Source organism: Pogona vitticeps, chromosome 3, assembly GCF_051106095.1.
Source record: "Pogona vitticeps strain Pit_001003342236 chromosome 3, PviZW2.1, whole genome shotgun sequence".
NCBI classification, from domain to species: Eukaryota; Metazoa; Chordata; class Lepidosauria; order Squamata; family Agamidae; genus Pogona; species Pogona vitticeps.
In genome coordinates this window covers 37,542,408-37,686,586 of record NC_135785.1, presented here as the reverse complement: position 1 = coordinate 37,686,586, position 144,179 = coordinate 37,542,408, and the positions used below count along the sequence as shown (strand labels likewise).

Genomic DNA, 144,179 nt, shown 5'->3' with positions numbered 1-144,179 from the left:
CCAAATTTGGGAGTGATGCTCTCCCACTTAGTTCACATGCCATCTGGGAATCTGGTCCAACCCCTTGCTTGATGCAGGAAATATAGAAATACCTGGGCTGAACTGCTCATCCCCTTATTTTAAAAGATCATGAAAATCAAGGGCTCTCAGCTAGCTTGGACTAATGGATGTATTCTAAGGATATTTCAGTGATGAGGGCACAGGTAAAAGTGTCTAAAGGTTTTCCAAAAAGTGCCACAGATGACAGCCAGCAAGACCTCATAATCTACTGTGCCCTGGCCACTGTTCATTGTGTTATTCCTTATTGCCACAGAGACAACACTGCATGATATACCACCTTTTCCACAGGACTGTGACATAGAAAACAAATACCATTGGGCCTTGGTGACCATAATCAATTACTATTGATGTGCTTTTTTTCCTAGTGCAAAAATGTAGCCAGAACTTGGCTCCATTCTTGTTGGAATGGCATTCTTGTTGGTGGCAAACCAGCCTCTGCCACCTTTGAATTTTTTTTTGTAAGTTGATCCTCTCTTTCAGTCATAAGAAGCATTTTCTCTCTTGTTCCCCCTGCCAATGCCCCTGTGAAACAAAAAATTGCTTGGCTAGCAATATCTTTTTCATTACTTCATGGCTATGAAATTATTTCTGCTTAATCTTCCAGAAAACATACCACCTATGAGATCATCTCAACTTTTTATGAGAGTCCTTCCTTCCTTCCTTCCTTCCTTCCTTCCTTCCTTCCTTCCTTCCTTCCTTCCTTCCTTCCTTCCTTCCTTCCTTCCTTCCTTCCTTCCTTCCTAATTATCAGTAGCAATTGTCCATGAGATAAGAGTTGCAAGTCCGATGTATTATTTTAGTCAATATTTTTTAACTCTCAATCTGTCCTCCCCTGCTCTGTTTTTTAATACAATTCAACTTTACTGTCACTGGTTCAAAGACTTAAACATGCCTTGAATAGATTCCTTATTTGTTTCTGATTTTTCTTTTCTTTTCTTTTCTTTATTATTATTAGAAGGTATAAATTTCCAGCAGAGCTTGTTGCTTGACAAGGCTCCATTATTTGCACATGACAAGGTTTATCAAGAACAGTTGGATTTTTATGAGGAGTCTTTTTATGTTTCCTCCATAAAATATAAATAAATGAAAAGGATTAAACTGAGGAAGCAAAGTGTAATTTATCACCCATGTGAAGCAAGGGAAACTGAATGCAGATGGATGAACTGCAAAACCTAGTATGAGAAGAAGAAAAACACTGTTGTGATCAACAGTTCAGGAATTTAGATTAAGAGCCAGATATGTGGAATTAAAATCCATGCGGCTCCTCATGATGACGCTTTGACTATGCTTGCTACAAGTAGTATTATATTTAAAGAAAATAGTCACATCTCACATCTCACTCAAATTGGCTTGTAGTCGAGACACAAACTTACAAGTTTCCTATGAGTTTTAATAATGAAAGGGGGATATATACTCAATTGCTTCATATACATTCTTCATGACATTACGTTTTCTTTAAAAAATTATTCCACATTTTTTTTTCTAAACGAGGACTTTATACAGTAATGAGTTTGTGGTCTCCTGACGGGGTTACATTTCCCAGCAGCCTTTTCTGCAACATGTTTCTGAGGGTGCTTCCAGTGAAGAAGTGGGAAGACTTGGACAGTAAAATGAAGGACTACATTTTAGGAGAAGGGATGTGAGGCCTGAGGTGGAGTCAAAGGTCCAACAGTTTTGAGCAAAGATAATTCTGGGACTGTGGAGAAAGCCTTGGAACAAGAAGGCCTAACACCCTGTTGAAGATACTGATGGCTCAACTTTCACATCAGGCAAAAAACAAAATGGAAACAAACCAAGAGGAAAAAATGTTGTGGCACCCTAAATACTGTTATATTTCAATGTAAACTTTGGATATCAAGTCCACTTCCTCAGATAGGAAAACTCACAGTAAAACAGATCAATTAGTCTTCAAGATGCCACAATGTTTTTCTTTGTTGTGGGTTTGTTTTGTTTTTAGTTGTTTTTTTTGTTTGTTTGTCTGATATGCTTGCACAGACTAACATGGCTACTCCTTCAAAAACGTCAACTTTCACAGTTTTTGTTCTTTTATGCCACCGTCTACATGGCTTGAAACTTTTAATTTCTACATCTACCTCTCTGAATAATTTGTTAAAGTGATCATTTGAACTCACTGTTAGGAAACAGTGAAGGGCCTTCAGCTGTTCCCTTCAGTCCTGATCACAGAGGTGCACTACCAGCCATGCACCTTATTATAGCTTCAAACTTTATTCTTCTTTGGAGCAACTAAAAGGAACTAGGCCACTCAGGCAGAAACATCTTAGCCCTATTCTTCCTGCACCATTAGGACAACATCCTTCCTACATTTATTCCATTAGAGACTGCATGTAGTCGTGGCTATACTTACAGTACTTTGGATGTAACTGCTCAAAACAACTGTTGTATTGCATCCAAACCAATTCTCAAGATTCTTTAGCCAATAAGTTCTGTTTCTCTTTCCTGAATTTCTTCTGTTTATTTTGTCCAGAATGATCAGCTGGAACAATCTGCAAATTTTTTTATCACCTGATTGTAGTTTTATCACTTTCTGAATTTTATGAATCTTATGATTTCTTAGTTTTCATTCATTCATCTTATTTCTTCTTCACCGATCACATTCTGAGCCCATAGAATTCCTAGCATCCTGCAAAAAATCCACATTCCAAATGTGTCCTTTTTGTAGTAGCCTCTTGGAAACTCCATTGACAATGACACCTATCAATCTACTATTTGCCATTATGGAGTCCTGCTCATAAGGTGGCTGGAGCTGGAACTGCAGACCCTCAGTCAGAACCATGTGACTTGAAGTACTAGTAGGGGCCTGGATTGTTCTATGTTACTTATTCCAAATTATGTTCCTTACATATACTGTATGTCAGGTTTAATCATAGCCTGTCCTCTTTTAATTAATGGCACATTTGTCCAAAAACCAAAAAACAAAAGAACAGAGCAGCAGTACAAATAATCTTGGTCCTATAATTGCTGTCTCAAATTCTTTAATTTCCATATGCCCAATTTACAACCTGTTCTGTTTTGCTATACTATGTCTTTTCTTCTTTGTCTACCTGATCTCCAGCTGACCTATGACGACCTCATCTGCTTCTAATCCAGTTAACTCATGCCTACCTGCCAGAATCTAGAATACAGGGCTGTAAACTTTGGAGGATTTCTAGCTCCATGCAACAGGAACTCTTTATTAGAAACAAGTCCTTCACTCCCAAGAGCTATACCTATCATGCTGCAAAATACATACCAGTTTAAATTAATATAGAAAATAAGCACATATAAAACATTAATATTTTGAATTGGGAAATCCATACAGGTTCACCTTCCTTAGACTTGAATAGCTAGTTCATTTACTCTTTGTAGTATTAGGTGAACAAGCTCCATCCTCTATTCATTGCTGAGGCCTCCTGCTTCCTTTATTCATTAAAAGTGAATCATCACAATCCTCTTGTAGCCTTTTACCAGGTCACATTCATAAGATAATGAAGCAACATTCTCAAATGTTCCCATATTCTTAATTCAATTGCATCACAAACCAATCAAGCAATATAATTGTGTTTCTTATCTCTTTCTCTTGCTTACTGAACAAGTATTTTTACAATGTGTGGGTGAGACCAGTATTAAAGGAACAAACTTAGCATATATTACATTGATTAAATTGCAGCTTTAACTGAAACAAGAGTTAGATTACTACATCTAGAACAAAGTTGGTGGGTTGTAGTGGTACTACAGCAGGAAAACTGATTTTTATTTCAGAACTGTACCTTTTCTTCAGCTAGTGAGCTTTGAGAGGAGAGCCTGAAAAGGAAAAGTTTGCTTTAACTGCACAAGGAACGTGCAGATTATTCTAATATATTTTAGTAGATGCACATTAGTACATACATGTTGTTGATACAATTTCTTAATATAACTGGAAAAGAACTAATTCAGTCTATGAGGCTTGCTTCTTTTTACACAACACACAGATGAGGGAAAGCAGTAAGTGAGCACAGAACAGCAGGCAGTTATGACCATAGAAGTGCTGTCCTTGAATTAAACTAGCAAATCAGTTAGCTTGACCTCTGAGATCAACCCCTCCCAGCAGGTTTTGGGCTCCCCCACTGTCCTTCTGAAAAGTAGCCAAATCCTAGGTAAGACATAACAAGAATCTATAGAATCTCTTGCATACATTCTTTTGAAGAGTCAAGTTGGGAAGGGCCCAGTATTAGCCCGCCATGCAAGAATAAAAAACAGCAATTATTTCACTTTGTGACAAAAGCGAATAGGAGCAGTTGGGGTCCTTGTTATCCACTCAGAAGACAGGACTATATTGCTATACCAACAAGCAGGGAACAATTGTTCAGTTGAGTGGTTTATGCCCCCTTAAAGCCAGAGATTATTGCTGTGTGTTCTTGTGTGTGTGTGTTTAGTCGTTTAGTCGTGTCCGACTCTTCGTGACCCCATGGACCAGAGCACGCCAGGCCCTCCTGTCTTCTACTGCCTCCCGGAGTTGTGTCAGGTTCATGTTGGTTGCTTCGCAGACACTGTCCAGCCATCTCATCCTCGGTCGTCCCCTTCTCCTCTTGCCATCACACTTTCCCAACATCAGGGTCTTTTCCAGGGAGTCTTTTCTTCTCATTAGATGGCCAAAGTACTGGAGCCTCAGCTTCAGGATCTGTCCTTCCAGTGAGCACTCAGGGTTGATTTCCTTTAGAACTGATAGGTTTGTTCTCCTTGCAGTCCAGGGGATTCTCAAGAGCCTCCTCCAGCACCACAATTCAAAGGCATCAATTCTTCGGCGGTCTGCTTTCTTTATGGTCCAGCTCTCACTTCCATACATCACGACAGGAAAAACCATAGCTTTGACTATTCGGACTTTTGTTGGCAAGGTGATGTCTCTGCTTTTCAAGATGCTGTCCAGATTTGTCATCGCTTTCCTCCCGAGAAGAAGGCGCCTTTTAATTTCAGGGCTGCTGTCTCCATCTGCAGTGATCATGGAGCCCAGGAAGATAAAATTTGACACTGCCTCCATATCTTCCCCTTCTATTTCCCAGGAGGTGATGGGACCAGTGGCCATGATCTTAGTTTTTTTGATGTTGAGTTTCAGACCGTTTTTTGCACTCTCCTCTTTCACTCTCATTACAAGGTTCTTTAATTCCTCCTCACTTTCTGCCATCAGAGTGGTATCATCTGCATATCGGAGGTTGTTGATATTTCTTCCGGCAATCTTAATTCCGGCTTGGGTTTCTTCCAGTCCAGCCTTCCGCATGATGTATTCTGCATATAAGTTAAATAAGCTGGGGGACAATATACAGCCTTGCCGTACTCCTTTCCCAATTTTGAACCACTCAGTTGTTCCATGACCAGTTCTAACTGTTGCCTCCTGTCCCACATATAGGTTTCTCAGGAGACAGATAAAGTGGTCAGGCACTCCCATTTCTTTAAGAACTTGCCATAGTTTGCTGTGGTCCACACAGTCAAAGGCTTTCGCATAGTCAATGAAGCAGAAGTAGATATTTTTCTGGAACTCTCTGGCTTTCTCCATAATCCAGCGCAAGTTAGCAATTTGGTCTCGAGTTCCTCTGCCTCTTTGGAATCCAGCTTGTACTTCTGGAAGTTCTCGGTCCACATACTGCTGAAGCCTACCTTGCAGGATTTTGAGCATAACCTTGCTAGCATGCGAAATGAGTGCAATTGTACGGTAGTTGGAGCATTCTTTGGCACTGCCTTTCTTTGGGATTGGGATGTAGACTGATCTTTTCCAATCCTCTGGCCACTGTTGAGTTTTCCAAACTTGCTGGCATATTGAATGTAGCACCTTAACAGCATCATCTTTCAAGATTTTAAATAGTTCAACTGGAATGTTCAACTGGAATGTGTGTTCTTCCAAGGCCTAAATGGATGTATGTGGACTCTCCAGATAAATATGCAAACCTGGACCATGTCAGTGATAACTACAGGATAGAGTAAAGAGACACTGATGCCCCAGCAGGGAGCAATATCACAATGGATGCTTCCTGTTCCATTCAGTGATCATGGGGTTTAAAAGAGGGTCAGAAATTTAAATTGAGGAAATAGCAAACTGAAAATTACTAGCACTGACTGGTGGTGCCAAAGGAGAATGGGCGTGTGACAGGTGTATCTCTCAATAAAGCCCAAACTCTCTCCTGGACACTCCACCTACATAAAGCTTTAAACATGTGTGTGTGTGGTTTGGTAGCAACCTGGAAAAAAAAACCCTAAGTGCTTCTGTACCTTTAGTAGTTGTTTAAAACAGGGAAATTCAGCAGGGCTTTTGGGACAATTTGCAGTTGCTAAAATACATATTTTTATACAACTGTTAAAGGTGTAGGAGCCCTGTCCTCTTTTCCATGCAGAAATATTAATAGGCAGGAAAGAATAATAGATTCCTTCTTTTAAAAACATTTGCATTTAACTTTGGTAACTTTGTGGCATAGGTATTTTTGTTGGCTGTCTTACTACTTGAAGAGTAAGCTAGCATCACATAAAAGTGTCTGAAAAGTCCTGCTGTATAAAGCCAACAGCCTCTTTAATCCAACCTTCTGCTATCGTGATACTAAATATTTCCAGAGCAAGTTGATGGAGTTAGTCTGGCACAGAAAAAAAACAAAGGATCGTGACACCTTAAGGACTAACATTTAGTTATTACATCATAAACCTCCTTAGATTATCACCTAACTTCTTCAGAAACGTGAGGTACTACCCCAGCTGACAGCTCATTATACACTTATCGGGGTAGGTGAGTATGAATTGCTCTGAGGACTGTAATCAGCAAGATCAAGAGGAATTTAAATTAAAAAGTACAAACAGTGATAACAATAGCCATTAAGAGTAGTTACTGAATAACACATCCTTGAATTGATGAGCTGCTTAACACATGCAGTGCCATGAAAAAGCATGTCTGTCCCTGTTAAAACTAAATCTCTAGATGGATTCATGTTCATTCCGTGCTGGAAGTTCTTTTATTCAAAAAAGGCCACCTGTAGGCCACCTGTGACCTGGAAGATTTAAATGTTCTCCCACTTTTTCTGAGGTCAGTTTTGTATCCATTTATTTATTCATTTACTTACTTACTTAGTGCATAGTGTTGTCCTATGAAGAATGGAGTAGAGCATTTCTGACAAAAGATGCATGATGATGCATCAGAAGTAGAGGTGGGCATGAACTGCTGAACCAGCTATTTGTGCCCATTTGTTTCTCAGCCATACAGGTGTACAGCACTTTCCTGCCCTGCCTCCACTGGTAGGTGCCCACTCAAAGGTAGTGTCCTGGCTTCCCTGCCCCGCCTCCTTCGGGCACTGCCTCTGATTGGATGACTGCTGGATGAGACTGGGCTGGCAACCACTGAATGAGTTCAGCTGAGAAATGAACCAGAACAAACTGCCGGTTTGGTGGTTTGTGCCCATCTTTAATCACAAGATGAGCAGAACAGGCTATGGATCAATCATGTTGCAGTAGATGGTATTATAGATGCTGTAATAGCTGTAAAATAATGACACAAGGGTCATAAGGTGTTATGTCTCTCTGTCACAGGATCTGTCTGTTTCTGTATCACTTTGGTCAGGTCTGCTGTTGCTGGCGAATTTCCTTAGAGAGCTGTAAGCAAGTGCAAAACTATCACTCAAGCATCCAAAAATAAGTGATTCTCGAAGGCTTTCACGGCCGGGATCTAATGGTTGTTGTGGGTTTTTCGGGCTTCTTGGCCGTGTTCTGAAGGTGGTTTTTCCTAACGTTTTGCCAGTCTCTGTGGCCGGCATCTTCAGAGGACAGCAAACTGTGCTCTGGGTAAGGCTTGAGAGTGGAGTATTTATGGCTGTGAGAAGGCTTGTTTGTGAGAAGGCTATTGTCCTATCAGGTGATGGTTAATTAGTATGTTTTGTTGTAGCTGTATTGTTTTGATAAGGAGGGGAGATTATCTGTCCCTGTGGTTGATGGGTGTCATTAGCTGGTCTTTTGTGTGTAGTAATCCCCTGACCTTGTGGCTGGGTGGAGTTCGTTGACCTTTTGCACTCTGTGTTTTTGAGAGCTGGGAGCCAGGTTTTGTTGAGTTTCAGACTTTCCTCCTTTCGGTTGAAGTTTTGTTGATGCTTGTGGATTTCAATGGCTTCCCTGTGCAGTCTGACGTAATGATTGCTGGTGTTGTCCAGCCTTTCAGTATTCTGAAATAGAATTTCATGTCCAGTTTGTTTTAGGGCATGTTCAGCTACTGCAGATTTTTCTGGTTGTTTTAGTCTGCAGTGTCTCTCATGTTCTTTGATTCTGGTGTGGATGCTTCTCACAGCCTTCTCACAGCCATAAATACTCCACTCTCAAGCCTTACCCAGAGCACAGTTTGCTGTCCTCTGAAGATGCCGGCCACAGAGACTGGCAAAACGTTAGGAAAAACCACCTTCAGAACACGGCCAAGAAGCCCGAAAAACCCACAACAACCATAAGCGATTCTCTTTTTAATAGTGGTTTATGTCTAATTATATAATGATATGGTAATTTATTGTGATTCTAGCTATGCACGTGTTTTTATCATTTGTAAGCCACCTTGGAATTTTGTTTAGGAAAAAGGTGATGTAGAAATTGAAACAATAAATAAGCACAAAACATCAGGGGTTGATGACTAAACACGGCAAGGCACCACAAACAATGACATTTCTGACTGCTTATTGTCTATGTTTGTGTATGATGTCAGTGTAATCAGATTTCAACAACTATGGTTGCTAAGATTTTTTTTTCTAGGTGACTAGCAATGGATTATTGTTAGGAGGATCTATAAATAACTCACAGGAAACAAACCAGAACAGGATTTCAAGAACACCTTCATGCTGATGTCCGCCAGCAACTGGCATTAGCTGTTGAGTTCTTAGCTTTATACCAGCAGATAGAAATTATGGGTCTCTAAGAAAGGTACTGTACATAGTTTCTTCAGCTTTACTAAATTGGTTCTCAAACTTCAATGAAAAGTTCTGTTTATGATGAATTTTCTTGTCCCTATCCAATTAAGGCTATATAGAATATTTAAGGCTGAGGTTATTGGTGCAGATTCCAGGAACGGTCTTTTTACAGTTAATTTTTCATTCACTCAACGTAATCTGTTCTCTCTTACCTCACACCAATCTTTCACTTTCCATCAGCTGCTTTCAAGACTCATTAAGTATATCTGTCAGTCTCCAGAAGTCCATTCCAGCAGGATCAAAAACCAAGTCTCTCTATGAACTATTTTGCATTCATTTTAGGAAAATCAACAACAGTGCCTCAACTCAAATGCCCTAGTATAATACATTAAACAGAGTCTGAATAGGATCTGCTGAGTTGTAAATAATTACTCTCCACTGAGTGCTTCTAAAAAGATACTTTTGCACTTTGCTGCAATCTACGCAAACATAGACTCCAGTCATTGGTGCAGTACCACAAACATTGATATGGACAAAAAGATAGAACTGGGTGCCATTATCATACATAAGACACTGCATTTGCAGTTCCAGATTATCCTCCACCGTAACCTCATATAATTTAAGACAGGCCAAGCTCCAGCTTGGTTCATTGCTCAAGGACAGTGGGAGACACAGAAAACAGAAGATGTATCCCCCTAATTACCACCCTCTTCATACTACAGTAAATAGTTTTTCTAGATAAAGATACTTCAGGCTGGGGATTTACTGAAAACTGTTTTCCCTGCACACATCATCAGAGATCCATGATGCGAAGATTGATTTCCAGACGAGAACAGCAAAGAGCAACTAACAAATTCCATATGGATAGAGCAAACGTTTGAGCTTAAATTGGCCAAGAGTTTCATGGATATAAGCTGTATAGAAGTATAATGAGAAACAGTCATTAAACTGGGCCCAAGGGGTGTGGGGGAATGCCACTGATTGGGAGCATGCATGAAAATAAAATAAAAGTATACTTCCCACCCACATCCCATTGAACACGGTTAGACATTTAGTGCTACCATTCTTACATTAAACAGTGCTTACTCAAGTATTTGTTCCAACAGATCTGCTTAGGCAAGAAAGCAATGTCAGCTATAAAAGCTGGAAAAAAAACCCACTTTCATTACTGAAAAGCCAATTGCAGAACTATTGGTTTAATACTACCGAGTAGAAACTATTTCTATCATATCACATCTATGGCCTAAGAACAGAACAAGAGGTAAGGTATCTTGATATTTCCGTTGTTGTTCAGTGGCTTTTTAGTGCTGGCATCTTAATGTAGAAATGATTATACTTCTGAGAAGCAGACCTGTCACTTTTTAGTATCAGGTGAGGATCTTTTTATTTTCCAATTTTTCAAGCTTAAAGTCTTATGGTGCTGTTGAAATTCTTTGCACTAATCTTATATCCTATTATTAGATTATTTTTTGCGTGTTATACTCTCACTTGTTTTTTTGTGGTTTTACTAGTTATAGGGTGTTTTGAAATTGTACTGTAAAGTGCCCTGACTTATTGGTTAGATGCAAAAATGGTAATTAAAAGTAAGTAAATACATAAAGGATGTTGAAACAATGGGAGATCAAAGACAAGCCAAAAAGTGTACAGCATCTAACTACTGTGGGACAGCATCTGCATATTTGGAGCATGAGTATTTTAGGACATTAAGGAGAACTTAATATAGCTGGATACACATATGGGAATTGCACATAGACTCGCAGTAAAAGCAGTGGTCAGCATTTGTGCCTGACCCAGAGATAGCTACAGTATTTGGAGGCAAAAGGAAAGAATATTCATCCTTTCCTATGCAAGCAGGTGTCCCAGCAAGAGTGGATCTTGAAAGTTCTTTATTCAATGGGCTGACAGTCTACGAAACCAATCATATGGCATTTAACTTGCACAGTTCCCCTTGAATGTCTTAATATAAAAATGGCATCTTATTTTTGTTCCATTTCTTTCACATTTGGAAGAACAGAAAGTAACAAAAAGTATATATAATGAACTATGCCCAATTTTCTTTAAAATATATGGCAGTGAGCAGGTATTTGAATAAGAGTTTTCTTTCATCTGAAATATTGTTGTGGTCATACTTGGGAAATGTCTGAAAAAAATTATTTCAGGTACTCTTCACATCCCTACTTCACATTCACACAGAGAGATATATGCACGCACACGCACACGCACACACACACACACACACACACACACACACACACACACACACACACACACACACACACACTAAAACAGTCATGAGAAGAAGTCCTTCATTGTGAGGGAGCTACAAAATAGGTTAAACTGCCTTTAATCTCTTTAATCTTCTTGGCTTGCCATTTAGAAATCTTAAGTCAACCCAACCTGCTGTTTCTCTCATTATTTTGACTCTCCTTGTTCTTGATCCGTGACACCTATGAAATAAGTAACCTAAATATAACCACAACAACATTAGTCAAGATGCAAGGCATTCATCAATACCTCAGCACTAGTCAAGATGGAAGGTATTTAATGGAAAATGTATGTTCACATTATAAGGACGGAAACTTGGCTAAAGAAGATGGATCCACTCCATGGTATGTGGTCCCCAGAATATTTAGTTGGACAAAAACAGAGCACAGCTTTGAAGTTTCTTATAAAATACCGAGGTCTATACCTGGTTCAACAGCAGATTATGACCATTAAAGAAACTAAGCTTCGCTAGTTCACAATTTATTTGAGCATAAATGCCATTTAATGAGTAAAAATAAAAAGAGCTCAACAAGGTCTTTATGACACAAATGGGGAAACTATTCCAAATCTCTGTTTTTTCTCTAAAAAGGAATTCATTCGGCATGTTTTGGAAACTGTTCTAAAATATATCAGCAGGTTTTCTTCCTATTCTTTACAGGCAGTGTATTGCCCAGGATTAACTTTCTTTTATTTTTAATTGCTCATCTAATTATTTTTGTTGTTTCATGCAAGACGTTGTGACTTTTTTTCTTGGATTTGTTTTTGATAATGATATTAAGTCCAATATCAGCAGTTATTTCAGGACTGGATGATAGATTCAAACAGACTGGTTGGGGCAGATTGGAACAATGCTAATGTAACCTGTTGAAAGATAAAGATTAAGTCTTATATTTTATATTGGGTGCCTCTTCAAGCTAAATTCAATTATATTTTGTAATTTAGTTTAGAAGCTGAAAAGTAAACTGCAATTACACTAAAAGTAAAGCAGTACTGTTTGGTAATTTTAGTTATGATTATTCAGTCAACATAACTTGAGTTCATGAAAAGTTGTTGTTGTTGATACATGCCATCAAGTCGCCTCTGACGTATGGTGACCCTATGAATGAATGATCACCAAAAGGCTAGGGATTTAAAACAGAAGTCTGTTTGTTAGCCTTCATAAATATTTCTTCCAGGGCAGTTTACAGTATGAAATAAGAGCTAAAACATCATAAAAATGCGAACTATAATACCAAAGTGAATAAAACACTGATAAACAATATGACAGAGGGAGATGTCCAAAACCCCTCCTTGACCTTGAAGAACTGCACCCATCTCAAGTCACTCTGACAACTCCTGGGGGGGGGGAGAGATTTAAAAATGGTCATCACTCTTTCCTCCTATGGGCATGGAGACAGTTTTGTCAAATTTATCTTATGATCTGTTTTTGAACCAGTTTCTTAGGTCTAAAACAGTTCTGGGGACCAGGAGTGTGGAGAAATTGCCATGTTACTGTCAGCAGAACCAAAAATAGCCTTTTGGGGAGAAAACCTGGGGTGCTGGAAGCACTTGAGGCACCTGCACACAATTCACGAGCAACAAGTAGACAGGAGAAGATATTTCCAGTGTTTAAAATATAGCTTGCTTAAAATAGCTGAGTAAACAGAAATGTCTTCACCTACTGCTTCAAACAGAAGAGACTATTTGCTGCTTACAGGTCTTTGAATATAATGCTCCACCATGTGGGTGCCACTCTGTGATGGTGACTGTTTCAAATCAAAGTGGTTTTAAAGGATTCTATGTTCCCGACTATGAGGTGTTTCAAATGTTGAGATTGGTGTCTGCAACTGAGCCCAGAAGTGAGGTGATGACCACTAAGATCTCTTAGAATCTACTAACTCTGTGATAAATTCATCATAGTCCAGAGTAAGTAATTTTACAAGTCCAATCAAAATCAGCTTTTGCCACATAAAAGCTTAAAACAAAGCAGTGATCCTCTTTCTTAGTGACAATATATATTACCCGTGCGAGCCAGGAGGTGAGGCTGAGGAGCCTGACGCCGAGAGAGGCCCGGAAGGAAAAGACACGAAACCGGGCCTTCTCAGCGGTGGCTCCTTGCCTCTGAAATAATCTGCCTCCTGAGATTTGCACGCCCCCCACTTTGGGCACTTTTAAAAGTCAACTAAAAACATGGCTATATATTCAGGCTTTCCCTCCAGCTAACATCTGATCCTCTCTTGTTCTCCTTTTATTTATTCTCTGCTCTATTTTTGTATTGTATATGTTATAATATGATGTATCTAACTTTTTGTATTATTTTATTGTTTATATTCACTGGAAGCCACCTAGAGTGGCCTTTTAGGCCAGATGGGTGGGGTATAAATCAAATAAATAAATAAAAATAAAATAATAAAATAAATAGTATATATACTATTTATGAACTGAAAGAATGAGCAGGGTCAGACCACTGGTCACCTAGCCCAGTATTTTGCCAATGCAGGCAGCCGCTATCCATAAATGGTTTTCTCAGCCCTACCTAGCAACTCTGTGGATCAAGCCTGAGGTTTTCTACACACATTATGTCTCCAAGATGCACTGTAGTACTTATAGGATACATGTGGGAATTCAAGATAATGTTGAGCCTTGTCCATAATGTTTCCTATGAAAAAGTATTGTGACTTGTGTACCAGTCTTCAAACAATCTCTTATGAGAGTTTATGAGATTGTTCTGTTTAATGTCTGAGTCTAGATCTTTACACAGTACAATACAATACATGAAAATGATATGTGAAGAGAAAGAGTGAGAGAGACCTGCTTTTTATACTTTTGGTGCAATGTCTTTCATACCCCAAGATAGGAATGCCCCTAACAGAGACAAAGCACATTCATTTCTGCTTGGAAAGAGTCTGCAAGCTCTGCTTTCCAGTGGTGTTTTCGGAAATATAGTTCTTGCCGTTTCTAACCTAGGTAGATCAGCCGCATCCCTTAATTTACAACAAGCTACAAAGAAACCAGATGCCTCCTGCATCTGTCTCTATGAGGCCTGCAGATGGAATGAATTTTTGAGTACAGTTGGATGACTAAAGGGAATATGGGTTTGTACATTAGATCTGAACAGAAAAGGTGTTTGAAGAGAGCTTGGAAAGTTAGTACCAAAGCCTAATTCATTGCCATTTTAGACAGAGGACCCCAAAACTTCATTTAGTTTAGATTAACATGACTGGGTAAATATGTGAATTCATTAAATTCCACACCACATAAAACAGGCAGGCCAGTATTCTGTTGCATCTTGCTACTCATGCAATACTCCATTGCAGGAGAAGTTGGACAGTAAGTGAACTGGGTGTAAGGAGATAAATAGCTTTCTCTGCCTCTGCAGTAGAGATCATGTGGAGCAATATGTGAAGAATGTAATGCTTTTTCTGCATGGAAATTGCCCCACACTATTAGTTAATTTTAAAAGGAACTCTGAAGAAAATGGATCACAGGATTCTATTGTCATCATTTGCAATTGTTCAATTATTTCTTTCTTTTGTAAACATCCTTGCAATTTTTGTGTTGGAAAAGAGAAAGGAAAAGTATTTAAACAGATTAATTTTTAAAGGGACATAACAGGGCCTATTGTGATCACTGTAAAGTGTCTGGTATCTCAAAACAGGACTATACAAATGCTGAGTGGCACATGTTACACTTCTGCTTTTGCTTTGATGTGGGAGCAAACTCCCAAGCAGACAGGGCTTTGAGATATAATTTTATTAATATGGATAGCATTCTTGCAAACTCTTCTTACAGATGAAACATTTTTTGCAAGTTTCTTGATATTTGAGAATATGTTTCTTGATATTACCTTACATTTTATAGAGCTGTACTTCTTCATACATAATTATTGTTATCAAAGCCTTGAATAAAGCATGTCATTTAAAATTAAGAGGAAAAATAAGGAGGTAATATAAGATGTTTGGGGGATTTATGTAGGTATGGATAACATGTCTTCTGTGTCAGGAAAGCCTGCAATATTTACCCAAGTAAAATTTCGCAAGAGGGCTATGACTAACCTTGAGCTCCAAATGGATCTTCCCAACCAGAAATAAGCAACAAAACTGTCAGCTGTATGGCATATTTTCCATGAAAAGGAATAACGTGGAGTGTCTGAGATTTCCTCCTATGATCATTAGGAGATAAAATACAATGACCCTGAGAAATGCAGTTTGTGTGGGGGGTTTTTTCGTGGAAAAAAACCCTGCCATTCTTGATTCATTTCAGTAGTTTGTTGAAACTAAAACTGAAAACATTTCATTGTAAGAAGCCTACTTTTTGACAATTTTCATGAAATAATTACTTCAATTTGTTCCATAAATCAAAATTTTTCAGCACTTTTCTGAAAGCCTACATGGAAGGGGCTTGATAGATTGCAGATGAAAACCACTCCATAGTTGTGGAGCAGTTTAGAAAAGGCCTTGATTGAACTTGCAAATAGAGACGAAAATCCTTCTACAATATATATTGTAAGGATCATGTGTAAGGATTTACACATAAGGATGAAGAACTGAAAAATTAATCTCCTCTTTGCTTTGAAAAGGAGATAGTTGTATTTTGTGGTGTGCTTGATAACAGAGGAGAACAAGATCTTTTATATGTGTCAAAACTAGCCAAAATGATCAAAATGCAAATAGCACATAATGGCAATAGCTACTGCTTTGTTTTATGGACTTTTAAAGATTAGAAGCATCATAAGGATTGTTTGAATCTTATAAAACATTCAACCAGTATTCTGTACCTGTTATATATTTGTACTTTACTCTTCTAGGGATACAACATGAGTTTTACGCAAAGATGGTTTGCACATATTACAGAGACATTGACAATTAAATAGTGCTAATTCTCTCATTCATACCCAAAGATGAGGATTCTTGGAAGGATCTATCATTTGGTTGAACAGCACAAGTGACAAGAATGGGGGTGGGGAATCCCTATTTATATCCCTACTTTCCAACCTAATTGCTCTTGAGTACAGTAGGACCCCTATATCTGCAGAGTATTGGTTCCAAGCCCCCGCATAGATTTGCACTGAAAACCGCAGATAATAGTGAACAATATACCGCCTAGAGTGGTCGAAATGACTAGATAGGCGGGGTATAAATACAATAAATAAATAAAAATAAATAAATACATAGCATAGTAGAAGAAAAAAGTATTTTCACCATGTATTACCAGAACTGGCCACTAGAGGGCACCAGATACATGGTATGTATGCTTCACCAACAAGAATATATAACATGGCATCTGCCTTCCTCTAGTGACCAGCTCTGGTAAATAAGTTCTAAAAATACATATTTTTAGACACACACACACACACACACACACACACACACACACACACACACACACACACACACACACACACACACACACACACTTTAATATTTTCAAACCACAGATAAGTGAAAACATGGATACTGATCCCATGGATACAGGGGTATGGACAATTGAGAAAGGCTTTAATTACTGAACTTAAAATGAAAGAAAGATTATAGGAATGAAGGCAGCTTTTGGATTAAAACTGTCTAAGCCTTCCAAAATTACAGCCAGAATGATATGCTTAAAAACAAACTGGAAGCAGCTACTTCAATTTAGGTGTCACATGATGCTGCCTGCACCTCAGAAACAGTAGGATGTATGCACTCTGTACCAAATGAAGCTTCTATCTGTAGGCAGCCCCACAAGAAATACATTATAGTGGCCCAACCCAAATATTCTAGTGTATAAATTGCCACTGCTATGAGAAGCAGAATATTTATTTTCAGTGCATGTGACTCCCTCTGCTCCCTTTCTGAATGGTTCTCTTGCTAGAAGTTTTGGCTTAAAAACCCATGAGCCACACCCAACATGGACAATGATCAGGGATAAATAGAACTATTGGCCAAGACCTCTGGAAAGGCCCATGTCAAGGAAGGTTACTTTAGAATGTACAGAATGGGTTACTTTAATGTTTCTTGTGTAACTATGAAACTATGATGAAAATATGCAGTGAAAAGTAACAAACTGATTTAAAAGTTAAGTACATGTTTGGCAAGTATTTCTAAGGGCCACTTTACTTGTTATGCTGTGAACATTACAAATGTAGTACAACCAACATGCAAATTATTATTTGTGGTTAGAGATAAATGGATGTTACTTTGTTTTATTCCATTACTGCGATATGTTTGCCCTATGTTCCATTTCATTTGACCAGCAATTTAACTTGGAGAGGTCTAAGATAAATTCTACAGTTAATTTCAGAATTGCCTACTTTTGCGGTTCCTGTCCATTACCAGAGTTTTTTTTTCCTTGCAGATTGCAGATGGCTTCCAGAGCATATGCACAGCAATTGATGCTATGAGGATCAGGGGAAGAGAATAATCTTACTGGAATTGCAAAATTAAAAGAAAATTCCTTTTTGAGATTTTCACAATTGTAGGGGAATAAAGTGTTAACTTGTCATATTATTTTTTTATCGTGATTTAATCAAAGAGCATCTTCACTGGTATGCACCTATAACTTGTAAGGTTTGATTTTTCAATGAGAGTTGAAAAATGTGGCAACACATATTCACAATGGCCTAAACCAGCGATAGCAAACCTATGGCATGCATGCCACAGCTGGCACGCAGAGCCCTCTCTGTGGGCACATGAGCCATAAGTCGCTGAATTGCTGCCTCTGGCAGCCAAACCTAAGGAGGTGGCTGTAGCCGTACTGCTAGCACCCTGACAGGTGGCAGGCCTGGATCCGGAGCAGCTAGCGATGGCGGTGGCGGGTAAGCCAAGCTATAGGTAGTGGCAGGGTTGGGTATGACTGGAGGCGGGTCCAGCATGGGGTCTGGAGGCACCTCCATGCCCGCGATTCCCACTTCTGCTGCCACTTCCACTGCTGCAGCTGCCACCACTCGCCATCCGCTGGGTTGGGGGTTTTTTTGTTTGTTTGTTTTTGTAATTTGGGCACTCGGGCTCAAAAAGGTTCACCATCACTGGCCTAAACTAACTGTGGGAATCAAATATAGAATAGATATTCACTAATACATCTGTACTCAAGACGTGCATTGGGTTTGGATAAAGCTCACAATACCAGTTGTGTCAAGCCCCTTCAGATTCATTCTAGATTTCGAAGATGAGGCAGGGAGATAGTATCTATTAGGTTTTGTTTCTGTGAAAAAATCCAATCTGAAGTAAAGGATAAAGTGGGGTTAAGACATGGACATGCCCACCTCTTAATCCTAGGCCACATTTGGCAGAGTTTACTAATTGTTGTTCTTATGTCTGGGGCAAAGATGGAACTTTGAGATGGCATTTCCCCCACATGCTACCATAGTTTTCCATAAAAAACTATTAAATAGGATTCCAAACACCATAACTTCCTAGAGCCAACATAATGCCATGTAACCCTACAGCCATCCAGCAGGACTTCTTAGCTTTCTTCCTGGGCTAATCTGTGCAACTCTTCTTCCACATGAACCATTATTATTTTCATAATAATGGCAAACCAAGAATCTAAAGGAATGTGTGCCTCCATTTCTAAATACTTTCCAAATAGAAATACTGCCTTGCCAAAAAAAAAAAAATCCTATGGTTCTTAAAATTTAGAAATTTATTTCTTCTGAAGATGAATGTGCTTATTTCCTACAATTCTGCCAAGAAATAGAAATTTAAAAATAAATGAAAATGATCTTGCTTGTTTGAAGAAGAAAAGTTCAAAGACGCATCATACTCAAACTTTTGCATGTGTTCATCTCAATCATGTTGCTACTGAAAAAAGTTATTACACCTCTCAAATCATTCAATTTGGATAAACTAATTGAAATAAAATGTTAGAGTTGTTTTTCAATTATAGTCCATATGGGGCAGAAATCTTTGGATTTTCAAATCTCAGGTCAGGTTCAGGACCCAAATTAAAGCATATTGGCTCCAAGTAGGTCTGAGCTGAAGTCACCTCTTTTCTAAATCTGTTCAGGGTGTGAAATGAAGTTTGTGGTTAGTGTATATGAGTGTACATCAGCTATTTGTACCATTCAAGGAAGAAGGTAAACCAGGTTCAATCATCAATAAAAGGATTAATCTTAACCACTGAGTTCAATCCTCTCCATACTAGCCCTAATGTATGCAGAGCTAGGTCTGAAAATGTTTATATTCCATGCATAGAAACTGTTCTCTTCTTCAGCTTTAGCTGTCTATACGGGAAAGCTAAGGTGGTGGGACTGGTTCCTCTGCTCATGGGTTAAGTAAAAGCAGTCTTGAAAATAACACAGTTCTTGGGGAAACTGTTAAGTGGTACTGTTAAGTAGGTCTGTGGGGTGTCTGTGTTTATGTGTGCCTCCAGAAGGATTATTTGGATATGGAGGTCAATGTTTGTAACTGATTTTGAAAACCAACATTCGAACACTGGGTTTCAAATGCTAAAGAGATACCATGGAAAAGTAGGGTTGTCTTTTACCTTACTGGTGGAGATTCTGTATTACCTCAGGTACCATGTTGTTTCTATGCTTAAGACATCTCCTGCCATTTATTTTGGCTGTGACTCTGAGAAGAGAGCTCTTCAGAAGTACAGTAGGGAAGGGAAGGGGGTGTAAGGTAGCAAGCAAAAGAAACATTGATATATAGTCCCCCTTAATGTGCTTGTCCCATCTGTTCTGGACATTAAATTATCTGAGACCACTTGCTTATACTCCAGAGACTAGATAGTGGATCAGGTTTCAGCATTTAATGTTGTCCAAGTTTGGCTTCCACTTACTTCAGTTTACATCTGTTGTGAGGCCAGTGGCTGTACTATAGATTTTCACCACAGCAACTTTTTGGCTAGTTGTCACTGTCCAAGACATCTCATTAGCCTGAGGTAATTTGTTTCCAGTATTTGTGATTTTGTTCTGTTCCATCACACACAGAAAAAGTTTTACTATTCTTCTGTGTCAAATAAAGTGCCTCAGAGACCACTAACACATGCAGTGTCTGTATAACAAAAGTTATATGTAAAAGTTACGTTTTCATTGATGATCCCCCAAGCAGATACACAGAATGTCTGTACTGTACATCCTCCAGCTCCTTTTCCCTGTAGGGCTGCAATATATTGCTGACATTATATACTATTGTAGGAAATTCCATGAAGTTCCTTTGATGTACTGATTGAACTTCGTATTGCCAAAAATGTGCTTAGATTTTCTGACATGTTTGAAACATTTAACAGGTAGGTTTCCTCTTTTTATATATATATAATGGCATGTTTTGATTGTGATCCCACAGCAACCATATGTTATTGTGTATACAAAGTCTTGGGTATTCAAATATTTTTACTCTTGTGGGTATTTACAGGGCAAGCAGGGTATAATAAAATGCTGCTTTTAAATTTATTTGCCTTGCTTTGTAATGTTCTGTAAACATGTCTCCAAGCCATTTGAGAAAATTGTGTCAGAGCCAGTATTTAATAACATTTCCATTTATTAAGATTTACATGGCTTCCCTTTGCTTTCAAGAATAAGATCACAGAATATGGCTGCGTATAGTCTCAAGGAAACATCCCCCCCCCAAAAAGAACTGTGCACATCCACACATGGTTGTTTATAGCCCATGTACACAAATGAATGCAATATTTAACATAAAATAAAGAGCAACAGAAAGGGGATTTGTAAACATGAAGATAAAAAAGGTACCAAAAGAAGAACTGTTTTATATAAACTGGTTTAATAGTAAACACCATGTCAAGGATAGAGGTTTAAGCATAATAAATTGATTATCTGGGTTGTTCTTGTCTTCCTTTTAACCATATGTTGATATTATAGCCATTATATGCCGGGCAAAGAAATCCTACCAGATGAAAGTGAAACAATCTAACTGCTGAGTTTGTAGTGCCAGAGTAGAGGTTGCTGCTGGGAGGCTCTCCTCCCCTCCCCTGGTGGATCGCATGGACCCACAGCTGCCCTCAAACTAAAAATATAAAACAGTTACTTTTTTTGTTCGCAGCCCCATGAATCTGGGAGTTCACTTAGTCACCATGTATCTGATGGCTTATCCAGAATCACACCATTTTAAATGCCCCTGAAGTGGTTATTTTTTTTTTAAGTCTTGGATGACAGTGCAATATTGGATGCCACCTGGATTGATCTGGCTTGCATGACCATGTGGAACATTTGCACACACACACCACAGGACTCAGCAGCACATAATAGTTCCCTTGAGCTGGGTGTTGTTTTCAAGACTGCTTTTGCTACATAAAAGCTGTAGTTTGGAACAGGTTTCCAGGTCATTTTATTAAAAGGTGAAGGTCTCTTAATCATATTTTTTAATCTTTGTAATTCTTGTCCAAAGTTCCGTTTGAGATTTGTGGGCCTCCCAAGTGGAATATAAATGAAATAAATAAAGAACTATTTGTTAACTATATGCCATTATTCAATACATTTTACAAGAAATAACTTTGACAGGTCTTTACATGTGGAACATTCACAGCAGTGCAGCATCTCATTGAAATGACAGAGATATAGAAAATCCAACTAATGGTTGTTCCAAATGGGGCATTTGCGTTGTACCTAATTCCTTCACTGACATTATCAGTAGGTCTTGTCTTATTAGCATCCGTGATAAAAAAAAAAATCTATGGTTTTCCATGGTTTTTTGTCCCTCCCAAAGACATCTTCCTAGACAGAGGCATTAATTGGTTTCAAATTGGAAGAGAAACAGACAAACAAACACTAGAACAGAACCTCTAGCAAGCAAATGGATTTTTTATAAAATTATTGAAGGATTCCTACATTTTGTAGAAGAGAAGTGGTTTCAAAGAAGTAGCTATTTAAAACTGAATGTTGGTAACTGAAGTTAAAAACAGAAGCAAGCCCCACTTTCCTTCCTAAAGAGCCATGACTGGCAGTGACCAATAGCAATGATGTTCTTCCCACCATTAGAAAGAGCCTTGTGTGTGGTTTTGCATAAAAACATTAACAGGAAATGGAACAAATATGCCCTCACACTAACTTTGCATTAATTTTTTGTTAACATGACTGTTAAAAATGAGATGAGTGTTAAAACAAAATAATTGTTTTTCAGACTCAACTTGATTATTTACATTGATTAGTATTGGAAGGATTCTCTTGCATTAGATTGACTGCATAGGACTCTGTTCTGCTTACAAGTTATGCTTCATATTCCTTGTGTAAAAGTGTCTTTATGTTTAAATAACCATGGGAGGTGTGTGAAAATTCTTGTGCATAGACCCCATCCAGTTAAGGTAGGTTTGCTTCTTCACTCCTTAACTGCATTCTGAGTAAAAAAAAAAAAAATCTATGTTCTCAGATGTGTACAAGCTTTGAGTAGTGGGAGGTATTGACTGCATGTTACCTGCATGGTGTAGTGGATAAGAATGCTGGATAAAACTTTGACAGGTCAAGATTCAAGTCCCCACTACTCCATTAAACTTAATTGGTGACATGGGGCTCCCAAATCTTATTCTGATATAATTCACAAGGTCACTGTAATAGTAACACAAAGTGGCAGAGAACTTTGATCTTGCAAGAGGAAATTTAGGTTATATAAATTATAAGAGGTGATTTTGCTTTAACATTAAGAACATCCTGGCAGTAAGAGCTGTTCAACAGTCCAACAGAATGCCTTAGGATGTGGTGAAGTCACCTTCACTGTAGATTTTTAAGTGAAAGTTAGATATCAACCTCTCTGGGTGGCTTTAGCACTGGATTGTTTGCTTCTATGAAGATGGACTCAATGATCCTTGGGGTCACATCCAACACAGCCTTTCTGTGATTCTATTATTATTTAGAACATAAAGGAGAGGTTAAATGCTCCCATATTAAGCTGGAGCAAATCACAAAGAAGGCTAATAATTTGATAAACATTTACTCTTTGTCTCCGTCTGTGGCCTAGTGGTGTGTACAGGAATTTCAGAAGTTCGTTTCTCAATGTAGAAGCTTCCAAAATGGAATAAGAGATGACAGTCAATGTTTTCTATGAGCATGTTTTCCCTTCTGTCTGTTTTCAGTTAAGAAAAAAACTGCCCATGTTCCATAAATAGGTCATAAATAGATATCACATACAACCGAGCCACAATAGACTTCTAAAGCTTCCAGTAATATGTTTTAAATCCCAGCAGTATGGCCACTGGTTTGTTTCATGTTTTTAAGGCATGAATGCTACTCCTTTCAATTCAGATGTGTAACATGGCTTAACGAAAAGTAAAAGCAGTAGGATTATGTGCTTCATCCCCATATTTATCCTTTCAAAAAAGTCTCCAAGAGGTCTTAGGAGTGCAATTCAAACAGTAAAACCATAAAAGCAAACCATCCAGGAGCACACAAAATGAAATAAACTTTCCACCCCAACAAAAATCATATTGACGTATTACATTACATCCTCTTGGACTAGCGGAAAGTGCTTCTGTTTGTGCAAAGCAGGATGCCTTATTTCTGCTGATCTGCTGGTGTAGAAAACTGCAGTTACAGTACTGGGGAAATATGTGAAATGGAAGTAGCCTACCTTGAACAAGTGGACATGATTTCTACTAGTGCAGTGCTTCCCAACCTTGGGTCCCCAGATGTTCTTGGATTACACTCTGTGTTGGCCAGTATCTCTGGGAACTGTATTCCAAGAGCATCCAAAATACTGAATTATTTTACCACTTGTTTTTTTAAAAACTGGACTTTTAGCTGATAAGTGGGATTCACAACACTTTGATTAATTTACTTACTTAGTTAATTAGTTAGTATAATTTCTATCCCAATTTTCTCCCCTTGTGAGGAACCATCTGTTGAAAAATTATTAAAGGCATAATTAATTAAAAGCATTACTAATTAAAAATGTAAAACTATAACATGCAACCATGTTAGAATATTATTTCAAAACCACAAAACAAAGTTTTAACTGCCCACTAAACCTCTCCATCTTAATTGATCACAAACTCCTCATTGTCCCCTGACCCCAAAATAAGACACGAGACAACACTTTGGAATAAAACATAGGCCACACTTTATTGATTATTCAACCACGATTTTTTTTCCATGCTCATGGAGGTTCTTAGAAAGAGATACAGTCTTTCAGAAAGCCTGGCTCTGCACTGTAAAGGGATTTTAAAGGTCATGATGACCAGCACTTTGAACAGAGGCTGGAAACAAACTAAAAGCCAGTGAAGCTGTTGTAAGGGGATCACACAATCCTGAAAAACAGCCTCAGTCAACAGTCTGGGTGCAGCATTTTGTACCAACTGATGTTTCCAAATGGTCCTTGGAGGCAGGCCCATGCAGAGTACATAGCAGTAATCCAAACACAAGTTACTTATGTAAAAGTACAGTAATTAAATTAGAACGGCCTCAATGAAATCACTGTAACAACATTCCTAAATATGTATAGGCAGAAATGTATCAGTCGCTTTCCAGTCCATGCATTTTTTATCCAGTCCTTAGTCAGTTTAATCATATTTCTGCAGTCTGTCTTTAAAAACTAAAAACATTAAAATTCCTATATATTCTACAGTGTAGTTCTCTCTCTCTCTCTCTAAGCATTTGATGTGCAGTTTTACAAACTTGCATGCACTTTTTAAGCTGAGAAATTTGTAGCAGGAGTGTGGAAAGAGTACCTGTGTCCCAGTCTGAGTTTAGTGATTAGGTTGGCTTGCTTAAAAGAATATGCAAAACGAAATCCACTCCCATACTTACTAAAATTTATTATGGCTGGTTAAGCAATTTGTGGATCATGGCTAATGGTATCTCATCACAACTGCATGGATTATTGCTTTCAGCTTGTAGATTCAATTATTATTATTAAATCTTCACATTTCTTTTTACACTTTAAGTTCCACATATGGCTCAAGGCAAAGCATGGAAGAATTATGCCACTTTATTCCCTCAGGAAGACTGTGAGGTAGATTTGGCTGATAACTGTCTATCAGGACATATGAAAGGAAAGAATGAAAATGACCTATTCTTATCGACAACCACCCTTTGTAACAAACAAAGCCTGTGCATGTACATATATGTATATACAAATATTATCTGGAACCCTCTATACATATATATGTATGATCATGAATAAAGCTTGGGATATATCTATGCATTTAGACTAGAGATGGAGACGACTCACCATTTTGGCAAGTCGTCCCACTTCATGAGTTGTCAAAAGTTGACAACTCATGAAGCAAAAAGTTGCCCCCATGAAGCAACAAATAACAAAGTTATTTGTTGATTAGTGGGGGTATTTAAAAACCTCACACCAATGCTGCAACCGCCCCTCCCACTGCCACACCCCAGCGCCACGCTGCTGCCCCTCTCTGGCCCATCCCACCCACCCCCACACACCCTCCCTGGCAGGCTAAGGGAATCCAGGCTGCCCTTTGCAAAGATGGCAGCTGCAGCTTCTCTACCTTAAATGAAGCCACAGCCGCCATCTTTGCTAAGGGCAGACAGTCTCCCATTTTACACGCCGTGGCTGCTGAGGCCAGATGGAGATCTTGGTGGTGGCAGCGACACCCCCTTACGGTAAGGGGGTGTCGGTGGAGGTGGGGAGGACTAAGGTAGGGAGAGGAAGGGGTGGGGGTAGACTGTGGGGGTGGCTGGTGGCCAGTAGGCAGAATGGTGTTTTTTTTGTTTAATTACCAAGGACGAATAAAAATGGGAAAATATTAGTCAATCCATATTTGTCAGGACTTAAAATATGACGAACATGGATCGATGAATATTTAACAGAACAGCTATTTTTGACAAAAAAATGATGTTTTTATATTTGTCCCCATCTTTAATTTAGACTCCATTCTGTGCTACTAATGAATGTGAATGAGAATTTTGCTTCAGTTTGGTTTTGGTAAGGATTGACTGAACTTTTTGAGCACAAACTGGAAAGCACCTTAGTTTCTTTGAAAAGAAGCTTGTAGCAGAAATGAAAAATGACAGATTTGTCTATCCAGAACCCAGAGCTTTGAGTGCTTCACTCTTAAAAGAAACTCTACCGTTGAATCAATGTGTACTCAAACATGTTTGTGCTGAATTAGGTTTCTCTCTCTCTTTTTTTTTCTGAATGATTTCTTAATCTTAAATATTCCTCCCCCACACTGAGTGAGTAAAGCAGCCTCAGTAACATGAGGATTCACATTCTGATTATTATTTTTCTAATCAATTCTGTCTTTGTTCAGTACATCATACTTTCTTTGGATTTTTCCCTCTTCCTAATTTTATGTACATAATCAATGTCTTTTCCCTACACTTTGCTGCCATTTCAGAATGCAGCTTTTTATAAGCAGATTATGAAATGATTATATACTAGGCTGCTAACTTTATTAGAAGTATTTATTTATCAATTGTCTGTCCATTAGTCCCCCAAAGCAATGTACAAGACAGAAATATATATATATATATATAGAGAGAGAGAGAGAGGTCAACAAATGAAAGCCACCTTACAATATTTTTCAATATGAGACAATGATTAAATCTTCACATTTCTTTTTACCCTTTAAATGGTGAAATTTAAAGGGTAAAAAGTTGGCACAAATATTTAATTGGTGAGATAATAATAACAACAACAACCTTGCATCTGTAGTATCACTTTCATGTACAGAGAAAAATCAAATCCCAATGGATTGGGAGAGGAGGATGACATGCAGTTTTCCCTGAAATCCCTTTCTCATAAAATCACCCTGTCATGTTGTTCTGGAGGTTGCTTCTAGCCCCTGCAGCTTCATTTCATGAGGCACAAAGGTTGAATGGAGAGGAATGGACCCACTACATTTCTTCCACCAATTGTGACAGTGATAATGAAATAAATGTAGTATTTTATAGAGTTCAAGGTTTAAAAAAAATTGTCCGAAAGAATTTCCAATCTAAAAAAATTGCACAAGGCAGATAGAATGGATTAAAATAAACATGGGAACTTCAAGACTAACTATTCTATTTCAACATGAGCTTTTGTAGACATGTCCATTTCAGTTAGCTATAACCAGGTTTAGTTACCATTACTATATTGGTAGCAAAGAGTGCAGTGAAAATGTGAGCTTTAAATAATAATCTGAAGGAAGTCATGATACCACAAAAAGTCCAGGTAATTTTATATCGAAGGTTCATTGTTCATGGCTATTTAGAAAAAAGGAGTGAAAGAATGTGTTCTAAACATTTTCACTCAACTGATATTTACTTTAAATTTTCTTAATTATTCGACAAGGGCCTCTGTAATGAGACTTTTTAATGTCTCTGAAGCAAGTAGTTAATGAACTAAAAACCAAGCATGTACTGCATCAGTCTGAGTAATAAAAACTATACACATACATCTTGTATACAAAGCAATATGATTTAAATCAAGTGAAAACTTAATTAAAATGTTTCTTCTGCTGACTGAACTCTAGAGTTGAATGCCAGTCAAAACAAATACATTTTATAATGTCACAAAACTAGTCTAGGAATCTTAGAGAAAGAAAAGGAAGGGGGCCCTTGGTTAACACTGGAAGAGAAGAAAATAGTATTGGTTGTCTTTTTTTTACTTGGGCTCGAATATGTTGAAATAAAACGACACATTAATTGTTTTTATCTATTCATTTATTTGACCTGAACCACAAACCTTCCAGGAATCCCTGGTGGAAGAATTGGAACATCTGAGTTTTGCAACATGAGCTTTATTACATTTCCCAGAGAATCCTGTCTTCTCATTATGTACCCATGGTAGGATAGCCTCACTTCATCATTTTTGCCTTCAGAGATAGTTGAGGCTTGATTTGATTTAGGACCCACTTGTTTGTCTTTCTAGCAGTCCAGGGTGTTCACAGAGATCTCCTCCAGCACTACCTTTTAAACAAATCATTTTTTCCTTCCCTGTTTTCTCTACTGTCCAGCTTTTACATCCTTATATGTAGATCAGAAATAGAAGAGTGTGGATGATCTTGGTCTTGGTTTCCAGTTACACATCCGTACATTGCATGATTTGTCTTAATTCCTTCATTGCTGCTTTTTCGAGTCTCAGCCTTCTTCTGATTTCATGGTTGAATTTTCCATCTGAAACCCAATCTTCACCAAACTTCCAGGGCTTGTAGAGGATGATTCTTTGCAAATTTTGTGTCTCTAGGTGCTGGGGGGGGGTGCTTTTATAGCCAAACAAACTGACGAAAAATCACTAAAAAATTAATTTTTGTGGTTCCAATACATACCTGGCCACAACTGCATGGTATCCGGTATACTCCTACAGTGGTGAGGGGGTCCCTTTTGTCTTTTGTATTTTTGTGGTGGGCCTGAATACCATTTGTAGGTTGTGTTTTGTCAAAGGTTTCCCCATGCGGTCCATGCCCCCTTTGATGTATGGCAGAAATACTTTATTTGGGGGTGGCTGTTTTTCCTCTTCAGTTTAGTGCTGTTTCCTTGGTTTGATGGCTCTTTTGAGTTCCTTGGAATAGCCATTTGCCTGTAGGGCCCAATTCAGATGGTTGAGTTTGGTGCTGAGAATTTGAGCTTTATAGTTCCGATTTGCACAGTCTACTAGTGTTTTGATTATGCCTCTTTTTTGTCGTGGGTGGTAGTTGGAGTTTTTGTGTAGGTACCAGTCTGTGTGGGTGGGTTTTCTGTAGACCTTGTGTCCCAGTAGGAGGTCAGATTTGTTTATGACCATGACATCTAAGAAGGGGAGTTGGCCCTCTATTTCTTCTTCCATGGTGAATTTTATATTTGGATAGATACTATTGAGAGTATTTCTGCCATACATCAAAGGGGGTCACAGACCGCATGGGCAAACTTTTGGAAAAAAAAACACAACCTACAAACAGTATTCAGGCCCACCACAAAAATACAACAAATGTTACGATCAGCAAAGGACAAAAGGAACCTCCTCACCACTGCAGGAGTATACCGGATACCTTGCAGTTGTGGACAGGTATTGGGACCACAAAATGCAGCATCCACAACAGAATCAAAGAACATGAGAGACACTGGAGATTAAAACAACTAGGAAAAAATGGCAGGTGTTTGGCACTTCCCAGCCCCACCTCCTCCAGCAGACACCCACTCAGACAGCACTGGGAGAAAGCAAGGCAAGGACGTCCAAGTGATGCCTCTGAATAGGCACCCACCAGAGGATGCACGGCTTGCAGCCACTGACCCCCCTGTTTGCTCACAGGATGAGCCAGTTCATGCCCATATCTAGTATTTGGAGAATGAGCTTATAGGAACCTTTCCTAACCACTGATCTGCCTGGCAAGCATCCATGCCAAGCACCACAAAGGTAAGGTAATTGAGTGGTAAGTGGACCCTCTCTATGGTGACCTGATAAACCTTCACAACCCCGTGGCTACTCTGCAAACTAGTTCATGAAACTGTTGAGTGAAAACTAACACCCATGTTGCTGTTCAGATAGACTTCTTGCAGTTTGGAATGTTCTTTTTCCTGGTTCTCTCTACTATGAACATTCACAGTTCAAACAGAAGTATGACATTGGTATAATCTTAGAACTGCAGACCAGGAAGAGACCCTATAGATCACCAAGTCCAGGCCCCTGTCAAGGAGGCAGAGTGAGGAATCAAATTCCCAAACTCTGGCTCTGCAGCCAGAGACCTATACCAGCTATCCAGCAGTTTTACTGATTACAATGAACTGTTCAGCAGATTAGACAGACAGACAGACAGACAGACAGACAGACAGACAGACAGACAGACAGACAGACAGACAGACAGATAGATAGATAGATAGATAGATAGATAGATAGATAGATAGATAGATAGATAGATAGATAGATAGATAGATAGATAGATAGATAGATAGATAGATAGATAGATAGATAGATAGATAGATAGATAGATAGATACAGAAGGCCATAATTTGAAGTCAACAAATGGAAACAAATAAAGTGTCTATTAAATGCATATTCTGTAGTGCATACCCACTGCATAGAGAATAAGGGTTAAATATTGATAGGGTGATGTTAAAAAGGAAAAAGAAATAAGATCTAAGAAAAAATAATTATATATGAGCAATTTGGCTATGTCAACATGACAGATTTTGAGGACAATATTTTATGCCCTAAACCTGGAGAAGGTTGATGCTAAAAGTGTCCCTCCACTTCTGGGCAGGCTTCGCATCATGAATCCATTCTTCCATTGACTGCAAGGTTTTTTGTCTGACGGAGAGCCTGCTAGAGCAGGGGAGGGGAACTTATGCAATTCCCCTCACTTCTGAGGCTTGAGAAACTTCCTAGAATTTTAGAAGACATAGCCATGCTAGTCTGTGCTAACCTGAGGAAGTGGACTTGTCCACTGAAGCTCACATTAAAATATATAGCAGTTTAAAGTATCATAACATTTTTGTCTTCATTATTTTTCTTTATTTTTCTTTTCTTTTCTTTTCTTTTCTTTTTTTTTTTTTTTTTTGCCTGATATCCTAGAAGAAGATGGCATGCTTGCAAGGGGGCCAAGTAGGAAAAGGGACTGAATCAATTAGAGCTTGGAAAAGTTACTTAGAAAAGTTCCCAGATTTCCCTAGCCTGTATGATGCTTAATAATGAATACGTAATTATGCCATTTCTAGCTTATTGCAACCCTTTCCAGGGTTTTTCTAGATAGAGAATACTCTGACGTGATTTGCCATTCCCTTCTTCTGAGCAGGCCGAGGGAAAGAGGCAGTCCCAAAACCAGCAAAACCAGGGAGCTAGACAGGGGACAGATTATATTTCTCTTCAGTGGGGAAAGGATTGTCACTCTTGAATTGGCCTTCTCAGCCACACTAGATGCTGTTCCAAGTCCTCTATTCAGAGCACATTACCATAGTCTCTCGAGAGTGAACACTTCTGAGGATGCCCTGGGACTGTGCAGCTTGCCCAAGGCCACACAGGATGACTCTTCTGGGATGCACAGTGCATAATTAAGCTCCCAACCTTCAGCTCCGCAGCCAGATATCTAAATCACTGAGCTATCCAGCCAGCTATGTATGTTGATTACAACATCCCAGATCCCTACCAAACTGGCCATATTGGCTAGGGATTCTGGAACCCATAGTCCAAAAAGCAGGGTTTTGACACTCTGAGTGATGAATAACCTCATCCCCTTGCAATCAAGAGAATTTGTGAAACATACAATCTTAGTGGTTGTTGTGGGTTTTCCGGGTTGTTTGGCCATGTTCTTAAGAAAACCGACACCAGCCATCAGATCCCGGCCATGAAAGCCTTTGAGAATACATACAATCTTAGTCCCCAAGTCTATTTTTTGCTTCTCTGAATATGAGTGCATGCACGCACACGCACAGACATTGCTAAACACCTACACAACAGTCTACATTTATGGAGCACACCTGGAATGGGAGTTGCCTTATCCTTTCTTTAACCTCTTGCTGTTAACTATTGCAGCCTTTTCAACTTGTGAGAACAAGATTAAAAAATGTGTGCTCCCCCGTCACTCGCATTATTGAAACCTTCTCTGTTCTATTCTCCTCTCCTACTTAGCGTTCCTCCTCCCTCCAGCAGGCCTTATAAGAGTTCCCCTCCCTCTACCTCCCTTATCCCATTGCAAAGTTGTTTGTTCTTACAAGCAAAATTCCACTATATGAATGAGGGCACCCTGGGTGTCTAATCCCAGAGACGAGACATTCTTAAAATGGGGAGATTAAAGAGTATTAGCAAGGGGAGAAGTGAAATACATTTGAGTCTAGTCACATAGCATTGGTTAATAGAAAAGTTAACACCACCTTCAAACTATAACATAACAACTTGGAATGCTACCATACAAGATTATTCTTTTTCATTATAGATGTTCTCTTTCTGCAGCCTGAGCACAAGATCTTAAAGGGCTTTGAACTGAAAACTTAAGGCCTGAAATTCCTTGGAAACATGTCATTAACGTCAGCACTTGCAAGATTCAAAAGCATAGACTCATAAGCACAGACAGAAAGCAACAACAACAAAAATCCGAACACGCCCACATTTCAAGCTACATATTTGTGCCTACTTACTGACGTTCAGGTGCAAAACTGCAGCATATGGAGCCATTATTTTAAAAGATTATTTGCACTGACAAGCAGATAACGTCCCTACAATCCCATAAGAAAGAACAAAACATTGAACAAAATCTGATTGTCAGGAACCTCTGCAAACAATCACTAGTAACTTACACAGATCTAAATGAGAAGCAAAACCTTAAAAAAATACTAAATGATTCCAAGGAATTTGTATGCTTTTCAGTATGCTGATGAGTTTGCTTATAGCTTGAGATACTTCCTTGCCTGTTGCATGGTGTAGTCATTATGATGTGCAAGGCTGGCTCACAGCTGTCAAATCATTTCAATCATAACCTCTTGTTTATGGGTTTTGATCCACTGGTCTCCCCAACCAAATTATCTTACTTCATTGTATTTAGATGAGGTGTCACCATTTCTAGCTATTGCTCAGCAGGTCTAAAGTTTTTCAGCAGGAAAGAGAAATTGACATACTACAAGTGCCACCCCCATTGCTACCCCAACCCCGGAATAAAGACACGAGGCAATAAATTGGATTAAATGTGGGCCACACTTTATTTAAATGATGAAATCAGAAAATTGCCTTTCGGCAAGTAAAGGAATAAAGGAGGGCCTGCTGTAGTGCGGAAAACCAGTTAAATGCGGGATATTCCCATCCCCCCTGCTCAATAAAAGGGCGAGTCCCTGGCCCCCAAGTTCCGGCGGTCCTGAGACCGCAGGATCCTGGCTAGCCACTAATAAACACCCCCAGACCTCAAGCCATCTTTACCTGATGACTGCTGGTCCAGGAGTGGCCCAGCGCATCCTCCCCCCACAGGCACTGTAATTGCACGATCTGCAATGCCGGAAGGTCAGATGCGCTATTGGCTTACTTGATTTTACAAATTAGGACACACCGAAATTTCTGTTATTTCTGCACTACCCGCCAGTGTGACCGAATTAATTTCACCAAAAGCCAACAAACCCTATTCCAGTGTGGGATAGGCGAAAAATCCCCCCATCCATGGCGAATCAAGATGAAGGTCAAAAATTCCTATCCAGCCCCAAAATAGGCAACCAGAAAACTCACACTAGAATTAGGGAGGGCAGGTGGGTGCCCAAAACGAAGAAGATGACGTTGTGTGGAGCAGCACCTTAAATAGGTTAGTCTCTCCATCCCCTCACACTGTGTGTTCCCGCAATGCCTCTGTCCTTCCGGAGTGGGTGGCAAAAACAGCTCACGTCACTCAAAGTCCCATGACTTAGCGGCGAGCTGGACTTCTATAGGTACAGGGAGTGCTATCAAGTAAGAAATGTTAAAACTTGTTCTGCACAGCCAGTAAGTTTTGTCTTTTGTGCATGTCTACCAGGACAAACCCCTGGCAAAATGACTGGAAGGGAAGCAATCATGAAACTGAACAAAAAGAATACTGCAACACAAGTTTCCCTCTAAGGTAAGAACACCTGACTCTGCCCCCTCCATGCAACTTTCCTTCTCCTCCACACACCCACAGTGAGAGTTTCCAGCCCCTTTAGCTCTGGTCACAAGGGAAGCCCACAAAGGGGGTGGGCAGAGTCCATCCAGGTGGCGCTGAAAGTTAGAGGGAACTGGCAGTATTGCCAGCAAAGGGGAGAAAATGAGAAATAATCCGGTTATAAACAGTCAGAGGGATGGTATAGTGGCCGAGGGATAGGACAAAACTAGGTATAAGACCTCTTACTTCCCCATAGCTTGGAATTAATTTAATAAAACAATCATTATTCATAACTTACTATGTTTAATAATGATTTTAGAAGTTGTGATTTTAACAGTGAAATCAACAGTTTCAGTAACAGTTATCATTCTGTTTAATTTCATTTGGGGAAGCAATTGGGAGGTGGCCATTTGAGGACCATTCTTAGTCATTTTAACTGACTCCTTTTAAAAAAATGAAAAGTAAAGCCTCAGTAAAGTGTTGTGAACAAGAAACACAACAAATTAGTTTTAAAATATTTGATGAACTAATGTGAGCAAATTGATCAGCTGGCAGATGAGCTCCTAAAAGGATGGGAAAAGTCTGGGAGAGGGAAGGGCTGACTTCCTCCAGATCTAAAATTCCCCCAAGTGCAGGGAAACAGCCAAGGTGTTGGCACAAAGTTACGTGAAGGTGTGTGTTGTTACAGTAATGTTGACATCACCTGTCCGTCACTGCTGAAGCTGTATGTCATCTGCCAATAGCGTGACGGAAGGTGGGACATAAGGGTTGGAGCTAGTGTATATAAGGGGAGTGAATGGTGTGAGTGCTTTAGATAGGGACAAGATAGGGATTTGAGATAAGCCTGGTTAGGGACCAGATAGGGTTATGCTAGGAAGGTTAGGGCTTGAAGATATTGTGAAGTAAGAACTGTGCTATCTAGTGAGGGTCTGTGAGAGAGTGTGAGTGTTACTTTATTATAGTGATTGCCTTATTATTTTTCTTCAAGTGATTTACCATTCCTTTTGTTGTAGTCAATAAACATAAGTTCTTTTATTTTAAAATCATACATTGGCCTGAAGTATTATTTGAGGGAATGGTTGGTGGCAGCGTGAATTAAGTGTGAGTGAGTGTGACGTAATAGCCCCTTTGTGACGCATGAGGAGGCTGTTACATGTGTAGTCTTAAGGAACCTCCAGCATTGCTAGGCTGCATAGGATTTGGATTCAGCACAGCTTCACCTAACCTAGTGTCAATTCAGATGTCCTTCAGCCACTATGATTAGTTAGACCTGCACCCTTATACTTTGAGATTTAGCACTAACATTTCTAATTTCTTCCCTAATTACATGTCCGATTGGAATATAAAGCAGGGACAAATGGACTTATGAAGACTTCCTTAATCTGTCTTCAAGGCAGACAAAGTTATCTATGGGGAAAGGTGAGCATTTTACGTTCTATTGCATTTTTAACAAAGATTTGTTAGTGTCGTTAGATTTCTGTATTAGTTTATACATTTCTTTTCAAAAGTCCACGTGAAAATGTGTACGCTTTTTTTCACAGTCATTTTTATACACACGAACCTCTGCCTGTGTTCCTATGTACGATATTCTCCTACTACACACATTTCTAGAGGTTCATTAGCATTATCTTAAAATTCCAGAGCTGGAGGGACCCAGTGGACTGAGTCCAGCCCCTGTCAAAGAGGCACATTGGAGAATATCTACTCCGAGGTAATGCCCACTGAGTTTAACAAGCATCATTCCCAGATAATTGATGGAAGTGAAGTCTGAGCCAAGAAATACTAATATCAATTTTGAATCAAACAGATTTCCCCAATGAGAGCTGATTGTAAGGAATTAGTCTTCACTAGGTATAATTGTAGGTATATATGCACAACACTTCAGAAAAACTTTCTCAGTTTAAACCTTTGTCTTCCATTCTCCAATATTAGATTCATCATAAGGCCATTTTAATATTTCAGACACTCTTCCTGTCTCAACAGGGTATCACTGAGTTTCATGTTCTTCAGATGTGAAAGTGACATAACAAGGTTTTCATTTCAAGCAGCAAATTCAGTATTCTCTTCCCTGAGACATCGGTGAATCTCAAGACATCTTTATTGTTCGCAGGGGATGGAACAGATCATTGAACGGAGATGGGAAATTGAGCTGAAGGGATGTGAGTTGGCTTCAAAGGCAAAGAAAAAAATTAAATCACACTTGCTCTGACTTTCTTCAAATAGATCCTGCTCAGCACCAGCCAGAAGCACTTGTGCAGCATATATTGAACATACAAAATCAATTTACTTGCAGGCATATGATCTTTCATAAAAAGAAATCTTTTAAGAACATTAATACAATGCACTGTACCTTGGTTTCAAAATAATAATAATGATTATAAAAGGATGAGCAGAAAATATGAGTCACCTTTGCTGACCTGCAGGCTTTACAAATCATTACTATCACATTTCATTCTCAAATTTGAATTCCTCAAAGGCTGTGAATGTGTCCAGTGTGGTTTTAAATAAGAAGTTATTACAGTATGTAAATGGGAACGTTAAACAGGAAAATGGCTTTCACCATCACAACAACCTTGTCAAGTAGGCTGAGAGATAGTGACAGACTCAATCTTCACAGCTGAGTGGGAATTGGAATTCTTGTTCCAATTGTCTCACCTTGACTTCACAAAGTAACAAATCCAATCATAATTTTCCACTGTTACTCTTACTCTTATTCCAAGTATGAATTTAATCTTGTCACTGTGTTTTCCAACCTTACTGAATATGGCCCACTATCATTCCTTTGTTGCATAGATTCTTCTCAATAGTCATAGACACAATAAAATGCCTGACATTTCTACAACAAATTTCAAATGTTCGGAGTTACTTTCCCTATCTTGGGTTGGTAATCCTTTGAACTTGAATTATGAATGTCAAGTTTTCCCCCTAAACTTGCTTCATTTTAGTCAGATAAAATGTAAACAGATAAAACCCCACTATGATTATATTCCCAATTCTGTTTCTTTTCTACCACATTTCATTTACAGTTTGGTATCCTGTCCATTCTATGAAAAGGCTTCCCTCATCAATAAAACTGTAGGTTTCTTATTCTTGTTTCGACTTACATATTGCTCCATAGTGCTAGAGCACTCTCTAGGTCATTTACAACAGAATTATACAAACAACATCTTGCTCTCCCAGAGAGCTCAGAACATATTTTATCAGCCGTGGAATGATGGAAGGCGGAGGTGCCCAATGAGACTTGAACCCCTTGGAAACAAGCTCAGGTCATGAACAGAGGCCTGACTGTAGCACTGCAGTTCATCCACTGTGCTGGGGTTTCTTTTTTTAAAAAGGAAGAAATTGAGACCAGAAGGAAATTGGCTTGCCTTGGAAACATTGTTCTTCCCATATGATATTAAAAGATAATTTCATCCAGTGTTCTTCAAAGTACAGTTACTAGGACTTTATGGGGAAACTATTTTTTTTCTCTCTGCTGAAAACATATTGCTATTGTTGGCTGAAACATGGACCTTTCTCACTCCTCTCACTGCCATTGCAATTTCCAAACTTCTGTCTCATATTGCAAACTCAAGTTACATTTAGATTGATCCATATGATGAACAAAAGCACATGCAGATAAACAACATTTGCTTTTCTGTATGAAGGGTCATAGATAATATGGAAAAGCTGTCGCCTCTGGAATGAGATACAGAGCAAAATTTATATCGACCTCGTAAACAACATCATTTTCCTTGGCACTTCCTGTCTGACTGGTTCGCTCTCAAACAACTGAGCTTTGTTTATTCAGATTTAAAGTGTTTACTTTTGCCATGATTTTAGAATAAAAGCTCATGTCCTGGAAACAGGCAATTTGCAATGAACAATGCTGGCCAGGAAAGTGGTTTCGAAAATATCCATCATGATAACATTGCTAATCTTTTCATTTTGGGAAATTAGCTCCTCAAACAAGGAAGACATTACATTCATTTTTCTGCCATTACAGTCAGAATTTCCTAACCAAAGAGACCTCAAAACTTCTGGGTAATATTGCTTGAATTCATGTTCAGTTAAAATATCTATGTGCTTATGTTCTGTAGGCTGCCCAACTGCCTTTATCATGTTTAATAACATGTACGTATGTCTACTTTCACAGAGGTTGCTTTGTCCACCATTTACAAATGCCTTCTTTATATATTGCGGAGGAAATATATAAACATGTATACATTCCATGACAAGAGCACCCTTAAAAAAACATAGTGTTGTCAGACCAACACTTTGCTTTATTAAGCAAAGTACTAGGGAGCGGACAGATACTCTCCCAGCATCAGGTCCAGACATACATCTCTTGCCCCCCCCCCCCCTCAGTATATCCATCTGTTAGTGAGGTCACCTGCAAAGAAAATGGTTAACTTTTCATACATATCTATCCATGCAAAAGGAACAGTGGTGCAGTATGGCATTCTAAGGATGTGTGCACGTGTGGATATTGACACACAATCTGGTACTCATCTGTGCAGGTTGTTTCTTGGAAGACCAAAACTTGAAGAGCTGCAGTGGGACCATGGAATGTGTTTGTTTTGTGGGTGGAAACAGAAAAGATTACTCACTGGCAGTGCTCTTATGATGCCTTGTCACATGACCAGAAGGCAAACAGACCTATGGTTACTTTACCTGCCAGTAGAGATTTAGGCACCATATGGTTTAATATGGCCCGTTTATGAGCCCAACAGTTGTTCTGTGTATTCGCGAAGGCTTTTACGGCCGGGATCTAATGGTTGTTGTAGGTTTTTCAGGCTCTTTGGCCGTGTTCTGAAGGTTGTCGTTCCTAACATTTCGCCAGTCTCTGTGGCCGGCATCTCCAGAGGACAGCATTCTATGCTCTGGTGTAGTTTGCTTGGGAGTGGGGTATTTATGGCTGTGAGATAGGCTTTTGTCCTTTTCAGGAGATGGGTGATTAGTGTGTCTTGTTGTGGGTGTATTGTTGTGGTAAGGGGGGGAGAGAGAGAGAGAGAGTTGATCCGTGGTTTGGCACTCCAACCACTCCAGCAGGAGTCCACTTAAAGGCAGAACCCTAGCTTCCCAGCCCCACTTCCTCCAGGTGCTGCCTCTGAGTGGTTGACACCCAGAGGGGATGAGGCGCCGAACCACAGATAAGCTTTTTGTACTGGTAAATGAACCATGCTGAACCACTGAACCAGCAATGTGTGCCCATCTCCACCTGCCAGTAATCATGTTTCTCAGGTCCATTGGTACAGCATGGCATGGGATCCAAGGTGACTTACAGTATTTAAAAAAAGTTAAAAGCTAAATAATAAATTATTACAATATTTAAAAACCATTACACAGATACCATATTAAAAACTCACAAATAAAACAATATTAAAAATACAAGTAAAACAACAGAATAAAATAATCCTTTTTAAAAATCCCCTTAGTTGACCAGTCATTTAAAGGAAAACGTGCCTGAAGAGAAAGGTCTTTGTTGCTTCCAGAAGGACAGCAAAGGGCAAGTCTGGCCTCCTCTGGGAGGCAGTTCCAAAGTCTGGGAGCAGTAACAGAGAAGGCCCTCTCCCATATACCCTCCAAACATATCTGTGAAGGTGGCAGGACCAAGAGAAAGACCTCTCCTTAACACCTAGGTAGGTGTTACAGGCAATACAGATAGCTTGCACCCAAGCCATTTATTAATTTTATTTATATATACAGTGGTGCCTTGCTTAGCGAGTGCTTTGCTATGCAATGAATTCGCATAGCGAGGGGGTCCAGGCCATCGCTGGAGCGTTCGCTCAGCGATGGCCCCTATAGTGTTTTTTTGCTTTGCGATGATCGCTAAGCAATTCGCTTAGCGATTTTCGCAGAACGAAGCGGGGAGAACAGCTGATCGGCGGTTCCAAAATGGCCGCCAGAAGGTCCGCACCGCATTTTCGCGCCCTGCCCTCGCTTACCGAGGGCGCGAAAATGGCGGCGCTATGGAAAAACATTGCTTAACGGTGAGTTTTAAAGCCATAGGAACGCATTGAACGAAGTTCAATGAGTTTCTATGGCTTTTTTATTCCTGTTTAGCGATGTTTTCGCATAGCGAAGGTTAATCCGGAACGGATTAACCTCACTATGCGAGGCACCACTGTATAAAATATTTCTATCTATAAGGTTTAGTGCAAGATAAGTTAGAACCAGCACTTTGAATTGTGTTTGGAAATGGATCAGATCTCTCAAGGAACAGGCACAGCTGGCACACTAGTTTTAAAGCACTTCTGGCCACCATTTTGTACACATGTTTTCATACAACAGCTGAGTCCTGATAAAGCCTCCTCTTCCATGTTGCTTTTGCCAGGTCCAACTTATGGACAAAAGTCATAGGCCAGGAGCAAAGCATGTGCTCTCCATGCAGAAATTCTTAGAAGCAGACTTGGGTACTTCTAGTTCAAGAATCTGGAGAGCAAGTGTCAAGGAAAGAGCACCATTGAGACACTGGAGTGAGAGTCTGGTCTAATAACACTATGGCTGAAATCCAGTATTAAGTTGCAGCTAGAGAAACCCACTGAATTAGTGGGGGTTTGGTGACCTAACTCCTCCATAAAGTTCTATTAAGTTGATAGATTTTCTCTAGCTTTGACTTACTACAGTGGTACCTCAGTTTAAGAACTTAATCCGTATTGGGATTGCATTCTTAAGTTGAAACATTCTTAAGTTGAAGCACCATTTACCATAGGAATGCATTGAAAACCATTTAATCCATATCTGCTGTTTTTCGTTCTTAAGTCAAGGTGCCGTTCATAAGTTGAAGCATTAGTTCCCATAGGAACTAATGCAAAGCCAGTTAATCCGTATCTACCACTAGGGGGGTATTTTTATTTTTATTTTTCCTTCTTTTGACCTAAGGTGAACTTAGGTCAAAAAAAAAGGGCAAGAAAGGTTTTCTTTTTTCTTTTTTTCTTTCTTTTCTTTCTTTTCTTTCTTTTCTTTTTTTGTTCTTAAGTCGAGGCTGCATTCTCAAGTCGAAGCAACTTTTTGTGAACAGAGACGTTCTTAACTCAAATCATTCATATGTAGGGACATTCTCAAGTCAAGGTACCACTGTACTGGATTTCAGCCCATACTTACTTACTTATTAAATTTATACCCCACCCATCTAGACCGAAGTCTACTTTGGGCGGCTAACAATAATAAACAGAATAAAAACAATATAATAAAATTAAAAAAACAACAATAGTAATATAGTTCAAGATGGGGAAAAACATTGGGTTTAACAAATAGCCTTCAATGGTATAAAACAGCAATTGTATTCACATAGCAGCCACACCAGAGCATCATTGCACAAGAAAAGTCAGCTAGGATAACTACAGTATTTCACTATCTCACATTTCCGCATAGGACTTCAGGCCACAGGTGGTAGTTGTCAGCTTTCAAGAGGCTTCACTCTACGGTCCAAGCACACCTATCACTTATTCTGACTCCAAGCACCACAAATGAACTCCATTTCATCATTCACTTCATCCCGGTTGAGGTCATAGGTGAGTTCTACCGCCCACTCCCTATTTGAAAGGAACAATAAATAAACAAATTTCCAGAGCATAAGGAGAGCTGCAACAGCATGACATGGAACAGCCTACCGTAAACAGGCTCAAGCCACTGCTGCACTTCATCACTTGGCATTAGAGATGGGCACAAACCACTGGTTCAGCAGTTCGTGCTGGTTCAGGTGTTCAACGCTTCAAAGCCCTGCCTCCTTTGGTGAGCACCCACTTGAAGGCAGCAACCTCACTTCCCTGCCTTCATCCCTTGGGTGCTGCCTCTGAGTGGGTGCCTGCTGGAAGAGATGGGGCTTTGATGCGTCAAACACCTCTTTGGCCACTAAATAAACTGGCATGGACTGCCAGACTGTTGGTTCATGCTTATCTACACTTGGCATATCTCCATATAGCTTCACTAAAAATCTATTTCTTCCTTACCAAGGACAGTATGTTACCATTATCCAATGACTTAAAAATCAGGAGCAGTCTGTATCTCTCAGTCTATTTTTTTTAAATATGATTTACAGGATTATGTGATTTATTTTAGAAGGTTATGTTATATTTGTTCTTTTATTCCACAGATTGAGCTTTACAACAATACCCTTCTCTCTCTCTCTCTCTCTCTCTCTCTCTCTCTCTCTTTGCCTCTTTGAAATGGAAATCCCCATTGAAGAGCCACACTGACAAAGTTGATTTACTGCCGCACAAAACCATTCAGGACCTCTTTTAAAAATAAGAAGGCAACTTTAATATTAGAATGTCTCTCCAAGGTCTGCTTTGGTACCAGCGTTTCATTAAATTAAAACTTAATTAGAGTCTAGGAATGAAAGATGAACATCCCTGCTGTAGTGATTTGCATTCCTTAAAAGATTGTTCAGATGGCAGGGTGCCATTCTGGCCTGCTTAATCCAAAGTACTTCTGCTGAACTTTGTCTGGTTTCCTGAACAAATAGCAGGTATCTATCTGCACACCAGGTGCCTGAGTTATGCAGAATTAGACACTTTTCACTCCCTGGGAGAGACAATATATTATGTAATGACGAGCAGCCTCATTTATTTCCAAATCTAGTGACACTGATTACAAGCTTTTATTTATTTTTTCACTCTGCCCTTTTGTCGCTAGAGTATAAGAGGCATCTTTCAATGCCCAGAAATAGATTGTTACCCATCTTTTTCTCTTCAGGTGTTCTGCCTTGGTTTCCAGATATTTTCATTCACCGAGGGAACTCACTAAAGCATGGAAGGTTTGGGAACAGCCAGTGAAATTTAATTAATTATCCCTGTCCTAAGGAAGTTGGCTCAAAGGTCTCATTGTAACTAAAGCAATTATGGGTTTTATCTCAAAACAATGGGATGCCATTCTTGACACTGAAGGTACGTTTTAGCAGGGCTGCCCTGTTTCGAGTCATTGACCCTTGGTGGCTCAGCGTTATTGATATGGGGAGAGAAAGTTCATCTGTGACATTAAACGCAAGATTGTTGTCTCCCATTTTTTAAAAAACAGTAACAATTCTAAATTGGAAAAGAGATGAGATTAACTGTCTTATCTTTTGTTGATGGTTATCTAATAAGAATGTCAAGCTTAAATTTTTGACAAGGGTTCAGTTTTATTCCAAAAAAGGAATGCAGGTATCTATCTGCACCTTGTACATATAAAATAAACTAGTAAGCATTATGTTTAAAATGTGCATGTTCTGTTGGTGAGTAAAGGGTTACAGTTATGTCTGTGATATTAGAAAGTTCAACATCAGTTTCAGCATTAAATTAATAGCTATGTCTTCTCCCAGAGGGTTTGAAAATAGGTTGTAAGTTCTGGACAATTCTGTAAGAATTTTTTTTTAATTTAACCAGAATGCAAAAGACTGGACTGGATGAATCCCAAGCTGGAATTAAGACTGCCAGAAGAAATACCTCAGATATGCAGATGATACCATTCTGATGGCAGAAAGTGAGATGGAATTAAAGAACCTTGCAATGAGGGTGAAAGAGGAGAGCTCAAAAAATGGTCTGAAGTTCAACATCAAAAAAACTAAGATCATGGCCTGTGGTCCCATCAACTCCTGACAAATAGAAGGGGAAGATATGGAGACAGATTTTACCTTCTTGGACTCCATGATCACTGCAGATGGTGACAGCAGCCATGAAATTAAAAGACACCTGCTTCTTGGGAGGAAAGCAATGGCAAACCTAGACAGCATCTTAAAAAGCAGAGACATCAGCTTGCTGAAAAAGGTCCACATAGTCAAAGCTATGGTTTTTCCAATAGCAATGTATGGAAGTGAGAGCTGGACCATAAAGAAGGCTGACCACTGAATAATTGATGCTTTGGTGCTGGAGGAGACTCTTTAGAGTCCCCTGGACTGCAAGGAGATCAAACCTATCCATTTTGAAGAAAATCAAACCTGAGTGCTCACTGGAAGGACAAATCCTGAAGCTGAGGCTCCAATACTTCGGCCATCTCATGAGAAGAGAAGACTCCCTGGAAAAGACCCTGATGTTGGGAAAGTGTGAAGGCAAGAGGAGAAGAGGACAACAGAGGATGAGATGTCTGGACATTGAAGCTACTAACATGAATTTGACCAAACTCATGGGGTCATGAAGAGTCAGACATGACTTAACGACTGAACAACAACAAATATGCCATTGTATATGTTTACAGAAATGTTGACAGTATACTTCTCATTATATAGTATGTAGTAAATGGAAGACAGGAGGGCCTGGTGTGCTTGGGTCCATGGGGTCACGAGAAGTCGGACACGCCTAAATGACTAAACGACAAGTATTCTAAATGTTCTTTCAGGAAGTGACATGATGGCTGGGGAAGGAAAATGAAATGTTTTTTTTAAAAATTGCTTCACATTTCATGTTTTGTGCTGTCAAGTTGCATCCAACTTATGAGGGCCCTAAATAAACATTTTAACTAGTATCACCCTGCCACTGAGTGGGAATTTGAACCCAGGTCTCCTGAGTTCTGTCCAATACACCACATTGCTTAATCCAGTGCAGATCGCTATGTGCAAGAAAAGAGAGGCAGGAAGTGAGAGAGACAGATTCACTCATTTTAAAAAATACAAATGCTACTGATCTTCACTGCTTCAATTCTATGCTATGGCAAATGGCATAGCTGACTGGTGGTGCTTCCTGTCAGAAAAATCCTAGCATTTTTGGAGGGGGGGGGAGGAGCCATATGTTTTAATATGTTGTGTGGAAGCTGCGATTGCATACTGTGTCCTTAAGAAACAAATCAGAACATCTCAAAGCCTGCAAGATTTGTGGAGTGCCCTGAATGGAAGAAGAACACGTAGGACCTACATGGCCCAATTAGATGGCAGAACAAACTTAGGTTTATTCAGCTACATGTTATGCTTCTTTAAAATCAGGTGGACCTTTGGACCCCACAACATTTTAAATAAGTAATGTCAAGGTAAAATGGGACACTATGTGGACACTACATGTTGAAAGAATTAAAACCATTGAAACCCAATCCTGTGAGCTTTTTTGGTTTCTGATAGACTTTCTGGTTTGTGACTGGTCATTAGGCATCAAAAACACTGCCTTTGTCTGTGTACCTACTGCTCAGGCGTAACGTTCAGCCAGGTTTGCAGGCCTGAAATATTCATAGGTTTTGTTCTTCTAATTGATGTGATCACTAAACCTGTGTGTATGCCATGCACAAAAGCTACCCTCTGCCTGCAAGTGGTGCTGGTGGGGAATATTTCAGCTGTCCTGCATCAAGCAAACAGTAGACACTAGTATAAGCATAACTGTTCTGAGGACATCATTGTTATTTCTGCACTGATGCTGTCATCCTCTTAAACCGTTTAGCTCCTATATTTACAGAGCAGCTTATAGGATCAGGCCACAAGACTGATTTTAAATAGTCTTAATTTCATTGGCTTCAACAGAATTAACACTCTAGTCAGATTTGCATAGCTACAGCACCATATAGAGTGATGCACATCTCATCCTGCTATGGAGAAAAACCCTATTTATCTTGTGCTAACACTATACCATCTAAGTGCTGCATCAGGAGGAGGTTTCTGTAAGCATGCATGGCTGCTTGGTGAGCAAACAAAGAGCCACCAGATGGTATCCTGCCTCTTTTGGTGCAATCTGCAAGCATAGCCCATTCAGTTTACATATCTTTCTGATTTGGACCAACCTGTACCCCCACTGCTGCCAAACTGTAAGTGGTTACTTGGCTTTATGATCCAATGGCGCCAGCTGAATGTCCAGCATGGCAGACTGTGCAGACTTCCAGTTCTAAAGGCTGGTTGCACAGCTACAACTTCAGCCTTTTTCCTGTTGTACACTTTCCCATTCATATTACAAACATATCTGACATTTCTTCAATAGATTGTAAATCCCCAGGTCAGACAGTCATACTTTTGGGGGCTAAACTGGGCACTTAAATGCATCATTGCCTTATGGAAACTTTACCATTTTGGGTTACACCTCTTAGCCGTTGACCATGCTCACTAAATTTTCTGGGAACTGTACTCCAGAAATCAACTTCTCTCACCTTTGCTTTTAAATGTACATATACAGTGGTGCCCTGCTTGACAACGTTAATCCGTTCCGTTAAAATTGCTGTTAAGAGATATTGTCGTCAAGTGAAAGAAAAAACCCATTGGAATGCATTGAAAACCTGTTCAATGCATTCAAATGGGCAAAATACCTCATTGTCCAGTGAAGATCCTCCATAGGGGAAGCCATTTTCAATTGCTATCTTTCAGAAATATGTCTCGAAAACAGCATGTGGCCATTTTGAAACCCCAACAATCAGCTGTTTTTGATCGTCGGGAAGCAAAAAATCGATTCCCAAAGCAGGGAACCGATCGTCGTGAAGCAGATTTTCCCCATTGAAACATCGTTTTGCGATCGCAATAGCGATTTCGTCATCTACATTCAGTGGGTCTGCCTCAGTTGGAATTAACCACAGAATTTTGCCTTGAATTTTCCACTGCAGCCCAGCTAGAATACATCTTCATAGTAAAATAATGCATGTAACATTATGCTTCTCTTGGCCTTATTCTGCAGCACCTCCTAGCTCATTGTTTGTACTGAATATGTGAAATGGTCGTGGCACTCTCGACTGTTATTAAATGCATCATTCACAATTTATAAAAATTAGGAGATGCATATTTTTCTTTTACTCATTTGAACCAATGGAGATGGAATATACTGTATATTCTGCAGGATTGTTTCACTTTCTGCCACATGATGAGAGAGTATTCTATTTGTCTCATTAGAAATTATTTGACAGGAAGCACAGAGGATTTGCTCCCACAAAACTGAGCCTGTAAGTGAAAGAATAAACAGCACTGCCTTTTCATTAGTGTCTGACAGTAATCCCTGCTATATCACGGAGACGTTTAAAATATCGAACATGCTTTTTGATAATAACTCCCTTTTCATACTCTGTTTAGAGCTTGATAACAGCAGAGGAGGTTATCTAGAAACCCTGGAATTTCTGCATACTCAGTAAAGTCACCACCACACTCCCCCTACCTAATAGTGAGCAGACACAGGGCATCAGGCTGATTAGAGAAACACCCAGGTTTGGAAGGAAGGAAGAAAGGAAAGGAAGGACGGAAGGAAGGAAGGAAAAGAAAGAAAGAAAGAAAGAAAGAAAGAAAGAAAGAAAGAAAGAAAGAAAGAAAGAAAGAAAGAAAGAAAGAAAGAAAGAAAGAAGGAAGGAAGGAAGGAAGGAAGAAAGGAAGGAAGAAAGGAAGAAAGGAAGAAGTGAGTTCACATAAAGAACAAATTTGCAGTGCTAAATTCAATTGACTGTGAGCTAAAAGAACTTTAGATTGAAATCAGAGATCTCATTGGACAGACAAGAAGCAAAAGAAAAAGGTTTCAGAAATAGGGTTAGAACCCTGAGTGCTGCTTTGTAGCAACTGCCACGTAGAGACAAAGAGAACTATTACAATAGGCAGTACAAAGAAATAGAAGAAAACAACAAAAGGGCAAAAACAAAACATCATTCCAGAAGGTCCAAGAAATCAAAGGGGAATTTAAGCCTAGTTTAGGAGTTCTGAAAGATCAAAGATCTTTTTTTCACCAAGTGAAAATAAAGAGAAGGTGGAAACAGTATATCGAAGACATAAACAAAAGAGAAAGAAGGATGACAAAAATATATGGAACATATCAAAATATAAGGGATCCAGTAGATGGTCATGGTAATCCTTTTTTTTAGCACCAATCAACCTTTTTTCCCCCCAAAAAAAAATAATAACTAAACTGGTATAACATTTTATTTTGTTGAAGACGTGGCAAAAAGAAGTGAAAAAGAATAAAGTTCCAAACAGTTTCAAAAGACAGTTTCAAAAATCTAAAAGCAGTCAAAAAGGTCCATCAAATAACCCTTCAAAAGATCTTGATTCAAAGGCAATTCCAGGACAATTCCCACAGAAAATAAGAAAGCTAATTATCCTAAGCTGAAACTATATTCAAGCAGAACTTCAACATGATTCTAGAAAATGCGGAGACTACTTTGGCCATCTCATGAGAAGAGAAATCTCCCTGGGAAAGACCCTGATGTTGGGAAAGTGTGAAGGCAAGAGAAGAAGGGGACGTCAGAGGATCAGAGGGATGTACAAGTGTTATCGAAGTTAGCAACATGAATTTGACCAAACTCTGGGATGCAGTGGAAGACAGGAGGGCCTGGCATGCTCTGGTCCATGAGGTCACAAAGAGTTGGACACGACTTAACAACTGAACAACAAGAGTAGTGATCAGGTAACAAAACAGCAGGTGAGCATAGCATTTTCCTTAGAGGCTAAACTAAGCACACTCGTGTGTGTGTGTGTGTGTGTGTGTGTGTGTCTGTCTGTCTGTCTGTCTGTCTGTCTGTCTACATGGAAGTTTAGAAGGGGTGGAATTGTTGAACTCTGTTCTGGATGATCAGACACTATCTACTTCACAGAAACGTCTACTCTGTTGTTGTTAATGCCACATAAAGTAATTTAATCTAGTAGGTCATTAGTCTTATCTGATACTGATACTTACACAAACTGCAGGGGGTTCCATGCAGCAAATGATTGTTGTGCTGTGAAATCTCAGTGAAATATACACAAAACAATTTCATTAAATTTGTGTAAATGACAGTTTTCTAGAAATGTGAAAGTGGTACTGTACAGCTATAACAGCTTGGAGCATATACCTTACATGTCTGTGGGTTCTTTTTTGTATACCTGCAGACTAAGCAACTGTGGTCAATACACAGAATTCTAAAATTGATAGAACACCCTCATTCTTTTTGGCTAATATAGATTAAGCATTGTCTCAAAGCCTTCAGGACGACATCTCTGGCCACGATGACACATGCCCTAGTTAGATCTCAACTGGATGACTGGAATGTGTTCTATGTGGGGCTGTCTTTGGGAAGTGTCTGGAAACTCCAGAGGGTCCAAAATGCAGCAGCCAGATTGTTGACTGGGGCTGGTTACAGAGGTCACATGACCCCCCTGTTACAGCAACTCCATTAGCTGCCGATTTGTTTCCTGGCACATATTTTAGGTCTAAGCTTTCTAAAAGACCATTTCTCCTCCTATGAGACTGCCCAGGCTTTAAGATCATCAGGAGAGGCCCTTCTTTCAGTCCTGCCACCCTCACAGATATGCTTGGTGGGGACACAGGAGAGGGCCTTCTCTATTGCTGCTCTTAGATTCTGGAACTCTGGAGTTCCTAACTTGGCTGGCCCAGTCATGCTGTCCTTCCGCAAGCAGGCAAAGACCTTTCTGATGGTTGTTGTGGCCATGTTCTTTAGGTTTTTTTAAAAGGTTTTTCTTCCAGGCCAAACAGCCCGGAAAACCCACAACAACCATCGGATCCCAGCTGTGAAAGCCTTTGAGAATACAAAGACCTTTCTCTTCAGGCAGGCTTTCCCTTAATAACTGGTGGTCCAAGATGGGTTTTTAAATGGATTGTTTGTTTCTTTAAATATGTTTTAGTATTGATTTTATTATCGTTTTTAATGTAATACTTGCTTATTTATTTTAATATTTGTATACCTACTGTTTTTAGTTTTCATATATTGTATTTTTATGATGTAATCCACTTTTAAGGAGAAAGTTGGGATAAAAATATTTTAAATTTTTAAAATCTCTCATATGATCTATCCTCCACATTTTTTAAAAAAGTTTCTTAGACTGCCCTCCTCTTCTTTCAGTTTCTTCTGAGCATTTCTTCATAGTTCATCATTTCTGATCCAATAGATTTTACAGAACACTTTTTAAAGTCCAGCCCAGGATGCACTATTATTTATTTGTATTCAGCCAGCAATTATTGAACTCAGTTTGTTCACAGCAGACAACGCTAAGAACCAGATTACCTATCCCAAATACCAACATGGATTTCAGTGGAATTTTGCTACCTTACATGTGGTCTGATGAATACTCACAGAGGAGCAATCCGCCTTTAGTTAAGCCAGATGATTCCTGCATGATTATGTACCAGGAAACTGAACGTTCAGTGATTCTTGCACCTTCACTTCCACCAGCACGACACATTCTCTTCTTAGCATTTCCATTTATTAAACTGAGTGTCTACATTAGTGGATTTACAGCCGGGTTTTGTCTCATTAAATATTTCCCATTATGCATCTTATCTGAATTAATTAGTTGTGAATTTAATTATTCTGTAGCAGTAGACATTACAGAGAAAATGTCCTCTGTTTGAAGAGCTGTACAGTTCAAGTCTGGTTTAACGGAAAAGAAACCTAGACGTTACCCATTACATAGCAGTGTGTATGCAAAAGGCAACAGCTTATTTTCTTAGTACCCAAAATGTTAACTTGCGCTCTTCTGCTGTAATCACTTGAGGCACTAAGCTGCAGGATTAGAATATTGCTGTATTTTTTTTATTTCTACTAAAAATCCCATAATACCTCATCCACTATGGCCACTGGCCCTGTTGCATCGCAATCCTGGGAGTTGTAGTCCAAAAATCATTTTTGCCTGCTTGTCTTACTGGTGCATTATTTCATCATTTGCATGCTGCCTTTGTGTGACATGGCAAAAAAGGTAGTAAAGGTAAAGGTAAAGGTTCCCCTTGACATTTCGTCAGTTGTGTCCGACTCTAGGGGGTGGTGCTTATCCCCGTTTCCAAGCTGTAGAGCCAGGGTTTTGTCTGAAAACAGTTCCCGTTGTCACGTGACCAGCGTGGCTATACACGGAACGCTGTTTACCTTCCCACCAAGGTGGTACCTATTTATTTACTCGCATTTGCATGCTTTCGAGCTGCTAGGTTGGCGAGGAGCTGGGACAAAACAATGGGAGCTCACTCCGTCGCGTGGATTCGATCTTACGACTGCTGGTCTTCTTGACCCTGCAGCACACAAAGCCTTCTGTGGTTTAGCCCACAGCGCCACTACGTCCCACTAAAAAAAAAAAGGTAGTATACAACATTAAATAATCTTATAGTGCAAGCTGAATGATTGTCTGTACGAGAGGACTGATTCCCTAAAAGAAGCCACAGGCTTGAGGCTACAAGATCTGAGAAGGGCTGTTTGGACAGGACATTTTAAAGATCACCTCTTTGTAGGATTCTTATGAGTCAGAAGCAACTTGATGACACATGACAGCAGCATTGAACCAGTTCTCTAATTGCCTCCTAACAAGACCACCCTCCATTGACAAACATGCTTTTGGTGAACAAACTTGCTGTACGTCCAATGCATTATTTTCATTTTGTAATATTTTTGGAAGGCGCTTGTCTGAAGAAGTACTTATAATCCTTGCTCTTTTATAAATGAATTAGAGCTTCAGCAAGCAGGGCTACGATATGAATGATCTACATATATTTTCCTCTAGAAATTAAACCATAAAAATAATCAAGATGCTCTCAGGCAATCCCTTTGATAAACATTCATAGGGTGAACTGCATTGCATCATATAAATCTGCATACTGGCGAGACTCTGTCACCTCATAATTCTGGTTAACTAAACCTTCTCTGAAATCAGAATGGATGATGGATTTGCTTGGCTGGAACTGCAAGGAAATGTTGGAGCAAATGGTATAAATTCAGAGCAGCATTCTTTCCATCTCTTCGCAACACACTTTACAGCTGGGATTAAACAAAATGGGCTAATTATGAACGGTGCCTTGAGCTCTTCTATTCATTCAGTCACTCTCTTTGGAATGGAAACTACATGATTTTCGCTTTCCTTCTGCATTCCTGGGGACTGATGTGTGAACTTTAATAGTCACAAAGAGATGAAAATGGAGCTCAATTTTCTCATTTCTTGATGTGTGTGTGTGTCTGTGTTTGTGTGTAAAAGTTAATTTAAGTAGCAGACTTTATATACTGAAGGGAACCAGCTTGAATACACTGTTAATGTAAAGAAGGTTACAGTGTGGAGGATTCTTTCCAAGTTTATAATATTCATACACATATATTTTCAAATGAAAATCCACTTATTCATCCTCAGAAGCCATTGTCACATAGTAAAATTAGAGTGGTCCATTAAATAGTTGCTGACCCATTTGGATAAGTGTTCTTTCGACTTCAGAGTGCCAGAGTGGCTCATTTCACACAATTTATTTCAACTTGTTTTTGAAATGCAAGCTTATATTTTGGACTCAGAACTTCCCCAGTAAACCATCTCTGTGTTAAAATAGCACACTGAATATATACTTGTGGATTCTATATTGTTTTGTAGATGCTGAAGCCAAAACTACCATGTTTCCTTGAAAATAAAACAGGGTCTTATATTAATTTTTGCTCCAGAAAACGCATTAGGGCTTATTTTCAGGGGATGCTTTATTTTTTCCATGTACAGCAGTCTACATTTATTCAAATACAATCATGTCATCTTCTTCTGGTTACTGCACAATGGTGGCGGGTGGGGTTTCACTTAACTGGGGCTTATTTTTGGGGTAGGGCTTATATTATGAGCATCCTGAAAAATCATGCTAGGGCTTATTTTCAGGTTAGGTCTTATTTTTGGGGAAACAGAGTAGGAAATAAATAACCTTCCCAAATTGAAAGTATGAGTCTTTAAGATACCACAAGAGAACTAACATGGGGTTTAGATTGGAGTGCAGTTGTGGCCAGGTATGTAATGAAACAATGACAAAATAAGAACCATTATCAAAACACTGCTAGACTGTGCAAATCGGAACTGTGAAGCTCAATTTCTCAGCACCAAACTCAACCATCAGAATTGGGCCCTACAGGCAAATGGCTATTCCAAGAACTCAAAAGAGCCATCAAACCAAGGAAACAGCACCCAACTGAAGAGGAAAAATAGCCACCCCCAAATAAATTATTTCTGCCATACATCAAAGGGGTCATGGACCGCATGGGGGAGCTTTTGACAATACACAACCTACAAACGGTATTCAAGCCCACCACAAAAATACAACAAATGTTACAGTCAGCAAAGGACAGAAGGGACCCCCTCATCACTGCAGGAGTATACTGGATACCTTGCAGTTGTGGCCTGGTATGTATTGGAACCACAAAACGCAGCATTCACACCAGAATCAAAGAACATGAAAGACACTGCAGACTAAAACAACCGGGGGAAAAATCAGCAGTAGCTGAACATGCCCTAAAATAAGCTGGACATGAAATTCTATTTTGAAGTACTGGACAACACCAGCAACCATTATGTTACAGTGGACCCTTGACTTACAGACGGCTTGACTTACAGACTTCTTGAGTTACAGACTTCTCTGGCCGCAAAATTTAGGTTTGACTTGCAGACTGAGATTTGACTTACAGACCAGAAAAAAACCAAAATGGAACAAAAACGGCCTGTTACGGGATTAATCGGTTTTCAATGCACTGTAGGTCAATGGAGACTTGACTTACAGACTTTTTGACTTGAGAACCGCCTTCCAATACGGATTAAGTTCTCAAGTCAAGACCCCACTGTAGACTATACAGGGAAGCCATTGAAATCCACAAACACCAGCAGACTTCAACAAAAAAGAAGAAAGTTTAAAACTCAACAAAGCCTGGTTCCTAGCACTGAAAAATACAGTGTGCAAAAGGTCAATGAACTCTACCCAGCCACAAGGACCAGTAATCACTGCACACAAAAGACCAGCTAACGACAGATAATCTCTCCCCCTTATCACAACAATACACCCACAACAAACACACACTGATCACCATAATTGCCCAATCTTCTGAAAAGTACAAAAGCTGACCCCACAGCTATAAATACTCAACTATCGAACAAACTGCACCAGAGCACAGACAGAGTTCTGACTCCTGTCCTCTGAAGATGCCGGCCACAGAGATTGGTGAAACATTAGGAAGAAAAACCTTAAGAACATGGCCAAACAACCCAAAAAACTCACAACAACCATTGGATCCCGGCCGTGAAAGCCTTCGAGAATACACAGATAGATTGATTTCTCGATACGTTGGAGAATATTCATATATTCATATTCATTGAGTCATTAACCTTGATGAATCACGAATCAAAACGAATCACCATTTTTTACAATTTGTCCCCATCTCGAAATATGACTCTTCATTTAATTTGCAGCAGAGAAGCACTCTGACAGTTAAAAAATTGAAAACATTATATATGAGTGTTCATTTATGTATATGCATGCTCATATATATTCATTTCAACAGAGCTTTCCCCCTCCATGCAGATTGTCCATGTATGTGTGTATGATTGAGATTAAAACAACAGTGAAGGAGCAATGAGTCATCTACCTCCATGCTAGGATCCTAATTTAGATTGAATTCCCACTCTTCCATTTTGATTATGAAAAAAAGAACCAAAGTAGTTGCATGCTACATGTTAAAGGCAAAGGCCAGAATCCTCCTGGTTAGTTAAACCAGTGTTAAGTGCAATGACACAAACTGCACCAGTGAATTGCTACTAATCACACATCAATGACATGAGTTCATGCATGATACAGCAACTTCTCAACTAGCGGCAATTCACTGGTGCAGTTTAAGCCACTGCACTTATGTTGGTGTAACTGACCAGTAGGATTCTGTCCAATATCTTCCTTGACCCTCATATTCCATTATAAACCAAATATGAAAATTCCATTGCAAACCTACTTTAAGATGCCTACTTCAGGCATCTGATACACAGATTTCACACACATACAAAGCTTGGACTCTCAGTATGTACCTATGCTTATCTGGTTAAGTGCCAAAAGTCTCTCTGATGTTTTCATTCCAAATCACTAATGCATGATTTAGAGCATATTGTCCCTATTGCATACAAACTGCCATCATATAATAGCATTTATTCCTTTGAGGGCGACTGCTCATTGAACTAAAGGTGTAGGCTATTTCAGAGCTGGGATACAATGTCCCATCCTACTCTCTTTCTCAAGCACATAATGTCTTCCCACTCTTTCAAGAAACACCTCTGGAAAGGTTGGCAAGTCTGTTTAATATGCCTTTAAATTCAACTATGCAGAAGTCTGTCTCAGACAGGACACGCCCTAGCTTGTCTTAACATATCTTATCCCCAGCCATGTGTCAAATCATAGATAGCTTCTCAGCTACAAGGTGACTAATGTGCAATCACCTTATGGCAAAGCTAAGTATTTTGGTGGTGATAGAAAGGGTTTCTTCTTATCTACCAAAATGGCAGCATATGCTCTAGCATTTGAAACATCACCACAAAATCCCAGGTCATGCTATGTGGGTCAGTGTTGCAGTCATTCCCATGCCAATGCCAAAGGTATTGAAACATATTAGGTATTAACATGCATGTAGTCCCAGTATGGTATAATGGGCAGAGTGTCAGACTAAGATTCAGGCGCCCTGAGTTCAACTCCACACTTGGGGTATTTGTGGCAATGATAAAACTACTCTTTAAATATCTCACATAATCTTGAAAACTCTATTAGGGTCATTATACAATACTGTACAATGTTTTGTTAAGGTAATTGACCAGCAAAAGTAAGCAACATTATTTAAATTAGGAAACATAAAATCAGTCTAAAACCACTAAAACATCTATATACATATATATAACTACATTCATACATCTTATTAGATATCTCCTGCCTCCCTATCATAGACCTTGTCTATGGGCTATTGTAGCTTGCATAGAATGACAGAATTGTTACTTAGAAGCTCATAGATCCTGTATGATCATTAAGGCCTCTACGTGTATACACCAATTTACAGATACTATAGCTGCGCTTTGGGTGGAACCTTTCCTTCACAGATTTTTATTACAGCAGCAGAGAATTTAGCTACTTTTGTCAACATATCTGAATTTTGGTTCAGCCCAGTATATCTGCCAGGGCATCGCCCTGTCAGCAAGAGCAGTGTGTAATGTGCCTCCAATCATACAGGAAATGCCCTTGTGTAAGAGTTAACAAGGACGTCTCAAATGCCAGAATAAAAAGCACAATGAAGTAACACATGGAAGATGGTTTTGATCTCACCAGAGTTACAGGGGCATATACGATGACTGTAAGAGATGTTGTTATAATTCCCTTCCTGAACTGCTGATGGAAGTGCATTGAAGCAGGCCAGAGTAAGGGCTTCACTATAATTCTGATGCAGCTTGACAGCAAAGAAAAGCAACAATTAACCTGTATACCTGAGGTATTAACATGACCTGTGAATCTCCTCAGATTTTGTGATCTCTGCCTTGTGTGCTATGCCAATCTGTTGTCCTCTCATGCACAGTGCATGACAGTAGACCTGTGTGCAGAAGTCTGAAGTTTCTCCCCAAAGAATTCACCAAGTAAAATAAAAAGGCAGACAGAGCATGAGAGTATGGGAACATTATGCATGCATACTTTATCGATCATAGTTTTCTACAAACACCTACTTGACATTTGATACCTGCAGCTCAAGCCCAGGATGGAGGAAGGGTCACTCTCCAATACTGGAATGGGAAACCCTCTCCTACGTAGACCATGGGTCACTAAAGCCAAATACAGAGATCTTTCTCAGAGCTCTATCACCAAATCAGCTCAGTTCAAGATTAGAGATGGGCATGAACCAGGAAAACAGCATTTTGTGGTAGTTCATGGGTTGTTGCTATTCACAAAGCACAAACTTTTACAAACTTCATTGCTGTCTAAAGACCACTTTCTTGCAAAACCTGATTTGGGGGGCTGTGACTTGGACATCCTAAATCAAATTTTCTCCAAACTTGGAGGGGATGGGGATGAGAGTCAACTGAAGATACCCTGGCCCAGAGAAATTCCAAAGCTCTCTTGGAACCAGTTACAGAACCATGGGGAAGACTCGGGTTGATCTCATTGGACACTGTTTATACTCAAGCCACCCAGTCCAACTGAAATGTATGCAGGACTTCCTCTTCGCCGATGATGCAGCCATTGTTGCCCACTCTGCTGAAGACCTCCAACAACTCATGAATAGTTTTGCAAGGCCTGCCAAGACTTTGGACTAACAATCAGCCTGAAGAAAACACAAGTCATGGGCCAGGGTGTGGACTCACCTCCCTCCCTCACACAAAAATTGGAGGTTGTTCATGATTTTGTGTACCTTGGCTCAACAATCGCTGACACTCTCTCCCTAGATGTCGAGTTGGGTAAAGGAATTGGGAAAGCAGCTACCATGTTCTCTAGACTCACAAAGAGAGTATGGCTTAATAAGAAGCTGACGGCATGCACTAAAATCCAAGTCTATAGAGCCTGTGTCCTGAACACACTCCTGGACTGCAGCAAGTCCTGGACCCTTTGTGCACGGCAGGAGAGGAAGGTGAACACCTTCCATATGCATTGTCTCTGACACCTTTGTGTATCACCTGGCAGGACAAAGATCCAAATAGAGTAGTCCTAGAACGAGCTGGAATTTTTAGCATGTATAAATTACTGAAACAGTGCTGTCTATGTTGGCTTGGGCATGTCATGAGAATAGCTGATGGTCGGATTCCAAAAGATCTCCTGTATGGAGAATTAGTGCAGGGAAATCGCCTCAGAGGGAGACCACAGCTGCGATACAAGGACGTCTGCAAGCAGGATCTGAAGGCCTTAAGAATAGACCTCAACAGATGGGAAACCTTGACCTCTGAGCGTTCAGCCTGGAGGCAGGCGGTGCAGCATGACCTCTCCCAATTTGAAGAGACACTTGTCCAGCAGGCCAAGGCAAAGAGGCAGTCCCGAAACGAGCAAAACCAGGGAGCTGGACAGGGGACAGATTGGATTTGTCTTCAGTGTGGAAGAGATTGTCACTCTCGAATTGGCCTTCTCAGCCACACTAGACGCTGTTCCAAGATCTCCGTACAGAGCACGATACCATAGTCTCTCAAGACTGAAGGATGCCTACTACCCAATCAAGCAACTCTTAACCCATGAAAAAAAAAACATGAACCAGGCTGGTTCAAAGTTTATTTCATAAACTGTTTAGGGAGCTATACTTTCACAAAGCAAAACAAAATGCTGAACTTTTTCATCATTGACATTTCATTTTACTTCATTCCCCCTCTCCATTTAGAGATGGGCCCAAACAGAACAAATCATGAACCAGTTTATTATTTTTTAAAAAATGGCATGGTTCATGATTTGTGGACACCAATGAACCACAAACCATCATGAACCGTCATTGTGCCAGTTTGTGCCCATCTCTACTCCTGATTTCTATGCCAAATATTTGGATACAAAATTGATCAGACATTGTTAGCATATATGTAGTTGCTACACTCTGGCCTAACCCGGCTCATCACTTTCTTTTCTGTTGCCTTTGGCATTTTGTATTAATTTAGTTTTTATTAATTTAGCTGCTTCAAGAAGTTCCATCTGAAGAGAGAATTAAAATTTAGTACCTAAATAAAATAAATAGAATTTACTGATCAGTAAAAAGCCTGCACATGTGGGTCTAATGTCTCCTTTTCTCAAGATTTGGGCTACGCAAGAATACTTCAAGTTGTCTTATCCACATGAAGACAAGATAGGTCCATCTGCAAATCAGGCCTAATTCCCTGAAGACTAATAGCTTTAGTTTTCTACACATATTATTTGGTGGTCAGTGGCAAACTCTGATGACAAGAAATCCACATTTCACATAAAAAGAAATGTCTGAGCCAGCAAACATATTTTTAATGTTTCGTGTTTTTAATCCTTCCAGGGAGGGTTGTATATATGTATCAATCACCACCCACTGATTGTCATAGGTAATTGATTTGTTTAATTAATCAAATAATTTATCTTAGGTTATATTCATAACATTATCTGAGTGCTATGGCAGGTTTGTGTTACATATAGCACTGATGTTACCTGTCTGTCATGGGTTTGGAGGGAAAGTTCCATCCTATGGGGAGTGGAAGGCGGGACATCAGGAGGAGGGGCTGTACTGTATATATAGGTGAAGCGTGTGTGGAGAGGGAGACGCTGGGATGTGACGAAGCAGCAGCTGGGAAGAAGAAGCTGGTGTGGGAGTCTGTGTGTCAGACAGGGTACTACTGTGTGTCAGAGTACCAACCTGATAGGTTCAGGTGTCTGTTGGTTAGCCAGAACTGATAGGTTCAGGGTCTGTGCTTCAAGTTAAGGGTTCTGTGTGAACCAAACTGTATGCATGTATGAATGAGAATAAGCCACGTTACTTTATCTTATTCACCTGATCGTTTTATTTTGCCTGTGTGTTGTATTTAAATAAACCTTATTCTTTTATTGTTTAAAAATCCATCCCTGGTCTGTGTGACTTCTTATAGGGAATGGTTGGTGGCAGCTTAGTTAACGTGTGGCAGATCCCAGTAGGTCTGGGTTTGTCACATTGATTGGTGTCCAGCGTGTGGGATACGACTGGTCCAGTTGTCCAGTGGTCCAGCAAAGCCTTGGCACGTGTGCCCAGAGCAAGGGGGGTCTAGTCAGGGACAATCTGAGGCGCGTAGGTAATCTTCTAGGTGTACCTCACGGGGAGGTGCGCTAGTGGAAGAACGTGCCAACTGGGGAGACTAGATTAGAGTGCTCTGAGGCAGCCTGTTTTTGGCGGGAAAAAAGCTGAGGCAAAACTGCGTAGTAACAGTGATCTAGCCTGCCTGCTGAGAGGCCCAGCAGAGGGGGGTAGACTCCAACTTGCTACAGTTGCAAGTTAAGTGCTGAAGGAACAGCAGCAAGCTCTAGAAGGCTGGTTCTGAGGCAAGAAAAAAAAGTGGTTGTTTTATTTTGAGGCTTGACTTTTTAAAGCAGCCTGTTCTGAGGGGGGATTATGCCCTTGACTCGAAGCCAGATGGCAGAAATGGGTGAAGTGAAAGACCCCCAGATTGACCAAGGTTCTGAGGATGAATTTGGCTCAGTGCAAGGTGACAGCACAGGAGAGCAGAACCCAGAACTCAGAAAATTGCTCATAGCCCAACAGCATGAACTGAGGATGAGGCAATTTGAAGTGGAGGAAAGGGAAAGGGAAAGGCAAAGACAATTTGAATTAGAGAGAATGGAGAGGGAAGAAAGAATGGAGAGAGAGAAAATTGCTCTGGAAAAAGAAAGGATGGCGTTTGAATTAAGGAAATTGGAAATGATGAACCAGAATAATAATAACAATAGGGATTCTGAGGGAGGCCAATTGTCTAAGGCTGACCTGAAGAAATTCCCTGTGTACCACAAGGGAGATTGTCCTGAGGTGTTCTTTTCCTTAGTGGAAAGAGCGTTTGTGGACTTCTCAGTGAGGGAAACTGAGAAGATGACCATCATGCGATCTTTAATCAGTGGTAGCCTGGCTGAGGTCTATGCCGAGATGCCTGAGGAACTGATGAAAGATTTTGCAGAGTTTAAAAAACTGGTGTTTGCAAGACATGGGATAAATGCGGAACAGCTGAGGCAAAGATTTAGGTCAATCACCAAGAAGCCAGAGCAGACTTTTACCCAAGTGGGGGCCCAATTGGTGAGGCTGCTTGAGAAATGGCTATCTCAGGAGGGGACAGAGACCTACGAGCAGCTTAAAGACTTGATAGCACTGGAACAGTTCTATTCAGTCCTGCATGGGGAATTGAAATTCCAGGTGAGGGAAAGGAAACCAAAATCTGTGGCAGAAGCAGCCGAGATCGCAGATTTTATTTCCCAAATAAGAAAGCCCTTGGGTGAGGGGAAATCTGTAGGTAAACCCAAAGAAACCTACAGCAAGTACTCTCAGGGACCAGGGAAAAACCAGCAAGGGGGAGGGGCCCATGGTGAAGGGAAGCCCTCAGACATGAAACCAAGACCTCAGATTTTGGAGGGAAAACCAAAACAAGATGAGAAAGACTCAAAATATAGCAGAAAATGTTATTTCTGTCAGGGAAAGGGCCATCTAATCTCAGAGTGTGAGAAATTAAAGCAGTTAAAAGGAATTGTGCCTCAGGATTCGAGTGGGACCAAGCCAAAAGCTGTGTTCTGTGTCCAGAAAGAGCAAGGCTCATTGTCACTGAGGGAGCCTGTTGCCATGGCTACTCAGTCTGGAACAGCTACCTCTGCTGATCAGGCTGAGGAAAATGGTCCTCTTGTAGAAGTCAGGCGCTGCCTGCTGGTGAGAACAGATTCTCAGTTGTTTGAGACAGCAGGGGTGGACATAGGAATACTTGACCGTCAGTATCGGGGGCTACGGGACACTTGTTCCCAGGTGACCCTGTGCCATCCAGATATTATTCCTAGGGAATATATAATCCCGAATGAGAGCATAAAGGTAGCAGGGATTGAGGGGCAGATAATCTCACTGCCAGTCGCAGAGGTACCTGTCAACTTTCAAGGCTGGAGGGGAGTTTGGCGGCTAGCGATTTCATCGACTCTGCCAGCAGCCGTGCTCGTGGGAAATGACCTGGCTGAACATGTGAAACGGGTGCTAGTGATTACACGCTCACAAGCCACCACGGGGACAGTTCAGGGGGGTAATGATGAGCCAGAGACGGAAGCAGAGGGGAGTTCAGAAGCTGTGGTGGAAACCTTAACCACAGACAGCAGATTTGGACAAGAGCAAAAGGCAGACGCCACTCTCCAAAAGTGTTTTGAACAGGTGACTGACGCCCAGCTAACACCTGAAACCCCAGTGAGATTTCTGGAGAAAAAGGGGATTTTATATAGAGAGACCCTGAGGAATACCTCAAAAGGGGGAGATGGGATCAGAAGTCAGCTAGTGGTGCCTGAAAAGTATCGCCCCATGATCTTACAAAGGGGGCACTCTGACATGTTTGCTGCACACTTAGGGGTGAACAAAACACAGCAGAGAATCACACAGAATTTTTACTGGCCTGACATAGGGAAGCAGATCAGGGAGTTCTGTAAACAATGTGATGTGTGTCAAAGGCAGGGGAATAGCCGCGACAGGACCAAAGCAAAGTTGTGCCCTTTGCCTGTGATTGACACTCCGTTCAAATGCATAGGGGTGGATATTGTGGGACCTTTGCCCAAGGCCACAAAGAGGGGGAACAGGTTCATTCTCACAATTGTGGACCATGCCACAAGGTACCCTGAAGCCATACCCTTGACTAACATTGAAACTAACACAGTGGCAGATGCCTTGGTGGGGTATATGTCCAGGATGGGATTTGCCTCAGAAATAATCACAGATTTGGGCGCATCGTTCACATCAAAGCTCATGAAACGCTTATGGCAAATCTGTGGAATAAAGCACAAGGAAACCACTGCCTATCATCCTGAAAGTAATGGGTTAACTGAGAAGTTCAATGGGACTCTAATGCGCATGATTAGGGCTTACTTGGCAGAGAATCCAAACAATTGGGACCAGAAGCTGCAATCCCTTTTGTTTGCTTATCGATCAGTGCCACAAGCCAGTACCGGGTTTAGTCCATTTGAACTTTTATTTGGGAGAAGGGTGAAAGGGCCCCTTGATTTGATCAAACAAAATTGGGAGCAGATCACCCAGGATGACCCACAAGACGTTGTGACATACATAGACTCTTTAAGGAATAACCTAAAGAGAAACTTAGAGCTAGCAGCAGAGACCCTGCAAGCTCAAAAGGTCAGAAAGAAAGATTGGGATGACCAGGAAGGCAGGGAGAGGCACTTTAACCCAGGGGAGGGAGTGCTTTGGCCTAGGCTCTGCAGAGAGAACAGACTGCAGCTGGGTATCCCAGAAACAAAATACTTGGGTCACATGGTAGGGGGAGGAGTGATAAAACCCCTGGAGGCCAAAATAGAAGCTGTTCGTGATTGGCCTAGACCCAACACCAAGAAAAAAGTCAAATCATTTCTTGGGTTGGTGGGCTACTACAGAAAGTTCATCCCGAGGTTTAGCGAGATTGCGGCTCCGCTGACCGATCTGACGAGGAAGAAGACTGATGACCGCATCCCGTGGACCAGCGACTGTGAGGCGGCGTTCCAGAGGTTGAAGGAGGCGCTCGTCCAGTATCCAGTGCTGCGTGCTCCAGACTTCGACCGGGAGTTCATCATCTACACCGATGCGTCTAACAGCGGGGTAGGAGCAGTTCTGTGCCAGGAGGATGAGAATGGTGACCAGCATCCAGTGTCCTACCTGAGTAGGAAACTTCAAAAAGGTGAGAGACATTTGGCAACTGTGGAGAAGGAGTGTTTGGCCATAGTCTACGCGATCCAGAAGGCCAAGCCTTACATCTGGGGAAGACATTTTATTCTGTGCACTGACCATTCACCACTGCAATGGTTAAAGACAATGAAAACCCACAATAGCAAACTTATGAGGTGGGCTTTAAACCTACAGGACTATGACTTTGAAGTGAAGGTGGTCAGAGGGTCAGTGAACTGTGTTGCTGACGCCTTGTCAAGAAGACCTGAAGAATGAAGACGGCGAAAGAACATGGACTATGTATATATTTTGGTGAACAAAAAGTTAAATGTACCTGTTTTTTGAACTTGGTTTGTATGAATAAAGGTAAATTGATGTAATGTATATGGTAAATGTTTAAATGCCTAATTGATATGGTTAACTTAGAATGTAAGTATAAGTAAGTATGGTATTATATGTATAACTGTTGTTGTGTGTTTTATCCAGGTTGTTTTTTGGGAAAAAGCACCTTAGCTTTCCCCCTACAAAACAACTTATAAAGAGGGGAGGTGTTACATATAGCACTGATGTTACCTGTCTGTCATGGGTTTGGAGGGAAAGTTCCATCCTATGGGGAGTGGAAGGCGGGACATCAGGAGGAGGGGCTGTACTGTATATATAGGTGAAGCGTGTGTGGAGAGGGAGACGCTGGGATGTGACGAAGCAGCAGCTGGGAAGAAGAAGCTGGTGTGGGAGTCTGTGTGTCAGACAGGGTACTACTGTGTGTCAGAGTACCAACCTGATAGGTTCAGGTGTCTGTTGGTTAGCCAGAACTGATAGGTTCAGGGTCTGTGCTTCAAGTTAAGGGTTCTGTGTGAACCAAACTGTATGCATGTATGAATGAGAATAAGCCACGTTACTTTATCTTATTCACCTGATCGTTTTATTTTGCCTGTGTGTTGTATTTAAATAAACCTTATTCTTTTATTGTTTAAAAATCCATCCCTGGTCTGTGTGACTTCTTATAGGGAATGGTTGGTGGCAGCTTAGTTAACGTGTGGCAGATCCCAGTAGGTCTGGGTTTGTCACAGTTTGGTGTAAGATAACTGTGGGAAATCGGCAGAGGGGTCTTTATCAATTAAGATTCACTGAAAGGAATGTCTAACTGAAAGTTCTTTCCTCCCATTCTTTTGAGCTTTGTTGTTTCTTTGTGTTTTTTCCTTGTAATTATTTCCTCCTAAGAATTATATCCCCTGAAGCTCTCCTTGGCAAGAGCAGTCAAGTGAGTGCAGATGTTGATAAGCAGGCATCACTAGGAGATCCCTCCCTTTCCAGGCTTCATTCCCCCACCAGGACTTTGATTTTTCTGGCAGACGATTGTCTTAGTTGTCTCTCCCACCCCAAGTAGACCTTTGGTCTGGATGGCCGGGGTAGAAATCAATCAATCAATCAATCAATCAATCAATCAATCAATCAATCAATCAATCAATCAATCAATCAATCAATCAATCAATCAATCAATCAATCAATCAATCAATCAATCAATCAATTAGGATGTCAGATTTAGGATGTCAACAAAGTAAATTGAAATGTGTAGGGGTTGTTCTTGTTGTTTTAAAAATACAATCCATTTATCAAATCATGATGAACTCTTTCTTTGGAAGAAAATAGATCCAGATTGCCAAACAGTCTGGCATCATAAGCAAATAAATTACAAGAGCCGTACAATCAATGCTCAGTTGCCAAAAGGCCAATCTATTAAAAGTTTTCTCAGCTCTCTTGAAAAATGTTAGGGGTATAACAGCTTTTGTTCCCACTAGAAACTAAGTTGGGCCATTGGAACCAGAACTTTGAAGTTAATTTTTTGGACTACAGCCTAGAACGCCTCAGGAAGCATAGGGAATTCTGGGGGACATATTCCAAAACTCCCCCCCCCAAAAAAAACCCTCTGGCTGGAAGTATGAATTTGGGTGAAAGAAAAACATGTTATTATGAGAGCCATAGTTTGCTGTAGGGGTGCAAATTTCACAGTGTCCTATTCTCAGGGGAAAAAGGAGGGGGGAAATTTCTGTCTTCTGCTTTCAAGGAGATTTATTTCTGCTAGATACATGCATGTATGTAGTAATAGTAGCAATAGTATTTAAATCTTATGAGGCTCCTTGGATGTTTCATGACCATATTTTTTTTCCAGAAGAAAGACCAGTCTCCACAGAATTACAATACTTTCCACGGTGACATCTTTCCTGAACCAGATTGCCTGGAAAGGGTACTTTGCTGCATAAAATTTGCTAGTTTCTTGCACAGAAGAAAAGGCAAGAAAAGGAGGAGTGGGGGAGGGAACAAGACCGGATTTTTATTTTTGTGAGGAGGTGAGAAATCTCATTGGTGTGAGAGGAGGTCTCAGCTAGAAGCCTCAACAAGGTGAGCATTCTTTCTTGGCGTGATGTACCCTTTGTGTTCCAGCCCTTGCTTTGAAGCATAAAGAAGTTTCCAATACTTGAAAGACGGGGGGGGGGGAGTTAACTAGCTGTATGCCAGACAAAAATCAGTTTCCCATCACCCCCTCTGTTATCATATCTCAATGGTCTCCATACCTTTCCATTACATTCTAAAAGTTTGCAAAGAAAATTCTGTATATTTACATCCTCTCTGCACTGAATCAGAAACCCTCATGAAAAGATTCTGCATCCCAGTAAATGCTGTGACTTACTCATCAAGGGAGTTCCCCCCCCTCTTTCTTTAACCACTTAAATTGTCTACCCTGTTCAGACCCATTGCCTTTCTTGGGCCTGCTTTCTTTTCTATGAACAGTCTTCTATCAAGTAGCACTACTTAAATCTGAGGACAGTATTTTCACAGGAACCTTTGTCTGTATAAACTGTATACAATCTGTATAAACCCTAGCTCTTTATGAAGCCATATCCGCATCAGTGTCCTTTAAGACCACAAGGCCATTGAACTCTGCTGTTTTTCTTCCTTATTCCTTGTTGACCAGCACATGTCTTGAGTGCATGACCGAGCGCAAAAAAGCTTCCATGACCTGAGGAATCCGAGAAGCAAGACAGTTAGCAACAGAGATAGGCTCATTTGCACAATTGTCTACTTATGCTGGGTGGGATCAGTGGGATTCTGCCTTATACATTATAGGCGACAATTCCCATCAGCCCCAGAGGTGTGGAATTACAGGAAATGCAGTCTAAAACACCTGGGCGAGCATCAGTTTGAGATCTCATGGCATTCAACTCCCTTGACTCTTGTTTTCTCTTCATATTGTATAAGTCTATGGCTAGAATACTGCCAGTTGCAACCTACACTGTGTGGGTTAGAATATGTAAAGAATAGCATCATGTTTTAATCTCTAGACCAAATAGTGCATCTTATGTTACCTCAGAGACCCATCTTTCCCACTGTGATGAGTGCTATGTACTGGAGGAATACAGAAATAAGCCAGGATGAAACCCCTGCACATGAAGATTAGATCAATAAGAGACCCCATATAGGTTCCTTAAGTCACACAACAATAATAGCATGCAGATGTGCCTTGGGCCATCTTTGGCATGCCCTTCAAATAGAAATGCTGTGTATGGGGAACTTCATCATGGAGATCCGTCAATATACAGCAAATTACATAGAGCCAAAATAGAACTTAACTTGGAAGGAATGTCAATGTTAATGACTTCCAAATATGTTTGCCATGTGTGTAACACTGGGAAAAAATATACCACTATTCCAAATAAGAAGAGAGACATGCTTACAAGTTCAGATTTGCACTCTACTTGACATACCTGCTAAGTTACTTGGATGCTCATTCATGCCTCAAAAGAAACCAAATCTCTTATGCTGAGCCACAAGTGAATAAATGCTGTTTTGTTAAGGTTCTATCATTTTGTTATAATGCTAAGAAACAGAAATGCACATGGGTGAAGCATTTCAAGGTAGCTATTGTGTCCAAAGCAATCCCAGTCTTTCTGATATAGCAACTTTCAAGTGCAGATGAAGCGTATAAACCAAAGTATGGTACCTAACAGTGAGAAAATGCTTCCTTCCAAGTTTTTCAAAGTAGACTATCCACTTCATTATTGATATTTGCATCAATACTTTATTATTGATAGTTGTAGCAATGCAAGGTATCACAAAATCATCATTCAGAATACAGTTATCCTTTTTCTTGCCCCTTTGTCCCATATTTCCCCATTAGAATGGATACTACATTAACTAACAGTGGTGGGTCCCCTACTCTTCAAAACCAGGTAACATCTGATGCCCATTGTATAGTGGCAGTTCTGTATTTGGCACCAGGCACTGTGTCAGCATGGCTTGGTAGAGTCTAATTCTTTCCATCTGTTTTCCTCCCTCCTCCCCCTTTCATTCCTTCAGAGTTAGAAGTATCAAGGCCAGCAGCTAACTAAAAAGAGGCAGCTCTTTTTGAACTACAACCATACCCTTGACCCAGTCAGTGCAGAGTATTTGGGCAGATGCTGATGCATCCCCGCTGACTTCAGTGTGACCAAAATGGATTTAAAAATCAAAAATATTTTGGCTTAAATGTCTTGCAAAATGAGCAGTTATTAAGGTTCAGAAATGTGAGTGCCTTCTTGATGTAATTCCCATTGACTGAGAATATGGCCACAGTATTTCAAGTGTGCGAAAGATCTGTACTGTACATAGTAAACCACACGGACTGGCCTTCAGCCAGATGGGTAGTATAGAAAGGAAAGGAAAGGAAAGGAAAGGAAAGGAAAGGCAAGGAAAGGAAAGGAAAGGAAATAAATAAATAAATAAATAAATAAATAAATAAATAAATAAATAAATAAATAAATAAATAAATAAATAAATAAATAAATAAATAAATAAATAAATAAATATGGAGAAACATCAAAAGTCATTAAGCCACCCAGCTGGCTTTTGTTAGGATCTGGCCATCTTCTCAGAAGAGGGAAAAGGCTTGGAAACTGTCATCATTCAGCTTTTATGTATCATTAGGTTTAAATTTACATTCCTCAAATAAGTATGAAGGGAAGACTTTGTGTTATTTCATTTTGCTGTTCCACTACAGTTCATAGCTAGTAATAAATCTTACAGCAGTTTGGGTTCTTTTTATACTAATGTCCATAAGCTGTTTACTTTGTGTTCACAAGCTATCAGATGTTTTGATACATATTTCTTTCTCTCTCTCTCTTTCGCTGGGTTCCCAACTTCCTGATATGAATCGTATGGACAAAGTAAACAGAGTGCTCTGTTAGAGTTTCCCACTTTACAAATGAGCCATAAAATCGCCCATTAATCACTCTTGCCTCCCTAAGGGCCAGTCTGCATTGTTGAGGTTTCCTTTTTCCATTACAGATCCTTGCTTTGCTGAGAATATTATAAGAACAACAAAAGTCACATGAAAGAACAAACAACCCCCCAGCACACACACACACACACACACACACACACACACACACACACACACACACACACACACACACACACACACACACACACACACACACACACGTTGGTCAGGAAAAAATTTTTTAAAAAAATCTTCTTTACAGCTAAAATAGAGTTTTGATCAGAGTGTATCATCAGGCTAAGAAATTCAACTGTTACTTGCATTAGCTTACAGTAAAACAACTTCCTCTCCACAACCTCTCCCCTATCTAAAGGGCATCTCTTTGAACAAATATTACAACTTCATAAGAATAAAAGTGGGGGAGAAAGCCTTTTGGTTACTCCTAATTTTTCTGACTCTACGAGAACAGAAATAATGAATGCTGGAAGAATGCAACGAGGAGTCAGGTTTTTCAAGAGACTTGCTACTTGTCCATTCCTGAAGAAAAACATCAGCTGCAGCCGGGAATCTTGTCATTGCACTGCTATAAACCGATATGTCAAATGTGTCCCTACTTTAAATCTACTTTAGCAGCACCATTATGGGATCCAACATCATCTGCAATATCAGAGCCTTGTTTAATTTCTGTCACAAATCCCATGTCCTCCATAAGGAAGCCATATTCCCCTTGTTTGGTTTATTAAAGAACGTTTGACAGCAGGAACTACAATGTCCATCAGCTGCTAGGTTAGACTACTTCTGACATTAGATAAGGTTCTGGGCTTGCTTGGTAAGTCCAATTAGGTGTAATATCTATGGCGAAAGGTACAATCAGTTAATTTTGGATCAGATTAGGACCACCATTAAAATAACTTCATTGAGCACTGTATCACGTGTGGTAAATATGGTCAGGATTAGAAACATGACTGGTGGAAGTCTGGGCTTGCCTGAGAAGATGGAGCTTCCCCTTCTCCACAGAATCCTAGAACTCCGAAGCCAATAGGAAAGGATCAACAGTCTTCTCTCCACCAGAGATAACAGCTCCAAGAACTCCACTGACCCACATTTGGGAAGAAATACAGGAACATAAACGGCTCAGCCTCTTCTTCACAAACTCCTTCTTACTATTCTGGGATACATCCAGCCTCCTGCACTTTTGCCTTACTCCAGAGTCCTCGCCTTGTGTTTTTACGCTTCCTGGTTGTCTGTGCTGTTCAGTTTCCTTCCCTGTCATCCTCCTCTCTCTTGTGGGGCTTTTATACATCACGTCTTCCACTCACCAGCTGGCTGTTTCTGCCAGCTGAGGGTGTTTATAGGCTTTGGACTAGTGAGACTGGGAGATTTTTGAGAGTTTGTTGCTGCTTCCTAATAACTCAAAATTCTACAGTGCCTTGTAGTAAAAGACCAAAGAACAAAATACCATATTTGATGGTGGATGCCTGAAGTGGTGTGCATGTATTCTACTAATGACATACATTCACTCTCTCTCAGCAACCCTCTGGCAAAACACAACAAAGCTAGTGCATATATATTTACTAATGCATAACTATAGGCATGTATGTAAGAATAATAGCCAATGCTGAAAAGGACTATAAGATTAATAGGACCAGTCTCTGATGAGATGTTTCAGTTCAGTCCTGATGAGCCCAGCTACAATCAGAACCTATATACTCAGGGAACAAGGAATTTAGGAAATTCACCATGGAGGGATTCTTAAAAGCAGCCAGAGCTACAAGCAGGGGCTTAGGAAACACACTTTAGTAAGCAGCTTGAAGAATTTGTTTATGCCTCAGGAAAATGTCTAGCAGTTAATATGATACCAGTTCCAGCCACAGACATTTGTAAAGAACAAGTGTTGGGGTAGGGGTCTTATGGGTTTGTTTAAAAGGCCAGATGCTGATTAAAGAACAGAGCAGCCGATACTGACACTATCATCAATAAAGTTTGTGATGCCCAGAATGCATTGTTTTAGGTGGTGGACATGCTCACATTAAAACAACTTAAAACACAGTAAAGCGCACATTAAAACAACTTTTCTGCAGCTTATCAGGTCTCATAGGGTGGTCTAAGAATTTACTAGCTTTCTTTTCTTTTTTCTTTTTTACATATACTAAATGCTAATAGTGCTAGAAAATGCCAGTCCTCCTCTTTACATTCCAACAGAGACCATAAATGTCTTTGGGATATGTGCTTTTCACCCCAGGGAAGTTGCATGAAAAGAAACATGGCTTCCTCCATTGACTCATTGGTATAGACAGGGTCTTCTTCCCTATTCAGTGTCCCTGGTGCAACCACTCATAATTTATATACCATTATTCCCAAGTCAAGGTGAGTCCATCATGCTGGGCATTACAGAGGGGGAATGGTCAGAAGAAGCATAAAAGTTCCAAAATCCATGGCCAGATGTCAAACAACACTCTAGCCCTTATGATTAGACAGATCGTATAAGTAAATGTATGTTTGTTTCTTTTTAAAAATGTGGACAGCTAAGATGAGTACATTGAAAAACATGCACAAATGCATTTTCACCCATGAAATAAAATGTGCACAAAAATGCACATGTTGGAGAAAAACGTAAATGTGCACAATATAGAAAATGTAGGTAAAATTCCTGCAATCTGATGTAAACATAAGATGGGATAAGAATGCAAGCTAGATTCTCTGAAATGCAACAAAATTGACCAGACAAAGTGCTCCACCAAATTTGATGCTGTTGTTATGTGCTGTCAAATTGCCTCCAACTCATAGCAATTCTATGAGTGAACAATCTCCAAAAAGTCCTGTCCTCAACAGACCTGCTCAGCTCTTTCAGACTTCAGTGAATGGATTTCTTTAGGGAGTCCGTTCATCTCATATTCAGTCTTCCTCCTTTTTTTGCTGTTTTCCACCTTTCCCAGCATTATTGTCTTTTCTAGAGAACCCTTTCTCATCATATTGTGCCCAAAGGAGGACAGTCTCAGTTTCAATATTTCTGCCTCCAGAAATTTGAGATTGACAGTTTTTTATATCCCTAATTGAAAGCCAGAAAAAGCCAGGAAGGAGTCCTAGTTCTCAAGGGTCTGCCACTTAGGATGTGTTTGTAACTTCTGTTCCTACAAATAACCAACAGAAACTAGTCTGCAAACCAGTTACAACTTGGCTTAATTTGGCTTAATGTATTAGTTAACCAAAGGTTTATGGATTAATTTAACAATCTACTGTAAAACAGTACAGTATCTTCATATCCTGAATTGAGAAATTATACAGTTTTCAGCAAAGAGGGATTATATATCTCTCAAAATAAGAATCAGCTTGTTTTGGTGTTCACTACCACTTTTCTTTTTCATCCCCCGAAATCCTAGCTGGTGGCAGAGATTACTCACAGTATACAAGATGTTACAGCAGTACCTGGGATCATTGGAAATTGCCATGGTTCGCAGTGACACTGGATGTGGCCAGAACAAAGGTCTATGCAAGTGTTAATCCCCAGTGGAATATCCACCATTTACAGAGTGCATACTGTTGATTTAACACCTGAAAAAGGTTCAACATGTAACAGTATTCAAGTCCTATTAAGGGCCTCAACATAAGCCTCTACTGTTTTTTTTTTTTTTAATTATAGAATGAGAATGCTGGGCTCATAGAAAGCCTATGTTTAGTGTTGTTCACATTTATGTGCCCTGGTGGTATCATTAAGAGGTCGTCAGGACACTAATCTCAAGAGGCGCTTATAAAATATGATTGATCTCTTCTTTATTTGGAAAATAAATCATGTTTTTCAAGCCCACTTGAAACCAAATAGAATGTGAAGCTGGCCCATCACATGCATTTTTCAGAACAGTGTGTAAAAACATTAGGTGAACTGTTCACCTGAAAAATATCAGGAGTGGAGAAAACCCCCAGTGTTTAATATGGGAAAGCCATCTGAAGGTTAGCCCGAAAGGCAAACAGTTTTATCATATGAAAGGCTCAGCTAAGTAGAGCAACAGTACACATCCCCATGTGTAAGGCAAAACTGTTCCTCTCATTGAAGCCCCAGTTGATCTATGATCTAATCTGGTCTCTTTAAATAAGCTTCAGTGTGTTTAACTAAGAACTTCTTTATCTGTTATTAATGTTTCTTTTTGTTATCATCACCAGTAACTTAAACACCCTTGTCCTATTTTATTTATACTTCTATAAATCTCTTGGCCTCAATAAATATGTGAAACTAGACAGGAATTTTTCAGTTACCAATGAGCTCAATGCCATTTCTTAACATCAGCTCTAAACTTGTACAATTCCGTTTATTTAGACTACTGTTTGGACACTAAAATTCATTTTAGTGAATAATTCTGCCATTCAAGAATGATGCTCAGCAGAAGTGTGGGGTTCATGAGCTGTAGGGAATATTAGTCCAGGGTACTGGCATACTTTTAATTTAAGAGTCACTGATTTGCCTAACTGCAGTGTGTTGTTGATGAACCACAACCTCATCTAATTAAAACAAGCTGATATTCAGACAAAAAAACCCATATCTTTCAGGCAGTAGTATGATGTTGTTGTTTTTGTTTAGTCATTTAGTCTTCATGACCCCATGGACCAGAACACGCCAGGCCCTTCTGTCTTCCACTGCCTCCCGGAGTTTGGTCAAATTCATGTTGGTAGCTTTGATGACACTGTCCAAGCATCTCATCCTCTATCATCCCCTTCTCCTCTTGCCTTCACTCTTTCCCAACATCAAGGTCTTTTCTAGGGAGATTACTCTTCTCATGATATGGCCAAAGTATTGGAGCCTCAGCTTCAGGATCTGTCCTTCCAGTGAGCACTCAGGTTTGATTTCCTTCAGAATGGATAAGTTTGATCTCCTTTTAGTCCAGGGGACTCTCAAGAGTCTCCTTCAGCACCACAATTCAAAAGCATCAATTCTTTGGCAGTCAGCTGTCTTTATGGTCCAGCTCTCACTACCATACATCGCTACTGGAATAACCATAGCTTTGACTATGCAGACTTTTGTCAGCAAGATGATGTCTCTACTTTTTGAGATGCTGTCTGGGTTTGCCAAAATGTTCCTCCCAAGAAGCAGGCATCTTTTAATTTCGTGGCCGCTATCACCATCTGCAGTGATCATAGAGTCCAAGAAAGTATGATACTGAGGTGTTAATATATCTCCTTGTTTTACATACCATTATCTACAGAACATAGATACACATACATTCACACACACTATATGAGCGTTCATCATGGATGGCCATTGGGAAACTTTGAAGACTTTAGTCCATACAATTGCATGAGACCAAATATCTTGCTCGCTAGCTCCATCTTTCTCTCTTGCTCTTCCACTTTTCTCTTACAGCAGAGGTTTCCTTATCCAGTGGTGGAAAAATGTGAGAAGGGTCTTCAAGAGGCAGCACATCACAAATGAAGAGCTTTTCTCCTGGCCAGCCACAACCAAAGAGGTAGTTTGTCATTTGTTTTATTCTCACTGGCAGGAACAAAAATTCAGTAGCGATGTCCTACTGATATATGAATGGGCTTTTTTATTCCATTTATTATTGTTCAATTTTCTTTCTATTTCTCATTTTTAAATGTCATTTGTCAGTTGTGACTTTTATACAATGACAAACAAATATGTATGTTGTGATTTAGAAAGCTTCTCTACTAATTATATGTAACATTATCAACATCAAGTGGTGATTTCAAACTTTATAAATGAGTTGCACTCTCCTATACACCAATAAAGAACACTGAAGACATTGACTATTGAGTCATCTGATATAGATTATACCCTGCTCTGTGCAGAAAACACATGTAAGTCTCATCACACTTAATGAACTGGACTTACCTAACCATCAGTGGGAAAACATAAAACTAAGCCTATCAATGTAGATAAAATTTCTAGTTATGGTGTCTACCCTAGTGTTTATTTGTACAGGTTACAAGCATGTCATGAAAACACACCAAGACCTTGGAAAACTGAGATCATCTAAATTTCCTGAAATTTGAATAAAATACCCATTGCACAATATTTTTAGGCATTCCATTACTGCCTGAAAGCGTTAGGGCTGTAACTAGAGTGGAGCAACAGCTTTGCCTCAGTCCACCAAGATTTAGAGTGAAATCAAGTGGTGAATCTACTGATAAACAGCTCCATTTGCTTTCTCTTTTCTTGAAAGCCTCCACCCAAAATCTCCTTGTCTCAGAAGAATATTGATTTTCCAAGAGGCACTTGTGATTATGCCTCAAGGTGGAGTGAGTGGGACATGTTGTCACTTGCCTCAGGTTAAAAAATGGCTAGTCACAGCTGAGTGTCAAGCTTTGCCTGTTTCTACTCAGCAGTGGGCTAGTAAAGCCCTGATAAACTAGTAAAGCCTTTGTGTGTGTGCAGAACCCCAACTCTTCAAAACAAAAGAACAAAATCCCAATACAAATGTTGAGCACAAAATCATATGAAAATAAAATCCCATGCCAAGCCTTAACAGTGCTAATTTATTTACAAAAAAAGAGAGATAAAACGCACATGTATAATGCAGAGCACGTCATTTCCATTTGACTGGCTGACATGCACAGACATCATTTGCTCCCCCAGGTCCCAAAATGAAGATGCAAGACAATAACTTTTGGATTAAATATGGGCTACACTTTATTAAACCAATTCTGATTATACCAAACAACCAATTCCAAAATTGAGGGGGCCTGCAGTAGTGTGGAGAAATAACTGTATGGCATCCAATAAATCCTTATAAGTCAATGGGCGAGACCCAGGCCCCAGGTTCCAGCTGTCTTGATGACAGGAGAAACCAGGCAGGCCTCTATTAAACACCCCAGACCTCGAGCCATCTACATTTGATGACTGTCGGTCTGAAAGTGGCCCAGCGCATCTTGCCGCCTCCGGCCCTGTAATCGCATGATCCGCAGAGCCGATAGGTCCGATGCGCTGTTGGATTAGCATAATTATCAAAGGGACACACCGAGACAACCAGTTTTTCCCGCACTACCCGCCAGTGTGACCGAGGTTAGCCACCATCAAATGCCAACAACCCTTCTCCAGTATGGGATAGGCGAAAAATCCCCCCATCCAAAAGCCAATCAGGGTATTATTTATTTATTTATTTATTTATTTATTTATTTATTTATTTATTTATTTATTTATTTATTTATTTTATATCCCGCCTATCTAATCAATTAAGACCACTCTAGGCGGCTTACAACAACAAAAAACAACAACAATGTAATTAAAAGCAATTTTACATAAGGGAAAACTTTCAGCAAGATGGGACAGGTCAAAAATTCCTATCCGGTCCCTAAAATAGGTGACCCAAAAAGCACACTAGAAAGAGGGCGGGCGGGTGGGTACCAAAAGCGAAAGAGGCTAAATGGAGGGCTGGTGTTACTTTATATAAACCCCAGCCCTCACCCTTGTCATGTGGCCCAACTGGCTTGCTTCTTCCAGGGCCGGGAGAGCAAAAGCCAGCTGTGCAGTTCGAGGGCGTCACAACGCCCGTCCTGCGAGTGAAACCTTTACATCAGAACACTTCTGGAGGTTTTCATGTTTTACTCACTTGGTCTAATATACAATCTTCAAGTTTTTCCCTTCGTAGAAACTTGTCATTACAGTGTTTAATTATGAGTTTTGCATTGTATTTTTAATAATGAGCAGAATTAATCAGCTTTTATTGCAAAACCCATATAAATACACATAAAAATTAATATTCACCTTTCTTTTACGCTTTCTCTCTTTGCTGATCCATTAAAATTGTGCTTTATTATTAGCCTTTTGGAACATTAAATTGGATAGATTAGTTTGATGTTGGAAGCTGAAAGCATTCTGCTCACATCATGCTGCTGAAACAGTTCCCAGCTGAACGTGATGTTTAGCAAACAGAGGTAAATTAACAAAGCTATTTTCCTGCCTCTATTTCCCCATCATTGATGAAATAGAAAATACTTGATTTGGTCACTCTTTTTGTACACAGCATTTTTAAAATGGTCCTCTCAGATGTTTATTTGTATTAAATATTTAGATGGCAATTTGAGAGCTATGCCTATACATCTGCTCACTTCCTTTTGATTGGTACCTATTCTGTACATAAGGTCTCTTTTATTTTGATAAATTTGTGGACTGAAAGAGGACTTACAGTTAGTGATAAAATTATTTCTTTTCTGAGATCCTTTTTTGTCCCACACTATACCTTGTGTTCCATTCTTCTTGAATGCTCATCTAACCAGTGGCCTGTTCTCATGTTGGCCAGAATGTGTGAGAGATAAAAGTGGAGATGGGGCATGAAGCCATCCATGATAGCTTCACCTGTGGTGCCCCTTTATGTATTTTCCCCATATATTTCACCCCAGCCTTCACATTTTTCATCATGAAGAATTAAGAGACATCTACTGTGCTCAGTAGCTTGACTATGTTTAGACGTCTCCCCCAAATTAGGTAATCTTATTAAGCAGTGTTATTTATCCTGGCATGCTTTGAAGGTATTTACCTCTATGTAAAGTCCCCTTCAGACATAAATGCTTAAAGCATGGAGTGAGATGGGCAGTGGTGGAGACAAGAAACATACACCTTAACGGGCCATTCTCAATTTTAATCCTCAGAGATTAAAAAAAATTCTGACATTAATATCCCTCTAATTTATGAAAAGTCACTGCCCTTTTTAAACATGAGTTGAACATGATCCTTCCTTCCTTCCTTCCTTCCTTCCTTCCTTCCTTCCTTCCTTCCTTCCTATTTTACTGATGCCATACATTTATACCAACATTTCAACAGACTACACTGAAACACATTGATCTTCTCAGATAGTGGAAGCTAAGCAGAGCTCCATCTCTGCAGTACTTGGATGGGAGATGATCAGGGAATACTTCAGACCTGGCTAAGAAAGAATCCTACCTCAAATTCCAGAGAGCTGCTGTCCATCAGGTTGATTATATTGGACTAGAGGAACCAATGGTTTAACTAAAGCAGTTTTCTATATTGCTATATCTACCTAACCTTCCACAAAATAAATTCATGGTACAGTACCATTGTACCCAAAACCACATCCAGATTGTTCTTGTGTTGTGGTTTTAAGCATTTATAACCAGTTGTACATGGTGCTGTGGTGAAAAAGGAAAGATACACAGGCAGTCGAAGTTGTGACAAAATGGAATGTGCACATTTCTCTATGAGACTTAGCTGTAGGGCAGAACAATGAAACTTTCTAATATGTTGGCTCCATTCCAGAATGATCACCAGCTGACTCAAAACTAAGTTCTGAGTAGAAATGTGGATGAGGAAAATTTTGGATCTTCACCCTACCTAGTAAATTCATTGCATTCCCATGCATCGGGACACGAGCCAAGAGATTGCCTCAATCAGAATTACCTTTCATGCCTTTCTCTCTATGAAAAGCATTTACTATTTCACCAATGGAATCAAATTAATAGAATCAAATAAAGCTCTGATCTCATACTCATATCAATGAGTCTACTCCAAAGTAAATGGTTACAATGTCCAAGTAAATTTTGCCAACATACAGTATAAATAAGAGAAAGAAATCTATTGTTTTCTTTCTGCATTTATCTTGGCATTTCATTTGCAACTTTTCTGATATTTACATTCTCTTCACATATTAACAGAGGTTTACTTTTCACCCTTATTCTTCCAGTTTCAAATACCATTCATATCTAAGACTGGCTCCAAAGGCAAATGTTACATAAGTTCTCTCCTTTTATCCCAACGCACCTCAGAATTTCATTGCCAAGCTTTCTTTAAGCCTTGATCTTTTTTTCTGTCTGTAGGATCTTAGAAATTTACTGCATCTGTTCTTTGGTGTGTGTGTGTCTGTCCAAGATACAATTCTAAAAGTGAAAGTGAAGGACAGTTATCCCAATAAAAGTGCTGAGTTATTAAATCTCTTTATGAGTGAAAAGTTAATTTCAGTTTCTTTGTGGAGAATTTACAAAAATGTGCAAATCTTGTTGAAAACACTTGAACTTTAAAAATTCTGACAGAAAGTACTTGAGATGTCACCATTCTGGAGGCAAGAAAAAGTGAAACCCACAGATTTTCCTCATCCCACATTTCCTTTGAGGTTTTGCCTTCTTGATCAATCTTTGTTACCCATTTAGTTCTTTGAAAATTGCCCCCTCTAAAATATTCCTATCTTTTCTGGGAATAGAGAAGATGCATGGAAAAATGATTAGCCTGCTTGCCTCACCCCACTGTATTCTCAATTGAGCAACTGCAAAAGAAATGCCTATTACACATTAGCAGTTGACCACATATAAGCTCTACTTAGGCATTAAATTTGTCAGCATCAAGAACACGGTTAGAAATGAGTGCCTAGCCCTGCCTACCTTTGTTATGACTTTATCAATGACTTTGGTGCCAAGGCTGCACAAATAGTTAATTTACTGCTTTTTAGTAGAACAGAGAATTAAAACAAACCCAGGAAAAGTACTAGTAGTGTTTGGTTTTTCCTGATTTCACCCTACCCTAAGCAAAGGGATCAAGTATTATAACACTACTTGATCCCTTTGCTTAGGGTAGGGTAAAATAGGGAAAAAACAAATACTACTAGTAGAAGAGAATTAAGAAAGAAGTGTGATCTATAAAGCTTAAGTACGACTTTATTGCCCAGTTATTTTGGTAATGAATAATGACAGTATCTCTCATGTTTAGAGATGGGCACAGAATGAACCGTGAAGAAGAAGGAAAAAAACAGGCTGGTTCATTTTGTGGTGCTTTGGGCGAAAGTGCCTGCCCAGAATGAAAATAAATACCAAATTGTTATCAGTGTTGACAATTCATAGCTGGGCTATAACTAGAATGTCCCAAATCAAATCTTTGCCAAACTTGGAGGGCGTTGGGAGGAGAGTCAGCCCAAGAATCAGTCCAAGTTTGGTGAACAGGAGAGATATCATCATTATTTATTACCAAAACAATTGGGCAAAAAAATCATATAAACCTCCTTTAAATCATTTCTAGAGATGTACCATTAATCTTTTCTAGGGGGACCTACTTTGGGGAGGGGATATAACTTTGATATCCCAAATCCAATCTTTGTCAAACTTGGCAGGGTGGGGAACAGAGTCAGCTGAAGAATTCCTGTGAGTTTGGCATCACTAAGTAACATGGGTGCTGTTCTGCTGCTCCTGGAAGTCCTGAATCACATGAACCATGGAACAGTTCATTTTGTCAGAAAGTTGATAAAAATTCATGGTTTGTAGTCCATGAATAGTGTTGAACCACAAGCCATCACGAACCACCATTTTCCTGGTTTGTACTCATCTCTACTCATGTTGTATTAAGATATTTACATAGTGCAACCAGCACTGTAGGATTTCTTTAAAAATCCTTCTATAAATATAGATCATATTTAAACAATGTTTCAGGACTCCACATCACTAAGCATTGGGAAGGTCGACACAGGCAGTTTTACACACAGAAGGGAATACTTGAAATATAAAGTGAAAATGATCTGTGTCATTTCAAATGTACAGTTTGAGGATTATATGAGTGAATAAAAAAAGGATATACAGGTTTCATTATTCCTAGGTTCTGAGAAACAGCTTCCCTAGACAGTCCCTGAAATAAGTTTCTTCAATAATTTCTTGGCACGTCTTTCAACTAATTCCACATTCAGACCATTTTTTTTTGCAAATGTTCAGTTGATCCATCACAAAGGAACCACCTCTTTGAGGGCAAGCAGGAGAATTGTTGCTCATCTCTAGTAATTGCTCTGTTTAGATTACAAATTTGGCACACGTAATGCATTCCAAACCAAGTTATTTCCCCAGATCATTTTTCTCTAGTTTGGATTATATGCCAGAACCCTTCCCATCGATTCCCAAGTGACAGTCTTCTCTCCACCCTCTATATGGAAATCAAAAGGACACAAGAGTGCTTGAATCCTCAGGCAGTGCAAAATTTCAGGAACCAGTGAATCAAGGATTACCCACAGTAACAGCTTGCATTGTTTTAGCACCTGCAAAAGCTAGAAGGGAATATAGGTGTCAGGGGCAATTAGCTTTGTAGGAATTTGAGAAATGGACCTCAATGGACCTTTACAGCAATGAAGGGAGCTCAAATATAGGCAAACTAAATGTATACTTCATTCTCCAAGCTAGTTACAAATGGAATCAGAGTGAGTGGCATTTGCACTACGGGTGTGAAGAAATCTTACCACCAGCAAGAGTTTGATCAAAATTTCTTGAGCCAGAATTTTGAGAAATTGGCCATAATCCTGTTGTATGGTAGCACAAAAGGTATAACTGTTCACAATGAATTGATGTTGGTTAAGAAATCTCTGTAGATAGTATCTGTTGCATGCTAAGTCATGCAACTTAGTATGCAATTGGCAATGTCTTATGACCATCTGCTACTAAAAGTTTTACCTTCTGCATTTTTGAAAATTTTAGCCATTGCCTCCAAGATTCTCCGACTCCAAAGAGACTTTTCTTCCAGAGTAAAAGAGAAATGTCGAATAGTTTTCCTTTGTTTTCTTCAATTTGTGCAAAATAAACTTTGCATAAAATTCTCTGTCTTTTTAATTCCTTGAAGCTAAGAACAAACAAAAAGAGACAGACAGACAGACAGACAGACTCTCTCTCTCTCTCTCTCTCTCTTTCTCTCTCTCTCTCTCACACACACACACACACACACACACACACACACACTCCAAAGGAGACTGATAATAATCAAATCTAATGATAGTACACTCACTACAAGTCAACACCCAATGCACTTTCGAACAATGCATTTTACAATACTGTGCATTTAACAGAATTTAACATGAAGAAAGGGCTTTAAAAATTGTCCAAATGATTTTTGAGACCAGTGCTTTCTTGTTACAGTTTGTGGTGAAGAAAAAAAAATGGTTTACACTGCCTTGTTAGCCACATACAGATGAAGTCAGAATTTATATCACCAGTTTGTGCACTAAAATAAATTAGTTACCCATTTTGTTTCTCCTAAATGTATTTCAGAAGTCTACAATATATGAAATGCATTTTTGATTTTTTTCCCAAAAATCATGCATCAGTACAGCATTACTAATTTGCATGCAGTTTCACATTTAAAGAAACACTTCTCTACCCAAGAAAATACAATCTAGAAATCACATTAGTTAAAAGGCAACCAAGGGGATTTGCTCTCATGTTGCTCAATGGGCTAATAAAAGTAAAGGAATTAAAATTGCCCCCTTTAAGGCTTTTAATCAATGCACCAAGTCATTCCATAGCTCCTTTGTGAAACAAAACAAGTTTTGAAGTTAGTTTCTTATTTAGAGCAAATAAGTGTCTAGACCCAAAAGGATCCATCTAGATTGGATAACAAAGGAAAATTTGAATTTATGAAAGTATTCTCCTCCTTGGTGAGAAAATCTAGGAGACTTTAATTGTGAATTGCATTTCACTACAGTCTTGATAAAGCGTTCATTTGTTGGTAATTTGAATTTTCGGCCGCAAAAAAGAAATGAGTCTTTCGTGAGAAACAATCTACACCAACCCACTCAGAATTCATAGTTATGCTTAATCTGCTGCTTCTTTGGCTCATTTACAGGAAGTGTTGGCACGTCATGAATGCAAAATCATTTTAATAGGGGATCCCCTGGGAACAGGAGCAAAAGTTTTGAGCATTTACAATTTTACAATGAAGTATGGCCAGCTGTTAGGAAGCCTGCACTGCACTGTGGCGGCTTTCAACAATGAAGCCATTGGCATTAATGTTTTCAGGTCAGCAGTCTGTAAAGGAGGGAACTAGACAACCCAAAGAAGGAAGGACAGGATCAGTTCAAACATGGAAACAGCAGTGAGGCATAAAGTACCTGTCAAACCCACCCTAGTCAAGGCTGCCAGATTTCCCTCAGCTTAAAAGGCAGTCTCTATTTTTTCAGTGGCATTATTTCACATGATTACCACACCATAGGACATTCCAATAGTGGGGTTTCTGTTTCCATTCTTGATCTAACATAACTCATGGCTCAGCATGGCAAACTCTAGCTGTACAATAGGCCCCAACCTAAATGAAAATACTACAGCTTTCACCACACAATTCATTCACAGTTAAGTGACAATTACAATAGCAGAAGATGGCAGTACTACTTAACTGTCTTTGGAGGAAGAAGGATGCTTTTAAAATTTTCAGTTTGGTAGAAAGTCAGAGGCAAGGACAGGAAGGATAAAAGGTTAGGAGCAGACTTGGAGGTGGTTTATACATCAACAATACTCAACAGCCAGTGGGAACCTGGAGTCACATTTCCCAGCAGTGTGCATATGTTACCCAGACAATGTACATAATGGCCTGTTTTAGATGTATCTTCATTCTCCATCTTTCCCACATTTTCCAGCTATTCTGATTATTTTAAGTGAGAATTACTCTTCATCTCTGAAACAGGAGATTTTACTGCAAGTCACACAAACAAGTAAGAAGTAGGGATGTGTGAAAATTTCAGAGAGTTTTTCCAAGAAACTACCCAAATTCAAAAACTGCTTCATCAAAAAGAGGAAAAGAAAGAATATGAGGTTTACGAATTTCAAATGTTGGACAAAATGAAACAGACAGGTTCTCTAAGCTTTAAGTGCTTGCTCTTATACTTAGGAACTAATGAAAAGACAAACATTTCTTCATTAGGAAGCTTGAGATTTAAAAAAAATGAATGAGGAAGACAGAGAAACTTACATAAAAGGAACATATAACAATCTGGCAGTTGATAAGATTTTCCTTGAGCGAGGTCAACTTGACACTGCAAGATAACCTGTGAAGGACTTTCTAGACCTAATGACATGTCTTGCGTCCAAGTGGGTTTATTTTTCTGACATGGTTTCTGACATTTGTGCAGAATTGCAAAATTAACTGTGTTTAAAAATAATATGTTTTTTTCCCTTTGTAAAGCCAAGCACACTCACTCTGCAATCACAAAAAAACATACTGATTTATCGCAAAGATGCAAGCAACCCAGTCACTTGTGGTATTTTTAATAGACCATGCAACAGAACTGGAGTTTTGGAGTATTCAACATTGTACAGCTGAAGAAATGCATTAAAATTGGTCTCGAAAATTCATAGACTGGTCTTGAAAACTCAGACTGGCAAAAAAAAAAAAAAAATCAGGTCAGCTCTCTAAATCTGTAAATCAGACTATCTCGCTTACTGTGCAAGGAAGGCTAGATCAGGATTTATATCTCTACAGACAAATTCTTTTATTTGCTAATAATAAGCTGTTATCTGGAACTCCCCTACTTTCCATATCTGAAAGAGTCATCATGAGACCTATTCCAGTTTCATAGCTTGAAAACAGGTAGGGCTGTAACAGTGGGTGGCATGTGAGGATGCACATGAACTCTATCCTCTCATACAGATGCCAGTCACACCTTTCTTGCTTTCTGCTCAAACTTATCAAGAGATACTTGTTAGCACATTCCACTGAACATCATTTACAGTGCTTCCATGACTGGTGTCAGGATTAGGCTATATTTATCAGAAATTGCCTCATGCGGCCATATCTGCACCACAAAGACAACAAGGACTTAAAATGCTATTATTTATAATGTCATTTCATTGTCCCTACTACGAAGTGACAAAAACCATATGAAGACACTGAAAACCTGTATTAACCCCAACCCTTCAAATCATTCATTCATTCATTCATTCATTCATTCATTCATTCATTCATACATACATACATACATACATACATACATACATACATACATACATACATACATACATACATACATACATACATACATACATACATACATACATTTTATTTAAGGCATTTGTAGCCCACTGTGTACCACAATGTAAAAGATGTTTAAAACAATTTAAAAGCAAATAGTTTAAAACAAAAATATGCCTGCATTACAAAATCAGAGGCTGGAAAACCCTCTGAAAAAAGCTACTTTGGGGGACTACAGTACCCACAATCCCCACAATCGAAATGGCTAAAAGATTCTGAGATATAGTCTAAAACAGTATCATTGGTAAGTTCTAAACATGATAATTTTCATGCAAAGCAATCTTTGTGAACAACCAGAAAAATGCAGACAGACAGAGAAGCAAGTGAAAATTAAACAACCAAAGGCAAAGAAAGAATCAATCTAATATGAAGTGAGCAGCCAGTAATCTTGCTATGCCTTTTTAAAGAAAATTTGCCATACAACTAGCAGGAAATCTATGCCCTGTTATATTAATAAAACTATTTTATGACATACAAACTCAAAGCATTTTGAGGGTCTAGACATTTTGTATTTTTAATGCTTTAGCAATAAAATATTTTAAATACCCCACCATGCCTTTCATTTTACAGTATGCACCATTAGGAAGCATTTTGTTTAATTACTTAATTATCACACTTAGATAATGTAAATACTATACTTTGGTAGCTTTGAAGAAATCCAATTTTGTATGTTGGCACCATTTCTGAGCGGGAAGCTATTTGCAGTGAGGAAAGTGCTGTCTTCTTCTGAATGAAGCCAGAAATCTTGATAATGTTCTCGTTTTATGTAAAAGCAATGCAATTTTGTTAGGCTGCCAAACTGTTCAATCCTCCTGCTAATTTTACAGTCATCCTACTGAGACATTTCTAGAATCAAGAAAAATGGCAGGTGGAGTGAAAATCTGCCTTCAAGAATAAATTTATATTACTGTGGTATTACCAAGGATCCAAAGTTGCAAGCATAGCCTACTGGACTTCATGTTCATAAAAATTCCCAAAGATCAGAATGGCTGTAACACATCAAAAACATCTCCAGTTCTACATCCTATGCAACATAGTAGCTAGCAGGCCCTGATCTGTAAATCAGGAAGTCCTTCCCTGGTTAGATCCCTTATATGGGATACCGTATATGGCAGTATCCCATAACCCAAAATAAAGATGCGAGACCAGAAATATGGGTTAAACACGGGCCACACTTTATTGAAACCATCACTGTTGCCATCCTTTGACAAAGGGGAGTCCTGCCATAGTGTGGAATCAGGTTTAAGCACAGAGCTCTCAATGGACCCCTTAACCAACAAATGGGCGAGTCCCTGGCCCCAAGTTCTCACAGTCATAAAGACAGCGAGAACTTGGCTGGCCCCAATTTGACGACCCCCAGACCTCAAGCCACCTTTTCCTTGTTGACTGTTGGTCCGGGTGTGGACCCAGCATATCTTTTCCCCCAAGCACTGTAATCGCACAATCTGCAGTGCTGGGAGGTCAGACGAGCTATACCTTACCTGAAATTGCAATGGGACTCACCAAAAACCTGTTTTATCCACACTGCCCACCACAGCATAGGGACTAGCATAGCTAAGTCCCATGCCCGCCATCGAGCCTATTGAGCTCAGCACGCAGGCTCCCCCCCCTTGATGTCTTCCAAAAAGACATCCAAACCAACACCATCGGACATATCTACGCCATCTGACCAGAAAAAAATCAGGCCTATCCAAATGGATCCTCTGGTGACCAATCATTGATCCAAGGCTGCTGCAGACTGCCCTGCAGACTTCCCGATTAACGTGCCTGCGGGAAGTATTAATGGGTAAAAATTCTCTGGCTTCTTTCCAAGCCAACCAAGGGATGATCGTTGACCAAACAATGCTGACAGCTGGGTATGTGACTTTCAGCCATGTGAGATCACGCAGCACATCCAGGATCAAGGCCTTTCCACAATGTTTGGCCAGATCGTTGCCACCCAGATGTATCACCAAAACATCTGGGAAAAATTGTCCAAAGGCAGCCACTCTGCACAGCTGGCACCACAGCATTCTACACAGTCCTCTCCATTCAATATGGGCTCTGGCTCCAAGGCCCAGACAGCTCCCCCACGGGATGCAGCCACATAGAGAGCTGCCCAAAACACATAACTGTGGCCCACAATCATAACGTGCCTTCTCCTTGCTGCCTCCAAGATACCTGCAATACAGAAGAGAACCAGGCCCCTGCCAGACATTAGTTAGTGTCCTGATAAACCTACAATAGGTGGACGAAGACCACCACCCAATCCGTTTAATGTCTTCTACATTATAGCCTAAGGCGGCTGCTGTGGATGCTGCTCCTATTCTAAATGAATGTGTGCCAAATCTCATTCCCTGCATGCCAACCTTATTTAATGCTAAATAGGTCAACTTCCAAAATTGGTATTTTGTTAATGGTACTCCATCACTGTGTATAAAGAAATATCCTTGGGTCTGTCCCCTAATCTACAAGTATGCATCCGTGGCTGCCACCAGGCAAATATTGTCCATGTGGCAACATTCCAACTTAATGTAAACTCCCCCACCATGCTGATTGGCCTTGGATCAGTGAATATGTATTCAAACGGTTCTATCCACAACCCTAATGTCTTGCCATTGCAGGGCTACCCTGATCCAGTTTCCCTTTCCCGAAGCTACTACCTCACTGATCCAGAGGGCTCTGAAGAGTGTTAGTAAGGATGCAGCTTTGAATAACGTGACTTCGTAGTCATCTCTACATAGGAACACGCACTGCTTACAAATGCCTTCTAACAAAGCAGGTGATATGGGAGCTCCAGTGCCTTTGACTCTACCTCTTTCTTTAGACCACCCTTCGATCATTTTCCTAATGCAGTAGTCTGAGGAAAAATCCTTATAATCGTGAGTCCTGGCATAATATTGAGAGCTGACAATCTACCTTGCATAGTTCCGGGTGCCAGCCCCTTCCTATTCAGATATATAATAAATTGCTGAAGATGTTCAACTGGAGCAGGCCAAACCAGCTCCAAATTTACTAAGTTCCTAAACTCCTGAAACTCTATACTCACATCCGAGTACACATTTCCGTGTCTTTGGTGCCAAAGCCAAACCTATTGCTCTGTCTGCGTCATCTCACCAATTTGCCGGACCTCTGGGGGCAGAAACTCCAGGAACTCATTGGCTCCTGGATCTAGCTCCCTGAAACGCTCAATCTGTTGGCACAACAATGCATCAGCTAGGTTACTATCTATGCCAGGGACATGATGGGTTTGCATCAAAATGTTCAATTGTAAAGCCTATAATGTGAATGCTCTAATTAATGACATGACCCATTCCAAGTGGGATGTGAGGTTATTTATAATATAAGCAACAGCCTGGTTGTCACACCAGAACCGTACGACTGAGTTCACCCATTCGCCTTCCTAGAGCCATAATGCACCAACTATAGGAAAAAATTCCAGGAATGTTAGATCTCTGGTGACACAAGCCCGATGCCACTCGTCTGACCATTTTCTAGTGCACCATCTACTTCTGCTATAAATTCCAAACCCTGACAAACCTGTGGTGTCCGAATGGACCTGAAAGTCTGCTTTAAGTCCTATCTCACTCCTCCAGAAAGATATTCCAAAACTGGTTCCAGGCTTGCAAATCCTTTCTCATACCCCATGTAATCCTAGTCCTATGTAACAGGCGACGAAGGCCTTTCATTGTGTTGGAAAGCCATCAAAAAAAGGCACACCCAGATGCTACTACCCTGCTGGCAAAATTAAGATGGCTAATGATCTCCTGAAGCTCCCTCAGGGATACTTTCATCCTCCGTTACAGTGTGGCTATGCAAATCTTAAGGTCAGCTAATTTGTTGGCTGGCAACTTGGATATCTGCTGTACCATATCCAGTTCAATACCTAAAAACGTCAGGGATGTGGCTGGCCCCTCCATCTTCTCCTCAGCCGGGGGTAGACCTAACTCTTCAGCCATTGATTGAAAAGTATCTAAAATAAATCTGCACCTTCCTAAATTCTTTTCACCATAAAAAAGATAATCATCTAAATCAGTGGTTCTTAACGTGGGCGATAATGCCCCCCAGGGGGCGATTTCATTTTTCAGGGGGGCGGTAGAACGAAAAGGGGCGCCGTGGGGGCACTGGAGCAGAAGGGGGGCGGTAGGGGGGCACTGGAGCAAGCCAAACCTGTGAAGATGGCTGCAGCCTTTTTACAGTGTGCATGAATATATATTTTCCTACAATTTTAATTTAGTTTCAGACTTTTTGTCTTGAAATTTTTAGTTCCTGCATTTGTTTGTATGCCCTTTTTATATTTCATCTTGTGTCTTAAAATTCACTTGCAACTAAATCATTAAATGTTACTTTTTGGGGGGGCATTTCATTTTCTTGGAATTTAATTTTGTTTTCAGGGGTCATTGGATTTAAGTGTCTTAAATAAATCAATAAATCAATGAATCAATAAAAGATATCATCACCGCGGGGAGGGGGGCGATGATAACTTCCTCAATGGCTCAAGGGGGCATTTCTTTCAAAAAGGTTAAGAACCTTATTTAGATTCTAAATAATGGGCCATATAACTACAGCCCACCCTCCGCCTGAGTTGCCACTCCACAAATGAACTGAAATGCTCAAATGCTGCATATGAAACCAAGCAGCCCATCGGCAGAGCTCTATCTATGTAGAAAGAACCCTAAAAGTGAAATCTTAACAAATCAAAATCAAGCGGATGCACTGGTAAAATCCAGAAAGCTGATCTTATATCACATTTGCCAGCTCTGCTCCCTACACCACACTTTCATACCATGCACACCACCACATCAAAGGAGGTGGAATGCATGGTGCAAATTTCCTGAGGGATATCATCATTAACTGAAACCCCCTCAGGATAAGACAAGTGGTTTATCAATCTAAATTCCCCTTGGGCTTTCTTTGGAACTATCCCCAGAAGAGAAACCCTTAAGGCTTCCAAATGAGCCATTGCAAATGGCCCCAACACTCTATCTTCCCTCACCTTTTTGTCAATCTTCTCCTGGACAGTACCTTCCATTCCCTGAATGGATTTCAGGTTTTGCACAAAGAACGCTTTAAGCTCACCAGCTGCCAGTATCCTAAAACCACATCTAAAACCCTCTGATGGGTAACTAACATCTTCTCTGCATGGATATTCCCTGAGCCATGCTTCTAAAACCAACACTTTAATTGGGCTGGGACCCTTTTTCAGGGTCCCCCCCCACTATTGGGTTTTTTACCACCACCTGGGCTTTTGTTCTGACATTGAGCCCCTGCCCTGAAACATGAAGAACTGGGGTGTTTCCTGTCACACATTGTGCACTCATGCCTAAAGTGGCACGGTTTCCTGTTACAAACACCCTTGGCATTGTAGTCCCAGCAAAGCAGGCGGGGTTGAACCATCAGCTATGCTCCTAGATGGGGATTCTGATTCAAAGAAGTTTTCCTAATAAGATGTCCGCTATCAAACCTGTCACTGAAGTTAGACCTGGCAGGCGTCATGGACTGTAGCCAGAGACCCAGCAGGGGCTCATTCCAATGCAGATTTGGGTGAATAGTGCTCTGCATACTGAACAATTCATTGTAGTTAAGCCATGCCTGGCCCACAAAGTCTACGTAGGCCTGATAAATTAAATCTAAATACTGAAAGAGAGACTAAGCCTGGCAAGGTTGGGCCTTCACAACCACTCCCACATAAATTAAGAACCCCGATAACCAGTTGGCCCATTTCCTGTCTGGCTTCTTCCTCCTGTGTCTTTCTTTGTCTATCGTCCTCCTTGTACAAATCCTTCTTTTCAACATCTTTATTTAGCAGTTTGAACAAGTCTACATATTTTTTTCTTTTTTTTCCAGGGTGAGGTGGTCCCCCAGAGACATTACGTGATCACCAAATGGCAAGGCTTGTAAGGGCGCGGTGTTGTAACCTATCTCAGAAACAGAAGTATACGGTCAAAATCCTACACCACCCATTGGGGTTAGCAGTACTGGAAAAGTAACTTGCGGATATGGTGCAGCCTATCGACCAAACTGCACACTTGTACCAGGCCATGGGGTACCTGGCACCCTGAAACCCTGAGTGTTGTAAGGTGTATAGGCAGGGGAAGTTCATTGCCTACTGCCCTGCCAAGGCCAAGCCTGTATGAATGAAAGAGTGTCTGGTGCTATGCTTAACTCACCTGCCAAAGGTGATACCACAGTTGGTTCCTCTCCAAGACAAATAGTCTGGAGTAGCCACCTCCAATGCCTCCTGCGTAACCAGGATCCGCCAAACCAGCTGCTGCTGACAACAGTGTCCTTCTACCTTTATTAGCATTCCTCCACCGAGGTATCACTGTCACACCATCAGCCTCACATCTAGATATCCCTACCTCCTGTTGTTCTGCTTCTAGGATGGCAAACCTAGACATTAGATCATCTGCAATAGCCCTAAACCTGGCTCTGTGATCACTTTTGGCATCCCTAGCTGAGCTGCGTGGTTGTGCCTCGCTAGCTTAATGGGGCTTGTCTTGCCATTCTTTCAGCTTCAAGTGCAGGAATGTTTTCCTGCAGCTGTTGCCATACAGGCCAAGAATCTTCATCAGAAGAAGACTGAGGATGTGACACCTGAGGGACTGGATTTTTCTTTGCCGGTTATTTTCCCTTCTGGTTTCCCTGACCCTTGCACGAAGCCATTAGGAGCTGCATTCAAATCCTGACCAAATCTATGTAGCACGCCACTCACACCTGCCACACTCCACTAAGATCCCACATTTGGAGACACCGAGAGGTCACCCCTGGTGACCTATGTAACCAAGAGCACTTGATGCTGCAAATATGTATGTAAAAGCACTGGTGCTAGTTAACACTGTTCAATATACTATTAATTATAATTTATATCAAGGGCAAGCATTTTAATAACTGCCCCACCAAATAATTATCTATCAAATTAATTACAATTAATTCAGAATGTTGATGCCTTATAAATTCATAATTAATCATTGAGATCAAATTTATCTACTAAATTAATGTAATATGCTCAACAATAATTTAATTAATAAAATACTTCTTCATCTACTGACAAATTGATATTTTGTATAAATAATGAATTATTATATAGTATTATATTATATTTTATTATTATTATTTTAAATATTTTATTTTTTGTGTGTATGTATGTATATGGATATGGATATGGATATGGATATATGTATTAGGTTTAATTTATTTACATATTATCAGCTTATTTAATTATTTATCTCTCTTTTTTTAAAAAAATGTTTTATTTTTATAGTACCTGGCTGAGAAAGTGTGCCCAAGCCTAACCCAGTCATATAGTGCAATTCAAATTCTGAACCATGCAAAAGTTTCAGCTTCCTCTCTGAGAGCGGGGAAGAGTGAGGCGGTTAAAGCGGCGTGCCGAACAGCCAAGGCCAAGTGGCCGTGCCACACTGTTGCCACTCCTGGGTCACCTAAGCAACTGTACCACCAAGCCCCTATACTGGATCTCCAGACGTGCCCTATTTGCAACAATAGATACCACACTTAAAATATAATTTTTTGTTACACACCACCTTCTCACACTCCCTCCCTCCCTCCCTCTCTCTTTCTCTCTCTTTTAAACTTTAAATGCTAGCAAAAACAAAGCCTATTAATGAATTAAAATGTTCCAACTATAACTAAAGAGGCAACCCGACACATAGGGTCATGCCCTCCCCCTTTTACTAAACAAACACAAACAAGGAAATAATCAACAATCCCCCCTTTCCCAAATTCCAGGTTGCTCAGGCCTCACCAGGCATAATGCAGATAAATTAGCCAAGTGGAGAGACTCTGTCTGTTGCCAGCCAAGGAAGAGGGAGGAGAGAGGGGGGAATGGCCCTTATATAGCCCATCATTCCCCCCTCTCCTCCCAGGCTGATCTCGTGATACCCAGGTAGGGAGGCAAAGACAAGCCATGCCGCCGAAGTGTGGCTCGGCAGCGACTCGAGCATATGTTTCAAAACCAAAACTTGAGGCTCAAGAATGGGTCCTTGTGATGTCACAGAGTCAAGATAAGCATGGACTGTAGGGCAGAAATTGCTTCTGGAGTAGTTGATTGCAGAAATGAGCACAAAGAGAATCTGGATAAGTACAATCCAAGTAAAACTCAGCTAATGAGAGTTGAAAACCCATACACCCTTATGTACACCACACATGAGATTTTCCAGGTGCTGTGCTGCTACTGGGGGTTAATGGAAGTTTCAGTGCCAAAGCTGGAGATTGAGTTGTTTGCTTGCTTTGGCAGTTCCTGCACAGCAGCTGCCAGGGTGTCTGCAAGAAGAAGGCTTACAAGTTAGACTGCTGGGTCCTTACTTCTGCTTTGCTGCAGATGGTATACTGGAACTGAAAGTTTGCACCCAACAACTCTTTCCCTGGTTCCCAGTCCCCACTCCTTACTTCTGGCTTTGTGATGAGTCAGCATTGTGCAAAACAACAAACATTTAAACACCTTTGTGTGCTATCTAAGTGAACCTGCAGGTGCCAGCAGGGAATAAGTGAAGTTGGATGTCCAGGTTTTAAAGTCATTCTATCACTCTGATTCTTCCTTTTTCGTCCCCCAGCATCAATTCCCTAGGAAATAGTTTTGAATTCTAAAGCATGAACACTTGCTGTTGCTGTTATTGGGTTAAGTCTAAAGACTGTCAATACAAGATTGCTCACCTCTTTTTCTGCACTCCATCCAAAAAGCCTATCAAAAGGGTAAGGCATAGTTTTTAAAATCATCTACACTGTGTCATAGTGGGCTTTAGTAGAAAGGGACATCTTCCAAGGTAGGGGTAAATAGGGACATCTTCCAAGGTAGGCATAAGTAAAGCTCTGTTCACACATGGTGCTTCTAGACAATATGGATTGAATGCATTCCACTTAATCATGATGGCTTAGAAAAGTCCAACTAGCCTACTAGAGAGGTTTTTGAAAGGAAAAGAGGGAAGGGGAAGCTTTACAGAAGCAGTTTTAGGAGGAATCTGGAAAGATCCTTTTAAAAAAATAACCTTTCATTTATGCAGCCTTTAGATCTGAAAACATCGTTAATATACACTTTCCCCATGGCAGCATGATGTCAGTATTTTGGAATTTATATGTTCTGGTCTAAGAAGATTTAGGAAAACTGAAGCTATCAAAATGTGAGGAGAATTTTTCAGTATGGCACCAAAGCCACAGCTTGGTTGCCAAGTATGTAAATGATTATTATGATAACCATGTTGGATTGTTCTGGACACATTATTAGATGTATACTTATATCTTCTCTTTTACAATCCGAGGAAGCTGCTCAGTTCTAGATCAGTGTCAGGTGTCTGCAATGAACTGGATGAGGATCTATAAACTGAAATTTAATCCAGATAAGACAGAGGTGCTCCTGGTTAATCAAAAGGCAGAGCAAGGAATAGAGATGCAGCCTATGCTGGATGGTATTACACTCCCTCTCAGAACATAGATGCACAGCTTGATGGTGCTGTTGGATTCATCTTTGAGTCTGGATACCCAGATTTTGGAGGTCGTGAGGAGTGCCTTTGCACAATTAAAACTAGTGTGCCAACTGCACTCATTCCTGGAGAGGTCTGATCTGGCCATGGTGACACATGTCTTAGTTACATCCCAGCTAGATTATTGTAACATTCTCTACACGGGACTACCTCTGGAAAGTAGTCAGAAACTTCAGCAGCTCCAAAACACTGCAATCAGATTGTTAACTGGTTATAGGGATCACATCACCTCCCTGTTACAGCAGCTCCACAGGTAGCCAGTCCATTTTGAGACACAATTCAAAATGTTGGTTTTAACCTATAATGCCCTAAACAGCTTGGGTCCAAGCTATCTTAAGGACCAAGTCTCCAAGTATGAACCTGCCCAGGTATTAAGATCATCAAGGGAAGCTTTTCTTTCATCCTCACCATCTTCAGAAATTCGTTTGGTGGGGACATGAGAGAGGGTTTCTCTGTTGCTGCTCCCAGACGTTGGAACTTCCTCCTATAGAAGGCCAGGCTGGCCCCATCTTTGCTGTCCTTCCACAAGCAGGCAAAGACCTCTCTCTTCAGACAAGCTTTCCCTTAGTGACTGGCTGCTTGAGTAAGGTTTTTAAATGGATTGTTGTGCCTTACTGCTTTGAATGTGCTTTTGGTGTTGCATTTGTTTACTGTTTTTGTAGTATTTGTTTGATCATTTTAAATATTTGTATATATGCTGTTTTAGCTTAAAAATGTTGTCTTTTAATGATGTAATCCACCTTGGGTTCTTTTTAAGGAGAAAGGCAAGGTAAAAATATTTTAAATAAATAAATACAAAAAAAAAGTCAAGAAAAGAAAAATCTTGAAGTAATGTGGTATTTACTGGACAACAGTATACAAACAGTCTAACCCAGAAATTGATATTGGCTCTATGCTTAAACTCTGTTCTAGTAAGTCTTAAAGGGGCTGCTAAATTAAAGGGACGCATTTGATCTCTCTTCAAACCATTGCAAATAGTACCAGAATGGCACCTTTTCCAGTTGCCAGATCATTTTGGAAGCTAAAATAAAGCAAGGGAAGTTCCTAATACCCAGCCCATCACAAAATCAGAACAAGTAGCTGAAAATGCTTAACCAGCTCTCATTTCTTAGTAAATGTAATTGTGCTGCCATCCTTCCATTCATTAACATTTGATTTTGCACTATGTTGTTCATTATCAATTCCATTCAAACAACACAGATCTGCAATTAATTTTTCAATGTTTATATTTGTGCCACTTTCTACAGTCTTTCAAAATCATACAAATTGCCTTTCCATAAGAGGAAAATGAGCCTCACAAGGTTGATTGATGCCAGTAATATACAGTGCTGTCATGGAACATGAGTGATGTAAAATTGCAAATGGTGTATTCTGTCCCCTTTCATGATAGATTTGCATAATTATATAATCAGGTATGATAACTCTGTATCTGTAATACATGTGTATTCAATTCAGGGTTATATTTATTCAGAAAAGTTCTCTCTTTTTTTTGCAACCAAAGCATTATTTATAGAGGAGCGGTCTGCAGCACTGAAAGACTAAAATTTTAGAAGGCATAAATCAGGGTAGCTCCAATGATTTTAATGAACCTGTTCCAATTTACATGATAAGGATCTGCCCCCCTTTCTCTCTCAATTTATTGAAACCATAGAAGAACAATCCCTGAAGTTTATGGATAGAAGATAAGAAGGATGGTTTTATAGTGCAATGAGCCTCAATGCTAAGGTTCAATTCCCTGATCTTTCATTACAATTTTACTGCATGCCTCTTTACGTGTCAGTAAGGGTGCCTTCAATGATCACTTCTACCATTAGGAAGAAATATTGGATATATTCCATTCATGTCACTCAGTTATTAATGATACTTTTTCTAAATATTGTTTACTGTAATAAAGTAGAGATATTTTCTGGCTTAGGAAGAATGGAGGTCAGTATGTTTCACCTTATTCTTTGTGCTGAAATGTTGGTGTGCCCTTACAAAGCTTATCAAATCATCTTCTCTCTCTTTTTAAACTAAGTTATCGTGGATATCATTTAAAACAGAGCAGCTCTTTGCATATTCTCAGTAGTACTTTCCTTGATAGTCTAGCTCAATAATGTCAGTATACTTGTGTACAGATGTTCATAACTGCTGACAGTCTTCTAAACAACCATTGTCTTTGAGATGATCCAATATGGACTCTCAATAATACAGCTCATTAAAAAGGAAAAAAAAAAGAGTAAGTGACACAAAGAGTTTCCCAGCACTCACTGAAGCAACAGGATCCACCTAGCTCAGGTTGACATATGATATAACAGTTTTCAAATGGCTGGTCTGAGGGAGTTGTCAGAAAGGTGCCATCTGATGAACATACTTTTATGCTAGATACTTGCATCAAATAGATATTTGCTCAATTTATATCAAATAGATATTTGATTTATATCCTAGATCATTCACAGAACAGAAACCTAGGATGAGCAATATTCTATTTAGTCTATCTTGACTTCCCAAGAAAACTTGATAAGGTATTCTAAAGCAAGGACAGAAAGACTGGTTGGTTTTATTTATTTTTTCATGTATTTATTTATTTATTTTACAGAAAACTACTGTACATACAATCATACAATGCTTAAAATATGTAAATTTCCTTGGGGGAAAAAACCAACAGAGCCGATTTTGCAAAGTACAGAATGAAACAAAATCCTGGATGATTTGTAGAAAATGACATCTTTGCTGCTGTAAAAGTGACATAAAGAATGCCTACAAATTCTTCACTATCCTCTCCTTGAGGAGAAGAATGTAGCAGTTTCTCAGTCTCACTTGCAAGGATGAAACAATGGTACACCCCTACCATTAAGGCCCCAGGCAGCTCTCAGCAAAATTAAAAGAGGTATAGGAGGGGGGGAAATAGATAAATGCAGGGGCATATGAAAACATAACAGAAGGTTGTCATGTTAAACCACAACAGAACAAATGGTGGCTAGTATTCTGCAGCAACATGAACAGAGTATTACACTCAGCCCTCAGTGTTCCTCATGTTCTGTGATTTGCTATTGTGATTGCAAATCATGCTTGCACCAGAAGGCCCTAAATATCTTCTTGTGCAAGAGCTGAAAGCATTCACCCCGTGTGCAACAGACTGGAGTGAACAAATTCTGTCCTAAAAATTCAAAACAGTACTGAATGTTTAAAGTAATTTTAAAATGTATCCATTTTAGTTTGAAATTCCCATCTTAGAGGGAGAGGTTTTGTCATCTCATTCTTATTCCAACAAGGCCATATATAGTTGCTGTGGGTTTTTCGGGCTCTTTGGGCGTGTTCTGAAGGTTGTTCTTCCTAATGTTTCGCCAGTCTCTGTGGCCGGCATCTTCAGAGGACAGCACTCTGAAGGCCATATATACTTATACTCTCTCTCCCATCCCCTTTTAAGTTCTTGATAACATAAAGGAAATGTGCCATGCATTTTCTACCAGGTTTTAGCAACAGACTCTTTTATGAATAATATTATACTTTGCTAGAAGCAATTAAATGACAGACATCCAGAAACTGACATGCTGGGAAAAATCTTCAGAGCAAACATGTAAAGCCTCTTGATTCATCTATTGCATTAAGAGAATGTGCCAGCTCCTGGTCTCCACCAAATGGAGTATTTCCCATAAAATCCTGTCCCCCACTAGCTCTAACAGGGATTTCTGGATGCAGCAGACTAAATCATTGCATGGTGTAAAGTAATTAGGCTAGCAGAATGATTCCTATTTACTTCAGTAACCTTCTGCTAATCCACGGGGTCTTTAAAAAATCAAGCTGAGATTTCACTACAGGTCCAATGAAAATAGAGAGAATATTTAAATAACTAGAGTGATTACATATAAGAGAAGACGAGTACAGCACTGCAACAATTCCAATCCTGCTTCAAGATGTCAAATAACCTTTGTGACATATCAAAGGTCTACAGGACACAAAGCAAGCAAAAGCTTTTCTAATTCCGTATAATAGCATTAAATCTGAAATGAAAGCTATTTCCAGGCTGTAAAGTAATGTTTTGGTAATATCATTATATTATCCTCAAAGGATGAATTCAGATCAGAAAGAAACCCAAGATTTGTAACAGAAGGTGAAATTAGATCAAGCAAGACCCAGAGGAAGGTCAAGTCCATAAGAAATGAATTTCCTCTGCTTTATCCACTCTGTATGTGTTTCTGCACTAATACAGATCTAAGACCATCTCCGTATTTGCTGGACAAATGTAGAACAAGTGTAAAAATGTAGTTTATTTCCATTTCTTTTTGTTTTTTTATTTTGTTTTGTTTTAAGAATGAATATATTGTTTTCTCTTTCATGAAGAAAGATGATTTAAGCTTCTTCAAACAATTCTGCATATATAATATTTTCCTCCAAACCAGCATTCAAAACTTAAGCTTTTATGAATCAAGCACACAAGAGATATGGTGGTGGGGTGGAGAGACAGCAGGGACTGCAGAAGAACGAACTCTGCAGTCAGTAATTTTCTCTCCAGTTTTCATTGTGATAAAGTAACATAAGTTGGTTTAAATTCCAACTTAAATTTAAAGCTATTAAAGTTCTAATGCATTTATTATAATTGATACGTACTTTTAATTTTATATAAAATTTAAACTGAGTTTCCATCCTGTAACACAGTGGTTCTTAACCTTTGTTACTCGGATGTTTTTGAACTGCAACTCCCAGAAACCCCAGCCAGCACAGTTGGTGGTGAAGGCTTCTGGGAGTTGCAGTCCAAAACTCCTGAGTAACCCAAGGTTAAGAACCAGTGCTGTAACACACACCCCAAACCCACTCCCTCAGTTGTCTAACTTAGGGTTCATTCAAACAATGTGTGACTCAGGTTGATTGGGTTGGAATTGTAATGGCACTTCCCCATAGATCTCACTCCAAGCTTCCATACCTGTTTTAATTTTCCCTTGAAGGAGTTTCATGTTACAGTGGTTAAACTGCAGCACTGCAAGCAAAACTATGCTCACAACCTGGGTTCAATCCCAGGTAACCAGCTCAAGGTCACTCAGCCTTCCATTTATCTTAGGTCTGTAAATTGAGTACCCAGCTTGCTGGGAGATGGGGGCAATGTATAACCTGCATAATTAAAAATTGTAAACAACCCAGAGAGTGCTTTAAGCACTATGGGGCAGTATATAAGCAGCACACCTTGCTTTTCTTCTTTTGCCTTGAATGTAATCCAAACTGAGTTTCCACACTTGAATACTTTCCCTCCCTTCCTCCTCCAATTCTTTCCCTTTTTTCAGGTCTTCTCCCATCCTCCTCCTCCCTATCTCCAGCCTGACATTTTATATATATAAAATCCTATGACTAATCCATACTGATTCAATTGGTAGGAGCAGTTCTGTTAGTAAAATAACCATCTTGGTTCCTGTTCATATTTATACATATGCACAAATGTATTTACTTTCAATAATTGGATTAAACATTTAACTGACTAGAAGTCATGGTTAATAATGAAAGTCAACACTTTAATTTGTAGGAAGTCCATAGTCTTCTTTTATATCTCAGTGTAGTGCACTATCGTGTATTTCCAAAGAAAGAAAATCACTTTCCCCCACAAAGAAACCTATTTTAAATGTCTAATTCTTCTTCCCTACATAGTATCTCTTGCTCTGCTTCTGCACGTCGTCACATTATTCCAGAATGCAGCTTCCTTCACTCAAACCTCGTATTCCAAATACAGTATGAGGAATTCATATATTGGAGTCAGGAAAAGATATCCAGCCTTTGGAACTATTGGTGTTAACTTGTTTTATGGCAGGATTTTCTGTTCCTCCAAGAGTTGGATGGCAAGCAGAAATTTGGTAGGCAAAATCACTCCTAACATGTAATAAAAAGTTTGCCTAGTAAATTTCCTCTTCATCAGCAGCTATTAAAAACTATGTTATGGGGGAAATGAACTTGTGATTAATTTTGGATCTCATTTGGTCTAGTGTGTAATACTGCTGAAGCAGATATCGGGTCTCCTAAGTCTTTTATAAGGTCTACTGAGCTTACGCTGGGGAACAACCGAGATAGGTTCTGTTAACTCAGATAATAAAAGTATGTAAGTGTTTATCCAGCTTCAGGAGAGATGATGAAAGAAAGCCCTTACAAGTAGCAGGCAATGAATACTATTCATTTCAAGTGCTCTTTATTGCTGTTGTTCAAGGAATCACTAAAAGATACTGCAGATAGGAAGGCAAGGAAATCACATTTAACTAAGGAAAAAAATCAGTAAAAGATTGTGCGGTCCCTCCAAAAAACCCCCGATACAAATGCAGAAGCAGATAATGCCTTTATTGCAACCATTCTCAAGAGGGGGACCAGGCTCAAGTATTTGGAACACTGTGCTTAGAGGGGGATATTTAACTGTATTCCTTTACAGTTTCTTTACATTCTGAAAGGAGTCTAAAACATGAGAAGTGTGGGTTTCAGAACAGCTTCAGATGGCCTAATGTTGGCTTTGTTGACCATTGGCCATCTTGGCCAGTTGGGCTTGCACTCCTAGTCTTAGAAAACTGTGGGAATAAAAAAAAAAGAAAGAAATAGTTTAGGGAAATACATTTGAGCAGCTGTTCTTTTGCTATGGGGCTAATACCCTTGAATATTGGCAAGGTTCTGCCCCTGACAGAGATGATTAGGCCTTTCAAAAAAAAAAAGGCTGCTGTTGTAAATGGGTTTAACTGAAAAAGAAGCAGGGGTTAAAGCTGTTTTCGAGGACTTTAGAGACAGCTGCTGTTTGTACTGTTCTGTTTGCTGTACCTATAGATGGGAATTCCTTCCACACCGCATGTTTACAAGTGTATTGTACGTTTGTGCATATACATTTAGGATAGCTTGCAATACCCATGAACATATTATCAATTTTCCCCCCAAAGTTAGGAAAAGTTACTTTTGAGACTATTTTTCCCCAGCTAGCAGTGTCTTTTCTAAGTTCTTCTTTCTCTTTCCCAATGCTACTACATTTGCTCCAAAGCATGAATACAGTAACCTACTGAAACTCCAACAACCGGGGTGGGTGGGCACGGAAGTAGTTCTCATCTCAACCTACAGCAGAGATTAGTTTTCAGAATAAAATAGAGAGGAGAAGTTTAATTATGTGCACCACAATAAGACTTATCAACACATGCAAAACAAGTTCTATATACAGTATCTGGTTCAGGGGCCCATATGGACAGAGTAAGCAACTGAGAGAAGAAAATAGCACTAAATGTCTCTACTCAAGAACAATTTGCATCAAAACAAACAAAGATGTCGACAGTGACAAGGTGTGGGGGATGACACTACTCAGGCCCATTAGTCATGTGGGCTAATTGAAACAGGAGACACATTGTTTCAATTTAAATAATGCTGCTATAGCTCTAAAAAGTTCATCTGGAAGCACCCTTTGAGTCTGGACAAGAAATTTAATTAGCTAACAGGAAATGTGGATTAGGCTTTTTAACAGCTTCAAATGAAATTATGTGTTCTTCTAATCTGTTACATGAAAGCTGTCACAACCTCTCAGTTACAGACCATATTTCTGCCGGAGGGAACTTTTAAAAGTATGATACTTCTACAGAATCCTTGATACCTAAACTGAATGTTGTGTATCTCATTTTCACTTTCCTAAAGTTGTATTTTAATTAAACAAGAACATTACACCCAGGTTTGACCTTACATTTATGTGCATACAGAACATGGGATCCAGTAAAAAGAACTTATTAACATCAAGAGGAATTGATGAATCACTATGCCTTAAGGAGAACTTAGAGAACTAAACTATATTTCTGGAATTAGCTCCATAGTTAAAATGGCTGAAACTGATAGTTTATCAAAGAAAGAATGCCAGTGGATTGTCCCCAGAGTTCCTGCTTTTGCAGTGTATAGTTATGATGTCTACTTGTAATTGGCTTGCCAAATTTTATATATTAAACATGTAGTTCAATGTAAAGTGGTACTTCATTGTTTATAAAATGCATTTGCTAATGCTAATTTGTCTTCATTCATTTCACATTATAGTATAAGTGCAGATCATTTACCATATTGTGTCAAAGAAAAAACAGAATATCCTGAGGCCAATAACAAACATTAGAAATAGCCCATGACTAGGAAAAGAATGTTCTTAACTAATGTCAGTATCTGAGTGACATGAGCTTCTCTTATCTCCAGGAGTTTACAAATTAGCTTGCTTTTGTTTGATGATCAGTCTTCAGAATACTCTTGAAGTCTGATTTCACAAACAGGGGAAGATTGCCTCAATCCACCTCTCTGCCACAGTGATGTGCTTTCAGCTCTAACTATGGTTATCTCTAATGTTTTTTTTTTCTACCCTCAGTCAGGAGCAGAAAATCTAATATGGGAAATTACAAACAAGAACAATCTGGTCTTATAATTAAAATGCTTTGCTGCTATCTTTTTTTTTTCCATTTCCATATACTTTATTCATATGAAATCTTTTGTCTTTGCTGGAGAGAAGGTTGAGTACCACAGGACATGAAGAATGCAAACATTGTCAAGTTGTATAAGAACTAAGGAGACAGGGTCGACTGCAATAATTACCATGGCCTCTCTCTTCTCAGCGTTGTAGGGAAGCTGCTTGCCCGTGTTATGCTGAAGAGACTCCAGGTGCTTGCAGACAGAGTCTATCTGGAATCACAGTGTGGATTTCAAGCTAATAGATCCACCATTGACATGGTATTTTCCTTCAAACAGTTGCAGGAGAAATGTAGGGAACAACAACAGCCAAGAGCCTCGTGGCGCAGTGGTTAAAACGCTGTACTGAAGCTAAAACTGTGCTCATGACCTGGGGTTCAAATCCCAGGTAGCCGGCTCAAGGTTGACTCAGCCTTCCATCCTTCCGAGGTCGGTAAAATGAGTACCCAGCTTGCTGGGGGAGCAATGTGTAGCCTGTATAATGAAATTGTAAACCGCCTGGAGAGTGCTTGTAGCACTATGGGGCAGTATATAAGTCCAAAAAAAAAAAATTTCTTTGTCGCCTTCATAGATCTCACAAAGACCTTTGATCTGGCTAGCAGGGATGGCCTTTTTAAAATCTTTCCCAAGATTGAATGTCCACCTAGACTCCTTAACATAATCAGGTCCTTTCATGAGTAAATGAAAGGCACTGTAGTTTTTGATGGCTCAACATCAGATCCCTTTGACATCCGAAGTGGAGTGAAACAGGGCTGTGTCCTCATGCAGACCTTGGTTGGGATCTTTTCTGCTGTCATACTGAAGCATGACTTTGAAACTGCAACAGAAGGAGTCTATCTCCAGACTAGATCAGATGGAAAGCTTATTAATCTCTCTAGATTGAGAGTGAAGACCAAAGTCCAGCTGAAATGCATGTGGGACTTCCTCTTCACCGATGATGCAGCTGTTGTCACCCATTCTGCTGAAGGCCAACAACTTATGACCTGTTTTAGCAAGGCCTGCCAAGACTTTGGATTAACAATCCGCCTGAAGTAAACAGAAGTCATGGGCCAGGGCATGGACTCACTTCCCCTATTACCACTCTACACAAGAATTGGAGGTTGTTCATGACTTTGTGTACATTGGCTCAACTATCTCTGACACTCTCTTCTTAGATGTCGAGCTGGATAAACACATTGGCAAAGCAGCTACCATGTTATCTGGACTCACAAAGAGAGTATAGCTTAATAAGAAGCTGATGGCATATACCAAGATCCAGGTCTATAGAACCTGTGTCCTGAGCACACCCCTGTACTGCAGTGAGTCCTGGACCCTTTGTGCACGGCAGGAGAGGAAGCTGAACACGTTCCATATGCGTTGTCTTTGTCACATTTTTGGTGCCCCCTGGCAGGACAAAGTTCCAAATAGAGTAGTCCTAGAGCGAGCTGGAATTTTTAGCATGTATAAATTACTGAAACAGTGACATCTACGTTGGCTCAGACATGTCATGAGAATGGCTGACAGTCAGATTCTGAAAGATCTCCTGTATGGAGAATTAGTGCAGGGAAAGCCCCAGAGGGAGACCACAGCTGTAATTCAAGGATATCTTCCAGCGTGATCTGAAGGCCTTTCCCATCAACAGATGGGAAAGTTTGACATCTGAGCGTTCAGCCTGGAGGCAGGCGGTGCATCACAGCCTCTCCCAATTTGAAGAGACACTTGTTCAGCAGGCCGAGGCAAAGAGGCAGTCCTGAAACCAGCAAAATCAGGGAGCTGGACAGGGGACAGATTGTATTTCTCTTCAGTGTAGAAGGGATTCTCACTCTCAAATTGGCCTTCTCAGCCACACTAGATGTTGTTCCAAGAGCTCTATTCAGAGCACATTAACACAACATGCATTCACCTGTTGTGCCAGTTTATAACAGTTAGAAATCAGGTGCATGAATGGTTCCTTTCTTAATCTATTGACTGCCAGAACTCTAAGTATGCTTGTGCCCAGATTACAGTTTATTTCATACATGACAATGGTTCAGTCCATACATTAACATATCTCTTATCTTGTTTCTTATCCATTCCATCTATTCATTTTGGAAACAATCTGCTTTATTGTCAATCGTCGTCTGGTTGTTTAGTCATGTCCAACTCTTCGTGTCCCCATGGACCAGAGCACGCCAGGCTCTCCTATCTTCCACTGCCTCCCGTAGTTGTGTTAAATTCATCTTGGTTGCTTCTATGACACTGTCCAACCATCTCATCCTCTGTCGTCCCCTTCTCCTCTTGCCGTCACACTTTCCTAACATCAAGGTCTTTTCCAAGGAGTCTTCTCTTCTCATGAGATGGCCAAAGTACTGGAGCCTCAGCTTCAGAATCTGTCCTTCCAATGAGCACTCTGTTTTGATTTCCTTTAAAATTGATAGGTTTGTTCTCCTTGGAGTCCAGGGAACTCTCAAGAGTCTCCTCCAGCACCACAATTCAAAGGCATCAATTCTTCGGTGGTCAGCTTTCTTTATGGTCCAGCTCTCACTTCCATACATCACAACAGGAAAAACCATAGCTTTCACTATTCTGACTTTTGTTGGCAAGGTGATGTCTCTGCTTCATAAGATGCTGTCAAGGTTTGTCATCGCTTTCCTCCCAAGAAGCAGGTGTCTTTTAATTTCGTGGCTGCTGCCACCATCTGCAGTGATCATAGAGCCCAAGAAAGTAAAATCTGTCACTGCCTCCATATCTTCCCCTTCTATTTGCCAAGAGGTGATGGGACCAGTGGCCATGATCTTAGGTTTTTTGATGTTGAGTTTCAGACTGTTTTTTGTACTCTCCTCTTTCACCCTCATTAAGAGGTTCTTTAATTCCTCTTCACTTTCTGCCATCAGAGTGGTATCATCTGCATATCGGAGGTTGTTGATATTTCTTCCGGCAATCTTAATTCCGGCTTGGGATGCCTCCAGTCCAGCCTTCCGCATGATGTATTCTGCATATAAGTTAAATAAGCAGGGGGACAATATACAGCCTTGTCATACTCCTTTCCCAATTTTGAACCAATCAATTGTTCCATATCCAGTTCTAACTGTTGCTTCCTGTCCCACATATAGTAGATAGATAAGGTGGTCAGGCACCTTATCTATCAGTTGTTCCATATCCAGTTCTAACTGTTGCTTCCTGTCCCACATATTGTAGATAGATAAGGTGGTCAGGCACTCTCATTTCTTTAAGGACTTGCCATAGTTTGCTGTGGTCCACACAGTCAAAGGCTTTTGCATAGTCAATGCATTGTCCTTTATCATGTGCATCTCCATAATCCAGCACATGTTAGCAATTTGGTCTCTAGTGCCTCTGCCCTTTCAGAATCCAGCTTGTACATCTGGGAGTTCTCGATCCACATAGTGCTGAAGCCTACCTTGGAGGATTTTGAGCATAACCTTGCTAGCGTGTGAAATGAGTGCAATTGTACGGTAGTTGGAGCATTCTTTGGCACTGTCCTTCTTTAGGATTGGGATGTAGACTGATCTTTTCCAGTCCTCTGGCCACTGTTGAGTTTTCCAAACTTGTTGGCATATTGAATGTAGCACCTTAACAGCGTCATCTTTTAAGATTTTAAATAGTTAACTGGAATGCCATCACCTCCACTGGCCTTGTTGTTAGCCAGGCTTTCTAAGGCCCACTTGACTTCACTCTCCAGGATGTCTGGCTCAAGGTCAGCAACTACATTGTCTGGGTTGTCCGGGATATCCAAATCTTTCTGATATAATTCCTCTATGTATTCTTGCCACCTCTTTTTGATGTCTTCTGCTTCTGTTAGGTCCCTCCCATTTTTGTCCTTTATCATGTGCATCATTCCATGATGGCAGCAATCCATGAAGGAGCAACAAGGCAGCAATCCATGAAGGAGTTATGGTCAATAGAACCTGGTTTTTCTCTATGTGTGAAATATTCTGTGAAATATTCTATATGGACGAGTTTCAGGCTGGCTTTTGGAGAACTCCCAGATGTCCCAAAGCTTTTTTGAAAAATCCCCATTGTAAAGATCACCAATGGTGAACAAAGACTTTCTTTCCAGTATGCAGCAGTAGTGAAATGTCACCTATATGGTACAGCTGGAGTGAGATGCTGTCAAGTTTCAACTCCCATCAACCCTAGTCTGCAGAAGATGAGCAGGCTAGGGTTGATGGTAGCTGCATGTGAACAGGCATATGTTCCCATGTTCTTGTGTACACTCTCAGTTCCCAGTGAGTGACAATGTTGTTTTACATGCCTTGCCAGTCCATAGAGACGTATACCGCTATAATCTGGGGCCATATAATTTCTGTGCTTATGTGGCTATAAGCATGAAGATCCAGACAATAGATTCTATTTGTAGTTTTCCATGCCATGTAGTAAGCTTTTAAATGTCAGTATTTACCATTGATTTTTGAAACACAACCCACAGAGTTCAGCGCAGGCATTAATGTATTTGGCACCTTGAAGATACCTCATAAAAATGATGTTTGGCTGTATAAACTTTTATTTTCACTATTCATCTGCAACCATCAGTGTAGTTTCTTTCTGATGTTTATGCCAGAAATACCGGATGTTATACACATTTCAAGCTGGGCATCTTTCCATATAGCTATGAAGATACTGTTATCTTTTGTCGTTTCTTACCTTTCCTCGCTGTCTTTTGTTTTCTCTTTCATTGCCAATGGTTAGTCTACAAGCTCTTTGAAGTTGGCACCTTTAATAAAGGGCAAGAATGTTCATTTAACTGTTAGACATATACATACAACGTATAATATTATTTATTGGCCCAAATCCTATTGTTGATCATGTGCTAGCATTAGGGAAATTGTGTTAAGTCTTGGCCATTCATTAATGAGGTGCTGATTGCATTTCTGGGTGAATTTCCACTTGTGTTTGGTCTCCTCGGCAGTAGCTCCTCACCTCTGGAACAATCTTCCTCTGGAGATTCACACAGACCCTACGCTGGGTATCTTTTAAAATCAATTAAAAACATGGATGTTTATTCACGCCTTCCCTCCAGTCAGTACTTGACCTTTCTTCTTGCTTTCTTCTTCTTTCTGTATTTTTTTTTTTTACTTTATTTTTCCCATCTCATAAATTGGAATGGAATTTATTTATGTAATAATTTTTGTGCTATTTTATTTGCTGTTTTATGTTGTATTGGAAGCCACCTAGAGTGGTCGCAAGACCAGATAGGCGGGATATAAATAAATAAATAAATAAATAAATAAATAAATAAATAAATAAATAAATAAATAAATAAATAAATAAATAAATAAATAAATAAAAGGGAGTGCGCAGAGCAAAATGAGCAAATACCAGTAACACAACCAGTATCACTTTAGTAAGTGGCAATTTGCCACTAAGAAGAAGGTAATTCAAGCAATCACTAAAAATTAATACTGACAGGAAAGGAGCCTTGGATTAAAAGGGAGTGCACAGAGCAAAACTGGAAAATGGAAAAAGTAACTATCCATTCATAGGTACAAAGTTCTCAGTCGTGTGATTCTTTTGCTGGATCACTGAAAAGTTACGAATATGACAAGCCTTTGTGTTCAACTCAGCAATATGATTCAGGCTATTATATCACTGCAGTCCAACCTTCAAACAGAATGCCCCTGCTACTGGAGCAAAAAAGGTCCAACTTGAGCATGGACGAGGGTCAGGCAGGAGCTCTACTGCCTGTATATCTTGTGATCACTGGGAAATAACCTGCGCTGGACCATACCAAAAAGGATCCAAAATGGCCCCAGAGTGAGCTATTTCCCCATCTGATTGCACTGATAGTGGACCAGGCTTGGTCACATTGAATGTTGTGTCTCAGCTAGTTGTGGGTTTCTCCTTCCCACAGGAAACTGTCTGGGTACCAGCTATCCCTTCCTGTGCAAGGGCATCTGCTGTCTGCTATGCAGCAAATATCTTTCTACAACCAGATGTAATCCCATATAATTTGACCCCTTTCCCTCAGAGATGTTGCCTTGTCCTGCTTGAAGACAAGATATAGGCAGATGCACTCACATCTGTAAGATTGAAAGTGAAGTGCATCCTTATGGAGTAACTGGGGATTAAGCACAATCTTTTGTGTATCTACTCAGAGGTTAATTCTACTGAGTTCAGTCTGACTTACTACCAGGTAAATGAATATACCATTGTGGGTTAATTAATTATGAGTATGTAACAGGTGGGAGGGACTTGTGGTATAGCCTAATGCAGATATTTATGTAACAGATTCAATTTTTATTAGTTTAAAAGTTCTAACTAGGCAATGCTTTGCACATCTATTCTGAAGTAAGCCTATTATATCCAGTGGGGTTTACTTCTTGCTACATGGGTGCAGAATTACAATGTAAATCATGACCTCCCTCACTCCAAAGCATCTCTAGAAATTTTACTGAAAAATAGAAAATATATATAAATATTTGGAGAGAAAAAGAAAGCGTTTTTTCAGAAATGGACATGGACTTTCAGAAATTCATATAGCAGTTTCCTTCTGTCCAAGCTCAATATGGAATGGTGGGGTGGGGAGGTGAATAAAATAAAGACAGGGGTTTTTGTACTCTTCTCTTTTTTTAATGGTAAGATTTTATTATAGTCAAGAAACTTAAATGGCAATTTAGCATAAAGATGGCTATTAAAAATCTGCCCCTCCAATTAAACTTTACTGAACTGGATTGCGGGGCTCACTGACAAGAACTTTTTCCCCCTGTTAACTTTGCCATCTTTGCTAGGAAGTGCTGATTGAAGTGGTAGACATAACTGAGACAGCTGAATTCACTCTGCAATATACTTTTACTTTGATTTCAGGATTGCAGTGGGTCAGAAATATATATCATAAATGTCTGTATATCCAGGAAGATAGGAGATGGCTTCAAAATGTTGATGGGTCTCTCACACCCAGTACTGGCCACACTGACTAGAAGCTGCTTGTCAAACAGGCCTACCATAACATCCCAGGACTGAACATGAAAAACAACTGCATGATGTATGAAGCACATGTGGGAAGTTATTATCATATGTGGTGGACTTGCAAAGCAGCGAAACAATATTGGAAAGAGGTGCATTTGGTATTCCAACAAATATTGCTGTGTAAGGTCCCACTAACACCAGAATTGTTTTTATTGTCTATGATACCAGATAATATAGATGAAGCAAAGAAGGCTATCGTCGTCATCTAGTCGTTTAGTCGTGTCCGACTCTTCGTGACCCCATGGACCAGAGCACACCAGGCCCTCCTATCTTCCACTGCCTCCCGTAGTTGTGTCAAATTCATCTTGGTTGCTTCGATGATACTGTCCAACCATCTCATCCTCTGTCGTCCCCTTCTCCTCTTGCCTTCACACTTTCCCAACATCAAGGGAAGAAGGCTATAGCTACATATATAGTTACTGCAGCTAGAAATTTTATATGCTAAAAACTGGAAAAGTCTGATGATACCGAAACAAGAAGATCTGATAGAGAAGACAGGAGAAACGGCAGAAATGGACATACTATCAGAAGTAATGAAGCACTGTCCTTTGTAAAAGGCAACTGAAAGATGGGACATTTTAAAAATGGTTAGAATCACCAAACAATGTAATATAGAAAAAAATGTGGATTAAAATCTAGAAGGCAGAAAAGAGTAGAAAAGCGGAAATGGAATTTTGGGATGATAATGTGAATAGAATGGATGTTAATATATTTTTGTGTCTCCTCTTCCTCATAACCCCAACCTTTCTTCCCTTTACCCTTTGTATCCCTTACCCTATCCCAAGTTATTAAAAATAACAATTTAAAAAATGAAAAACACCTGCATGCAAGGAATGTGCTCTGCCACGGACTACAGTCTCTCCCTTTCCAACTAGAACAGCTATGGTAACTCTGAGATGAAGCATTTTAAGAAAATATCCCAGTAAGCAGTCGTCTGACTTTGAAGCCATGTTTATATTTTCTCCTAACACAAAGTACACTCAGATGCATCTGATGTCCCTGTACATCTGGCTAGCCATCTGAAATACCTAGGCCAGTGGTTCACAACCTCGGGTACCAAGATGTTCTTGGACTACAGCTCCCAGAAGCCTTCACCACCACCTCTGCTGGCCAGGATTTCTGTGAGTTGTAGTCCAAGAACATTTGGAGGCTGAAGGTTAGGAACCACTGACCTTGGCAGATACAGTTGTTAAGTAACAAGGGCTATCTGCTAGCCCTGCTCAAACATCTTGTTACTTTCCCACATAGACCACCTGAACTACAACTATTTTCCCAACCCTCACAAAGAAAGCCCTGTCAGAGCTGCACGTTGGTAACACTGAATACTAAATGTAGGTTGCTGGATTTTTACGTTCGGCATTGAGGCCAACTTTCTGTGGGTTGAAATATGCCAAGTTAAACAAAAAAGAAATGATACTGTCTCTGTATATCAGTTTTTCAGGCACGCCTCTGGCCTTAGGAATTACCTGCTTGCTATAAACGAAGTCTGACAGCCTCAAAAGTTTGGCACTTCTAGTACCCAAGCCTTCACTCAAAAGCAACATTCGGGAGTGTGCAGGAAAGTAACAGTGGAAAGAAAAATACCACCTCGTGCTCCTTTTCCCTCCACAACACTAGGCAAACATTTTAAGGACAGACCATTTTCTAAAAGCCTAAATCGGCAACTATTGCTACATGCTGCTCTTGTCTGAGCCCTGAGACTGTTTCTTTATGCCTCTCCAGAGACTTCAATGGATTTGATTCAAGCACCATTGAACGTGATGCTGTATTAATTGCCCTGGAGGGTAACAGGCCCTTTGAACTGTGGCTGTGAGTGATATTTTGCTGTAAGACATGTGTCAGCACTTGGCTGGTTAACTCTGGGGCTGGGTTGTATGGCATGCTGAGACCAAGTATCTGGAAAACTACTTTGCATCCTAATCTTACATCTGTTTTCCATCATGCTGTGAGATTGACTGGCCATTCTATCCGAGATGTGTCATTCCAGAATCATAAGAGTTTATGTATATAAAGAGTGTGTATACTTTCTCATGTATATAACAGTGTGTAGTTACACATTCATGCACACACACACACACACACACACACACACACTGCAATGCAATGTCAAAGATTATTAAGAATTTGCTATCATCTCTCATAGTTCCCTAGAGCAATGGGCATGCACAAGTGATGAGGTGATGGAATAGACTGAGGTGTGCTCCCCTTCAACCTTTGGAGGCACAGACTGAGCATGACTAAGATTTCAGCTTTCTGATACCATATGTGAAATTAACCCTGTACACAATCTACATGAGATTCTGAAGTTGTGAGGATGAAAATGGGTTTTCTCACTACTCTGGCACTCAAGTACCATATATATGCACCACATTTTATTTGTGTTCTTTTTTTTCTCTTTAGCTCTATACCAAATGTGATTTTGACAGAGACTTGTGAGGAAATGTTTCCAATAGTTATTCTGTTCATGTTCACAAATGATATTTAAAACAACGTTTGGGACTAATTCTTTTAAATGCCGGAAAGCTAGTTATTCCTTGAAAGGAATTGTGGCCTGCTTTGTTCTTTGTAGTTAAAAATTCAAATTGCACACACAGTAATGAACATATGAAACAATATATATGGGAAAAACTATTTTACATGTCTAATCCATGTGAAATAATCCAGTCTTTTACAAAAAAATCATTCTTCATGGGTTAGATCTGTTTTTATTCACAAATGATGCACACAATCTGATACCTGTGATTATCACTTCAGCTTGCTTTGTGTAAGGCCGTCTCTGAAAAGCTTCAAGGCTACTATGCTAAATTGAAAATACTGTTTTAAGGAAGTAAGGGCCATTTTACTAAAATAACATGTTGGGAGTGCAGGATGATTATAAACTGAGTATTTTTTTAAAAAAAAGGATTATGTATTCGCTGCATAGCACAACCTACCTTTAGACACCTTTGTTGTGGATCAGTCCATACAGGTTGCAATTAAAGTCGGACATGTGGTCAGACAATCAAATAACAGTGTTGCCATATGTGAAATTCTTCTATTTGCAACATGTCCTTTGAATTGTGTGAATTGCTCCTAATCTATGATTTCCGCTGAATTAAAGGCCAATTCGCATAACCACAAACTTTATTTTCCCCAGGAAGGTCTCATGTGACCTGATCATACAGCAATATCAGCATTGGTCAACTATTTTTCTATTCACACATTATTAGGCCGCTTGGTTTTCTTTACACCAGACTTTTTTTCAAAATAAAAAAAGAAGACTTCCATGAGAATTTCCTTCACAAAGCTTAAAAACAATATTTCCCAGAATTTTGTTTCTGGATTTTGGCTAATAAAGTAGCCAAATTTGGAGAATCTCATCAGCTAAGATTTTCTTTCTAGATCATAATTTTTAAAGCTACAATATATCCTAATCTTAACAGCTAGAGATTGAGATTATACAGATTTGGAAGCAGTATATAAAACAGGATGAACAAAAGACCATCACAGATTTAGTTATAAAACAATGTGTCCACATAGCTGTAAACATTTTTATTGCAATCTTCACCTGTAACCCTAGGACACTGAACAAAAATTAAGGGTGTTACCAGTTTCAGCTAATACAGAATATAGCAACAGTCAGATAAGAAACCTTTTCAAAGACTCCAGTTTTGATTTCAAATTAGACATGGGGACAAATAAAAAAATGAATTGTGATATTTGTGGAAAATCGCTGATCTTTTAAATATTCATCCCTTCATATTTGTGGGTTCCAGAGACCCCCATGAATACGAAGAGACAAATGTATTCATCCCTTCGCATATATAAAAAAAACCCTACAGCATTTCGACTACTGGCCGCTGATCAGCTAATTGGTGGGTTAATAGGCAGCCACCACAGCCACCCACCCCTACAGTCTACTCCACCCCTTCCTCTCCCTACCTTAGCCCCACCACCACCACTGACACCCCCTTACAGTAATCGTTGCCACCACTGATGAGGTCTTCATCAGGCCTCTGCAGCCACAGCATATAAAAAGGGAAACCGGCTGCCCTTTGCAAAGATTGTGGCTGCAGCTTCATTTAGGGTAGGGAAGCTACAGCTGCCATCTTTGCAAAGGGCAGCCTGGATTCCCTTAGCCTGCAACGGGGTGGTGGTGGCAGTGGAGGGGGTGGAGGAGGGGTGATTTGTTTAACAACCTCCCCCCACGAATCAACAAATATATTCATTATTCATCGCTTCATGGGGGCAACTTCGTGCTTCATGAGTCATTGACTTTTGATGACTCACAAAGTGGGATGACTCACCAAAATGGTGAGTCGTCCCCATCTCTATTTCAGATATATCAAGCATACTCCACGGTAGCTATGAAAGCCTCCTGACTTTCAGTCAATTTCTCCACCAAATTAAGTGAATTTTTGATTATTGTTCAAAATTGCTGGTAATCCATATAATAATTTTAAACTCTTGACTTTTAAGGCTGAGCTAATGATCTTCTGAAACCATAGTAGCTGGAAGCTAGCAAAAGGAAACTAAAGTAAGAAACAGTTGCAGAGTGAAATGAGGGAAGAGCATTTTACCATGAAAAAGAACCATCAACACCACCAGGTTTTATGTACTCCATACATCTATCAGTTATTCAAAGCCAGACATGTAACCTGATCCCTGTTGTTGTTGTTGTTGTTGTTGTTGTTGTTGTTGTTGTTGTTGTTGTTGTTGTTGTTGTTGTTGTTGTTGTTGTTGTTGTTGTTGTGCTTTCCAGTTCTGAAGAACAATAAAATGAACTTTGAAAAGGTGTAGGTAATGTTTCATAAATTCTGCAACTGGATCAAGGTTAACGATTTCCGTTACACAGAGCTACTGCTTTAGATGCATTCTGTTCTTATCCTGGAAAATCTCATTTGCTGCGATTCAGTAGAGTAAGTCCACTGAATTTTACATAAGTGTTAGGTCACCACATCCCCAGTCATTCAGTGGGCCTAATGTAGTCACATGGTACTACTGGATTTCAGCCATGAAGCTTTATTTTATTGAGAATGGGATTCCAAGAGGAGAAGAAAACAAAGAACATGAATGCTGCAGGCTGGAATATAATTGCTGTCAATTGGCCAGAATTTCAGCTTCAGCATTAGGTGCCGGAAACAAGGGTATGGAGCCTAAAAAGAATATGCAGCTGGGCCATTGTTGTGGTGGAAAACACACATGTGCATTCACATATACTGACATACAAATCAACCCATTTGCAAAGTGGCTGGTATGAATTTGTACACATTATTTTTCCTTCTGCTGGGCTTCTGTCATCTCTGCGCAATGCAGGGGAGAGTGGCTACACTGGTCATTTATTCCTCCATTGAGGTCAGATTGGGCATAGATGAATTCAAATTAAAACCTGGTGTCTACAGGACATAAAGCTCAAATTCAGGGAAGCCCATTGTGGAGTCATCATTTTTGAGAAGGGCATTGCCTTCTTTTGTTGGCTGGCAGGAGTCACTTAAAATTTCTTGTGATCAGTTTTACATTAGTTTTGCTCAGTTTCTACCAGTGTGATCACCTTTGCAAGCAAAGGGGTGCTTGCAAGAGGATGTTGGTTCTCCCCAACTGAGTGCCCCTTTTCTCCAAATCATTATTTTAGAAAAAACAAGAAAGAAAAGAAAGAAAAAAGATTTTAACTCAGCACTAGAGCAGAGTTTTGCTAAAGCAGTTAGGAAAACAATTAAAAGTGGAAGAGGCAGGTGGAAATTGAGAATCAGCACTAGCTGCCTAGAGTGGTCCTCACTCGACCAGATAGGTGGGATATAAATTAAATACATAAATAAAAAATAAAATTGTTAAGGCAGCTTCTGCTGTAGGAGATCAGTGCAAACTGAGCTGTCTGCCCCTGCCCCTGCTGACATCTGCATATCTGGACAGCTACAGAAATGTCACCCAGGCACAACCAATTTCCATAGGTTCAAGTCAAAGTAGATCAACCCTCGTTTTCCTCACTATGAAATTACACCTTAGGTTCTCCATCCCTAAGGGGATAGGAGATGGAAACTTAACAAACATAGGATAGGAATAGAGATGGGCAAAGTTTTTAGTCCACCATTCTCCAAAAGCTGCAGAAGGCCTAAAAATGCCTCCAAATGAAAAATGGGAAGAGGGGCGGAAAGTGAAAAAGATATCCATTTCTGTACTTTGTTTTTCTATGGGGAGGGTTGTGTTGGGGGAGCTGTGTTGGGCACAATCACAGTTATTATCAAGGTTTGCTAAAGATAATCAACAGAGCTTTTACTTAGAAAATACCCCTTTTGACAGAATTCTTCTAGAATCAAAGGGAAAATGTATTAATTTATTATATAATTTTTCTGTTAGATTCTGAAACACAAGGTGAAGTGGTAAAGGCATGTATGATTAAATGGGCACAGAATGTAGGACATAATGTATTGAACTGGATCAATGGGAATGAATTTGGAAAACAAATATAAAATTAACCAAATCTGTTGTATTTAAAGAGTATATATACAAAATGTTCTAGAAATGGTATATGCTCCCCCCCCCCACAACATTGGCTAAAATAAGCACCCAGATATCAAATATATGTTGGAAATGTAAACAGAAAGAAGGAACATTTTATCACGTGGTGAATGTACAAAGACGCCTAAAGATACTGGAGTAAAGTTAATCAGATGCTAGAAGAGATATTAGAAACTTCAATACTGATGGTACCAGAACTATTCCTATTAAATATCTTGCCAGATATACTAGACTCTGAAAAAATCATATTTAACTATTCATATTATAACAGCAGCAAGAATTATACTTGAAATATACTTGAAATTCTCCCATAGGGAACATTGTTTTGCAATCGCTTTTGTGATCGCAAAAACATCAACGTCAAGTGATTTTGTTGTCAAACAGAGCACCCGTCTTGCGGAGCACCACTGTATTCTGCACAAGCCAACAGGTTTTTTTAAACACAAAGAATATGCATACGAGGATGACAAAAGCTGTGAGTAGAGATGGACTTGAAACAACTTCCGATCGTCGCAAAGTGATGATTTTTTAACAGGTGATCGGCAGTTTCAAAATGGCCACCGGGTAAACAAAATGGGCGCCCGCTGTGTTTTCGCACGGATTCCTCGCTGCACAGGCAGCGAAAATGGCCGCACTATGGAGGATTTTCACTGGACGGTGAGTTTCAAGCCCCTAGGAACACATTAATCTGGTTTTAATGCGTTTCTATGGGCTTTTAAAAATTGCATTACGACATTTTCGTTCTACAGCGATTTCGCTGGAATGAATTAACATTGTAATGCGAGGTACCACTGTACAAGGTTTTAGTGCAAAATTTAAGAGGGGTTTGCTTTTTGTACAAAATAAACAGTTCCATGAATTTTTCACAGAAATCTGAAATGCGCACACACACACACACGCGCGCACACACACAAAATCTCATCCAGCAGAGAAAGTACTTATACAATTTTCCATTTTCATCTGCCAGAATGAAATAAATGAAGATGGGCATCTGTAATACTGTCTATCAGAATCCATACGCTTGAAGAGCTTGTAGACATGTGCAAAATATATTTGGGAGATGGGAAAGAGAGAAAGTGGTACTTCCAGAGAGCTCCTACCTCTCACAGCTAAAAGCCATTTTGTAGATATTTTCTTGTTTCTCTCTCCTTCTCCTTTAATGGGGGAGGTGGAGAAACCTATGAGGGCTGCCAACTGGAGATAACAAAACCTGGACTTTTTGAACAGTTCAATGAATGAAGGAGTATGATTCTGGAGTTAAAATGTCATCCAGAAGCAAAAACAGGCAGAGAAACAGAGACAGAGCTACTGAAAAAAGCTGAGAAAGAGTAAGAGAGAGAAAGGAAGAAAATACTGGTCAGTCTCTAAATTTTCAATGTCAAACAATTTTTTCCTCTTTCTTAGCAAGGAGCAGTGGAGGTTCACAGGGATTTATCCAGACAGCCTACTGGAGTGACACTTGACATGTAAATTGTGCAGCAAATCTGACAGCTAAAATATTAATGCATCCACCTAGTTCTGTATTATGCAGTTTTCTCCGAAATGAGTTCAGATAAACCATCTTCACTATCTGTTCAAATCCAGCTCATTTTTCAGGTTGACATGATCCATTTCTAATCTTTAGAATTACTTGGTCTTTGATTCTATTAAAGGATAATTATTTTACTTTGTGCCATTGGGTGTTTTTTTAAAAAAACCGCTCATACTCCTGCAAAATGGCACACTGCTGCTCAACTAAGAATATGCTGTTTAAGTGCTGGGGTTAAAGAGGATCTTAGCTCCATAATATGCATTAAATTGAAATGTAACCACTTGGTCACACAAGAGGAATGGATTGTAGACAGACTTCTGTGCAGCAAACATCTGAAAAGCACAAGTTGGTGATCTGGTTGAACCGGGGTTTTATTTGAAAGGGTGCTCAACTACATGTTACATGATTGTTGAAAAGACATTTCAGTTTCTAACTAATTATAATTGGGAAGCTTGAGAGTAAAAATACAGGTTCTTAGCTGCATTGAATGGAATTTTGCATGGAGGTCTCATTTTAAGTCAAAAATCACACACTAAGAGAAACATGTATTCCCTGCCATTACATTTTCCCTGCAGTCATACACTTCCTTCAAAGCTTCATGCATGAGCAATCAGACTTTAAATAAAGTCTGTGTTTGTCTGCCTTAGAATCTAATATAGCTGCAAGTTTGAGAGTCATTCCTTGTAGATATCTGGCCTAATAGAGTGACAAAATGCTTTAAAACATGAGGCATATTTCATATGGGGGGTTGTTTTCCATGTATAAGCATTTTCAACGACTCTGTGCCTCTGGATAAACAAGGATGCTGAAATATATGGTTGGTTGGTTGGTTGGTTGGTTGGTTGGTTGGTTGGTTGGTTGGTTGGTTGGTTGGTTGGTTGGTTGGTTGGTTGGTTGGTTGGTTGGTTGGTTGGTTGGTTGGTTGGTTGGTTGGTTGGTTGGTTGGTTGGTTGGTTGGTTGGTTGGTTTGTTATCCCACCTATCTGGTCTTACGACCACTCTAGGCTGTACTGGTTACAGTACAACTCCACAAGCACACTGTGGTTCCATCTATCACTTATTGGGCACCAAAACCAGGCCTTTGCCTTGATAATCTCATAAACCCACAGCATCAAGCACATCCATTTGCAAAGTTTGCCAGAGTTTTTATACTCTTATTTGTACTCTTTCTTGCTTTTTCCTTCAGTGCACCACACCAACATTCGAGCTTTTGAGTTGCTCTAATGATGCCTGCCATCCACTCATTCTCCTAGGACATGTTTCCTCACTTGTCTATGTTACCAGTGTCGGAACCAACTGGCATGCCTCTCTTTTTATGTACAATTCTGTCTAGGTTCAAGAATTCCTATTTATGGCAACCTTGCTAAAAGAGAGGTACATTAAGCAACTTCAGTTCCATTTTAAAGTGCTTGGCAGCTTGCAAAATTGGGCTCTAAGGGAGCTGTGTGATGGCTCACGGAAAGACATTATTGGATTTTCACATGTCCTAGAAAAAGTTGGTGACTGAATTCTGTTTATACTAGCAGGAGTCCTTTGTAATAGGCACGTTTAATGTTCCCTAGGAAGAAAGGAAAAAACATTCTTCTTAAATACATATTGTAAATAGCAAATTGCAGGCTGCGAGAAGGTACAAAATTGAAGGCATTGCCTTTATACTGAATACGAATTACTTCAGTCCTCCTTAAAAGTAGTATTTGTATTTACACTTAGGGTGGAGGAAGAAATAACTACCACCTTTGATACCCACATTATATTTTTAGCAATTGTTCCCTAAATGTAAGTATACACTTACACAAGATTCATTCTGCCGTTTAGATATAGAAAGATTATTACTCTGTAGTAACATGATAAATATAAATAATAAATTTTGTAAAATGTTATTTTTGTTATGCCAGTAATTTTGTGTCCTCTAGGTTCAATGAATTTGGATTTAATTGGAAAAGGTCATAGTCGCTTCATACCAGTAATAAACCATCACATGTCTGAAAAAATATACTCTGACAATCAAGCTTCACTGTATGAGATGCACAGGAGGCCCTTGCTGGACAAGGCAATCCTGCAGTTACATTTGAAAACATCCTCTAAAATGGATGGAGTCTCTGTCAGGTGATCTCTAAATGACCCATCAGGAATTCTCAATATAGTGCCCAGCAATGTAGAATAATAACACCACTTTCATTATTTAATGGTCCCAACACTGCTTTATCAGTCAGAAATGGAAGCAAAATATGTATTTAATTGGTACAATTGCCCCCCTAGGACATGTCCCATTTCTCTGCTGAGTTCCCAGAGTACTATCTCAAAAACCAGAAATAAATATAAATATAAATATAAATATAAATATAAATATAAATATAAATATAAATATAAATATAAATCACAAAGTATTCCAGTTAATGGTTGTTGTGGGTTTTTCAGGCTCTTCAAGTTAAATCCATAGAAGCTGTTTAAAAAGAACTCAAACTATTCAATCTACAAGATCTGGAATGCTAAGATTCCACCCAGCATAAAGTTTCCTATAACTGGTTAATCTCCTTTATACACTTACACTCATTATTTCCTCTAAGTAGCTCCCAACAATATACCTTCTGAACTGCCCTCCACCATCTTATTCTTACAAAAATCATTTCCAGCTAGTTTAGGCTGGAAGAGTTTGACTAGCATTGGCCCTAGGTCATCCAATGTGCTTTATGGAGATAAGAGAAATTGCATCTGGGTCTCCACAGTCCTGGTCCAACACGGTAACAACTTGGGCAGTCATTACATACAGAGACAAGAGCAAATCAACCAAGTTAAGAAAGGAAACAGGCTCAAGAGACTCTATAGGTCAATAATTTCCAAATTTGGGATTGGGCCTTCATATGTTGTTGATTTCCCCTTCCTAGAATCTCTGACCACTGGGGCTGGTGGGAGCTGACACTCAAAACTGTATAGGAGATAAGGTACATAGATGATGTATGGTAGAATGTCAACAAAATGTTCTGTTTCTTCTTACTAGTGCTAAATTTAACTTGGTTATCCAGTCTCTTTACTGTTCTCAGAAAACTTTTCGACTACCGTGAGCAATAAAAAAAAATTCATTTCTAAATGCAAGGTTCAGCTCTAGTTCAAGATTTAGGTGCCCTGTATGGGCCTTTTCTAGAGCCTGTTCTCAGGTGAGAAAACAGATATATGATATAAGCCATTTATAAAATATTCAGTATAGAGAGGCAGTGTGTAGTGGTTTATGTCTAGCAACTTTCTACATTTAAGTTTATGCACTATGAAAGAAAGACTTGCATTACATCTCAACTCCCATGAGTCTTAAAGAAGATCTTACAATCTAGTTAATTCAAATGGTTTCCCTATCGCTATGTGAATGGCAGACAGTTCAAAATAGGCTGGTTCTGAATCAAAAACAAAAGCAGTTCCTCATTGTTGTTAACCTTTGTCCTCTTCAGACATAGCTAGACAAGAAGTCCTGTAAATAAGGAGAGAGAGGCCAGGTACAATTTAATGTTGCTGTACTTAATATTATACTAATCATGGTATCCAAGATGGGCAATTCCTGTGGACCCACCCAAGGCAGTTCCCTCACAGAAGCTCCAGAATTCCAGATTCTACACTTTCTTGCTCTTCACTGACAGTGCAACAGAAGCTGTCTAACATTTAATTTTAATCTTCAATCTTCAATCGTCTTATTTATTTGTTTATTTGTACTATAGCCTCTACAACTTTTCCAAGGTGGTTAATGATATTAAAGCAAATAAACAGAACACACTGCGTTAAATGCAACATATCTGGCAAAGTGATAAAACACAGAAACAAACAAGGAACAGAGATCTGGTGAGATTTGTTAACATACTTTATACTCAAATGTGAACAAATGGCTCTTGTCCAAAATGCCCTTAAGGGTAATGCCAGGTGGAGCTCTTGAGGAAGCCATTTAAGAAGCAGACAGTGAAAGTCCTACCACCACCTGACAAATCTGCTTTGTTAGTAGTACAGTGCCTCTCAGAGTACAGGCAGGTTGATAATGGAAAACAATTGATTTCTTGATTTTTCTTAGAAAGGTTTTTTTTTTTAAGAAGGCGAAGTGTGCTGCTTACATACCACCCCACAGTGCTTACACTATGGGTGGTTTATAATTTTTTAATTATACAGGCTACACATCCCTGCCCCCTGCAAGCTGGATAATCATTTTACCAACTTTTGAAAGATAAAACGTTGAGCCAACCTTGAGCCGACTGTCAGAATCCATTGGTATCAAATGCCAACCATGAGCAGAGTTTTGTCTGCAATACTACAGTTTAACCACTGCGCCTTGAGGATCCATCACAATTTGAATTGTCTTGATCTACACTATAAAACATATAATGTCTAACAATCCAGATTTTCCCAGGATTTTCCAAGCAAGTTGGGTCTCACTTTTATCTGTGAATTTCCTAGATTCCTGAACTCTTTCTTTCTTTCTTTCTTTCTTTCTTTCTTTCTTTCTTTCTTTCTTTCTTTCTTTCTTTCTTTCTTTCTTTCTTTCTTTCTTTCTTTCTTTCTTTCCTTCCTTCCTTCCTTCCTTCCTTCCTTCCTTCCTTCCTTCCTTCCTTCCTTCCTTCCTTCCTTCCTTCCTTCCTTCCTTCCTTCCTTCCTTCCTTCCTTCCTTCCTTCCTTCCTTCCTTCTCAAACAGGCAGGGAAACTGTTACTCAATCAATGCCTATAAGGAGATGGTATCCTCCTACACCCAGCCCAGTGAAGATGAATTGGAACATGTGGAATGGGAAAATGGAGGGGAGATGAGTGGCTCCAGAGACTGGTGGGCACAGAATGCTGAACCCACAGACAAACGCAGCACTTTTCCAGAGTCAAACAAGGAGGCTAGCTTCTGTCCCAGCCTGCAAGAATGACATGGATAGATGGCCCATGTCTGGCTTGAAGCCCCAAGGTGAAGTGTTTGGTTTCAAGGAAAGTATAGTGTGAGAAAGTCTTCCTCGAGAACAAGGAGTCTCCTTGAGGAAGAGACTGTCTTCCCATGGAGACTAGCAGATGAGATATTCTGCTCAAGGAGACCTGCTGTCTGAATGATTAGAGATAAGCTCTAGGCCATCTCCAATTGGGACTGTAAGGTTGTCAAAGACAGCATATCTCCAAGGTTCCAGATCCTGCCTGCTATGTTCATTTACTCTGGTATTTTATATGACTTCCTTTCTGTGTATGACTTTGAAGGACCTCAACTGTGAATCTTAGATTTATGAAAGGTGAATTAAAAATGATAAAGCAAGGGCACAGAAGGGCACATGTGCAGTCAAGCAATGTGAAGGATTGCAAAACACAGTACTGTTTTTGTTTGGTCTTCAACAACTTTTTAATTTGGCAGACACCCTCACTGCTTATTCACACACTTTACAAATTCACATGTTCCCACTTTCATCCATGAAACTTTAAAGAGTATGTAATATTTAGCATACAGTTTGCCAAATACACCACACTTTGTTGTTGTTTTTTACTGGAAGATCAACGTATTCAGTAGAAATCATGTATGCTGCAATCTCTCTGCTTTCCCTCAACATTATTGCAAGCATCACATATAAAAGTTGTGTCCTTCAGTTTGACTTTTGCTTGAACCCAAAATATATGTTTGTGATCAAATGCCAGATTGACATGACTGTGCAGTACTGAATTGCCAGTGCTAGTAGCTTTGTTGATCTGATAAGAGGGAGTAACTTTAGAAGAAGAAAAAATCCTTACATTTTGAAATAAAGATGAAGGACTTTATGTCCTTCTCTCATTGTTGTATTCCTGCTGGCATATCTTAAATCTTTCTATATGTTTCTTCAAAATATAAGCCTTGTCTTAACTGGTGAAAAATTAAGGATCGTTACATGATTTCTTCTGGGCCTAAATAGCATGCATGATCTTCGCCTTTGTTCTATAATAATGATATTGGTACACAGCTCCCAAGTTATAATGACCATTCTCAGGATTTTCTAGATATGGCATAGACATATGTGATTAGCCATTCCCCTTTGGGGGAGGGGGTGCCCTGGGACTGTGTAGCCTACTCTAGTCTCCACCAAGTTGTTCTTTTCACAATGGGGACTTGAATTCATGATCCCCATGAACTGAGTCTTGCCCAGAAAAAATTGAGCTAGGAAGCTATAAATTGCAGTGTATGTATTGGCCAGTTTGTCTGTATTCAATGGTGCAAAAATCAACTACCTATGATTTTAACTTAAAAAGTCCAATGTGGAAGAGCATAGGACCATAATCAAGTTCCTGTTTCTCCAAGGGAACGGTGCAAAGCAGATCCATGATGTAATGTCACATACTATGGGTGACACTGGCCCTTCATATGCAACAGTTAAACGTTGGGTTGTCAATTTTAATACTGGCCATTTCCGTGTTGAAAGTGCCATTATCCACAATGACTTGGAAATGAGAAAGCTGGCAGCAAAGTGGATCCCCAAACTTTTGACAACTGAACAAAAGAGGAAACGTGTGGAGTCATCAGTGGCTGTTTTGGAACATTTTGCAAGAAATAAGTCAGATTTCCTTGGCAAACTGGTAACTGATGATGAGACATGTTCTTGAGACAAAGAAACAGTCTAAGGAATGGAGGTACAGTGGTTCCCCCAGGCCAAAGAAGTTTCAAGTGTAAAGGTTGGTGCAGAAGCAAGTGACAACAGTTTTGTTTTTTTTTGAATAAGAAGGGAGTTCTGTTGGTGGACTACCTCCAAGAGGGTTCAGCTTTATTGACAAAGTCAATAAAGGCAAAACATCAAGGGAAAACCTTTTTTTCTCCAAGATGGTGCCGGCAGCGGATGGGTAGTGATTTACTGCCACCGCCCCGGTTCCTCTTCCCTCACTTCTTCCTTCTCTTCTTTCACATTTTTATTTGGTTTTGTTTCTTTCCCTAATTTAATTTATTTCCCCCTCCTGAACTGTTTCTCTCTCTACCTTATTTGCGGTGCTGAGACGGAGCTCGGGAGACCTTCTTGGGCTGCCGAGAGCTGGAGCAGCTGACTGGTGCGAGAGTGAACGGGGCGAGCGGAGTTGGGCGGAGTTGGAGCTCAGAACATGGGGGTCGCTTCAAGACTGCTCGTTGCTCCTATCTTAATCCTGTTTCCACCTGGAGGCACCTCTGAGGAGGCTCCTGTTTAACCCTATTTCCATCTGGAGGCACCTCGTGAGGGTTTTTGCGATCTGAAGGCTGGAGACCGGTGCAGTGGGTCCAGATTGAGCGCCTGGAAGCTGTGGTCACTGAGGGGGCCTGCGAGGAGCGCCGGAACGCTGCACCATGTTCGACATCTGGAGGGTAACCCGTTCTTCAGCTTTCCTCTCCTCAACTTGTTTTTGGTGCTCTAACAATGATGCTGCCTTAGCAGGCTCTCAAGGGTGTACAATGGCAGGGTTCCTACCAACTTGGTTTATACTGCCTTTGATCCTGCCTGTGTATTTTACTGTGAACGTTGTATCCACCATCAAGATCTAGGAGTCTTATCCTCGTACTAAGACTTACATACCAGCGCCGCCATTAATACCATCAAGACGATTAACACCAAAAAGGACAAGATCATGCAGTAGAGAAGGACAGTTCAGAAATATATTAGGGGGATAATCACAGCGGGTATTTCTATTTTTTTTCTCTTTTAAGATATAATTTATTTTTTAATTAATTGGTACACTGGGTTATATACTTTTATTGTATGTATATTAATTCTATGATTTGATTGCACTGCTCTTGTTAATTTATTTGTACTTTAATTTTTTTCTCCCCTTCTTCTTCTTTCCCTTCCCCTTTTTCCTTCCTTTGATATGGATTGGAAGGCCTCCCCCCCCCCCCCCAGCGAGGGCCCTTGAACATCTCAGTGATCATGGGTAGGGGGAGATACGGCATTGGCACAGTCTCTACTCATGCCAGAAGAATGATGGACAGATGTCTGAAGGCTGTTCATTGTTCTGAAGCTGTGGTCAACCGTCAGTATTGAGGTAGCCAGTTCAGCCTGCCCTCCACTCTAAAGTTGGTGCTGTTGAATGCCAGGTCTGTATCCAATAAGCTCCAGTTGATTTATGATCTTATCCTGGAGGAGGATGCAGACCTGGCATGCATAACCGAAACGTGGATAGGAGGCGAGGGGAGTCCCCCCCTGGCTCTCGCCTGTCTGCCCCGTTATGCCGTCCAGCACCAGGGTAGACTGGAGGGACGGGGGGGAGTAGCCATTATATATAAAAACATCCTGGAGGTTACTAGATGCTACACAGTGGTGAAGCCGGGTCTGGAGGCCCTCCACATGTTGATTGGGGCCAGGGATGGTATTGGGATTTTGTTGGGTTACCGTGCTCCCCGCGACTCAGCAACTTCCCTACTGGAGCTGGTGGACTTTGTCTCCGCAGCATTGTTGGGATCCCCTAAGCTGTTGGTTTTGGGCAATTTCAATGTGCACGCGGGGGCAGAGATATCCGGGCCAGCAGAGATATCCGAGTTCTTGGAAACCCAACATGTCAACGGCCCCACCCACGTGGGAGGACATACACTGGACCTGGTTTTCTCCACCAACTGGAGTGAGCGTGGTCTGATGGTGACTGACCTTGTGTTGGTCCCCTTGCCATGGTCAGACCATCATCTAATAAAATGTAACCTCATAATGGACCTCCCGCCTCTCAGGGAGCAGGGACCTATTGCTATGGTCCGCCCTCGAAGGCTACTGGATCCTGTTGGATTCCAGGATGCCATGAGAGGTGTTACGACTGACCTGGCTTGCACTCCTGTCGAGGCTCTGGTTGACAGCTGGTCTACCGCTGCCACTAGGGCTATAGACATGATCGCACCTAAACACCCTCTCTTCCGTAGAGCTCGGCTAGCGCCCTGGTTCAACCAGGACCTCCGAGCACTGAAGTGTATGAGGAGAAGGCTAGAGTGTAGGTGGAGGAAGAACCAGACAGATTATAATTGGATAGCTATCAGGGTCGCAATTAACCTTTACCTGTCTAAGGTAAAGGCTGCTTGTCGGACTTACTTCGCTAACCAGATAAGAGAAGCATCCAACCAGCAGGCGGAGATATTTCGTATAGTGCGCAACCTATCCGGAACTGGTCCGGGTGATAGGCCTCGCCCTAGTTGTTCACCTGACCAGTTTGCAGCCTTTTAAAAATCTAAAGTGGAGGCCATCCGCCGGGATCTCTCTCCTTTTTTGAACACAGTGAGTCGAGCAGAGATGTCCAGCGCTCCATCTTGCCTGGTAACTTTCGACATCTTTCAGCCTGTCACGACTGATTCTCTGGCCAAGGTGCTTGACCGCTGTTGAGCCACCACCTCCTCCTTGGACCCTTGCCCAGCCTGGCTAATCAAAGCAGCCAGGCCGATAACAACAGAATGGGCCACTGCAATAATAAATGGGTGTTTCCTTGAGGGCAGGTTTCCATCTGCCCTCAAGGAGACACTCATTAGGCCCATAAGAAAGAAACCAAACTTGGTGGCGGATGAAATTGGCAATTACAGGCCTGTCACCAATGTTTCTTTCATGAGCAAAATGGTGGAGAGGGTGGTGGCTGACCAGCTTAAAGCTCTCTTGGAGGAAGCAGATGGCCTGGACCCATTTCAGTCGGGCTTCAGGCCACGCCATGGTACAGAAATGGCATTGGTCATCCTGTATGATGACCTGTTGAGGGATGCTGACACCCAGCTCTACATCTCCTTCTTACCAACTGCAGGTGATGCTGTTCTGTCCCTTCAGTGCTGCCTGGGGGCTGTACTGCAATGGATGCCAGAGAATGGTTTGAGGCTGAACCCAGACAAGACGGAGGTCCTGAGGGTGGGTGCCCCCACTGTCGGTGGCTTGGGTGACTCCCTCTCATTTGGGGGGTGACCCTTGCTGTAAAGAGTGGGGTCCACAGCCTGGGGATCCATCTGGACCCGGCGCTCACCATGGAGACACAGGTGGCGTCAATGGTCCACACTGCCTTTTTTCATCTTTGGCAGATAGGCCGGCTGTGACCCTATCTTGATGTGGGGGTGCTCACTACATTGGTCCATGTGCTCGTAATCTCGAGATTAGACCACTGTAACGCGCTCTACGTGGGGCTACCTTTGAGGCTAACGCGGAAACTCCAAGTGGTGCAGAATGCGGCGGCCAGACTCCTTAGCGGAGCGAGAAAACACTATCACATTTCTCCTATCCTGGCCGCGTTGCATTGGCTGCCCATTCGGTTCCGCATTGACTTCAAAGTTTTGATGCTTACGTTTAAATTCCTAAACAGTTTAGGACCTTGATACTTGACGGAACACTTACTCCCACCCAGTTCTACCCGTGCCACATGCGCAAGCCAGGAGGTGAGGCTGAGCAGCCTGATGCCGAGGGAGGCCCAGAAGGATAAAACAAGAAACCAGGCCTTTTTGGTGGTGGCTCCTTGCCTCTGGAACAACCTACCTCCGGAGATTCACGCGGCTCCCTTGCTGGGTAGTTTTAAGAAACAACTGAAAACATGATGTTTAGGCAGGCCTTCCCCCCTCCCAGTTAATTCTTAATTTTTCTTCCCTCTTATTTGTTACATTTTATCTTGTTCTCTTGCCATCTTGGAGAAAAAAAATTCTTTCTTTTTTCTAATTGTGTTAATTATGTTTTATATATATATATATATGCTTGTTTTATATGTTATGTTATATGTTATATTGTAAGCCGCCTAGAGTGTTCACGATGAACAGATAGGCGGGGTATAAATGGAATAAATAAAATAAATAATAATAAATAAAACATCAAGGAAAGCTCTCCAAAGGTGTCATCCTATTGCATGACAACGCCTCGTTACACACTGCAGGTGAAACAATGGCAAAACTGACCTCCTTAGGCTTTCAAGTGATCCACCCTATTCTCCCAACCTGGCTCCTTCTGACTATTATCTGTTCCCCAAACTCAAAAAACACCTAAAGGGATGACGATTTGGGAGTGTTCTGGAGGCAACTAATGCTGCAAATGAGTGGTTACACCAGCAGTCGGAAGAATTTTATTTGCAGGGACTTAAGAAGCTGCAGGAGAGATGTCCCAAATGCATTGACTTCCTGAGGGAATATGTAGAATAGTATGGCAGTTACAGCTTCCTTGCTCATTTTTTTTCTGGGTAAGGCTCGTACCTTTGCAGCTATGCGTTCCAACTCAGTGAATTATCCAGTAATTTGTTTTTCTATCCACCTGGAATTATGCAGATCTTTCTGTAAGCATTTTGTCCAACACACTTTTTTAAAATAGTAATACGTATTTTTTTACAGATTCCTGCCATTAGCTTAAGTGTGTTTGTGTGAATTTTTCACCTGTACACTTTTTAAAGAAATATTCTGATACTTTCAATTTATTTATTTATTTATTCAGCTTTTAACCCACCTATCTAGATTCAAACAAATCTACTCTGGGTAGCAATATATATACATGGTTATACGTGTGTTTTTTTCCAAAATGCAGTGCAAATGTTTCAAATTTAGAAAAATGCTTTATTTTGTGTTGAAAAATAGAAGATACAAAATTGACATAAGGTTATTTACCTTTCTTTTGGAACTTTGAGAAATATTTAAATTCCAAGTATACAAATACATCTCAGCCTACCATCACAATGTCAGTAAAATCAATGTCAAGTATACCTGTGCATTCCAGAACCAAGTCACAACTATAGAGAAGGCCATGTCTATCACCACTGATACACTTGTGGGATTGTGTGATGATGAGAAAGGCATCTCTCTCAGAGCAAACGACACAGGCAAGCTGGTAGAGAGGTCTGTGATTTCCTGATTTTTCTTTTTATAAAAATGAATTCAGGTTTTCCTAACTCCCCCCCCAAAAAAACCTCTCAAAACTATAGCACCATTCCGTGCACAGTGTGATAAACTATATTGCACCTTTACTTCTTTATTTTTAAAATGTGCTTGTATCACTCTCCCCTTCCTTTTGGAAGACTTTGAGTTCCATCACTGTTGATGGCCTGTCTAGTCCAGCAGTGGCCAACCTCATGCTTATGGGGGAGGAGCACATGCTGCTGATAATCTCCCTACTCTCTTACACAGAAATGGCACGTGTGCTAAATTGCCTTCTATCTTTTATTAGCAATACAGCTTACTCTCCCCCCACCCCAGTTACTGATCACATAATGGTGAAATGCAGTTCTGATTTAGCCTTGACATAGAGCTGCTCCCATGACCCTATAATAACTAGATTACATTTTTTGTGGTCTAGGGAATTAGTGTCCTTTTTGTTTGTTTGTTTGTTTGTTTGTTTCTTAAGACAAAATGTTGAACTGTCATATCTGCTCTCTCTCTCTCTCTCTCTCTCTCTCTCTCTCTCTCTCTCTCTCTCTCTCTTATACTTGTCATAATATCATCTTTTGATCATTTTTGCAGTAATGCAACCCAGGAATGAAATGGATTTGTTTTTTTATTAACCCCAGCCAGGTAGAAATCAGAAGACCTTTTGAAAGGAGTGCCAGGATATATAAGCAAAAGACACTATAATATCATACTGTCACTTTCATGAGCCTTACTAATCCACTAGGATTACTCCTTCCCTAGCCATAAATATGCTAGCACCCAGTATAACCACAAGTCCGTGATCATAGTTTGTTGTCAAGTTTACTAGTGCTGGCTTTAGTTAATACAATTTTTTTCATGGCAAGCCAAAGAGTATAAATTATCTGCCTGAATATATCTCATCTTCCTCCCTTTACAGAGAGGCTACTGGGTTAGTTGGGATTGAAGTAAAAGATGTTAATTTTAGGCTTTGCTCTGGAGCTGATAAGAAATGTACAGCAAAGGGGGCTTGTAAAGGAGATATGGAAAAGATATCTCTTAACACAAGTCAAAAGACCATTTGGGATTTAGCCTGTATCTCCATGGCGGGGAATATAAACAAATCCACTGAGTTGGATTTAGCCTTGCTTGACTTAAAAATTAGTTTCTGCAGTGCCATCAGGAATAAATGTTGACATTTCATGGCATTTAAGATGCTATTTACACACTGTATGCTAGGCAGATGCCAGACAGTTTGCTTCAGATGCAGCTAGCTTTTTATTTGGGAGGATGAACATAGATGGCCCTATAAAGATGATGAGGAGAAAATATTTAAGAAAACTGCTTAGAGTATGCAACATGGATGACAAGTATAGAGCATGGAAGCTATTGCTGATATAGATTCTTCCTTGATCAATGGCAAGACTATCAATCTGTTATTTCAGGATTCACCATTTCACATGTAGTGAGGGGACTGGCAGCTGTTCAAAGCACAATCAAGGGTAGATATGAAGGGGCATCCTGACACCTCCTCCCTTTGATGTTCTAAAATTGCTCCTCTTTGTCCATTTTTCTCCTTGTTTTCACTTTGATCCTTCCAGTTGTAGAGCTTCTCATTAGAAAAAGGCTGAAAAGAAATATGACCATGGAAAAGAAAAAGTAGAATCAATGTTTTATATAGGTAAAGGTAAAGGTTACCCTTGAAATTTAGTCCAGTCGTGTCTGACTCTAGGATGCGGGGCTCATCCCCGTTTCCAAGTCATAGAGCCAGCATTTTGTCTGTAGACAGTTTCCATGGTCATGTGGCCAGCGTGACTAGACATGGAATGCCGTTACCTTCCCACCGTGGTGGTACCCATTTATCTACAGTACTTGCATTTGCATGCTTTTGAACTGCTAGGTTGGCAGGAGCTGGGACAAGCGATGGAAGCTCACTATGTTGCATGGATTTGATCTTACGACTGCTGGTCATTTGACCTCACAGCCCAGAGGCTTCTGTGATTTAATCCACAGTGTCACCACGTCCCTCAATGTTTTATATACAACAGCTGTATTTCAGGTGCTGCCTGATTCACTTCATAGGAAATTACCATGACACACATTTAAATACAAAGTCCATGCCACCAGAATACCTCATTGGTTCAGGAGAATATAAAGTATTTAAATTTAAAATATTTCCAGTGTAAATTGCAGATTGGAAGCAAGGACTAAGCAATTAGTTTGATTCTGAAATTCTATGTACAGTGTATAGATTTCCCTATATCCTATGTGTCAGAAGAAAAGGCATCAATGAATACTTCATAAGCAAGATGTGAGGACTGAAATCAATTTTAGTTTCTGAATTTAGCTAATTTATATAGCTAGCTGCTAAAAGGCAGTTTTTTCAAGGGAAAAAAAGCTTAATTCTACTAGTTTCTTGAGCAATAATTCAAGAATTAACAATGTGTATCATTTGGCTTGACATTTTAGATACTGAATATTCTTCACAAGGAAGTGACAACTGTCAGGCTAGATGCTTGTGCCTAAATATCACAAAAAACACTTTTTTTGTGAACAATCAAATAATCAGAGTTGGACTGCTACAAAATATAGCCAACAATCGTCTTACCTGGAAGTAAGCATAATTGAACTCAATGAAATGTATGTATTTACTTCAAGGTAGGAATCTATAGGTTTGCAGTGTTACTCTAATACCTGATGAGGTGTGCAAATGTTTCCAACAAGCCTGGTGTTTTAAGTCAAAATAATACTGATGTCTATGAGATGGATCCATCCTAAATTCTCCCACCACTGTAAAGAGAAAGCATGTATTTTACCTATTTTAAATATCATTTATTTTTATTGACTGTATTGGGACAGTATCTCTGCCAAAATTCTCCAGGTGGTTTCATGTTTACTTTACAATTAAGTTATGACTGCACTAACAAACATTTTTGTTTCCTCGTTTTTAAAACTTGATTTAGTCTGGTCTAGTTTAGTTTAATATGTTTAACTTTCCAGGTGTGCACTCTAGACATGTATATGAAGTCATACATTTTCTGAGAATATACGATCATAGGGGATCTTTGAACCTTGGCAGTAGCTCTTTTTAACAGAGCACTCCCAGTAACTCCGACTGACACAGAGCTACAGTACATCTCGAGGGGGCGGCGGCCATTATTCAACATAGAAGAATCAAAATACACAGAATAATTGCATTGGGGATTAGCAAATACTACTGCAGAACATCTAAAAGGAAATCAATTAACTCATAAAATGATACATGCTAAGCAAATAAAACAACGAGGCAGATAAAATAGAATTTAATAAACCAGGCTTTGCTAATGGTAGGAAAAATTAAGTCAAAGAGCACATTTAACTACCAGAATGAGAGACTGAGAGATTTCTAAAGAATCAGGTCATAGTTCTGAGCCTCACGCAGGATAAAATGGACAGAATTTCAGGTCTAGCAAACTGTATGAATCAGACTTAAGCAAATTTCAGGTTCTTGGAAATAAAGGTGTAAAAGAGGGGTTCAGAAACCAAGGGGAAAAAATTCAAATAGAGTAGAAAGAGCACAGATGCCAATCTTTGCATTAAGCCCAAGAGCAAAAACAGAAAGCCAAATGACTGGGGATGCATTCATTCAAAGCTAGAAACCTTGAACTTGCTGCCCAGGTTCATTCTCTTCCAACTTCTTATTTTGAACCTCCCCAACTTTGCTCCATTTCTGTCTTGTCAGTTTCATCTCCGGTTCCCAATTCAGGTTCCCAGTATTGGGTCCCCAGGTTGTTGGACCAAAACTCCCAGAAGTGCTCACTAAGGTTTCAGGAAGCTGCAGTCCAAGAACAGCTAGTTTAGAAACCACCAATCTAGAGGAACTTGACATATAGGGCCCCAGGGCATGAAAGCAGAAGGACGGTAGCAGCCAGCAAGACAGCTTTGCTTTTGTCCTTTCTACTAGATTACCAGTGGATTAAGTGGATAGACCTCTGACTATATTCCAGTTTAAAATCTTTCCCACTCAAATATATATACACAAATAGAGATAAGGAGAGATTATAGTCTGTAAGGAAAGGCCAGGAAACAAATCGCAGTTTTTAAATGTATGTTTCCCTGGATCTTATTAGATCTTTCCTGAACAGATGCTGAAGACGATGTGAACTCCAATGACTTCCACGAAAATGGGGAATCTAGGAGTGCAGGGACTGGTTATCAGAACTAAGACTCATAAAGTCCTCTGAAAGGATCTGGACTATTATGCGTCAAAGTGATTTTCTGCTTGGGATTGTGCTGAATATTATGCTCTAACTCATCAAGTGATTTAGCTCAGCAACAAAGCAGTGAGAGCTTGGGGCAGGAGCCTCAGTCCTGTATGAGCATTGAAGAATGATGATCATGATGAGACCAGAACCACAGTAGAGACAAAAAAAAAAGAGAAACACAGAAAATATGAGAATGCAGGAAGAATGCAAGAGCAAAGGCCACTAAAGCAGTGTTTCCAGTGTTGTTACAGTGTTTTCTGAGGGAGAAAATGACACTGATCTCATACACTTAAAGATGGACAAAGAAAAAAAGGGGGGCAGCAAAAAGTGGCCGATGATGACTAGTTATGTCCGAGTAATTTTGCTTGCCAAAATCTATGCAGGAGACGGCATCTTTACATTGGTGGGTGGTGATGTTTGCAAGCTGCAGGGTAGCTTGGGGATATCCTAGATTCTGGCTAAATTTACACTCATATGAAGCCTTTAGAAGGAAGCATCTCTCCCATAGCAGTGGCTAATTAGAATATAATATTTGCTGAGCCTTGTTTTCCATGTGTAACCAACTGCTGCACTGATCCTTGAAGGCTAGTGTTTGCTCCATTTGGCTTTTCTCTGTCTTAAGGGACTGGTGCCCCCATGCTGCATCACAAACTACAATCCCCAAACCTTACAGGTTGTTCACATAGAATATGCACATTCACACACACACAATGACAGTAATGTTGCACAGAGCCCTGTATGCATGACATCACTAACAGCAGTAGGTGTTGGAATTATTTTCAACCTCTTATGTTGCCTTTAAGACATTTTGCTGGGAGGGAATCTTTCTAGACTGGAGTGATTGTCAAGCAGTCCAGCAGTACCAATTCTTCCTTCCCTTCCTCTGATTTTAAAGAGAGCCATGAGTTTCTGCCTAAGAGTATTTACCCTTTTTCAGTTAACATTGTTTGTGTCAGTATGTAGTTAGTCAATGTGTTAGCATGCAGTTATGAGTCATTTAAGGACTGTTCATGTAGCCAGACCATTTTTATGCAATATGCTGTTTTTGATCTATTCAGAATTGTGAGTAAATGGAAACCTTTTATTCTTTCTCTTACCAATGTCTCAGAGTAAGTTGTTGAGACCGTAGGTGCTGGTTGATGAGAACGAAAAAATAGTGGCATTGTCCTAAATTAAAGCCTTAAAGATCAAATCAAAGTAAATTCTGATTTAGGGAGCAATCGGACAGGCATTTAGCCTGCTGTTTGGACTGCAGGGATGGGTTGGTTACTCCTTTTGACAGCAATCGTATGATGTAATCACAGGACTTATTTATTTATTTATTTATTTATTTATTTATTTATTTATTTATTTATTTATTTATTTATTTATTTATTTATACACCGCCTATCTGGTCAAATGACCACTCTCATCCAAAATCATCCTGGAGTGTTTCTGCCTGCACCTTTCTGGCCCCTGTCAGAGGACTCTACTTTTATTTATTTGTTTACCTTTTTTAGAAGTAAATAGCTTTAGTTTGGTCTGTTTCCAGTGTGTGTGATAACTGTAAATGAATCATAACAGCACTTTTTTTCTTTAAATTTGCCATATTGTGAAGGGTCTTAAGAAAAGAGCCATTTTAAGATATTATCAAGTTAAACACTTCCTCTGCTCTGCGGGGCAAGGGAGTGGGTATAAGAGAAGCATGTATACACTGCATCACTTTTTTAAAAAATGGAAGGCTTTCTCTTGGAAACTTTTGTTTGCTTTTCTCTTTAAGGTCCAGTCAGAGAATCTTGACCTAATACACTTTTTAAAAAAGTTTTTTCATGTCCTTGGTCCCTCCATGGAGCCAAGGAAATGTCTAATTTGTCAGCATCCTGAAGTAGATCTCTTCTTAAACCAATGCGCAATACTGGCACATTGAATGTACACTGCTGTGGACCAAATAGGTTTGCTTGAGGTCTGTAGATCATTTGGATGCAAGGGGATTGTACCAAAAAGCATACTGGACCTTCCAGAGGTCCTATTTATCCTGATCCAGCCCATTCCAATTCCAGGTGTAGACAAGCCCTTACTCTGCCATTTGGTCATCAGCAGACACAAGTTGCTGGGTGTTTGGTCCATCCTAATGTCATTCTGCCTAGGGTAAAATAAATTGGATTTACCAACTCCACACAGGACAGCTGATTTGTTATGAATGTAGATACATTGTTTTAAACAACTTGAAAGCAATCATAGATGCATTTATTTCTATGGTATGCAGACTCTTTTGTTGTTTTCTTTCTCCCTCCCCCCTCTCATATCAAACAGGTTTTAAACAACAGCAAAACAATACAAAACTCTAAAAAACCTTCTTATAGTTGAGACCAACCCGGAATAAATGTGCACACAATTCATGGCAATTTCTTTTCTTTTTTTTCCCCAAACTGTCTAGAGTTTTCTGAAGAGGCTATTGTTTCCTGCACTTAGTTTAAGCCTGATACAGATCAGCTGCTGACAATTGGAACAATGCTAAAATAAGGTACAAATCTGTGGAAGCAGTTCTTTTACCTTCACAATACTGTAAGGCGGCCAGAGAGCAATTTTATTAGGTGACTTTATATTAATATAGTATGCAAGTTTCATTTACTTTAATAAGAAAATAAGTCAGTAAAATTAATTAATACCATGTTGATTCAGTCTATGCTTGGCTTGCTTTGATTTAGCATGCAAAAACAAACTTTTAAAATATTCTGAAAGTCTTGGATAGGTCTAGATCAGCTCTGCAAATAAATCTACACATTGCTAGCATAGAAAAAAATTAATCTATAGCTTTTTTTAAAAAAACTGATCTGTGAAGAAGTTAGTCACTTGTACTTTGGGGGCTTGTATTATCTCTGACAATAACTCTGAAAACAAGGGAGAATTGAGCAGGTTGGGTACTCTACACAGCTACGCATGCACCAAAGTTATTTAACTATATTCTGCAAAATTCTCCATGAAAATTATTGTAACCTACACAAGCTATAAGTTCAGGTACTTTTATAAGCTTGTGGTAGAAGTTCTTTAATGTTAGCTGCTTATCCTCAATAGATGTTGGGTTTATTGCTTAGAGTTCCTGGATCGGATTACCCAAGTATGCAGTGGCTATGAATAATCAGACCTGGTACTAATTCTCTCTGGTGACTACATACATTGCTTTGAGATATTCAGTGTTCTAGCTCAGCCTTCTACAGTACTATGGCCTTCACATGCTTTATATGACAATTTCCATCATGTTTGCTGGGGCGAGGGGAACTGTCCATCCACAGCATGTTAAGGCATCCTATTTGGAGAGGCTATCCAAACAGCAGGTTGTGCCTTGAAATCACTGTAGGTGAGAAGCAGCAGCCACCCTGGAAATCTCTGTTTCTGAGTGTATTTGCAGGGTTTCTTTGGGGAGCCAGGGATGGTGAAGGAGGAGTAGCATTTACAAAAAATCCTCATAAGGTACTTATTAATGTTTAGTGTGCAAATTTCAAGTCACCTTATGAGAATTTATCCATCTTTTTCTTCCCTGTAAAAAAGTTTGGTACAAGGCTCTGTCAGTTTACCTATGATCTTAATGGTTCTATCTTGACCTATTGTCCTCCTAACTCCACAAAATCTACCCGTGCTCTACATAATATGCTTATGTAACATTGCCCTGCTGAGCAGCATCAAACACCAAGAACAACTATTATATGGTTTCTGAGGTGTTAAAATTAGGATCAGGTTTCACTGCTAGCATCTTTCATCCTGGCCCTTGCTGAGCTAATAAAAATGCAGCAGGCCAGGATGGGTTTGCCCTTTCCTAGAGAAGGCAGATCACATTGATGAGATTATGCAGTGTTGCCATGTTGCCAGTGTGGTGGCAGGGATAGGAGGTCTTCTAGACACTCCTTGCTCTGCCACCATCTTCTTTCATGGTGGCTCAGGTCACCCACCCATACTCCACACTTGGCACCTGAGTAAGTTTTGGCTGGTTGTTTCATGGTTGGATAGGAATTTTGCTTGGATCACTTGATCACCATATTCTGGGTCATTTTCTGCCAATAGCTCTTTAAGATGAAGGGACTGATCAGACCAGTTCTCATATCATTGAATTCACATGCTGTTTAGTGTAACTATTTTCAGTGCTTCCCAAATTACAAATTCCATAAAGCCATGAGACTTGGGAGGGGGATAAACATGAGAAAGTCTCCCCAAGTAAAAAAAGATGGGATGTAGTTTACTCCAAGGCCCTCATGCAGAAGACTTATCTTTAAAGGCAGAGGAGGTGTTGAGGAGGAACCAGCCACTGCTATAGCATTGTGGGACACCTGCCTCCAGGCTTTTGGTTAAAAATAGTTAACAATGTTGTGGACCTAGTATATCCCATCACTTTGACTTGCCTCTTTATGCCATGTGGGCGGTCAACTGGTGCTGGACTTTTAAGCAGGCTGGTTTCTTGAACTGATCCCAAGGAACAGCTGCTCTTACAGATCAATGTTCCATCACTACTATATCAGCTCTCCCAATCTCTCTTGAAGAAAATAGACTAGTTTTAACAGGATATATATAGCTGTATGCTTGCAAAAATGTTGGTGACCATACCAAAAATCTGATGCCATAGATTCTTGTATCAATGCATCAGAGGTACCATTAGAAGGCATTGCAATGTTTGCAAACATACATATAGAACCATTTCAAACATCGGTCCATTTTGTCAAGGACAAATTAGGGCACACTGATAAGCGTAGTGAAGGAATAGTAATGTGGAAGTCCTGTGAACACAGATTATCTGAAAACTCTGGCCTCTGACAAACAGCAGTGAAAGTCATCAGCCTGTTTCCTTAAACAGCATTGTTAAGCACAGAAGACCATGTCAGCAATAAAACATGGGCTGAAAACATCAGAACAAAATTTAACAGGGATAAGTTCAAATTCTACACCTAGGGGGAAAAAAAGATGAAATGCACAGTTACAGGATGGGGGTTACTTGGCTCAGTAATACTATGAGTGAGAAGGATTTTGGAATTGTTGTAAATCAAAAGCTGACTATGAGCCAACAATGCAATGTGCTGCAAAAAAGGCACTCATCTTGAGTATTGTGTCCAATTCTGGACACTGCACTTTAAGAAAGATGCCAACAAACTGGAGCAAGTTCAGAGGAGGGAAACAAGGATGATCAGGGCACTGGAAACCAGGCCCTATGAGGAAAGACTGAAAAAACTGGGTATATTTAGCTATGAGAAAAGGAGATTGAAAGGAAATATGATAGCACTTTTCAAATACTTGAAAGGCTATCATACAACAGAGGCAGGATCAGTTCTCATTCATCCCAGAGTGCAGGCCACATGAAAATGGTCTCAAGATATAGGAAGCCAAATTTCTACAGAATATAAGGAAAAACCTCCTAAATGTTGGAGAAGTACAACAATGGAACCAACTACCAGGAGGTGGTGAGTGCTCCAGTGGTGGAGGTGTTCAAGAGTAAATTGGACAACCATCAGTCAGATCTGCTTTGATCTGGATTCCTGCATTGAGCAAGGGGTTTGACTCTCTGGCCTTATAGTTCCATCCAGTTCTATAATTCTATAATTCTAAAGGCTTGGCTAGAACTCTTGTTCATCACACCAATTTTTCTAGATGCAGGGATTTATTTGTGTTCAGAGGAGAAGAACAAACACATGTAAGTCCACATCTGCAGTCTGAAGTGGTACAGTGTAGATACAGATTTACTACCTCGCCTGCTGTTTGGGCGAACAGAGTTCACAGACTTGAGCCTCAAGTGCAGAATCTGATATAAAACACTCTTCTATGTCTTCAGCCATGAAATGCCAGCTGTACTTTGCAGATATTAACTCTGAGGTTTCCTGTTGGAAAGAGCTAAGTCCTATTAAATAGCAAAGCAAAAGCTAGTTGGGCAATCCACAGCATTAGAGCAACAATCAATCTTATCAGTGCCTAGCTGGTAGGGAGCCGGCAGACTTTTTCTTCATTATGACTTCTCTCCTTTGATCTTTTCCCCCTTTCAGCCTCACTCAACTTCCTCTTACAAGCTATCAAGCTCTTTGGCAAAGGTGTGCGTATCAACACCATCTGGTCGCATGCAGGAAAGAAATGTTTCTCCAGTTCCCAATAGACAATCCTGTAGTGCTATCCATGATCTGTTGACGTGATTCCAACTTCAATGTTTCAGAGAAATGTGGCTCCCACACCAGTGGTGGTGATTTCCTAAAGAATAAGATAAATTAGCTGCCTTCCCACCATCTGTAGGATGAGACTATATAAGGCTCATTTTTGTGGAGGTAAATGTCATATTTCTATATTTTCTAGCCAGTGCGTGTAAATGCCATTGTCAATTATAAAATTAAAAGATTCCCATATGCATAAACACACCACCAAATATTTCACAATCACAGTTTTGTAGACCACTTGGCAATGAACACATACTGTGTAGCTATTAAAAATGCAAGATGTGAAGCACAGTATTCAATGGTATTGCACGTCTGGTTAGTATAAAAAAGCAAAATAGATGACAGGATGGTCCTCCAGAAGCAGATGTGGGGGAAATGAATGATGCTGCAGGCAGCAGAAGATAACTGGTAACTCATGGTTTAAAAACCACAATGCAGAATTTCTCCTTGAGTTTAAAGTTTAAATTGCAGGCAACAAAAGGGAAAAACATGCATAACAGTACAACAAGATCACTTATTAAGGAAGAAGAGACCTCCCTTTCCCCAGTCCTTGGTATATGTTTGTGGGACAATTAGAATATAAACGCCTGAGGAAGCACTCACCCATCACTGAATGAGTATGTCATGTAGTGAAACTATGACGTGGGAGCATAAATATTTGTCTGGAATCATATTTGTCTCTGGAGATAGGAGGGTGTGTGCTCTGCTCTCCTCAGAATCCTGCATTAATTTCTTATTTTAATATACACAGACAGACACACTGTATGAAATCCTGTTTATGTAAGTTCCATGACACAAGGCTTATAATGGCAGCAGTGATTTTTCAGTAATTAAAGACTTCCCCTACCTCCTTGGCCCACATAAATTCCCAACAATGAAAAGGAGTACTCATGAGCTTCAGGGGCTTTGTAATGGGAAATGAAAATGTTTACTTTTTCAAAAAAAATGCCCTGGCTACTATTCTCATCAGCCTTATGTCACAGTGTTGACACAAACAGGATTTCAGCCACTGTGTTGTGGTGGCTTGGTCTATAATAGCAAATCTCCTAACATGCCACTATGTCAGCTATCACTCTTCCTTTTTACTGAAAAAAAGTATTGCAGACATCCTTGAACAGAATGTCTACATAGACTCTTAAAGGACATCCAAAGAGGACACTCTTACATGGGCTTCTCTCATGATGACTCCATCTTAACAAAGTTTGATTGATTGATTGATTGATTGATTGATTGATTGATTGATTGATTGATTGATTGATTGATTGATTGATTGATTGACTGCATCCCTATGCTGTCTTTCTCCCATATATTTGGCAATTCACAACTAATAAAATGCAAGTAAAATTTAAGCACGATAAATTTGTTGTTGTTGTTTAGTCATTAAGTCATGTCCAACTCTTTGTGACCCCATGGACCAGAGCACACCAGGCCCTCCTTTCTTCCACTGGGCCAAATTCATGTTGGTAGCTTTGATGACACTGTCCAACCATCTCGTTCTCTGTTGTCCCCTTCTCCTCTTTCCTTCACACATTCCTAACATCAGCATCTTTTCCAGGGAGTCTTCTCTTCTCATGAGATGGCCAAATTATTGGAGCCTCAGCTTCAGGATCTGTCCTTCCAGTGAGCACTCAGGGTTGATTTCCTCCAAAATGGATAGGTTTGTTTTCTTTGCAGTCCAGGGGACTCTCAAGACTCTCCTCCAGCATCACAATTAAAAACATCAATTCTTTGGCAGTCAACCTTCTTTATGGTCCAGCTCTCACGTCCATACATCACTACTGGAAAAACCATAGCTTTCACTATGCGGACCTTTTTTTTGGCAAGGTAATGTCTCTGCTTTTTAAGATCATATCGAGGTTTGTGATCGCTTTCCTTCCAAGAAGCAGGCATCTTTTAATTTTGTGGCTGCTGTCACCATCTGTAGTGGGCATGGAGCCCAATAAAGTAAAATCTGTCACTGCCTCCATATCTTCCCCTTCTGTTAGCCAGGAAATGATGGGACTAGTGGCCATGATCTTAGTTTTTTTGATGTTGAGCTTCAGACCATTTTTTGCACTCTCCTCTTTCACCCTCATTAAGAGGTTCTTTAATTCCTCCTCACTTTCTGCCATCAGAGTGGTATCATCTGCATATCTAAGATTGTTGATATTTCTTCCGGCAATCTTAATTCAGGCTTGGGATTCTTCCAGTCCAGCATTTCGCATGATGTATTCTGCATAGAAGTTAAATAAGCTGGGGGACAATATACAGCCTTGTTGTACTCCTTTCCCAATGTTTTCACCTTTCTTACAGCTTCCCAAAAAATTATTTATAGGCAGCTACTTCAATTGTAACACTTCCCACTCATCTGCTGTGTCAACCAAATGACCTACAAAGTGGAATTCACATAAGGTATGTCTGTGTATGTCTAGAGTTCATATCAAAGCTTGTAAATGTAATTTATGGACATAAGACCCAGAATCTCTTGAATAGCACTATGTCTGGCTGGTAGTTTCTGAGACTTGTGTGTTTCCTCCAGAGGTGAGATGTTTCGATTGCCAGGTCTCTGTACTTTTGTTAGTTTTTCCAGTTCTTTATTTTCAACTCTGGCATCCTCTGGAATTGTATCAGTGATCCGGACATTTTTTCATTCTATTACTACTATGTCTGGTGTGTTATGTTCAAGTTGTCCATCTGTTTGGATCTAGAAATCCTACAAGCTCTTGATGTCCTCTTTTTCTGACACCTTCTCTACCTGATGTCCCCATGGGTTTTTGAAGGCCGGTAAGTTATATTTTTTGCATAATGACCAGTGCACTAACTTTGCCACTCTACCACTTCTAAACTTTTAATCTGTTTGTGCAATCTTTGGACATTCGCAGATGAAGTGTGACACAGTTTTTCTTGGCAGAGTCAACATTTGCTCTTAGCACTAACTTGTTGCATCTTTGCTTTCATCATGTTTGTTTGGAGTGCTTGTTCTTGTGCAGCAAAGATCAAGCCTTTGGTTTCTTTCTTAAGGGTCCTCAGTTTTAGCCACACTCATGTTGAATTATGATCATGCTTTCCACCAATATTTCTCAGGTGTTGTCCATGTAGTGGTTTATTTTTTCAACTGTTTAATTTATTTTCAAATGATTGTTTCGTATATTGAGCAGCTGTTTCTATTGTTTTCAAAACATTCTCCATTTTCTCTGCCTTAAGTAATTTTTCTTTGCTTCTACTGATAGGCTTCTTTTTTCCTCTTCTACTACCTGCTGTATTTGCAGTAATCCAAAGCCTCTGATTTTTCATCGTAAATATAATTTGTTCACATCACTTTTTGGATGTAGTGTGTGATGCATGTTCATTAGTTTCTGTGTTTTCCATCCAATTTTTCTAATTCGTTTTGAGTCCCATCTATTATTCCAGCTGAGTATCTAATTACTGGAACTGACCATGTGTTTATGACTTTGAATGTACCGTATTTCCACCAATTAATTTTGATGTTAAGGTTTTCTGCAGTCTTTTGATATACATTATTCCCTTTCTGTCAGATCTTTAACCTTTATGTGCACACATATCTGCTTCTAGTGTGCAAGGTATTTATAATTTTATCACTTGATAGTGACTTTATAATATTGCCATTTTTAACTCTATTCCATCTAATCTTGGATCTTGCTACAGTGTAAAGACAGAGCTGCACATTTGTCAATTCCAAATGTCATTTCGATATCTTCACTAAATATTTGCACTGTGTTTAGCAGTGATTCTCTGTCTTTGGAACTTTTTCTGTACAGTTTTAGGTCATCCATGTATAGGAGGTGATTAATTTTTCCTGCTTGTTCTGAAATATGGTAGCTGAATCCATTTTTATTTAAAATTAATGATATGGGGTTTAGTGAGATGACAATGAGTCAAATGCTTTTTTATAGTCTATCGAGGCAATGTTAAGTTTTGTTTTTCATCTTTTTGCATTCTTATTCTTGTTCTTATTCTTGTTCTTATGTTTCATCCACAACCAAATTTTTTCAATTGCCAGGTCTCTGTATTTTGTTAGTTTTTCCAATTCTTTATTTTCAACTCTGGCATGCCCTGGAATTGCAATGTCAATGATCCAGAGATTTCTTCATTCTATTACTACTATGTCTGGTATGTTCAAGGTGTCCATCAGTTTGTATCTGGAAATCCCACAAGATCTTGACTTCCTCATTTTCTGACACCTTCTCTATCTGATGTTCTCATGGTGGTGGTGGTGAAGATAATGATGATGATTGCTCTATTTTAATTCTCCTAGAATTGTATATTACCCTTATGGATCACCTTGGGGGCACATAGAAGGTTAAAAAGATGTTGCATAACTGATTATGTAACTCATCAGTAACAATGTAAATCATCACAAGGTAAATCATTGTGTTACCCTGATGAAATATTGGTTCAGCCTAAAGGTGTGGGACTGAGAAAGAGCAGGGCTATAGCAGAATTTTGAATCTGAAAGAGCAGGAGAACTGTAGAGGCCAGAGTTGCTGTTTCCTCTTGTACTGCTGAAGCCCTTGCCAACTTGGTTAAGGTATAATTTCTCCATAGATGAACTGCACAAAATTTGTTCTGAGCATCCAGCTCTGAAATTCAGTACTTTAGGACTGGCATTTCTGTCTGCAAAAGCTGTTCATCATGAGCCAGGTGGCATTAACCAAAATCTCTAAAAACAGGCCTGAAGCTTGCACAGCCAAGTCCTGTCTTTCACATTCACAACGTCACTCTTATGTTTGAGTTTTTTATTAATAGCCTGAGCCCGAGCCAATCTTGGTTTTTTTTCCCCTTCTTTTCTTTTCACATAGGGCAAATATTTCACAATTTGCTACCGTGCAATTTCATTCTTTTCATACCTGACAATGGTTTGATAATGATAGCCTATTAAAAATATCTGTTTAAAGTTCCTTTCTCCATTTAGCTGCATGCAGACTGTTCACCTACGCTGATTCCCTACAGATAGTTCTTTGGCATGGATGAAATGTATATTGCTTTGGTACTGAGCTGTAAGATTCCTGCTGGTATAATGTCAGAGACAGAACTGCACTGTGTCAAACTCCTGAATGTGAATGAGTAGTATTATGTAGCTCAGTCAGGCTAATTACCATTACTTAGAAGATTGGTAGTCACATTCTATTCAAACACACCATTCTCAAGCAGCAAGATACGTATTGCTTAGCATTCGCAAAGGGTTTTGCATACTCTCCAACTACAACAATTATCAGAAAATGACCATGTAAAATATTTCCCTTTGCCAGTATTATTGGAAACTAAAGTCCTATGGGGTTGGTTAAAGCACCACTCACCAGTAAAGTGCCTCTACTTCATGGGACTTTTCTCTTTAAAAAAAGAGGAACCAAATGAATGTGTGGGATTCAAATTGAGGAAGGCAGTTTGTCTTCACATCGTTTCTCCAACAAAAAAATCCACTATTGCTAATAAATGCACACATATCCATTGGATGCACACCTTGACTTGGTGAACAGGTTTGAGTGCGTCTGGGAAGCTGAGACCAATAATGTCAGGAAGCTGGACTTCAAGTCTAGACTTGTAGCAAGGTCACCCAAGGCAGAATGGTCAAAGGTGAAACACCACTCTAAGATTCCTTTTCAGGAAGTAGCAGACACAGAATAAAGGAATTGATAATTCTAGTGTTCATGTGGAACTATCATTCATAAATCTTGCAAAAGAAGTACCGGGTAGAAGCAATAGTGGAAGGTGGATTTTTCTCAAACTAGTTCTTAGCACAGAG

General features: G+C 39.9%; 1 long non-coding RNA gene across 2 annotated transcripts; it reads left to right on the top strand.

Annotated features, from left to right (window-relative positions):
- Window positions 1-40,285: 40,285 nt before the first annotated feature.
- LOC140705517 (uncharacterized) lies at window positions 40,286-108,612 on the top strand. Of its 2 annotated transcripts, XR_012084913.2 has the most exons (3): window positions 40,286-47,824; window positions 73,067-73,169; window positions 108,433-108,612. It is a non-coding gene; the product is annotated as an uncharacterized LOC140705517 (long non-coding RNA). The 2 variants fall into 2 exon arrangements; XR_013542995.1 differs by lacking the exon at window positions 108,433-108,612 and having other exon boundaries at window positions 73,067-74,308.
- Window positions 108,613-144,179: the final 35,567 nt, after the last annotated feature.